At 38.5% G+C, this 144,179-nt stretch overlaps 3 protein-coding genes across 5 annotated transcripts; 1 reads left to right on the forward strand and 2 right to left on the reverse strand.

Moving 5' to 3' along the window:
* The first annotated feature begins 3,810 nt into the window (after positions 1 to 3,810).
* JAK2 (Janus kinase 2) lies at positions 3,811 to 99,131 on the forward strand. 3 transcript variants are annotated; one of them, XM_082301057.1, is made up of 26 exons: positions 3,825 to 3,931; positions 4,463 to 4,595; positions 44,141 to 44,286; positions 48,492 to 48,742; positions 59,225 to 59,348; positions 60,125 to 60,242; positions 60,649 to 60,794; positions 62,083 to 62,404; positions 64,297 to 64,416; positions 66,805 to 66,962; positions 67,638 to 67,749; positions 69,417 to 69,603; positions 71,728 to 71,855; positions 72,355 to 72,489; positions 74,119 to 74,206; positions 76,258 to 76,385; positions 77,147 to 77,285; positions 78,565 to 78,716; positions 79,725 to 79,875; positions 80,145 to 80,281; positions 81,523 to 81,712; positions 82,605 to 82,729; positions 88,064 to 88,236; positions 89,146 to 89,263; positions 92,735 to 92,848; positions 95,046 to 99,131. In XM_082301057.1, exons 4-26 carry the CDS (start codon positions 48,523 to 48,525, stop codon positions 95,151 to 95,153), a joined length of 3,393 nt encoding a protein of 1,130 aa, XP_082157183.1. In that variant the 5' UTR covers positions 3,825 to 3,931; positions 4,463 to 4,595; positions 44,141 to 44,286; positions 48,492 to 48,522; the 3' UTR covers positions 95,154 to 99,131. The 3 variants fall into 3 exon arrangements, with proteins under 3 accessions (XP_082157181.1, XP_082157183.1, XP_082157182.1); XM_082301056.1 differs by having other exon boundaries at positions 3,835 to 3,931; positions 4,544 to 4,595; XM_082301055.1 differs by lacking the exon at positions 4,463 to 4,595 and having other exon boundaries at positions 3,811 to 3,931.
* Positions 99,132 to 107,590: 8,459 nt separating this feature from the next.
* On the reverse strand, positions 107,591 to 110,405 carry LOC309584703 (relaxin-3-like; the record flags this gene model as incomplete). The annotated part of the gene is made up of 2 exons (XM_082300887.1): positions 107,591 to 107,958; positions 110,189 to 110,405. 2 exons carry the CDS (start codon positions 110,403 to 110,405, stop codon positions 107,591 to 107,593), a joined length of 585 nt encoding a protein of 194 aa, XP_082157013.1.
* Positions 110,406 to 116,594: 6,189 nt separating this feature from the next.
* On the reverse strand, positions 116,595 to 122,480 carry PLGRKT (plasminogen receptor with a C-terminal lysine; the record flags this gene model as incomplete). The annotated part of the gene is made up of 4 exons (XM_082301667.1): positions 116,595 to 116,716; positions 120,947 to 121,056; positions 122,013 to 122,125; positions 122,433 to 122,480. 4 exons carry the CDS (start codon positions 122,478 to 122,480, stop codon positions 116,595 to 116,597), a joined length of 393 nt encoding a protein of 130 aa, XP_082157793.1.
* Between the last annotated feature and the right edge of the window lie 21,699 nt (positions 122,481 to 144,179).

The raw sequence follows: 144,179 nt of genomic DNA on the forward strand, positions 1-144,179 counted from the left end.
ATGTGGTTGACTTGTGTATATACTATGAATATTGGTAAGAAATACAGCAATACTGCTATGCAATCCTTTTCAGTCCAAGTTTCAGTGCCACTGAACATCTGGCCCACCCATCCCTCATACAAACCAAGAATCTATCACACAGAGCACTGTTTGTGATTACTGTGGGCTACAAAGCAGGCTTCCATGTTTTCTCCTTGTATTGTTTGGAGGGAAACCCAGAGAGCTGTTGGAAAATGAAAGCTTATCCAGCTCCTGGAAACTTCTAGGAAAGGAAACAGGGCAGTTTTGGACACACAGGGAGCATTACCTTATTCCATTCCTCTGGTTTATAGAAGTCACTGTTCTGCATTAGTTGCTGTAGTCTCTGAGTGCTTTTTACTTGCTCAGCAATTGAACTAATGCCTGTCCTTGTAGGGCTTTTTCCATGTTTGTTTGGGTTTTAAAAATTTTTTTCCTATGGGATTGTTGTGTGATGCAGTGCTTTATACCTGATCAAGAACACAGTGGGCTGTTGGAGAATGAACTGAAAAAAAGTGCATCTTCCACCAGGAACAGCAATGAGGGTAGAATTTAGTGTCTGGAGAAGTACCTTTAGCATTCTTAGGCATATGTTCCAAAAGCCATCTTTGCAGAAATGCATTACAAAAGGTATTTTTACGTACTTTCTACTGTCTCTCAGAGGAACAGATGAATGGATGTCTGGAAGGGGACAATCTTGTGCTTGCTGTTCAGGCCCTGAAGGCCAAGAGATGGCTTTTTTTCCTAAGTTATATTTTCCCAAAGGGAATGAATTAGAAGCGTGTCCTTTTGGGAGCTGAGTCACATACAAACCTGTATTTACAGGTGTTTTTTCTTCCATTCTCCTCCAGGAAGGAGGTAATCACTCATACGACTTCAGGAAATAGGTTTCAGAGAATGACTATAAAAAATGAAAACATTTCATTTAAGAGTGTTCTTTGTGCCATATATTTAAAAAAACCCCATGGCTTTTTAACCAAAGGATGTTTTTCTCCGAGGCAGGGCCTACTACACAAAGAAAAGGAGAAAAAACATTATGAAATATGTACTTATTAAACAGTAAGAATTTTGCATCCTACTACAAAAGTAGAAGGAAAAGTTAAATACATGCAGTCTGACTTCATAGATTTGACTTATTTAAGTAACTTCCTTAGTGTTGTCATTTGCAAAGGTTTTGCAAATACTTCCCTAATCCTGAACAGAGAATATGGTTTGATTTTAATTCCAGCTGAAAATGATAAATTGAAGTCCAGCTATAGAAATTTTTGAAGGAACTACTACAGAACTATTTCTAATTTTCAGCTTTTTGAACATGAAAATGAAACAGAATCTATCTCCTGGCCTGCGCACTAATCTCAGAATTTGGAACACAGAAGCAATCAAGTAAGTAAAACTAACCCTTTTACACAGATGGCAAGTTTGTAACTTGCTTTGAAAAGCAAACTAAATTTGAAGCTGCTACACCACCTGGAGAAATCATGCTTTGTGTATAATTAGGGGTATTTTTGTCCATTATTTGGGGATTTGTTTACTAAGTTTATTATTTAGCATCCATGTTTTTGGATTCTGTGGTTATGCCTGTGTTACTACACTCTACACATGAGGGTATTCACAAAGTGTGAATATGCAAAATGAAATGTGTGAACAGTACGGAGATAAATGAGAATTCAACTTCCCACTGCAGGTTGACACTTGTATCCAAGCATATTAACGTGCAAATGTATGGACACTTTATGATCATTTAGCAAGGAAAAAGGAAAGAGGAGTGCTTAAATGGTAGTTAGATGCAAACTTGAGATGTTCACAGTTTTTGAATGCAGATGTCTTTTAAAGGATTCATTAAAAATTGATGTAGTATCAAGAACTCCGATGAAAGTAATGCACAACGCTGAAGTAGTGAAAAAGGATATTTCATAGGACAGTATTGTTTTTCGCTACATTATACTAAAGCATGTTTAATTATAATAGAAGACAAATAAAAATGCCAGGTATGATTAGATAAGCTGTAATATTTGGAGTTCTAACACAGACTGGACTTTCAAAATCTAATTGAGAGATAGTGTGATAATTCCACTCCAGAGGCTGAGGAATTTTGCAGGTCCAACTACACCTGACCCTGACAAATTACTGAAACTTAACAATATAAGGATTTGTCATCTATTTCAGTCAAATTTTTTGCATTTGCAGGGTTCTGTCCACAGCGATCTTGATGAGCAGAGTCTCAAGATACAGAGTGAGCACAACCGATGTAGTACACTACTCTCCTTATCTTTTGAGTGGTCTGGATATCAGTGGCATATTAGGTAATTATGTTAGGGAGGCATCAGAATATTTTTATCTTGGAGTTTCTTTCCTTTCCCTGCTTGGAAGAAATTTTCAGTGTCACTGCAGCATGTCTGTGCGAGTTTTCCACACTGCAAACCGGGAATAGACATTAAACATGAAAAGCACATTATTAGAGGAGGTAATACCACAGAAACTTTCTTTGAGATGAAGGACTAGATATTACACAAGAAAACATGCTGTAATTTACTTTATTTCAAAATCACCAGGTATTCTTTACACTGCACATTCAAGAAAAACAAAGCAATGTACCCACCGATATAATTTCTAGTTCTGAAATGGCCTAGATTTTGTTTCCTGTGAGATGATGTTATAGGTCATACTCTTCTGTACAGAGCAAAAAGCCATGCATCACATCATAGAAATGACAGGGACAAGATTGTCCTTAAAGAATTACATTTTGACAGTACCAAATTGCTAGCTGACATGTAACAGCCTGCTTTGAAAGCACTGAATGTCATGAGCATGAGCCTGTTGGCAGTCTGAGACTCATTATCTATCAAACTTTTACAGTGCTTTTTAGTTCTTCCCTGTCCCGGCTTGTGTTTTTCCTTTGTCTAACAGAGAACCCGGTTCCTGAGCTTTCAGGTGAGGCACGTTTACTTGGCACGGACAATAAAACAAACTCATCACACAGGAAGTAACAGAAGAGTGTGCATTCCAGAAGTCAGAACTGTGCAGTAAATCCCAGGAGGTGGGACAGAACTAGCACACACACACTTTGCTTAAAAAACAACCGTACATTTTTTCTTTGGCCCAGCTAACACACTCATTACTGTGCAGCCAGACCGCAGCAAAGATGCACTGCTTGTTTACCAGGGCTGAACAAGGCCGGATCTGTCCCTCACACTCGCTGGTCCGATGCCCTTCGCCTCACTGCGGTCCAGCTTTCACCTCAGCGGGCTCATACAGACGGAGACTTGTGAAAGACAAGAAGGCCTTGCTGCCCACACCGACTGCTCAGCAGGCAGCAGGGGCAAAGAGCAGCACTCGCCTGCTCGGCAGCGGTTCCGCTTCTCGCACCGACAAAACGCCGGTGCCCTCCCTAGTGCCGACAGAGCCTGATAGAGTTCCAGACGACTTTCGATCACGCTCTCAAGCACATATATAACTCTCGGGGATGGTACTGTGAGGGCCAGGAGCTGGACTCGATGATCCATGTGTGCCTGATGATCCACGTGTGCCCGTTGCCCTTTCCAACTCCGAGTACGCTGTGATTCTGTGACCAGGTGGCTGCTACCTCCACGGGACAGTTGCGGTGTGCCCGCCCTGCGGCCGCCCGGCGTCCCTGCCGGCCGTGGGACACCACACCACACCCCGCCCCGCCCCGCCCCGCCCGGCACCGCGAGCCCCGCGCGGAGCGGCCGCGCCTTGCCGGGGGAGCGCGGCGGGCCCGCCCCGCCCGCAGCCGCGCGATGACGTGAGCGGCGGGAGCGCCGCCCAGCCGGAGGCAGCGGCAGAGCGCGGGTCGGCGCGGAGCTGCCGCCGCGTCCCCGGCCGGCGCCGCCGTGCATGGGGAGGGAGCGGACGGGACGCTGCCTGCGCGCCGCGCTGCACAGCCGCCGCCGCGGTGAGTGGGGTCGGCAGCGCCCGCCCGCCGGCGGGGCCGTGGGGGTGGCGGCGTGGCGGCTGCACCGCCGTGTCCCGCGCCCCGTCCCGCGGGCGGGGGCTCCCCCCTGGCCGGCGGGGGCGGGCGGGCGCTCGGGGGACGGGCGGCCCTGCCCGCCGGGCGCTGTGAGCGGGGAACCGCGCTGGCTTCCTCCCCCTCCGTAAACAGCGCTCCCGGGGGGCGGGCCGGGGCCGACCTGGGCGGCGGGGAGGCTGGAAGTGTGGCTGCCGCGCCTCTTCGGTGGAGGTGCTGTGTGTTGCGGGAGAACTTCCTCGCGAACACTTATTTGTGGCGTTAAAAAAAAAAATCACTTCGCAGAAGGAGGGCAAACAGTCACGAAACCACATTTGTGGTATTTCTCTATATGTGTCTATTGAATTTGCTTCTGCGTGGAGAAATGTTCTGTTAGATGTGGGTTGTGAATTAATGGATTTGATTAATTTTCACAAGATAATTTATTTTTCATTTTCTTTTTTCCTTTTTTTTTTTAAGAAAAAAAATCAGATAAAACTTCCTCAGGTTGTTTTTTTTTGTTTTTTGTTTTTTTTTTTTTTGCTACTGAAATCTAATTAGAACCTGATTGTGGCATTGTCTTCAAATTTCTCACTTCTGCAGTCAGTGACAGGTGAGAAAATAGCACCTTCCTTTGGTTATCCTTAAATTGTCTTATGCTGAGAATTATTGACTGTATTCCTTTTGGTTGCTGGACAGAAGGAAACTTAATTGGGAAGATTGTAATGGCTATTTACAGTTTTTAGTGTGATTCTGCACTTGATCATTAGTTGCTTAATGATCAGTGTTTCTGACATCTTAGCTCTGTAAATCTTACCAATTTATTATCTACTTCATTTCTTCTATTGCCAGTTAAATGTATATGTAATTTAGGTGAGAGAGAAGTGTAAGTTTCTATTTTATGGAAAATTGGTATTGACAAAAGACTATAGAGAGATTCTGTGCACACTTAAAATAAAGGTATTTTGGATCAGCTATATGGATTAACTTTTTTTCCTTCCCTTCCCTGCATCTCAGTCTTCTTCATAACTGATACAGGGCTAATACTGCAGTGATGTTCTTTGGGCATGCCCATTTTTCTTCCCTTTTTAGGGTTGTTGGCAGTAATTTGAGGATTCAGTAGGAATACAGTAGCCACTACCGTCTTCTGCTTGATGAGAGTGCATCCAGAGTTACTTACATGGTGTTAATCTAGAATTTTGAATTAAACAACTTCAGTATTATTATATGAAATAACAGGGATTTTAAGCAGTGGTGCACTTTCCAGAGAAACCTTAAAATTGAGCTATTTACAGACAATTTCATTTTTGTAAGTGACAACACCAGCAACATGGGGAAGTAGTATTTGCTGCTGGGAGGGGAAGTTGTAATGAACAAGAAGTAGGTGGAATGCAGAAAGTGGTCCAACATCCTTGTTGGTCAAATCAGACTGACTGGAGCTGCAGAATGGAAAATGAAAGGAGGCTGCTACTGCTTTTTACTTGTAGCTGTTTTAAGTGGTGATTAGGCTAATAAAAAGCTGAAATCTCTGTAGAATAACCATTTCCAAACTATATGGAGGTAAAGTTATACATGACTGCAGAATAATACTAAAGTGAGTGTTGCTGCCATGTTGTACTAGCAGTGGCATCATCTTTCTGAAGTTAGAAGAAAAGGAGTTGCTGAATGAGGTTGTTGCTTTGCCACTGGTCTCTTTTTATCTCAGCTCTGGGGCATTTTTAAAGTATGACCTTATGTAAAGAAAAAGCTAAGTGATGATGTTTGCAGTTACAAGAGATCTCATTTGAAAGAGCCTTAAAAGGGAAATAAACAAAATTCAGAAATGTGTTAGTATTAAACAGAAACAGTAATTAAATGGTGTTAATTATGAATAGAAGAGTATCAAAAGTTACAAAACTTGCAATTAAAAAGCAATTAACAGAACTGACTATGCAATAATAAACCAGGTATTTGTTCTAAAAAAGTGGTGTTCCAAAAAACCCCAACTGGAACAAGGCAACCAAAATCTGGTTGCTTTTTTAAGAAAAGTAACTGGAACTTTGGGTGGAAGGCTGAACGAGATGACCACCTGAGGTGCCTTTCAACCCAAATTATCCTATCCTAGTGCTCCTGGTTTTTTTCTTCAGGTTAGCGTTTTTCTTGTAACACACTTGCACACTTGCTACTTTTTACCTAGGCTTGCGTGCAAATGTTATCACTGTCATTAGGCAGTACACAGTTATATTTTTTTCATTTGACTTAATAGAGCTGCTGTTTCAAAGCCTCTGACCCTGGCTGTGCACTGATTTTGGTGGGTTCTTTATGTATTCATATGTCCCATGGGGTTCTCAGCATGAGCCCAGTAAGATGACTAATACGAGTAACACTAGCATGATTTGAGTCAACATTTGAGCTCATGCTTACGTTTGTGTTTCTTTAACTTGTTTCAGATGAAATTTCTTTATCAGAAGGGGAATGAGGAGCTTTCTTGAATTTCCAAATGTGAGATTTTCAAATTCTTTTGTAAGATAGATCTGTCTTTATGCAGATGTTAAAAACAGTACAAAAATGTGACTATACAAAGAAGCTTCTTTACAGTAGTTTTGCTGAAGGAACTGTAATTTATTTGCTGCATACACATAGATGCTCTCTGCTGCATACTGTGTTCATCTAGAGAGTACATTTTATGTTTCACTTAAATGGGTTCTGTGCGTCTCAGTGCAGTGAGAGCTTCAAGGTACAAGAGCAAGATACGTTCTCACTGTCAGTTGCAACCTGTAAGATGCTCAAAGAAAAAGGATGATGCCTCACTCAAATGTCAAGCTCTGTGGGTTATGCAGTAGTGGGTGCAGAGAGGTCTGGTTCTCATGGACAGTGATAACTCTCATGTGTTATGTAGAATGACTTGCCTAGGAGGCAATTGTCCATCTAATTTTGGTTATGTAGTTACTGTGTCACACAGCCAAAGCTGAATCTTTAAATCTGATTTGTAGAAAAAAACCCCTCCAATCTGGTACAGGCAGCTATTGATTTAAAATCAATAGAAGCATTGTCCTTTTATGAGGTGAATTGTCTCTGCATCTGTCTTTGACAATGACTACTGACCAGTATTACATGGTTCCTTTTATTGTTAGTAGATTGCTTTTAATCATGGTTGTACACTTCCTTTTATTAGGAAGGGAGGTGTTAGCTCTTGATGCTTTGATCTTCTGTCTTCTTGGTTTTCTTCTGGTTTTGTGTGGTGGTTTTTTTGCAGGGGTGGTGGCAGGGGATATATGTATGTGTGTATTTTCTTTTTTCTTAGACTCTCCAGTATTTGTTCATAGCTCATACAAATCTATGAACTGATTTTGTTTTTCTGTGGTCTTTGTGATGTCATGAAAGACAATATTCCAGGTGAATTAATGTTTTCAATACCTTCCCTCTTTTCATCAGAACACTTCGTTTCTTGTCTTGTGTGTGCCTGTATTAAGCAGAGATTCTGTTGAGCGGCACATCCTGGGAGTGGTTGTTTTGTTTATCTACTCACATTTGGCTTAGAATTTAGTGTCACGTAGGAATAACTGCGAGTTATTCTTTCAGGGGTTTATTATTTTGTGTTTGTTGACATCAGATGTTATCTGTCTTCTGGTTTTTTTTGCTTAGCTAGCTCTCAGTTTTGATTCTGCTCAAGTTTCATGTAAGCTGGTTATCACCAAAGTTGTTTTTAGGCTAGGACTTTGAAAGTGCTTATATGCTTGCATAAATATGTATGGTGTGGTATTTCTTGCTCTGCATGCCAGTCCCATGTGGGACCTTTCCTGATATTGACTGCAGTTCTTGATCTATGTGTTTTTTGTGGTGTAAAGTTTTTTATCAACAGCTTAGTGCAGCTGATTTAGCTGGTGTTACCTTTATCGTTCTGCTTATGTGCTTGTGCAGTTGCAGTAGATTTCAGGACCTAAGAAAGTCTTTTACAGGCGTTATAAATAAATGTATTTATTAGACATGTTTAAAGTGTTGTGATTAAAGTTACTTGCATGTGTAATTAAAAATTTAAAAAAGCTTGTTCATGTGACTTCACTGGTCTCAAGGATTTATTTTTTTGTAGTATTTAGTGAGAGTAACTATCAAATCAGTTTAAATCAGTTTTTGAGACCTTTTTTTGTACAGTCTATATAATCCTGTTCACAAGAAACAATGCAAGAATTTTGAGTTTTTTTTTGGTGGGTGGATAATATCTTAGAGGAATAGTGTTAGTGTACAGGTCTAATATGCTTTAAATGAGTATTCTCCACCTCTGATATCCATTGGTCTTGCTTGACTACAAGGGTTCCAAAATGTTTGTCAGTATTCAGTGTGTCATAACCCTGTCAACATCTTGGGTTTCTAGCACTGTCAGGTATTTCTAAAGTAAGAAACCCTTTGCCTTTTAAATATCCAATATTGATACATAAATATACAGTACGTTTGGTACCTGTATTTATCAGTTTTTAGAGGCCTTAGTTACTTAAGTGCATTTAGATTGGGAGGCCTTTTAATTTCAACATGAAATTATGGGATTAGTTACATGGATTCACGTCAGATGTATGGCTGCAGGTGGTGTCTGAGTTATGTATTAGGTAAAAATTTGGCTGGGAGACTAAGGTAAGAGCATTTGAGGACAAAGACAATTGGAAAACAAACATTAATTCCTAATAAAAGAAGGGTTTATAAACCATGGAGATGGAATTACAAACCGTGAAGTCACAGACACCTAAAAATAAGGTGGAGTTTCATGATGTGTATTAACTGTTCTCTGAAACTGTCTTTGTTCTCAAGACTTTTCTTTCCTTAGCCTCTCACAAACACTGGAATTTGCTGCTCCCTCCGTCGTGTAAACATAACAGCTTTTTGTAGGGCTGCGCTGTAAACTGTATCACAAGGGACCTAAGTTAAAATTAATTTTTTTGTCTCATTTGGAACCAGTGGCATGAGGGAGAGGGAATGGACAGGGTAACTTCTTAAGCTGGCTTGCAATGTCAGAGAAGATGTTGTGTAATCACATCCTGGATAACCCTGAAGATGGACTGAGCTACAAAAGAAATGTTGGGTTCCTAGTGGAATCGGAGGGCACTGGATTGCTCAAGACCCAGATCCTCAGCTGTGGGGAGTAAAGCATGTGTCAATCCAACAGCTGGCTCCCAAAAGACAGACTTTGGAACTACTCTAACAACTGTGTAAATAGGTACATGGTTATCTTTTAATTGCCATATACCTGGGTCTTCATAAACCTTTGTAACTATGCTCTCTGTCAGGGAGCTTGTGAAAATGTACTTCTGGTTGCTTTTCTCCTAACCTGGTTTCTTCAGTTAAAGGTGATTTCAAGGTAGTTGGCTAACATTAGGCTATTCTATTCCTATGGGTCTTTTAGTCCCTAAAACTGGAGCCTAGCACACCAAAACCATGTTTTGGACATTGAAAGGATGATGGACTTGTACTGAATTTCAATGAGTATTTCATAAGCAAGCTTGCAGAAGCTGGGGAGAAGCATATTAGATTTAACTTTGTGATAACAGCAGTGCAAGACTTAGTAAGACGTATAGGCACTGTGCAAAGTGGACATAAAAATGAAATGGAATTTTCACTTTTCATTGTTATGCACTGGCAGACCTAAAAGCAGTGTGATGAAATAGATGTGCATCAAAGTGGAGAATAAATAAACCAGGGGATTTATTTGGCTGAGGTTTAATGAGATCACACCAGTATCAATCAGAACCAAATAAATTTGAAGCTGTGTTTGCAATATAGTTGCATGTGTGATGGTAACACACGTAGGTGTGTACCTGAACTCGTTCATCTTTTAGCAGCTGGAAGCCACAGCAGTGTAAACTGTACAGGACACTGGAGGTTTCACATGGCCTTTGCTACCCAAACTGGTTCGGGTGTGTTAACAGTGTTTAGAACGGTATCTTTAGACTGCAGCACCCTTAAGCTGTGCCATAGTTTTCTTGGGCTTTGGTATTTTTTCCAGGTCTTTTTCCAAAGAGCTCTGCCACTTGCTGATATTGCTGTCTTACTGTCCTGGTTTCAGCCAAGACAGAGTTAATTTTTCTGCAGTAGCTGCATGGGGGTGGAGCCTGCAGCCATGTGGAAGTGTCTAGGTTGTTATTCTATACCAAACACTTCATCTGTGCTGTCAGAAGTAGGGCACTCTCACTTCGGGAAGGAAGGGTGAGGCTTCAGGTCAAGAAGTGTGGTGGGCAAAGGGAACCTGAGGCCTTTGGGGAGCGTTTTGCATGTAAATCACCCTCGTTTTTACACTTTTGTTATTAATACTGTTGCTGTTACTGTTTTCTTATCTCATTGCTGTTTCCAGTAAATTGTTCTTATCTCAGCCTGTAATCTCTGCCTTTTGTGTCTTTCACCGGAGTGGGGACATGGAGGGAGCAACTAGGGTTTCTTTTTAGTGGGAGTACTGAATTGGAAATACCATTCCTAAACCACAGCACTTATCAATAATTCTGCCAGTCAACCTACAAAACTGAATTTTAAACTCACTTTGGAATGCAAAAATGTCGATTTTTATGGTGGTTCGGTGAGTTTTGACACATAATTTTTTTGAACTCATGAATCTGAGATAAAAATTTTTGAGTAGGTTGATAATACGTGATGTCTCTTTTTGTAGTTTAAGTTGTTAAGCTGTGATGTGGTTGTGCAGTTGTTATGACTGTGCAGGGTGGTGAAATACTATTTCTTAGTCACACTTTATAGAAGGATATTTAAAGTTTGTCATGACTTGGTATTACAGCACGTTAACCGCATGCCATAATATGCTAGAAGGCATTGACTGTCTAGTTTCTTGTCCTTGCAGTAGCCTTGTGGACTGCTCAGCCAAACTCTGTGAAAGGCCTTTGAGCAGCTTTATAGTTAGATTTTTTGAAGCCATTTCTGGAAATACAGAAAAGCTTTAGTTTTGAGCAGCATGTAGAGCACTTGGTGCTTTGTGTTAATGTGTCAAACTACTTTGCTCCTTCTCCAACATCTCTAGTATGTCTTGGATAAAAAACTCATTATTTTGAGTTGCTGCAGTGTAGCTGAAGTGTTTCTGACTGAGAATGCCTAAGGGGAAGCGACCTTGATCACTTTATCATGCAGTTAATGGGTTAAATATCCGTGAAGCCAGGAAAAGTGATGGTCCTCTTTCATGCTCAGGAGACACACAGAATGAAAACAAGAGCATATCATCCCTGATCTTCAGTGGACAGGCAGCTAATAGAGATGACAAGATTTCTTTATTGTTTGTTTTAAAGAAAATTGTTTGCAGGTTATAGTTACAATTCTACTAAAGCCTAAATTTAGTCAAATAATGTAACTTTCGGTTAAAGAGAGGTATTGTAGGTATAGAACCACAGAATAATTTAGTGAGGAGGGGACCTCAGTTGGTTTCTGTTCCAAAGTTCTGCATAAAGCAGGGTCAGTAGGGAGGTCATAACAGGTATGAAAGCTGTATCCAGGCAGGTCATAAAAATCTCCAAGGATGGAGACAACACATCAACTGCTGGGCTATCCTCTGGATGTCAAACTTTCTCTTTATATCCTCTCTGAACATTTTGTGTTTCAACTTGCTCTTGCTGTCTCTTGTCCTGTGAATGGAGGACAATAGCTTGGCTCCATCTTCTGAATGATTTCCATGTTGGTACTGGGGACTGCTGTTAGGCTCCCCCAGTCTCTTCCAGGTGGAATAGACCCTGCTCCCCAGTCTGTCCTCATGGGGTCTGTGCTGCAGTGTCCAGCTGTGTTGGTGGCCTCTGCTGTGAACTTATTCCTGTTTGCCAGTCGTTTTTTTTCTGTTAGTGGAATAGGGCCTAGACTCAGAATTTTAAATTCAACTAAGATCTGAATATTGGCAGATTTCTAAATAGAAGCCAGGACAGTAGGTGGCCAGAGATTTTCCAACAAACTGGGAATATATTCTTCTTCCAGTATGTGTAAAAATAACCATACGATAATGAACTATGATTGGTTTAAATCCTTGAAGGATATTGTGACCAGAAACAGGCTGTTCAGCTCATGTAATTAACTGAGCTTTCATCTTTAATGAACTGCACGGTTTGAAAAATACAGTATGTTTTGATAAATTTATTTGGTTATCTAACGTTTCTTTCTAAGTACTGTATTTAATAATGTCAACTGTAGTTTTTCTTGACAGTATCATGTTTTTGTTACATTTCAATCTTTGAAATGCAGTATGCCAGCAGTAAGTTAAAAATTACTATAGTTGAAAATTATAGCCATTGTGCTTTTTGGCATAATGTAATTAATTAAAATTCAAATTCTAGAGTGGACTCATTAAATTCCATCTCTTCTTTCATAAAAATGCACCATGTGTCTTGTTTAATTAAAAACATTAGTGCAAAGAACTATTTGGCTGCTTCAGTGATTATATACGTGGAACAACAGTTTAAAAAGTAAATGTGCAACATGAGTGTTTTATATTAAATGTTCTCTTTAATTTTGATGCCTTTTCCTGGTCTTAAAATCAAGAGTCATACACGGTTAGGAGGGGAAAAGGGATTTTACCTTGGTATTTATTTTAAGGATCCTTAGGTGCACATGTCCAGGTCATATACATTGAAATGCACCCTACTGAAAACCCCCAAAAGATCGGGTATAACATTATAGGTCTTACTAATTAGCATATCTATCAAAGATTCCCCAATGGGAGGCTCAAGTGAGCCCCCCTCCCCAAGGAGCCTTCCCCTGGCTGGTTCTATCTTGGTATACAGAATGTGTTCTGGAGAGGACCTTGGGGTCTGGGGCACACTGATCCCTAGCTACGAAGCTTCTGAAATGTTTAGTCTCTCGGCTTGACAAACAAGTCCAAGAATGTAGGCAAAAAGCACTAGGAATACAGAAGTTGTAAAAAGGTATAACGGGTATAAAAGAAAAGGCAAAAAATCTTCATGGCATCAATTTCAGTCAGCTTAAAAGAAGATATATTTTATTTGAATAAATAAATTTGGCCATTAAATTGCTGAGTATTTAATTATATATTACATGTATAGTGTAGTGCATAAAACACATGTATTAATATTTGGGAGTTTGTGTTATTTTTAATTTTCTCTTTGAGACTCTGAGATTCATGGACTGTTAAACCCGCTGGAACTTTCGGAGTTAAGGTCTTTTGTTTTTGTCAGGTCATTAAATTTCAACCTGTTGAGACCAATGCTTTCTGTTTTGCTGGAATGAATGTCTTCTAGAACTAGTTACAAGGGTGTGCCAGTGCAGTATGGTTCTTTCATCAAAATGGATTCCTGTGTACAGGTTCACAAGTCAAGTTTTAATATTTGCCTTTCTTAACAGTTGCTCTGTGATTTCACTGCTTGCTAATAAAGTTAATTGTGGAATGCAGGTATCTTCCCTTGAGGAACATAAATATATCATGGATCAGTATGCCTTTTTTTTGCATCATTTAATTTGTTTAATAAGAGCTTGTACTAGTGATAATATTTGTGCCTAAAATTCTTGCATTTCTTCCTAAGGTTTGCTCTTTTACTTGAGGAGCTAAATATATATGTAATGTTAGAATACTTGCCTTCTGTTTCCACTTCTTTTTGGTTTATATTGCTTTTTAAATTTTGTGTTCCTGCCTCTTTTCAAATTATAATGACCTAAATTATTAGGCTGCTTTCTTGATTATTAAATATTAAGGGGAAAGAAGAAATTTTAAGAAATCCCATTGTTAAGCAAAAGAACGTCTTAATTACTTCCCCTGTTAGAGAGAGGTATGTTCAGAGGCAGTAAACATGCAAGAATTATCACTGTGATGTTAGTGATTATTGATTATTGGTTGAAACGATATTTTGCTTATTTCTGGTTAAGAAGAAAATCTAATTTCTCATCTAGTAGTTAATTCTTTATAATACATTACAGTGGTTCTAGAATACTTACCTGTTATTTGGTACAGCATCTTTCTCATCTAGACATAATTTCTAGTTACTCACTGAGCCTTTAGAGGAAGAAACTAAGCAAACAAAACTGCTGCACATCCTCTTGCTGTCAGGGAGATAAGGTGGGAAATCACTGTCACTGATGACACTTAAAGGAGATAAAAGAGAAACTCAGGGAAGAAAGTGTTAAAGCCTTCCTGGCAAAAATATACACGATGCAGCAACAAGGTTAAATGGGCTTGTAGACTTATTTGGTAAGCTTACACAGCAAGTGGTAGAAAAAAAAAGTTAAATTGTAAAATGTGAACTTTCTAATATGAATGATACTGCACCACATACAAGATAACTATTTTGAACTTACAAATAAAAGAAGACAGTCTTAGTCAAAGGCACATTTTTTATATATATATAGGGGTATGTGTATATATATATCTATATATAGATATATATATATAAGGTCATAGGCATAATATAACCTCTAAATGGTTATATTTCCACTGTTGTCAGAAAAGAAATTTTCGTCTTTTACCACAACAGCAAAAATACTTCTGTATTTCTTTCTCACAGTAGTGAAGCATGGGGTGAATTTACAGGCAGAAGCAGAAACTCAGTAGGATTCTGGAAATAAAATGTGCTTAAAATAAGGAGAGAGCAAGAATGTAAATGGCTTTGTGTCATCATCCCTCCAGATGCCTCTGTTCATTAACTTCTTACTGTCTCTTTACTCTTCTTTTTCAGAACTTTTCTGTCATGTTCAGCCACATCTTCCCTGTTGTGGCTTTGTTGCTTTCTTAGATTTATTCCTCTGGTCCCATTAATAAAACAGCCATTAGCTGTTCTGCTCTGAATCAAGTAGGTTTTAAGATTGCTTTCTGTACTTGACAGTAGTCAAGGTCTGACCTACTTGGAATCAAACTTCATAGCCCAAATCTAGCCAAGTATTTTGTCTTTCAGTTTTCATTGCTGAAACAAACTTTTGTTTTTCTGGATCCGTTGTCCTCAGATTTGCTAGAGCAAACCCCCTCAAGTTTTGAATGCCTCTGGAGAGAAAATGGGAAGAAAATAAGATAACAAAAAAGTACTTTACAGTGCATTAAATATGATTGTATGTGCAAGCTGGGCTAAGCTATATTAAAATTATCTTTGCGTTAGAAAATTTGCTTTCAGTTGGAGGAGAACTGTTGCTGGCTTTGAAGAAGAAATTAGTTTTGATTAGTTAGTGGAAAAAACAAATTGCTTGTGAAGAACAGGTTGTGGAAAGACTCAGTTCTGTTAGCCTCAGTGGGTAAGGGTGTGGTATTTTGATTAGAATTTCTTTTGAAGTGTGAGGAAGGAGAAATATCTATATTTTGTCTGGAAGGAGAACAGAAACTGGCAGGTTGCTTGGTAGTAGACTGGATGAGAACTGATGTTTAGTCTGATTATGAGGATAATGATAGGAAGTCAAAATGTATTACAAGTGAGGGAAAGAAAATACAGATGGCAGGTACTTAAGAAGGTGCAAGAAGCCATGAAATTAGTTCAGTTGGCTAGAGCATGATGCTAATAATGCTGAGCTTGTGGGTTCAGTGCCCATACAGGCCATTCACTTAAGACTTGGGCTCAGTGATCCCTGTGGGTTCTTTCCAACTCAGAGTATTTAGTGATTCTAGACTTCTTTGACTGTGAAGTGTCACAAAAGTGAACTGAATGTTCTGTGAGGGTGTGGGTAGATGAGTGGATCTGTATGGAAATACAGATGGGAGGTGCAAGTCCTTGTATGTGTCTTTTTAACTGTTACTGTACATATTTAATTATTCCAGCAGTAGTAACTGTTGGAAAATACTGTGTAATGTCAAATTTCAATGAGGCTGCTGTGTTGAGAGTGGAGAGTTTCCTTGTGATAAGACTTTGGAAGTGTTCTTTTATAACCTCAGTATAGACAATTGATCTAGGAAAAGACTGATGTTTGTAGGTGTTTGAAGCAGCTGTTCATGCTATCTGCAAGTGTTTTGCTAGCCTTTGATTCACCATGGTTGAGAGCCAGACACCCTGGCTGTATTTGAGTGTTAAAGATTTCATAATTTAAACTGAAATTTTCTCTAAAATACTGTTTATTTCCCCCGAAAATGCTGTATCTTACATATGTATGTAACACATTCCTTACTTATTTTTCACCAATACCTTTTTAGTTTCTTGTCAGGGCAATAAGAGGAAATACGTATTTTAGGTTGTAGTCCTTTCATTTTTTAGGCCATGTGATGGAATAAAGTAGCAGATTAATAAGCCTTTTATTTATGACGCCTCTGTCTACTGATACAGATCATGTACAGGATTGGTTTTGCAATTATAATTTGTGATATTTCCTCTCCTGTTTGTTCCTACATACTTTTATTTTAAGGTTTTGTTTTATGTGTGTAATGGATGAGGCCGTTTTGAAGTCATAATTAAAAGATTGGATCTCAGTACTTACTGGGTGAATTGCTACATAATATAACTGTTTGTTATTGAAACAACTACCTACCCATAAGTACACTGCTGTAAATGCAGTGTTTACTGTGAAATGTTATACAATTCTGTTGTTTTTATTAGAGAGAATCTTTAATAGTGTGTCATTGCATACATCAATAATAACATCAGTCATTCTGTATTTTAAATTATGCCATACCTCTGTTTATGGAATATTGGGGTCTTAGAATTTCACATGCTTTCAGAATGTGATAGAACATTTCAAATGTATTACTGCTAATGCTACTGTTTCTGCTAGCTTCAAAACATTTGAAAAGTACTCTCAGTGTTCAGCAAGTAGATTATCAAAATGCTACTGTTGGACTAGTTCACGCAAAGTCTGGCTTTAGCAGATCTCAGTATATGTTTACAGCCAAGCTTAAAGTGTTAAATGTGTGTAGAGGTAATGAAAGAAATGGCAGGTCAGCTGTGGATTACACAGCCTGTATGTGGGCATGTCAGTTTTTTAATTTGTCTGTCTTTTCATTTTTGTCCTTGTAACCTGAAAATCCTAGTTGATTTAAGAATATCATGTTTACCGTCAAGACTGCTATGATAGCTACACCGTTTATTTGGAACAGATGCATGATGTCTAAACTTGATAACAGCAACACATCATTTGACATCTGCAATGGTGTGTTTCTTTCACACAAAAAATAGAAGATGAAAAAAACCCCTTATGTAATTTTTAGCTCAATAATAGTACTGGAACTAATGACATCTGTAATCTAAACATCACAGGCAGAAATGAAGTAATTTGCGGTGCAGAAGTAAGAAAAAATTGGCAGTTTTTCTTTGTGGCAACACTACTCATACTGATTACATGAAAATTAGTTTTCTAGAACCTTTTTCTAGATTTATTTCCTTGTATTTTCTGGGTTTTATATACATTTTTAACTTGTTTCCCCATTAGAAGTAATTCTTTGAGTGTTGCATATTTGCAGATAATCCTGTCTTGTAAAGTTCAGTTGTCACACAAATAGCCTGATCAATAATTTCTACTTTCAGTGGATTATTTAAAATTACTGACTTGCCAGCCGTTACAGAAGAAGACATTGAAGATTATCAGCTCCAAAAGCAACTTGCATGCTCTTGAGTGATAAGGAAATGGAATACCAGGGGAGAGCTGGCTCTTTTGTCTTCTACCAAAAGGAAAAAAACCCCGAACCTCTCAAAGGGTCAGAACAAGTTCTTTTGAGGAGTCCAGCTGCTAGGAGAGGAAGGAAGAAGTAGGTAATGCAGAATGCCCAGAATAAAGAAAGGAAAAGGAACTTAAAGTGGGGAACTTTTACAAAATACAGAATAGAGCAGGGATATAGAATAAAGTGGAAGGAGGAAAAGCATGTTTCTTTTTCCCCTCCATTTTTCCTTTTGTCTTTTTCAGGGCAGGGAGAGGATTATGATGTATAAAATAGAAGGGAGGAATTAAACCAGGAAATAAATGGAAGGGAATTTAGCTGCCAGCATAATTATAGTACTGCTGGACTAAATGCTCAACTCAAGAAGTATTTAGAGGTTTTGCAGGACCAGTACAAGCAATATATTTGCATTTGTGTGGTAAAGGGAAAAATATTACCACTTGGCCAAGCTGCTGCAGTGAAAAAGCTCGTGAAATGAAGGGCCAGTAAAGGGGCCTTCAGCAGCTGAGCAAAGGCGGTACAGAAAGGACTGATTAGAGAGCACCTATAGCTCTAGGAGGACAGTTGAACTACATATGGGACTGCTTTGGATTTGTAAAAGGAATAAGATGTAATGATATTTCATCTGTTTTGGTCATAGTGAAAAACACACTTGTTTCGGTAACTTGTTGTCCATTCACCAGGATTGTGGGCTCTGGTGTGTGAAGCCTTTGACTGTCTAGCTGTACCTCCCATATTAGTGAATTCGCAAAAGTTTCCCACCCAATCTATCAGTTAGTCACAAACACATAAAACAGAGTGAAAAGGAAGTCAACCATAAAAGTGTTTCTGGCTTGGTTTGGTTATAGAGTTGCTAATACAGTGAGGTAGACAGCATTAATAGGAAGGGGTTTGGCAAGGCAGGGATGAGAAAGTATGTGGAAGCTTACCATCACTCTTACCAACGCCTCCTACAAACAAGGCTGATAAACAATAGAAGTGAGATCCTTGAGCAGAAAACACTGAGAAAAGAGAGGGGTTAAAGGTTTGGAGTACTGACACTTTCTTCCATGTAAAGGCCTGCCAGACATATTCTTGAAGGGCTTCACAAGATGGGGTTTTCAGTGCTGCAGTGACACTCTTTTGACTGAGTTAAAGGACAACTGAATTAACTGGAGTTGAGTACCATAGATGAAGAATGCCAGTAGGTTTTTATTTGTCATTGTTTTATTTCTAGTACTTCTGCTGCGGTGAGATGGGGTGGGCATTAAACTGACAATGTTATTGCACCTACTTACTCAGTTTTGTTACAGTACTTGAAGTAGTTCAAAGAAATACTGTTTTAGAGATAAAACATATAGGGGACTTCCATCAAAGCAAGGAGTCTGTTATTTGATTGCATTCACTATAAAATAAAGTCTCTAAAATACTAAGAACAAAAGAATAATCATAACTGCATATGTATTTACAGCCATTGAAGTTGGCTTTTAAAGAAATGTTTGGAAGTGCTTTTAAAGAGGATCTGCATCTGGATCACATTTTTTTCTGTTCCTGTGTATTTAAAAATAACCAGACACCTATATGCAAAAGATTCAGCATTATCACTAGAAAACCTGGTTTCTGCTCTTTTGGGATTAAGTTGAAATTTATTTTAGATTAATATGCGTACAGCAAGTCAACAATCAAGCATGTTAGACTTCCTAATCTGACTGAGCTGCAACTTGCTTAATTTGATTTCTAATTTTTTTTTCTATGTGGATTCAGATACTGTTTCACTTCTTGGGCTCTCAGTCAAAGCCTTATGAAATCAAAAAAATTTATTTGGATTCATTAGAATTAAACCATTTTTACTTTGAGTTATGTGGACATGATAAACATTTGAGTAATATGTGACTCAGCTAGTAGCTTAGTAAATCTAAGCAGGTTTTATGTGTATTATCTTTTTATTAAGGTTGATTTCTGAGTTATGGCTGAGGTAACTAGGTTACTAAAAGGTCACTGTTCTAGATAAAATATCAGATACAGCATTTTGGAGGCAACCACCATTTAGCACCCACTGGACTTGTTACTTTGACAATATTTCTGTGTAGCAGGTCCTGTTTATTGTTAAAGCCTTGAAGCTCTTGGTCTTAAGGTTAACAAGCTTCCACGTCCCAGAACTCTATTGCAATGTAAGTTAAGTGTTAAGAGATATGGGAAAACTCCCGTATCCATGTCCACTTGAAACTTCTAAAGATAACAGAAGACTAGGGTCTGGAGGACAGAGAGTGGACAGCGTGAAAGTGATTATAGTCCTTGCTTGTATTCATTGGCCCTCAGACTGGGTTGCTGAGACATACTTTGTTGTTGTTGCAAAGGGAAAAAAACCCTTTTAATCTCCAAACATTTTGCAATTACAAACATCTCTTTCTTGCTAAAATGAGTTCTCTGATTTTTTTTGTTTGGTTGGTTGTTTTTTTTTGCGTTGACATTACTTGCTGGCTGAGGTAGTCATCCCACAATGTATCCTGGGTTAAAAAAAAAAAAAAAAAGTGGTTTTGAATCCTTTTCTACCTTTATGTAGAATACAGAAGGAGACTATTTATTTCCAGGAATCAGTCTGCATCTATGTGTTAGGGGTTTTTTCCCATTTACAGATTGAGTTTGTTGGTCATGGATGTTACTTGCAGTAAAGTACTACGTTCTCTAATGTAATCTAGCAAAGTCTATTGTAGAGTATTATGAAACATCCTTAAAGTTTGAGGAAAGGGGTTCTCTCATTTCAAAGTTCGGTCTGCACTGCTTGGAGGAAAAAATCATGTTAGCCCAAAGAAAGTTTAAAACGGAACCAGCTACTTTGTGTTTATTTTTGTTGTATAGCAAAGTTCCTATATAGGAGTAGAATTTGTGGGTTACTGTTCCTTCTTTCATATGCAGGTCTTTTGCGGACTTTCGCAAGTTAGAAGCTGTTCCAGCAAGTTTAGTGGTTGTGTTAAATATGTACGACTTCAAGAGAGACAGCAAATGCTTATGAATGATAGCTTTGTTCTTTGATGTAGTCCTGAATTTTTGCAGTTAAGAATTTTTATATTTGTAATTTGTTGTCTAGGTAGTCTTCAAACTAGAACTAAATAAACACAGATACTATAGAATTGTACTTCTTTTTTTGGATTTCAGCCAGGTTGTACATAAGGTCTCCACCCATGATGACTAAGTCCTTTATTAAAGTATATAAGTAAAAATGAATGTGCATAATGTTTGTTATATGTGTGTATGTATAAAGAACACATAATCTGATCCATATATATAGGTAGTGCTTGTAAGATATGTTTACTACTCAATTATATTGAAAATTTGTGTTCAATTCAGTCAGCTCTCACTATACCAGTAGTGATTACTACTGTGATTACTACTTTTCAGGGCATGCTCAATTATTTCCTAAGTGTAGCCTGCATTTTTCTTGAGTATCTAACTTAACATTGGTATCACTAAAATGTATTTTTTTGAAAAGAAAGTTCCATTTGAAAGGCCAGTAATTTTGTCTGATTGTGCATTCCAGTTCAAAGCTTCGTAATACTAGATCATTCCAACACTGGCATGCTGGAAAAAGTTCAATGAAGTGCTGCCAAAGATGAATACAGCTGGAGTACACGATGTACTGCGGGCTGAGGGAATTGTGCATTTTCATTTGGAGAAGTCTAAGGAGATAGCTGTTTGTTGTCTTCAGCTACCTGCTGGGAGGCTATTAAAAATATGCAGCTGGACTTTTTTTTGAATGTACGTGGTGTTTGGATGAGAGACGACAAAGACAAGGGGCATGGGAAATTTTTGTTAGATATTAAGGAAATTTTTTTCAGTGGGAGGATGGTCAAACACTGGAACAAGCTGTTCAGAGAGGCTGTGAAATATCCACCTCTAAATGTGGTAAAAATTTTGCTAGACAGGCTTTGAGCCTGGTATAATTTGACCCTGCTTTGAGCAGGGGTAAAGGACCAAATGAGCACCCTAAGTCCCTTTCAACTATATTAATCTATGATTTATTATTATTGTTGTTATTATTATTGTTGTTGTTGTTATTATGCTGCTACTCTTTTGTCACTTTCACATGTAGTAATTGTGACTTCCAGTTTTGTTGCTGTATAAAAATGGTGTCTTGTTTCACACCAAGGAAAATATTTACTTGAATTGAACCTGTGTATGAATAATCATAACACTAGGGTAAATAATCTTGCTTGGTTTTTTTCCCTTTTGATTATTACTTTGAGATTCTAATTAGTGTGTATAACAACCTTTCTAAAGTGTGGGTTTCTCAAAGTGGAATGCAGTGGGATATTAAGCCTAAATCCTTGCCAATGTCTGCAGAACCTTTATGGACATGTGTGGTTAAATTAAATGCCTCACTCTGTAGGAAGTATGCTCATGGCCTTCTTTCTGTATGAAACCTTTTATTTTTAGATTTTTCTTGAGCATCTTTCTGAGAAAATACAAATTCCCAGACACAAACCATGTTTTTCTTAACTCTGCTGGTTTTCCTGCAGATTTTGAGAAACTTCGATTTTCTTTGGTGCATTCATTAAGGATACATTTTCAAGTAGAACATATTTTCAAGTTGGTCTATGACCATTAGAGTGGGGCATGTTCGCGTACATTTCTCTGCATCTGTGCTAGCAGTCCTGAGTTTTTGGAGTGAAAAAAATGCAGAAAACTGATTTGCTGAAAACTTTTAAATAGGACTAACTGAAACTGGTTTACTGGATGTTGTCACGGTACAAAGACAAGTGCTGAGCAAGTAGGGAGCAATTAGGAATACCAGGTGAAAGGGAGAGTAAGACTTCAGCTTTCCAGAATTTCACAGGTTTAACCTGATGTGAAACCACTGTACGCAAAAACTAGACTGCATTAACCTTCATATTTAAGACTTTTTTTTTTTTTCTTAGTAAATTTGGTACTGGAGTTAGTTAATAGTTAAATACACTAATCGTAGGTTTTGGTGATGATAGAATAGCAGTGTTGGCTGGTTTTGTAGGCATTCAAAATTAGTTGAGCTGCTCGTTCATCTCTGAACATAGCTCTCTTACAAGTAAATTTTCAGGTAAATGTCCTTGGTGCAGTATGTTTTATTTCTTTGGCATGTTTATAGAATAGAAGTTTTTTAAAGTTTCTCTGGCTTTTAATGGGGTTTAAATGGTTAAATGTATCTGTTTATGTACCAAAAGCTACCATGTAGAAGAGTTAATAAGAAAGTTGAGAATTGAAGTGAGGTTTCTTTGGACTTCATAAATTGCATGTTGATCCCTCACGCATTCAAAAGATTTCGTTTGAATTGGCAGTAATGTTAACACTTGCCTCTCCTGCTTCCATAGCTTTGCCAACAGCTCATGTATTTCAGTACTGTAAATTATGTTGATGTTTTTAAGAGTGCCACATTCATATAAGATCTTTTTCAGAACTCTTCATAAATTCATTCTTCTCATGTGTTGCCAGGAGGACTGCCACTTTTGTATGAGAATTGAACTAATGTGTTTGTATGGGTTCAGTTCTCTTGTGAGCTGTCAATCTGTGTGTGTACCACATCTGCATACCGTATTTAGTACACTGTTAATTAAATGCTGCCCCTACTGCTGTTCCAGAAGGTCTGTGTTGACTGGTGCCCCATTTGAGATGCAGGCTTTCCAGTTCATGCAGCTCTCTCTGCTGGTCAGCCTGTATAATCAGTTCTGCCTCTATAAAAGCACTGCCAGGATTTTTCCTTTAGTGTGTGCCTGTCTTTTCCTACTTAAGGGTCAGGAGGCTTCGCTGAAGAAGGTCAGTTGCCTTCCTCTTAAAATCCTTTGAAGATCTCTAGATAATTAACTTAGGTAGTTCTGCCGCACCCCATGTTGTGTTCCAGTGTGACTCATTGTCCTTACCAAATGGATTTGCAGTCCTGCCTGATTTTGTTGCTGTATTCTGTGTCTTTCCTGAGAGTGGAATGGCCTGCTTGCTTTTTCTTCCTTTCTTGTGCTGTTTACCCAGTTATTTTAGTATGGGGTTGTTATTTTATAATGACTTACCTGTCTTAGGTCATGCAATGACTGCTCATGTATGTATTTTCTTCTTGTTGGAAAATACGTATATGATGTGCTGCTTTGAGTTTGATTTAAATTCCTTGGAAGTTGACTTCAGGAGTGGCTGATAATGATTGTCTGTCTTTTAGTTTTAATTTGTCTGATTCCCGTCCCCTTTTGGAACACGGAAGAAGGGTGCTAGTCAGTAGGATGGGAGAAAGAAGAAAACTGTAGAAAGCGACAAGAAAAGATGGAGACAGGAAACATTAGAAGAAAGAGAGGAAGTTACATGGAAATGAGCAATGATGTATGTTCTTAAGGTTAATCATTTGGGGAGAAAAAACAATCAGAATTTTTAACTTAACTCTAGGACCTTAATGTCTTCTGGTCTGATGATTTTCATATCTGAAGGGACAAGCACTTGTATAATTTTTCATAGAGTCGTTAAGACGGGAAAAGACCTCAGATTGAGTCCAACTATTAACCTAGTAGCACTGTGTTCACCACTAAATGATATCCCTATGTGCCACATCCACATGCTTTTTGAACACTTTCAGGGATGGTGATTCCACCACCTCCATGGGCAATGTGTTCCAATACCTGACTACCCTTTCAGTGAAGCAATTTTTCCCAATATCCAATCTAAATCTCTCCATGCACAATTTAAGGCCATTTCCTCTTGTCCTGTCACTTGTTACCTGGAAGAAGATACCAAACCCCACCTCACTACTTCCTTTGAGATAGCTGTAGAGAGAAAGGTGGTTGTTTACAGGTGTTGTTTGTAAAGACCACAAAGATCCTTTTTTTTTGTTTTCATCTTGGCTTAAAATGTTTGTGAATCTTGGATCACTATGAAACTACCCTGGGAAAGTACTGTTGTGGGCTTCTTCTGCTCCTAAGCTCTTTTCTGGGCACTTATTCTTGGCCACCATTAGAAGAACTAGGTGTGCCTTTGGTCTCATCCTGTATGCCTGTTCTGAAACAAGTGAACCGACTTAGAAAAGGAAAACATGACTAAGTACATCTAGTTAGCTTTGTGTGCATTAAGTCAAAGCCACTCCAAAATGGCTGTAAATGTATTTTCATAAAACAGTAAAAGAACTTTAATTGCCATTGCTAAATTCTGTAGTGATATTTCAAAACTGGGGTTGGATTTAGAGGTGTCACAATTTGTTAGATAGCACTTTGAGGAAGAGAAGGAAGGAATGGTTCATATAGCTGAAAGAAACAGAAGTGGTAGGCTAGTGAGTGTGAAGAACTAAGCTTTTTTTTCATTGTTCAGTAATTGCAGTGGAATGTAGGTGTTCCAGAAATACTTACTGGTACTCCTTCATAGAAGTAACCGTAGCATCTCAGAATATTAGGATCAGGAGACATGAAAGACTGGAGAAGGGTGAAGAAAGCAAGTAGTTAGGAATTGAGCTTTTGAATCAAGAAAGATCCCGGTTCTGAATCTTCAACAACAAAAAAAAAGGATGAAAGGAATGCAGTTAGGCAAGGGCTATAGTGTAAAATGCATGCAACAAGATACCTTTTTGATGATGTGTCTGTCCAAAAAATGTGGCCTATGTTTATTAGCTTTGTTGCAAAGTTCACATAGTTGAAAATTTTATGACCATAAACACTAATTAATTTTTCTCGTACTGTCTATGCTAGTAGAGAATATCAATCTATAGAAGTTTTGTTGAAAGCTGTTGTATTGTGTTGTATGTCTTCATTGGTCACTGGGCTTCAAGCAACCACTGCAAGCAAAATCCAAGGAAGTGTCAAGTAGTAGTAAGTTGGAACTTAGTAGGCTTTACCCTATCACTTTCTTTTGCTGTTCAGTAGACAGTTGAATCTGGTCAGTAGTTGATAAGAAATTCATGTCACTTACTGGTACTAAAGGGAAATTAAATTTTTCAAGCTCATCACATTGGTAGTCTAGGGAAACTTAATAATGACAGTAATGACAAAATCCTTTGTGATAAACTGTTTCTTGCTGTGATACTGATCACAAAGCAAATACTTCACTGATTGTAGAGTTATGTACTATATTAATGAAGAAAACTTTTGCAATATTGGCAAGTACTTGAAGTAGAAAAGCAGTTGTCTTTAATTTGAATTCTTTTGAAAAACTGAAAGAAAGAGAACTATTTTAAAGACAGGTACCTATCTCTAATTTCCCATAAATCCATTATATATATTATGATGATTGTATGTAAAGCAACTGAGGGAAGGAGATGTACTGCAAGGGTGTTTAACTTTGATAGCTGAATAGGTAAAACATGCGCTAACATCCCACATGCACATTGTGGGAGGGTGTGTGTTCAATGTGATAGAGCCTTTTTCAAACTTAAATGAACAGGGTGACTGAGAAATCATGCTGTAGAAAGACCAGTATTAACTTAGCATCGACAGGTGAGAATCAGCTAATTGTGTTACCCTTGCTTTTAGTGCTTCTGAACATCTAGGTTTGTTTCTCTGCAGTCTGTGCTTTGACCTCTTCAACTTCTGTATGGCTGCACAGCCTTCAGACTCATATTACAAAAGCAAGGTATATTGGGATGAAAGCTCTCTGACATGAGACAAGGAAATGACAAGCTGCTTCAGAAGCTGTTGGGAGCTGATTGTCCTTCAAGACCACCAGTGCTTCATTAGGGCATTGAAACTCATAGTAGTGATTTTACATGTTTGACTAGAGAAGAAATTGGCTGGCATGGATGTATTTTATAAACCAGTGTTATAACAGTTGGCACAACTTGCTGAACCTTCTTCACCACCCTGACCCAGGGTGTTTTAAAAGCTCTGGGGAAAACTATGTAATTTCCTTCCAAGAGCAAGCAAAACTGATTTATCTGAGCAAGTTTGCACAGACTGCCCAAGAAAAATTTGAACAGGTGTGAGTGACATTCACACCTGTGAGCTGGTGGACTGTGCAGAACTATTTCTTTAATTCTACTTTGTATGTACTTATGAGAAAGCCAGATGCTTATAATTATTTATTGGGTTCATTGTGTGTTGCAGGTGATACAGAAATAGCATAGCTACTTTGTTCTCTCTCCATTCTGTTTGAAAGTGGCAGATCAGAGGGTTCCCAGCTGGAGCCACAAGGATTAGAGCTGCTTTGTTCTTGTGGAGGATTGTGTTGTTACAGGTACTTACTGTTCTGGTTTCTTTCAGTAAGGCTAGTGGGCTCTGGAACAGGTAACATTTGTCAGTAGCTGAGACTAAACAATCTTTATTCTGTGATTAGGAATATGCAAAGCGTGCTGTAAAGAATCATAAAGGTTGGAAAAGACCTCCAAGATAAAATCCAGCTTTTGACTGAACACCACCATGCCCACTAAAACCATAGCACTAAGTGCTACATCTAGTCCTTTTTTGAGATCCTCGGGGATGGTGACTCCACCATTCCCTGGGCAACTTGTTCCAATGTTAAACCACTCTTTCAGTGAAGAATATTTTTCATTATATCCAACCTGAACCTCTCTTGGCACAACCTGAGGCATTTCCCCTTGTCCTGTTACTTGGGAGAAGGGACTGAACACCACCTCGCCACAACCTCCTTTCACATAGCGGCTAGAGAGACTATATAGAGATAAGGTCCCCACTAAGCCCCCTTTTCTCCAGGCTAAACAACCCCAGCTCCCTCAGCTGCTCCTCACAGGATTTATGCTTCAGACCCTTCACCAGCTCCATTGCCCTTCTCTGGACGTGCTCCAGCACCTCAATGTCCTTCTTGTCATAAGGGGGCCAATACTGACCACAGGATTCGAGGTGTGGCTTCCCCAGTGCTGAGTGCAGGGGACAATCAGTGCGCTGGTCCTGGTGGTACAAGGCAAATTACCATTGCCCTCTTGTGCCGTGGTGGCTCAAGTTCATGAAGGAATAGCAGTCACTTTTGCTGGTATTTTTTCTCACTCCTCAATGGGAAGATTAAAAAAGTGATTTGGACATCTGTGTTAACTTGGTCTTGCTCAAGGGCTTTATTGAAAGACTCTTTGAACCTTCTCCTTTTTATTTTCTTCCCCAAATCAACTCCAACGGTCTTTGGTTTTTTTCTCCCATTGAGGTATTTTCTCCTGCTTCCTCTAGTTTTCTGTCAGTTTAAAATATGATTTTTGTAGGTTTCATTTGTTCTATCTTCATAAGAAAAAGGCCTGAAAGTGTCAGCAGTAGGAGGGTGGCACTTCTAATTTTAATGCTCAAAGGCATTAGCTGCACTTGTAGTGCTGAAAGGCATGAGCTACTTCTAAGGTTTTCTCCCCATGTTTAAAGGTGAAATAATGACTGAAAGTCTCAGCTTAAAGTTCCTAATCAGCACCCCCTGAAGCTCAGCAATGTGATCTCCTCCTCCATCAAGTTTTTCCAGCCCACTAAGGGAATAAGGAAATGCTGCCTGGAGAGTGACCAAATAAATATTTGATAAGGCTTAAAATAATCATTTCTCCTTCCCTGTAGATGGGAAGGGGGAGAGAGTGGGGGCAGGGAGGGGAGCAGAATGCACCGAACAGCCTGTAGTATGTTTTTAACATCAGCTATTCCTGCTTCTTATTTCTGCTCACATGTAGCTGTTATTTGGACACCATGGGAATGAGAAGTCAATGAATTTGTTAACCGTAGTATGGGAAGTGTTATTTATCATATGCTCTGCAGTATCTGATTTGTTAGCCTGAGAATGCTGGGCAGACTAAACAGAACCCACGGGAACTGTAAAAGGAGTGTCTTTGATGGGGAGTGACATAGCATTGTCACCAGGCAGATGAGTTGGATGAGTCTGGGACCTGATGAGGAGAGACAGTATTTGCCAGGGATAGGAGGGGAATGGAAGAATCCTAAGTACTCTTTTGTATGACATAGAGGTACAGGGGATAAAGTGGGAGAAATATCTACAATTTTCCTGGTTTTCTTGATTTCTGTCCCACATATGACTCAGTGCACTGTCTTCATCTTCCACCTGAACTGAGACTCATGCTTTTACTTAATCTTTCTGTCAAGGAATATCCCCCCTTCTGGTGCCTGTCGCTGCCACCCAGGAAATAATCCATGAGAAGATACTTTCTTCTCAGGGGCAGTTGAAACTTCTTCCCAGGTTTTCATTTGTGTCCAGTTACGTTTCCAAGGTTTAAAACACAATGCTCTGGAAGAACTTAATTTTGGCAGGATGCCTTCATTTCCTTCCTCTTTTTGGATTTTTCTAGGAATCAAGTGGCATCCAGACTTCTGGTCACATTCAGTAGTTGCTGTTTTCCCCTGCCCACCAAAATGAAGCAGGCTCCAACCTGCTAGCTTTTTTCATTTGCTTATGCACGATCATTGATTTCACCTTGTGTGTATTAAGTTTATGCCTGCCTTTGAATCCATGAACTTTTAATTAGTTTAAACAAGTTAAATTACTTTTTAATTAATTTTAAACAAGGTGGAGTAAATGCTAAATCATTCAGGTTATTTCAGCTAAAATTTGATCCTGGTTTTGTATGAACTGTGGATGAGAGAGGAGAGGAGAATTTCTCTTTATTAGGAAAGCTTAGGTGGGAGGAATGGGTATGGGGAAAGAGGAAAAGCATCTGCCTTTGAGAGAAGTTTGGGCTCAGACTTGGCATACTAATCTGTGCTTTTGACCTAGTAAAGCATTCTAAACTTGAAGACTATTCAAGCAACATGCAGGTTTTGCCATAAGAGGTACTCAGATTTTTCTGGAAGATCTGATGTTGTGCTGTGTCGGTTTCTAATACATGTCATACTGTCTTTTCTCTCTCAGTTCACTCTCCGTTTTTTCCCTCAAGGATTTGCTTGTTTTTCCTGTTGCCCACGCTTTTTCTTCTTTCTGGTGGAGACTCTGTAAACACATAAAATTATCTCAAATCTTCAGTGTGACTCAGCTGCTGTGCTTATGTTGCTTAACAGGACATAGTCTGAGAGGGGGCTGATTTGGTTTTAGGAAGTTTCCGTATCAGATGAGATAGAATCCTTCATCAGAGGAGGCACCCTTCCATTATGCTGTCTTGCTGTCCCCAAAAGCCTGTGCCTGGTGAAAAGAAGCTCATGAACCACTTCTTACATTATTTTTATTTTAGAAGGTTTCTGACATCCTTTGTCAATTTAACTGCCATAACCCTTTTTCTCAAAAAGAAACTGCTGCAACTCTTTGTATTGGGTCTGGCTGAGATAGAGTTCATTTTCCCACAGCAGCCTTCACAGCGCTGTGCTTTGCATTGGTACCTACAAAGGTGTTGGTGACACAGCAGTGTTTTGGCTGCTGTTGAGCAGCTCTGCACAGCATCAGTGCTGCTTCTCTGTCATTCCACCCTCCCACCAGCAGCCTGGGGATGGGCAAAATCTTGGCAGAGGACATAACCAGGACAGCTGACCCAAACTGACCAAAGGGATATTCCATACCGTAAGATGTCAGCTCAGATATAAAAGTTATCTAAAGGAGGAGGAAGGGATAGCATTGGTTATTTACAGTGTTTGCCTTCCAGAGCAACTGCGACATGTGCTGCAGCCCTGCTTCCTGGGAGGTGGCTGAACATTGCTTGCTGATGGGAAGTAGAGAATAGGGTTTTTTTTTTGTCTTTGCTTATGTGTGCACAGACTTTCGCTTTTGCTTTAGTAAAGTGCCTTATCTCAACCTAGGAGTTGTTTTCCATCTTATTTTCTCTCACCTGTCCTGCTCAGAACGGGAGTGGTAGAGTGGCTTGGTAGGCACCTGGCCTCCAGGCCAACCCACCAGACCCTTCTTGCGATTCTGACTGCCTGTCTGAAGTGACTGGTAGAATCTGTCCCAGCCTACACACTATCCTGAGATATGGTTGTGATGACATATGCTGCTTATGCCTGTAGTTAATGAGGCCAAGTGTTAAATGGTGATCTTTGTTTCTGAACAGTTTGCAGGGGAGTAGAAAGGGGTAATGAAAACCTATTATTTGTGAGTGCAAATGGAAGAATAACAAGAGCACATTTTTGTGAATTTGTTTTATTGACTGTTCAAAATAATGCAGAGGGCATTATGTTCTACATAGTAATGGCATTTGGAGTAGAGCAGTACCACAGAGTCTCTAAGGATCTTGTTTCTGTTGTAGGCATGAAGAATATTTTGGGTCACGTATGAGGTACTGAACAATTCACCTACAACTTTTGAAAGAGTTGTTCACAGTAGTGTCACATTCGTTACCTAATTATATCTTTTCTGAACTCTAAAGAGTAATTGAGAATGGAAGTAATAAACACTTTGCAGAATCACTGTGTTGTGCTACTTTGTGAGGTGTTAAATATATTGATATATTACATCTTTATCTTTCCCTCAGTGCTTTTTTATTCCTTGGTATGATTTGGTTTCGTCCTTATTCATGCCCTTTTTGTTGAACTCTGTGTGTTCAGGAGAGTTTCTTTCTCTTTCCTCTCCCTGAGGTTTTCTCTGTGTACTAAAACTGAGAAATGAAATGTGAGCAACTGTATGGGGAAAGCTACGATAAGGGTTGAATTTTAAAATGGCTTTTTTTTTGCAGTGTTTAAGCAATTTGGAGATTTTTCAGCTATTTACCTTATTTGAAAAGAATGATGAGATAAATTTTCCTTTGCAATGAAATTTTTTCTCTTATATATTTCATTAAACAAGGAATTTTATTTATATCTAGTCTACCAGTGGTTTACAGTGGGAACCTAGGGAAATGATTTAGACCCTTGTATTAGATCTGGAAAGTAAGAAAAGTGACAGTGTTTTATGTAAAGCATCCTAGAACTGAACTGCAATGGAAACTGAAAACATTGAGGTTACTATGCATTGTTCCAGACTTGTGCAAAATAAGTAAAGATGTCTAGAACAGGGGAAGGGCTCTGTCATAGGTTAGCAAGCATAGTCCCGGAAGGGATGTCCTTGCTAAGGGGTGCTTACAGTTTCCTCTGGGAACTGACAGAACCTATCAGTGGCCAGTTTGAATATGGACAATTCTCTAAGCCACTTAAAGTTGTGACCACCTCTGTGATCCACATTTAAGAATAGGCAAACTCCCCCCCAAGCTCTCTCTCGTTTCCGGTGCTGGCACAGGTGGCTGCGGGCCCCGTGTGGGGGCCAGCGGGCCCGGCCAGGCCCTGCTTGGGCCAGGCCGGGCCGGGCCACGGCCATCCTGGAGCCATGGACCTGTTCCACCTGTAGAACCCCCCCACATTCCTGCTATGGGCAGATGGAGTGGCTCAGCTCCCCCTCTCCAGTGTAGCCAAGATTCAGCTGAAGCTGCACCTCTGCCCAGCACAGATCATATGACCAAGAGCCATAAGCGAAATTCCAGCTGCAAGGCCGAGGTGAGATTAACCCTTTTAGTGCTGGGAAGAGCTGAAAACCTGAGGGAGAAGAAAGAGGAGATGCTTAGAGCTGAAATTCTGTTGTAAAGCTATGGTATATCAGAGTACCCATTGTAATTTCATGAAGGCATGGGGGGGTGGAGCATTCAACTTGTACTTGTGAGCAAAAGCACCTGCACTGAGATAGGCAGATGCTGAAGCAGCTGTAATTTCATGAGAAATTTGAACAGGGAGAGATGGAAGTGATGAGGACTTTTGCTCCAAATGGAAAAGGAGAGGACCTCAGTTCCTAGAGATGCTCCCAGAGATAGTCCTAGAGATGAAGATGAGGGAGACCCTTTGCTCCCAGGGAAGGAGAAGAGCCTCTGTTCTTAGACATGAAATGCCCCCAGAGATGGGTGAAGAGAACTTTTGTTTCTGAAAGGCTCAACCTTAAAATTGTACCCCAGTAATTCAAGACTGGACCCTCGAAAGCAGTTGTGGGAAAAGCTGCAATGTCATGGGAAGGGATTCACATGCGAGCAGAGAACCAACCTGGGCGGCTGTCTCGTTGTGATAATGTTTTCATAGCCCGGGTAAGAGAAACTCCTCTTCCTAAATGGACTGAACAAGGTTATTATGGAAGTGGTAAACAGACTGAACATCTCAAGGGTTGTCTTTTTACATTGTCAGTGGGAGAAGGGAGAAAGGTGGGGGGAGGAGAAGTGTTCTGAAGGCGTGGTATGGGTTTTTTTTTCTTCTTTTAGGTCTGTTAATAAACTTCTTTATATTCTTTCAAGTTTGGTGCCTGCTTTGCATTTCTCCTAATTCTTATCTCACAGAAGGTAAACAGTAATGAGTATTTTGGACCAAACCACTACACTAAATTGGTGTTTCTGCCTGGTTACAAACCCAACCTGCTACAGGCTCTGAAGCATGCTCTCTTTTGTAACAAAGCCACACTGTGGAGGTTTGTTTTTAACCAAATGTGATACCAAAGAGTGCTGTCCAGGTTCTAAAAAATTAAGGCCTTGATCTGACTTCTCCTGTCATTTGGCTGGGGTTTTTTTTACATTTCTGTGTGGCAGTCAAAGGGATGTAGTTGTCCTGTGACTGTATTTACTTTAATGAAATGAAACTTAATTATTTGGTGGATTGGCCGACAAATACTGTGATGTGTAGTTTGGGTCTAGATGTGGGTGGGCTGTTTCTTGCATCTACTAGTGATTGGAGTCCTTACTAGGTACCAATTAAGAATAAAAAAAGGTGTTTAAAAGACTACTTGCTGGTAGATGTGGCAAACTCTGAAGGGCCGTGGAGGAATGAGTGATGTCCATTTATAGGTGCTAGAATGCCTGGTCAGAAGTGGTCCATTCAAACATTATTAATTCCTGCCTAGGATTTTTAATTGGCTTTTGTTTCCTAATTGGAACATATATTTAGCAAACCCAAGATCTACTAGTATTTTTAGTGATTTGTACTTTGTTTAGGAATATCTTAAGGAGCTCAAAGCATACATAAAGAGAGGAAAGACCATGGCTGGTTTTAAACTTGTAGTTCATTTCAGTGGGCCTCAGCAATATTTCTTGTACCTGAAAATGCGTGTACAAAACCCTAGCTCTTAGAGCAACTAGTTCAGATGGAGACAAGTCTTACTCAGAATACTTTGTGAGATACAAAGAAACTTGGCGATACTAAACTGTATTGCACTTGTATTCTAGACTTGGCTCCAGCCTATCTAATTGTTTGCATTCAATGAAATAAAAAGTGTCAAAAAGTCTGCAGTATCTTTTACAGGCATTTTTTGGGGGCCTAGCTGGATTTTTCATTGCATCATGGTCACAGCTTGTTTTTGTCAACTTTGCATTAGTCGCATTCTGTTTTGCCTTGGGAAGTGGTTCTTGGGGTCCATGTTTCTGTGCAACAGCTTGTTCCAAACCTTGCAAGAGGTGTGAAATTCTTACTTCGTCAGAGCTGAGGTGAAGCTGCAAATAAGTATGCAGCATATGCTGAAAAGTTCTGTAGAAAACTGAAGTGGCTTGTAAGTTTGAGATTGATCTAGGAAAAAGTCCTTCTTCTGTAATTTAGAGAATGGAGTATCTTAGATTTTGAACAGATCACCTTAGGTAGATTCAAATGTCCTATCCACAAGTGGGTGGGAAAATAACGCTTTTAGACAAAATTGGAACGGTATGATTGCTGAGTTGGAGTGGGGACTTGCAGTGCCTTGATTCACATTACTGAGTGCATATATCTGTAAAACTTTTGAGTTCCCACAATGCTAAAGACATTGAAATGTGGGTGAAAGCGCTAGACTTCAGGGCTCAGATGCAAAACTTCTGTTGGAGTTGACTTATGTACTGAGAGACTTCAGTGTTTTCAGAGTTTTTTTCTAGTTTTCTGTCATCAAAGAGACGTTTAGGAGGAGTTAAATAATTGTTCAGTGGGAATTTTGTAGTGTAACAATTTTTAAACAACTTACCAGTTGTTAAATACTGTTGTGCTATAAATGTTTAATCTTTATTTTATAATGCCTTGTCATAAATAAACTGACAATAGCACAATCTGTAACAACACATTTTAAAATCCAGAAAAGAGCACTTTATATTCTTATGTGATCTTCTGTATATCATAGACCAGTCAGTTACATTTTGGCTTTCTTCCTCCCTTCATCAGGTTCAGTAACATGGGATTATCTAAAACCTATTTTGTAACAGTGCATCTACTCTTAATATTTTAAAATCAGGAAATACAGAATCTACTTCTTTCTTGACTGTTTGTTTCAATAGTTTGACACTCTTGTTTCTGAGAGAAAAAATGTTTTTTAAATAGGTATTTATTCTAAAGCTACTGTATATCCCATTTAAACAGTTCATTTCTTTTCCACTGTTTTTTATTTCTTGAATCTGTCAGGTAGTCTGCTTGATCTTTTTAGTCTGTTGGGGCACAAATTTCACACTCTTGCCTTCTGTAGTTTTCTTACCATGTTTCAGAACATGAAGAAGCATTTGTGTCATTCTTATTTCAGAGCTTGGGGGAAAGGCAGTGTGAATAGAGACAGTTCTAAGTTTATTTGGAATATTTTCTTTCTCTTCAAAAGTGAAGTGTACAATTGAATGTTTAATCATACTCAAAACAGAATTCTCTAAGCACTAGATGCACATGATGATAATTTGACTCTTCTACAGTGTTTGGGGAAGCACCAGTCTCTTATTTCTTTAAAATGTTCAAGAGAACACACAGACTATTTGATATGTTACATGTGAAGATATGTTTGTCTTAACTAAATGTTTCTTTCTCCTTGTCACTTCTATTAGACTTTTGCAGAATCTCTGCTAGTGGTATATTGTATGAAAAGCCTTTGTTTACTTTCAGAGCCCTGGGTTTTCTGGTCTGCATTTTTTCTGACAATCTGTGTTTATAGAGATAACATGATCTTGGCAAAGCATGTAGTGCAGTATCTTTGCAAAAGCTGTCTGGTATTTCAGATAGGGAACAAGTGGAGAACTCGCAGGCCATTGATCTTTAAGGAAACATTAAGTAAACTATCAAGCAAGTACATTTTCCTGAATTATAAAGATAAAAGATCAACATTGCCATCATAAATTATTCAGCAATACTAAGTATTAACATAGGGTTTAAGAAAAGAATGTGTTCCTTTTGTAAAAATACTTCAGCTCTTCTGTCGAAGAGAAACAAGAAGTTGCAATGTTTATGTTAAAATATCTCTATATAATTACAATATTTATATATTGATATAAAATTTATTTATATATTGATATTGATACAGTATTTGAACTCTGAATCATTATTTGATAGGCTTGTGAATGCATTTATATAGTCTTGACTTTACTATTTAATTAAACTTCTGCAGAAATCATTTGATTTGAAATATTTCTGTGGCAGTTGCTTGTATATCTCAGACTGTTGCTTGTATGTCTCAGATGGTCTTCTTTGTGTTTTGTTGTTTTGTTTTATGTGACAAGGCCCTGATTCTCTAAGGCTTTATAAAAGTACTTAGTCATGGCCTTGTTGACACTGTATCAGATCTAAGTTGGAGAGTAGGGAGAGAAGTGTTGTGGGTTTGTATTGGCTTTTCCTTTGGGTGGATTTTTGGGGGGATCTTCTGGGAGATTTTTTTATTTGTTTGTTTGCTTGGTTTTTGGGGGTTGGGGGTGGGTGTTTTTTACAGCAGGGTCTTTTTTGGTATTAGCTGGCTGAGAACTTCAGGCTCTGTTCTCACCTGCGTTTTTAGCTGCTTCTGTAATACTAAAGAAAACTTAAATAAAAATGTAAGACATTTTATAGAGGTTGCATTGTGTAGAATTATAATTTCTACAACCAAAGGTTAGCACTTGTGAATAATATTAGTGTCCTGGGTTCCTGTAACTGATGTGTCATTGTAGAGAGCTAGCTTGATTTCCTTTACAAGACTTCAGGCACTTTTACAAAGATGAGGAAGGAGGCGAGCAATGACACCAAAATCCCCTAGAATCCCCCACTCCTTGAGGAGGGAATTTGTACAATGAAATTTGCATTAGATCTGACCTTTTGATATACGGTTTATAAACTGAAGCTGAAAAAGCAGGGTGGGCTGAAGAAGGTATTTCGGGAGAGTCTAAAGGAGACACTGACATCTATTGCTCTTGGCTGTTCGGAAGAGTTTGCTGATTCACTCTGACTTAACTGTTATCCTGTTTACATGCTGATAGTTATTGCTGCAAAGAGCTAATTTGTTGAAGCACATGTTTCCAGATTCTGTTCAGATAGTGTAGCTGGCATAGGAATAGTTCCTTCATCCAGATGTTTTCACATTTTTGATGTCTCTGTCTCGGATTTACTGGGCTTGTTTTTTCCCATTTTTTTCACAGAAAAAAGTGTTACAGGAATCAAGGTCATGCATGTTTTATCACGCAGCCTGTTACTGCAATTTTCTTGTCCAAGACCACTTTACCCTTTGCTTTTGTCAGGTGATGTAAACTGGGAGAGGAAAGAAGCCAAATAACCTATGAAACTGGGAGCAGCAGGGGTGACATCTTAAAAGTGTAGCATTGTGGAGAACACAGTGGATCTTTTTTTTTTTTTTTTTTGTAGGCAGAAGAGGTGGTTTGGGTTATGATTCTATTCTCCATGATACTTTACTGTGTATGGCAGAGTGTGAAAGTGTACTTTTAATCTCTAAAGGTAGGTATTTAGAAGTTTAGCGAAACTAGTAGTTTCAGTCATGATATTCTGGAGTTGAAGCTGGAGGCACTGTTTCACCTAGAAGGATGGAATAAAAAGACCTAGTGATACTGTTTCATGGAATTATTTCCCACTTAAGTGACTGCAAATTTCCTTAAACTGTCCTTGAGGTTTGAGTAACAGATTTTTTTCTTAAGCTGTTCTGGTTCTTGGACAGGAATCAGGGTCTTTCATTCATTCCCCTCTCTTTTTTTTCTTTTGTCTTTTTTTTTTTTTTTCTTTTTGAATGTTGCTAAATGCAATCTGTGTTGAAAGAGAAAAGCCACAAAATAAACCATGAAGGTGAAAGCATGTTTTTAAACACCGTTTTGACACTTCTTGTCTTTATAATGGCTCTTCCCCTTTCTGTTTACCTCCTACTTGCCTAGAGGAGACTTAGTAGTATCACGGCCCTTTCCCCCTGCTGCTCAGGAAAATTCTAGCTCTTTAGCCTTCTTGAGTTCCTGCATGTAGTGTAAACACGTGTCAGTTACTGTAGAAGCAGAAGTTTTACTAAGCTCTGAAGAGGGAAGTTGTCAAGACTGGGGAAGTGAGATAAGAGTGCAAGAAAACAGAGATGACAGAATTCAGAAGGAAAGTCCAAAAGAGTTTAACTTTTTAAAATCCAGCTCTTGGAAAAAGCTTCCTGAACAAATGCAAGCAGGGCAATTTATACTAATAGCCAATGGCAACTGGAAAGAGCTGGTTTTCCTTGCTGAAATGTTTGCTGTGAGAAACTCTTTTTCTTCTGTGGGGAAGAGAACCATGTAATTTCTACCAGTAAATAACTCTGCTTGATGAAACTGTTGTGTTGCTGTTTGCTTAGAAGGTAATCTTTTTTATAGACTTGGAACTCTAGAGCTCATCTGTAGTGGGAGAGAATAAGGAACTTTGTCAAAGGTCTGATGTCTTTCAGAAGTACCAGACTAAGGCAAGTGGTGGGTCTTGGCTGTTCTCTGTTCTCTCTATTCCACAGTTAAGCTGTTAAAAACAGAATGTACCTGGGAAACCCCTGCCTGCCGCAGAAGGCTGAGAGAAGAGTAACTGGTTTGAAACCTTTTCCATTGTGATACAGCTGGTGTCTACTGTGCCACTCTTCAGCACTCACTGACTGCAGCATGAAATGTGCATGCCTTCTGATAGCTTAGACTAGCCTGTGTGGTTCTCGACAGCATCTGTAGATCGACATCTGTTTTGCAGCTGTTGATGCTATTCTTTGGCCCTGCGGTACTGTAGCGGCAAATGCTGGTTCGTGTTTTCACAAATCACTCTTCAGTTATGACAGCAGGAACTGCATTTGGGAAAGAATAGCTAGCTTTCCTCAAAAGTGTCTTCCAGCATCACCTCTCTGCTGCCTCAGTCTTGAAATGTTTAAGAAAGCCAAGTAATTTCACAGACTACTTTGCTGTTACTGTACTTTTTGCTTTTGTTTGCACTTCCAGTATTTGTTTTAACTTATGAGTGTAGCTGTAACTCTTACATATTCTCTAGAGGTTGTTGAAGGGTTTTCCCCAAGACAGTATTTTTAACAAAAATGCCCTTAATAGAATTCTTTTTTTTTTTTTTTTTGCTTTGGTGGAATATTTTGCTTGTTGGAATATTTGTTCAACATCAAAACGTTATTTTTTCACTGAACTTTTTTTATCATCTCCTAACTTCTTCGTAAAGCATTGGTAGTTTTTCTTATGTTGAAACTGGTGCTTTGATTGTTTAATGTAGAAAAGTGGTTCACTATTTTTTTGTAACCAAAAGCCAACCAGGCAGAATGAGACCAGTAGCGAGCAATCCTGCGTTTTACTTTGAATTAATTTCCTCCATGTACACAGAAATATTGACAATTCCTATTTAATGTCTTTCTGAAAGAAATCAAAGAATCAATTAAGGAAGACCTGTGCTCTAGTAAGTAACTTTTTTCCCATGATCTGAGCTATTAAACAGTATTCGGTTTTCAGTACCGTTAATAAAGCAAAGTGTATAGTATGATGTGGCATACTTTTGGAAATACCACTTAGTCCTAATTTTGGTGCTGTCATCTTTTATTGCATCACTTTAGAAGAATTTGAGAGATACATAAGGGAATAATGGTAAATTGGTGATATTTTTCACATGCTTCATGCAAACAGTCTTCCTGACCCATTATCATTATTTTTCCTATGTTTTCCATGCATATAAAGATATGCAGATAATGGTGTCTCTGAATGGACTAAAGACCCTCAGATGCCATTGTCTTGGGACAGAAACTGTGCCAAATGATTGGGCAACTGTTTGAATTGCTTGGAAATTTTCTTATGAAATAGACTTGCTGAAATTTATCACCATGGTGAAACTGAAATGTTTTGCAGATATGGACCAGCTTCTGCCAAAGTTCTAATGGAATCTAAACAGAGCTGTTGCATGTGGGCAGGTCTTTGATTTGATTACTTATCTGGTAACTCACCTGCTTGTCAGGTTACTGTGGTGTTGAGGCTTTTACCTGAATGTGGTGTTCATTCATTTTCTGACAGCAGGCCCAGGTAATTTTCTTCCTGCAATAAGTACAGCAATTACTTCATTCTGTTGTGAAGAACTTAGAAATCACAATTTTTAAATTTCTAATCAGAATGGAAAGATGATAATCCTCATATTAACAGCTTCTATCCACTTAGTCACTGTGTGTCATGCAAGCAACTCAGGCCAGGATCATTACTCTTTCCTTACACAAAAGTTCATGGACTGAATTATGGATACTGGTAGTGGTTTTCCAAGTGAAAACTATAAGCAAATGTTATCTTTGCTTTTCTGCCTTTCTTTTTTGGCATGTTTTGTCGTTGTTATGTTAATCTGTCACCTTTCTTACGTGTTGCTTGCTACTACGTGCATTGAAATTTTGGTGTATTAAAAATTTTTGTGTGCTCTTAGTATAAAGCTGATAAAACAGGAAACGTCCTTGGGAGTTACTTAACTTTTTGCAGTTGTTTCTTGTAGGAGCAGTTGTTTTCTTGTGTGGCTTTACTTCATGGCCGGGCAACAATAGGCAGAGCATATTAGAAAAATGACCATGAAAACTGAAGACATGCTCCTTGTTCAGTAAACTTCTTTGAATATGCTTTAGGACAATATTTTGTACTTTTGTGAAAGCTGTTTTTAAGGTCAGACTAAATGTTACCTGAGAAAAGACAACACAGTTTAGAGATTAACTTTATTTATGAACTTGGCACCTGTTATCCAAAAAATGGAAAAGAGTTCTCAGATTTTCCAGATTGCTTAGTATTCTTAAAGGTATTGTTGAATATTTTGACAAAGTTAGTCAGGTGAATGTTTTTGCATGAATATGTATTGGAAATATATGAATCTGTTGATGTGAGGTTTTTTGTGAAATTCTAGCTGATGTGGCATGTTCTGATTGAACAAAGACTTCATAACCTCTTGTTGGTGCATTAAAAAGCAGTTATTCTGTACAAGGTGATGTTTTAACAATACAGTACTTTATTGCCTGTCAGTATTGGTTCCTTGAATTTAGTATACTTTTGTTTTTAAAGCAACCCACCAAAACAAATCTGCATAGGCAAGGAAAATCAGACCAGATTAGCAAGGATACCACATCGTATATGCAGAATATGAATACTATTGTTATCTTCTTAAGATTTTAAACTTTTTGTAGCATAACAAGCTGTGCTGAGCACATGTTATGAGGAAGTTTAATTGTGCTCCTTTTGTCTGTGTATTCAAACTGAGCTGCAAAGACTGTAATTAAATACAAAGTATACATGTTAAGCGTAAATCAAACAAACTAGCCAAAATAATTTGAAGCAGGAAACTGACTGGCTTTTTTTTTTAGTTTGGATTTAGAGGCAAAAACTTTATTTTGGTGGTCTTGCAACAAGATACATAATACCCTTTAGAACCTTGTGATGTTCTGTTACTACTGAGTAATGTAAGACGTCTTAGCACTTTTTGTGATACTTTGCTGTAATCCTTATCTCCTGTCGAGTGAGACCTTCAGACAAAGTTTAATTAGAGAAGCTCTCATTGAGTCATGAGGTGCAGAAAGGACCCCCATGCCTTCTAAACTCCTTCTTGGAGAGGAGCTTAGTGTGGCTGGATGCAATCTTAGCCCCAGACTAATAGTTTTAAGCCTAAGAAATTATAGGGTTGTGATTAACCTTTGTACAACTTTGTTCCACAGGATTAAGGCAGGCAAACCAGACATATTTATATAAAAATGAATTATTTACTATAATAAATTATTAGACATAAAGATCTTAATCAGAATTATTTACTATCCAGTATAGAAGCTAAATTAGGGTAGTATAGTGTACTATGTCAAAGCAATTATATTAAAGCCATTCTATTAAAGCTAGTGAAGAAATCCCCTGAAAATTGTTAAGTAGAGATGGATGTTACTTACCCATAGCACCTACTGTGGACAAATCTGTTTCACTTAACCTGGAGGAGTAGAGGGGTATCCTCACCCAAGGGAGGAATCTCCACACACACTTCAAGGAGGGATGTGTTAAAAGAACCTGTTTGAAAGTTGAACTGGACTCTTATAGTGTAAAGTGATTGTCAGTCATATCCAGGCCAACTGTGTCACCTTAGCATTTTTAGATGAGGATGCTTTACCATATCTACCACATCTTCACCTCACTATCAGGATGTTTAACTTTGGTGTTGATGAGTCAGACTGGTTTTAGCATAATTCAACACCAAAAGTAGCATGACATGCCCCTTTTAGTTCACCACAGATAGCTTTGGAAAATAGGGCATTGTTTTGAGTTCCATTACTCCATTCCAGGCAGAGCATCCTGCTACACCGCCTACCCACCATCACGTGGGAAGGGTTTCATTACTTATATTCATTTAAATTCCTTGAAAGAAGAATGTGTGTATAAGCAGATAGAAAGGGTGCTCACTGCTGTCATCTTTGGTTTGCTGGCAATAAACATTCTGAGTTGTTGGGAGACTGCCTATGTCTTCAAGGCCTTGCTTGTCAATAGAAAATGCTGCTTGATCTTTCTTCTTTCACTAGTAAACTGAGTAGTTGGTGACACAGGCACAAACACTAATTTTATTTATAGCAATTCTGAAGGCTTGTTGAAATAACAAATTCTGTATTGCGTTCTTTGCAGACAGTGGCAACTTGGAGATGATGGACTAATTTATTTTGACTGAGATTCATTAGACTCTTAAGTTAATTTTGGAACTGGGCATTTAAATCCTTGCAGCTACCAGAAATATAAGCTGGTGTAGACTTGAACAAATAGACGGAAGGAGGAAATGGGGGAGCTAGGTCACTGACAAGATGGGGCACTATGAGATTGGTACAGCAGCTCTGCTTCTGAAAGAGTAAGTTGTGTCAGATGAGACTTACTCAGTCTGAAAGTGTGTGAACTGAATAGTTTTATAAGGCCTTGATGCAGATCCTGTAAATGGGTATGTCAGTGTGCTGAAGAAAAAGTAGTTGACTCTCTCTTTAAAAAAAAAAAGAAAAAGGTAGGGAGAGAAAGAAAGAAATACATTATGTGAACCTCTTCAGCCTGGAGTTTTTAATCTCTGAGTTTCCATGCTTCTTGTTCATAGCTATAAGCTGCCCTTTCTTAAGCAAGCAGTCATTTTTGTTTGTCATATGAAGAATAGACTTGATATTAGGCTGCTTTATTGATTTTTGCCTTTGAAATGCAAGATGCAGTGTCACTGAGGCTATTCAAAATGTTGCAATCCTTATTTTGCTGGGTTTGTGGAAAAACTACATGGTTAAACAAAGTCAAATAAAGTCTTCATGCAGTTTCGCTCAAAGTCAGGAGCCTCACGGGGAATTATGAATGGTAGGCAGTCCTGAGCATGGAACAGTATTTTCAAAATAGAAAATAATTTAGAATACCCACAGTGCCCCTTGATCTGAAACCTGTGTGAACAGGTGGTGGTTCTCTGCTTTATTTGAAGGTTGTGCTCTCAGATCAGTGTGCATGGAATGTGTGCTCAGTAGGTCAGAGATAGATGGGTCTCCCCCAGACAACCCCTTCCTCTCTCCCTCTGGGACTTCAGCACAGGTCTGGAAAACTTGCACTGACTCTGCTGGCCTTCAGATCAGATGCTGGTATGATCTGAAGCACTTGGAGGAGGTGCATACAAAATACATAGCTGTCCAAGCAAGGCAAAAGTGTCTCTCTTTAGAGCTAGTTTTGCAAGAGGAGAAACAGTAATCATTGCCATCAGTTTGACTTCTGTGGGGAAAGAAGCTGAATTGAGAACTGCTCATTAAGATGGGTTCTTTTTTGGGGAGGGGAGAAGGGAGGGAGTGTGGTATTCATGACAGACTCAGTCAACACAGCACATGGCACTGAGGAAGCTGTGTTGATATCTTCACTCCTGTTCAGGGACAAACATAAAACATAAGAGTTCCCCCATTCTGAATTCTGCCCCCCTTCAACTTCCACGGTATTCCCCCCCCCCCCCCTTTTTATTCAGTTTTTAAATTAATTTTTGATTCTCTATCAGGCACTTTCCTGTGTTGAGAAGGTCACAAAGGGAATGTATATATTTTTTCACTGCTGCAGGAAGCTGCTGTTGTGCTTAAGCGCTTTCAGATAGGGTTTCCTGCAACCACAGAAGTGTTGCACAAAGAGAGCAAGGGTGGGTGTGCCCTTGTCCTTCCTGCTACAAGTCAGCTGGTCTTCTACATGAATTGAAATGAGTGGATATTGTCAGTTTTCAAACAGAATAAATGGTTGTTGCTAAAGGGACATTGCTACATGAAGTGAACATTCCGTGTCTCGTTTTGTGATTATTTTTCCTTTTTCATTTCTGTTTTCTTCATGAAATGCTATCAGCAGTTTTCATAAACTGATGCTGTATTCACAGAAAAGAAAAACGTATGCAAAGAAAAATTGGTAATTACATTTGAAGTCAGTTATCTGGCTTCTATGCCAATTTCTTGCTAGAATTGAGAAGCAGTCTCAGTACCAAAAATGTGGTTTAATTTTTTTTTAAATTTTGTATTTTAGACAGCCCAGGTTAAAAAAGTTCTTGTCAAAGATGTCAGGAATTTGGGCAAATAAGATAGGAGGCGATCACTTTGTCTGTATCTAAATGCAGATTTGAATTCTTCAATAATCATGCATTATGTATTGTTCACAGCCATTAACATTTTTTAATATTGTGTTTTTATTGCAGATACATTATGTTCCACCTCTGCCTGTGTGCGTGCTTTGTCTGACTTTCTGTGGATTCCTGCAGCAAGTGGATGGCTTGTGACATGCTTATTTAAAGGGCTTCATCATTCCCATATTTAATACAGAGATCTCTCAAGTGATAAAAAGGTAATTAACTGTTGGGGATTTATCTGTAGTGAGAGGATGCTCTCATTTTTGAACCTTTGAAGTTGTACCTTTGAAGTGGTATGGCTAAAGACCCTGGCTCAGGAGGCTTCCCTTCAACAGCCACCTATTGCCTCAAATGCTCCCCCCCCATCCCCCCGTCCCCCCCCCCCTCCCCCCGCAAAGAAAAAACCCATAAGTTGAAAAACAATCTTCAGAAGGCTGTGAATGCTGTGTATTATTAAATCATGAGAATTTTGTATGTCCTCCATGCCTTCCGTAAGTCATGATTTTCCATCTCATTTACCAGTTTCTTGATGGCTGACTTAAAAAGAACCATATGAATTACTGCAGCCCAGTGTGGCTGGTGAAAATAATTTTCAGATGCATTGGAGGAACAAACATCAACAGAGAATTGTATGTGAACATGTTCTGTCATAGATGCTGGTGATTGTGGTTAGAGCAATATAGGGAATGATTAATCTTATCCTTATACTATCTGGATTAGGAACATAAAATAATTCTATTGAACCAAATAATCTGTTCATCAATACCAGAATCACATCTTTCACAGCTAGTGGTTTTCATCTCCAAAAGATCATCTTTGTATCTCAGATTTTGTTACCTAATCCTACTTATTACATGGATAATTGGGTAGGTCGCTTTTTTCGTTGAGTCTTCATTATGTCATCCACTTAAAGATGTGTGTAGACTTGGTATAGGTTTTTGTGGCAAACAAATACCTTTGTGGTACTGATTAATTTATCTACAAAAGTCCCATTCTCAATGTATTAAATCCGTTCATATAGCTGTGAGAATTATTCACATTCTTTACAGAAACACAGAAATTCTTTTGAATTGCGGTATGATAACAAATCTGTATTACCCAGAAAATTATACTCAATGTGTTCTGCAAACAGGTTATTGTCTCCCAGTATATTTAGTCTCAAAATACTTCACTTCATCAGAAAATAGGTTGTATTTTAAGTATTCTGGATCAACAGCAGTTATTTTCTTTCGCCATGTTTTATGTTTCTGTTGTGCTAGTATAGTGGTCTCTACATGGAGCAAAGCAGGGAAAACCAAGTGCGTCCAACTAGAGACTTGTTCTGCTAAGACATACAGGTGAAAGCTGTTTTGTTTTGTTTTTCACACCACCAGCAAGTGGGGACCTTGTGTTTCAGTTACTTTGAATGTGAGGCTCTGTCCATATAACTGCTTTAGTTACATGATAGAGGCCAAGAAAATGTTTTCTATTTTCAGTGAAGAGAATGATGTAGGAATATTTCTTGGTTTAATCTGTTTTGTCTGCACTTTGATATAAAAGACAAACTTGAAACTTGAAAATTATTTTAATTTGAAGTCATGACACAGTTTTACAAATAGTATCTCTTGAGATTTTTTCACATTGTCACATGGAACCTTTGAAATTAGTGCAACAAATAGAATGGAGTAGAATATTCTGCTACAGTATTTACATTTTTTACTGCATTTTGTTGCTATTTCATATTCTTAGGTGTGATTAAGCAAGGTTCCCTTCTTGGTTTATTGAGTTTTTTTATACTGAAACAAAGAGGGAGTGATGGGAGTTTTTTGAAAGGACAAATATGTTGTAAATACAGACTTTATGAAGGAGAGGTAGGCACAAGTGTGTGTGTTTAGTACGCTTCTGAAACTGGCCAGGTTTTCAGTTAGGTTTACAAATGATATTTCCATTCAGTGTTGGACAGACATAATACCAAGTGACCAAGATGAAAAGATCTGTCAGTTCAGGTGAAGGTTTGAACAAGCAGAGGATTAATATTGGAGTGTATTGGGAAAACTACTGTAGTAATTAAAGACAGCCTCCTGTGGAAATTAAAGCTGTGGGTTAAAGCTGTGAATGTTTTATAAAAGCATGTTGTAGAGCACAAACATTGTATCTTGCATAATGTTGACACAGGTAGTGAGAAATCTTTTAAATGTAATGTTTCTAGCAATGTGGTGGTTATTTTCTTCTAAAAAACAGTATTTCCTTGTTAAGACGGATGCTTTTTTCTTTAGTTAAACACCTACCTGTTACCTGTGCTACCTTTGGAGCGAAAAGCACATATCTTCTCATTTAAAGGTGGCTGGCTCTGTAAATGAGACACAGGGAATCCATATGTCCCCTACATAAGGGCTTAAGAAATGTAATGAATGACATTTGCATCTAGACATTAATTTTTGTATATCTGTGTGTTGCTTAGTTTGGGAAGTAAAAGGGTGCATTTTTCACTTGGTGACAGTGTCTTTTTTCTTTTCTCTTTCCCCCAGAATTAGCATAATGGTACACAGTTTTATTCTCGTTTGTGTAATTGAATATTTTTGTCATCTCATAACTCTAGAAGTTAATGTTTTCCTTATTTAAGGTGTTCAGTCTTTTTTTCTTGCTGTTATAACTGTTGCGATTTCCATAGCACACATCATCTTTAACCCATATTAAATATTCATACACTCATGCTTTCTTAAGTAATTGCACTTAGGAACAGAAAATTTAAAAAAAACCCCAAAACATGCTCCGAACAGCTCTTTTATGACAAAGGAACGTAGTTCAATACATACAAAAGCTGTTGAAAATAATGCATTAAGAATGTAATACTCATAAGCCTATGCAAAACAATAAACATATTTTTAACTTAAACAGGTAAATTTTCAAGTACAATATCTTTATTAACCATTCAATATCTCAGCAGCAACATACAGACCCTTAGTGAGTTTGGGAATGACGCCAAGCTGACTAGTGCAGCTGAAGGGATTGAGGCAAGGGACACCATCCAGAGGCGCCTTGACAGACTTGAGAAGTGAGTCCAGGGGAACCTCATGAAGTTTGACAAGAGCAACTGCACCTGGTCTTGCATCTGGGTTAGAACAATCTCCAGGATCAGTACAGGCTGGAGGATGAATGGATTTGAGAGCAACCCTATGGACGAGGACTTGGGGATCCTGGTGGATGAAAAATGAGACATGAGCTGGCAATGTGCACTTGCAACCAAGAAAACCAATTTTATGGTATAAAAAGAAGCATGGCCAGCAGGTCAAGGGGTGTGATCCTCTTCTCCTCTGCTGTGCTTTTGTGAGACCACACTTGGAGTCCTGTGTCTGGCCCTGGGGCCGCTAGCGAAGGAAAGACATGGACCAGTTGGAGTGAGTCCAGAGAAGGGCCACAAAAACAATCAGAGGGCTGGAGTCCCTCTTCCATGAGGAAAAACTTAAGACAGTTGGGCTTGTTCAGCTCAAAGAGAAGGAGGCATCAGGGGGACCTTATTGTGGCCCAAACCATTCTTTGATTCTAAAAAATCAAATCTTATAATTGTCTTGTTTAAACCTATTTTCATGCAGAATTCATGCAGAATTCCAGGTGGTAGCTATTTGGAATCACTTTTAATAAAAACAAGCTTTTAGACTGTGATCAAAGCCTTTGGCATAAACATGGATTATACCGATTAAAATTATTATGGAGTCACAGAGAAGCAAAGACATTCTTCAGCTGGCTTTTGGAATATGCTGTCTAATTTCATGGTTTTAAACCTTTTTTTAAATTATCAGATATACCTGTGGTTACTTAATGCATTATTAAAGTCTTCTTTTCTTTGATTACATTTATCAGAAAGGACTGTTAGCTTGCGAGCAGATTAAATGATTTTTCTGGAAGAGGGTGGTCTTGGAAGATCTCCCATTCATAGGTATAAACCAAGTCTTTTAAATTCGCATCTCAGCACTTGTTTTTTGAAGTGTTTGTTTACAGTGAAAACTTAGCTTAAAGGTGCTATTTCTGTCCTTCCCTTCATCGTGCCAGTTTGTGACCCAACTAGTTATTTTGTCTTGTAGGTTTAAATTGGGAATAAAATGAGTTGTACAGATCTCTTTTGGCTTTCAGGTTTAAGTAGCATGTTGCAGTTGGACAAATGAGCACATACTGTCTAAAATCCAGTGAAAAGTGATAATCCTCTAGCTGGACTCCCAGTTAATACTTTGTTTTATCCTGTAATACTGTCTGTTACTTTTCCTCCAGGGTGATGTAGTAAATCAAAGAGAAACTTAGCTTTTCATAAACTGCGTAAGCCATTTTCTTGTATTCAAGTTTTAATGTTTTTTTTCAGTGTCAGAACAGTACTGTTATTAAGTAGGAGTATTACAGATAAAACCAAGTACACTTAGTCAAGAAGTTTTTCTTATATTTCTTTCAGACAAATGCTCTGAACAGAACGAAAACAAGCTATGGCTTGTCTTACAATGACAAATATGGAAAGTGCAGCAACTTCTACTGTCCACCAGAATGGTGACATCCGTGGGAGTAACAGTGCGCCCAAGCAGACAGAACCATTGCTTCAAGTGTACCTTTATCATTCTCCTGGGAAGACAGAAGGAGATTACCTTCAATTTTCAGCTGGAGAATATGTTGCAGAAGAGATTTGCACTGTTGCCTGTAAAGCCTGTGGTAAGTATATACCTAACAGTTGATCTAATGAAGCAGTGAAATTCAGCTTCATGTGAGAAAGTTTTAACAATCCAGAGCTCATCAAAATGGTGGCATTTAGACTGAAATGCTAATTTCTCTGTTCTTTCAGAAGTAATTAGCACCAGATTGTAAAACTATTCCCGTTAGAATGGTTGTGAAGCTGAATTGGGTGACTGCTGCATTTTTTCAAGTAATTTAAGGGTATACCATCCTTTAACTGAAAGTCTTCTTTCGTTGTGCTGAGATACAGTTTGAATAGTTAAATCATTGCAGGAGCTGTAAATAGCTTGAATTACTTCCTGATGCAGCCCTGCAAAACAGATTGGTCCTGGAAGTTATGTATATGTTGTATATTACACATGCTTATTAATCACTTTGCAGAAGGAAATTGTTCTATTAGATATAACATGACTGCTTGTGTGTGTGGTTAATGCTCTTTGTAGTAGTTTAGGAAATCAAGTGTGACTAACATGGTGGTATATTTTAAATAAATAAATAATACATTGATATCTAAGTATGCCTTTGAATTGTTACATTTACCCAGAGTCTAGCATAAACCACTGCTGAAATCTGTAGTAAAATAATTCAAGCATACATTTTGTGCATGCATCTTCCTTTCTTTGCAAAAGTACATTGAATTTTTTAATAAGACAAAGGAATTCCAATAATCTCTGGGTATGAAAGTGACCATCTTTTTGTTCCTCATGTGTGCACACACAAACATGTACACAGTCTCTCCACATGTTGCATTGGGTTGTCAGTGTTACAAGGCTGGATTTCTCTTTTAGCTTTCCAAATGTTGCATTTCAGGTGCAAATGAATTTAAAAGAAGGGCTTGTAATTCCAATTACATGCTTAAGAAAAGACTGGATGTGCCACTCAGTTCCATGTAGTTGACCTGGTGTAGTTGACCTGGGGTGGTGTTCAGTCATAGGTTGGACTTGATTTTCTCTAAGGTCTTTTCCAACGTAATTGATTCTGTGATTCTGTGAAATACTTGTTTCAGTGGGTCACAATTATGAAGCTGCTGACTCTGACTGTACAGTTTTTGTCTCCGAACGATCTTAGACTTCTGTGATTTTATGGCTTTACTGTTTCTAAATATAGTTGTAATGACTTTAGTTTAGGGAGGAATCTGTCATTTTTCTTGTGCTGATAAGTTTCTTGCAGTGACTGAGCTACATGCTCTGAGTTGATAATTTATTAGTATATGCTAGTTTCACAAAGATTCTTCTTGGTTTAAGGCCTATTCTTCCTCTTAAGTTCTTTAGGTGTTTCAGAGTCTGACTAAGGTTGGAGTTCAGAGAGTTGCTTTTCATGTAACAGGAGAATTTTAGATGGATAAGCACATATGACGAGTTCAGTAGAAATGCTGCCTCGTATTCATTCTGGTAGACCAGGAGGAAATTGGTATTTGGAGGTGTGCAAAACTTTAGCTTTGTGAGGTTCTTTTTCTCTAATGACCTTGTAGGTTGGAGTTTGACAGATGGACCTGGGAGTTTTCTTGAAGCTAAGGTATCTTTTTGACGGTGGCCCCCTGTCATGGGCAGAGACACCTCCCACTAGATGAGGTTGCTCAGAACCCCATCCAATCTGGCCTTGAACACTTCCAGGGATGGGACATTGACAGCTTCTCTGGGCAACCTGTTCCAGTGCCTCACCATCCTCACAATAAAGAATTTCTTCCTGATATCTCATTTATCCTCACAATAAAGAATTTCTTCCTGATATCTCATTTAAACCGACTCTCAGGTTGAAGCCACCAGCCCTTGCCCTATCATTGCAGTTCCTGATGAACCGTCCCACCTCCACCTTCCCTGCAGACCTCCTTCAGATAGTGGAAGGTTGCTGTGAGGTCTCCATACAACCTTTTCTTCTCCAGGCTGAACAGCCCCAGCTTCCTCAGCCTGTCTTTGTAGGGCAGGTGCTCCAGTCCTCTTACCAACTTTGTGGCCTCCTCTGGCCTTGCTTCAACTGTTCCATGTCTTTCTTATGTTAGGGGCACCAGAGCTGTTCCAGATGTGGTCTCATGAGATCAGAGTAGTAGGGAAGAATCGCCTCCCTCGACTAGTCTTTAGGTCTTTTTTTGGGTAAAGTTTAAATTGTTTTCTTTAGCTAGAATCTTGTGACATTCCTGGGAAAATGTGCAGCCCCTGTCATGTATGATATTCTTTTCATCTACATCAAAAACATAGAAAATCAAATTCCTGCTAATTTACAAATCCAGTTAGACTTCATACTCTATTACCTGTTTTGTCAGACCTCACCAGCCTCTCAAGACTTCTGGGATAGTTTCTGGTTTGCTAGGAGGGCTAGTACTCTTAACTCCTATGTGTACCCTCTTATACTTGACTGTTTTAAACATAATTTTGTATGAACAGTACTCCTGATCAGGTTGTTTTTACAATTTTCTGTTGCTTCAGCTTGGTTCACCACAGTTTCTAAAATACATCACTAGTGATTTATACTTGTACGAAGGAATTGTTTCATCATTTAAGACTTTATCCTTGTAGAGCTGAGGCAGACAAAGCCCTTTGAAAAGTGACTTCTGCCTAGCAGATACTAGGGTGGTACTGTACAACCTTCTTCTCAAAGGATCTGTAACTTCTTTTTTTTCTGAATTAGTGGAAAAGGATAAAATGGCTGTGGGTTTTTGTTCTCTTTCATAACAGTTATTAGTGCTTAAATCATGTGGCATTGCTGCTTCTTTTTCTTTTTTCTTTCGTGTTTTTTGGGGTTTTTTTCTGGGAGGTTTTTGTGGTTGTACAGCAGAACACATATGTTTCCGTACGGTCAAATAACATTTATGTCAGCAAGACTCATCTTTCAGGAGTTAGCTATGAGTCAGAATACTTCATAAGAAGGGAGTCATTCAGGTGGTAAGCAAGACTGAAATGTAAAAAATTTTGAGTTGTTAACTTTGTGATCTGAACAACTGACCTTTTGATCTGATCTGATCTTTTGATAGCAGAGCTGATTACATCCAAGTATGACTGTTATTAGTGGCAAGCAGGACTCGATCTAGGCAAACATCAGCAGTCAGAGACTCTTGTTACGTCCCTTTCAAACACTTCAAACAGTTGAAGGATTTCCAGTCGCTGCCGACTTGACATTAGATCTGTTGTATTTGGTATATATTGGCTATAAAAACATTAGTCTGTCTAAATATTATTCTGCCAGTTTCATACATGCACACAAGAGGTCAGCCCTTTTTTTTTTTTTTTTTCAATTTTATTTGAAAACAGTTTTCTGGTTTTGGAAAAATATAAAAATATTTGTGTGTTTGTATTTTTTTATAAGGAAAACTGAACATAAAAGTGAATATCACATCTCCAAACAGAAATGAAAAAATAAGTTGTCTTGAAATTAAGTTTAAATTGATGAGTCAGTTGTGGTTCAGTTCTTGTATGTTAGCTAGTTAATTGCCAAGTAAAATGTTAGAAATGTCACACCAAATTGAAGAAAAGGTATTGCTCTCAGCCTGAGGGGGAAAGTGGTATTAGAGGAACTAACTGATGATGGACATGAAATATGACAGAGAAATTGTTCTAGAGGTTGCAGAATCTTTGTGTTAGGTGTATCGTCTAAATTCAGAATCAGAGACTTGTTTTCTCAAATCGTGATCTTAGACCCTTTAATCTTCTCTGCTCTCTGCCAAGTAAGTAGAATTTCTCTTCTAGGCTCTTTTTCATGTCTTCACAGTCAATTTATAAGACTATCAAGCAGTGAAGGCCATTTGAACAGAAGTTTAAGTAATGATTTGAGAAAGCCACCAGAGTGGTGCAAGAGAGTCCTAATAAAAACTTGATGTGATGTTTTACAGCATAAATAAACATGATTGTTAACAGGAAAGCTGTAAACTTCGTTCATAATTTGTCTTTTATTCAAATTCTAAATTATGAAAAAATCTAGAAATCTGTTTAAAAATTAGCATGTGTAATTGAAAATAACGTGAATTTTGTTGTGGTATAGGTAAGTCAGATACAGACTACTAGAAACATCTGAAGTCTGAATTTGAATCTCGAATGTGTTTATTTGTATACAGAAAGAAATGTACTTGATTTGTATACTTCATTACTGTTACTATGCTGTATCAGTAATTTTGTAATAAGATAATTCCCAATGTCTTTTAAATGGATTTCAGAGATTTTATCATTAGACAAAGTAATTAAAAAACATAAACAACTTTGGACTGTACACAGTAACTTAATGGAATACTAAGTTATACAGAAGATGATTATAATATGGCAAAATAATTTTCTTTTAATATGTAAAATAACAATTTGTTTATTTATTCCATTGGCTGAATAATATGAGTAAAAAATATGTGCATCACTTGTATGTGTAATCCAAATTTTTACAGGATTAAAGTTAAAAAATTGAAGATATTTTTAGGTAAGTGAGTTTGTAAATCATGGTTCAAACAGTTACAGTTACAAGCTTTGCATAGTTTGGTGTTAGGCAAATAAATTTGTGCCATGTTCTTGAAAATCTTAATAAATTAGTAGCCAAGTATGCAGAGATAGCCACTTTAAGTGTAACCAGAACATTTGAACACCAATGAAAAATGTTTTGCTAATGCAGGAACATGATATTGTGTAGCATCTTGATTTCTGTCATGGCTTGTCCCCTGGTGTATGAGAACCCTGAATTTCTGTAGAATCTATCTGACTTTATCTACTTCTTGATAGACTTTTGTTCTTATATCCACATCCCTTTCTGTTCGGATTGGTAAACTCTGTAATCTTTTTAATGGAATATGTAAACTTTTAAATCTTTTTAATTGAATCTGTAAGCTTTTACATCTTTTAAAAACTTTTTAATTGAACTAGAATCCCAAGAGGGAACAAGTTTTGAAATTCTGACAAGGTTGCTGAGTTTTGGACAGCTAGCAGTTAACAAAAGACCTTGATTCTGTTGAGTTCGGGTGGCGGGGCTTAATGTTGATATCCTGAAACTCCACCTAGGAACATTTTAATTCTCACCATCTGAATTGCAAATAGGTTGGAAGTTCCATCGTATTTCCCTTGAAAAATGCTGATCTCTCTTGAAAAACCATAAAACAGAAGAGAATTTTTAATTATAACTATGTAAAAACACTATTACAAAGCATTTTGTGTGACAAGTGCTGGCAGTGTTTGCAGTTAATTAAATGTTTTCAAGGGAGAGACTGCATTGCATAATGGGATGATTTGTAGGACCTCTTTACTTGTATGCTTTAGAAGAGATTCCTTGCTACTAGCAAGGGAATTCTAGGCCAGTTTTTTCTAATATGCTGAATTTCCAGAATTGACATGACTCAGGGTTCACATGGCTCTGAGTTATCATTGAGCGTAACTGTTCACTGAGGGTTGGTTTTTCTGTTTGGTGGTTTTGTTTTGTTTGGGGGGTGGGACATGGGGAGCGGGGGTGTTTGTTTGCTTGTTTTCGTGAGGTGGTGGTGTTGTTTGGTTTTTGTTTGTCTTCCTTTAGATGATAGCCTTTCCTGAAAATCCACACAGAACATGCACCCCCCTACTGCTCCCCTGCTAGCTGGGGAATGAATTAATCAGAATTCTCTTTTTCCAGGAAAAGAAATACAAGCTTTGATTGACTATTCAGAAAGCATTTTGTTGACAGGATAGTGGCATTGAATGGGATGTTAAGGGTTTGGTAAGCCTCCAGTATGTATGAATGATGAGTGCAAGATACTATTTTAATGTCAGAAAAATCAAGCAGATTTCCATCTGGTATGTGCAAGGCTACATAAGTTTTAAATAGTTTACTTGCACTTGTGTGAGAGCTAATGTGTGTATTAGACCTTTTATATAGAAAATGTGAGATCTTTAAAATTGCTTTTAATCATTCAAGTAACTGCTTTTATCTTTTTATGTCTAATAACTTACATGCTTGAATTGAGAGTTTCATATGACAGTAATTCTATTGCAGACTCTGCATGGCTTTCACATTTCATAGTGGTGTCATGGCTTGTGATTTACACTTTCTGGTTTTTATCTTTTCTTAAAAGCAGGGCATCAGCTTATGAAAAGGCACAGTATGGGAGAAAGGATTCCTAGTGCCAACGGAGGAGGAGATACAGAAAAACTGTATTTTCTTAGCTGCTTCAGGATAAATGAAGTAGTGAGACTTGTCTGGATGTGAAGCTCTAAAATCATAAAGAGGAAAAGAAGAATCTACTATTTTTTTTTTTTTGGGGTTGAAGCAGAAGTTTGAAGTATAAACTTATGCTGTGTTGTAGTCTTTTGTGATGTTACTTGACAGTCTGTATAGCATGACAAGGCTCCTTTCTTTAGCCTTATGTAATAAATAAATTGTAAAGAGATCTTCTCATTGCAATAGTCCAGAAAATTTACTTGTTAGCCCTTGCTGGAGAAGCAAAGCAGAGAAAATTCTGATTAAGTATATCTGAGTCACTATCTTCTCTCCTAATTCATCACTGATTGAGTTGATAGCATGGTTAATGCAGTGCAAAAATCCAAGGGAGGCTTTTCAGTAACTGTTGTGAATAGCTTTTATGATTTTACTTGTGGTGAAAAATACATTTCTCCTAAGTTTTCACTGCTGTTGACATGTCTAGGCTTCAGCAGAAGACTTTTATTCCCCATGCTAGTTTTTCGGTTTTCATTGTTTCTAGAGAAAACATTTAAGTACTGTGGTTATCACCACTTGAAAATTAATAGAAATTAACCTTCAATTAATAGAAATGGTAAGAGTTACATGAAAAGAGAAGTTTCTGGCCTCTTTGCTTTAGTCAGATTTTTGGGGACAATTTTAAAGACGTTATTTAATAAAGGGATTTGCTCTGTTTTATGATTGTTGAGCATTAAGTGTAGCAAAGCAAATGCATAATTCTCAAGGGGAAGGGATAAAAAAGTGAAACTCCTTTTCTTGAAAAACATGTATGATCTCTATGTCCTTGAACACTGTCAGTGAATGGTGCAGGTTACCATTTAGAACTATAAATGCCAAAGTATGAGGGATGGAAGGGTACACAGTTTACTTTTCATACAAAGGAAGAAAGAGGAGGGGGGAGAGGTTAATATAAATATTTCTGATTTTTAGGGGGAGTACCACAGTCATGTCCCCTACTTGGTTAAAGTTTCAGAATGGCAATGATATGATCTTGAAATATCTGTGGGGTTTTTTGAGGGGTGGGGTGGCATGGTGGTTGTCGTGTCTGTAGTGTATTTGGTGAAATACAGCAGCTTAGCATTTGAATTTAAGAATACTATTTTGAAATGTTCTCTTGTTCAATCTGCTTACATGGGATGGTTAGTAGTTTGGGTAAATGTATTAGTGAGACTAGGTAGGTCTCACTAGGTATATAGGTAAGTACTCAGCATTGCCCTGAATGATGTTTAGCATAGTGATTCTTACATGCATTGCACTGTAATTGATCTGAAATTGTTTGGGATACAGACACCAAACTGAACAATATTTTAGTTGCATGGGGTAAGTTTCTTTCTAACTCCATAAAAAATTTCTCAAAACTTGGATGGATCAAATATGTCTTATTGTGCCATAGATTTGCAACATTTAGAATTACAGCCAGTCTTTCAGTTACTAATCCCTTCAGGTTTTTTTCTGTGGAGGTTTTGTTTTATTTTGGTTTCTCTTTCGTTGCCTTATGTAATTATTTTCCATTTCTCTAGTTTCCTTAAGTCTATGAGTCCTTTTCATAGAAAGTCGTGTTAGTACTTGCAACTCTGGTATGTTTTGCAGAGCATTGGTTTAAGAAGGTGTCAGATGATTAGCCTACAGATTTCAGCAGTTTCATCTTCACAACTGCACAATAGAACTCTAGTTCTTAGCCCTCTTACTGAACCCCTATAGGGGCAAACCGTTTTCTGTATCAATTTAATAAACTAGTTGTTGTTTAAGACCAAAATACGTTTTGTTCCAAAGGGTTATGTAGTTTTGTATATGAAGTTGATTGGTTGTTCGTTCTTCTGATTGTCTTACATGCAGTTTAGATGTGATGAAAGAAATGTGGGGTCTGCCCCCTTCAGTAATTACCTAGATGTTGTTTAGAACAGAAAGAAATAAAGGATTTTTTTTTTCTTCTGGTTTCTTGTGAGAATTTCAGTTACTTCATTCAAGTCTTTGAATAAGGGTGTGGGTACTTTGCCTTTTCCCAGAACTCTTTTGTCTCTTAAGGTCGTTTAAAGTTATTTCTGTTGTCTTTACCTGTTCTTTTTTAATTCTTTTTTTGTCTTCTTACTCCAAATGTATTGCTTTAGTGTAAAGTTTTCTTTAGATATGACCTACTGTGACTTTGACATTGTAATTTTTCATCCTCCTCTCTGGCCTTTAGGCCTGTTTCTCTTCCTATCTTTAATTCTAAAGACAGAATATATGTGTCAGTACTTGCAGTTCATCCTTTCGTGCTGTCAGTTTTCAGGCACTTAACCTGTTTTCCAAATCTAACACTGGCATCACATGGATGCATAACACTGCAGCACAGTATAGTGATTAGGCTGTGTTTCAGCTGGGAGCCTCAAAGCCAAATTAAAATTCTGGTGCTGCTGAACAGTTGATGTTCAGCTGATTTCTGTAGTTTCGGATTAAGTAGGATTGCTTGTCAGTTATCAGTAGCATAATTGTAGTGGTTTGGTCCAAAATACTCATTACTGTTTACCTTCTGTGAGATAAGAATTAGGAGAAATGCAAAGCAGGCACCAAACTTGAAAGAATATAAAGAAGTTTATTAACAGACCTAAAAGAAGAAAAAAAACCCCATACCACGCCTTCAGAACACTTCTCCCTTCTCCCAGTGACAATGTAAAAAGACAACCCTTGAGATGTTCAGTCTGTTTACCACTTCCATAATAACCTTGTTCAGTCCATTTAGAAAGAGAAGTCTCTCTTGTCCATGCTATGAAGGCATTATCACAACGAGACAGCCGCCCAGGTTGGTTCTCTGCTCGCATGTGAGTCCCTTCCCCCCCGACTTGTAGCTTTTCCCACAACTGCTTTCGAGGGTCCAGTCTTGAATTACTGGGGTACAATTTTAAGGTTGAGCCATTCAGAAACAAAAGTTCTCTTCACCCATCTCTGGAAGCATATTTCATCTCTAAGAACAGAGGCCCTTCTCCTTCCCTGGGAGCAAAAGGTCTTCCTCATCTTCATCTCTAGGACTATCTCTGGGAGCATCTCTAGGAACTGAGGTCTTCTCCTTTTCCATTTGGAGTAAGAGTCCTCATCGCTTCCATCTCTCCCTGTTCAAATTTCTCATGAAATTACAGCTGCTTCAGCATCTGCCTATCTCAGTGCAGGTGCTTTTGCTCACAAGTACAAGTTGAATGCTCCACCCCCCCATGCCTTCATGAAATTACAACGGGTACTCTGATACATCATAGCTTTACAACAGAATTTCAGCTTTAAGCATCTCCTCTCTCTCTTCCCTCAGGTTTTCAGCTCTTCCCAGCACTAAAAGGATTAATCTCACCTCGGCCTTGCAGCTGGAATTTTGCTTATCGCTGTTGGTCACATGATCTTTGCCGGGCAGAGGTGCAGCTTCAGCTGAATCTTGGCCACACTGGAAAGGGGGAGCTGCCTGTCTGCCCATAGCAGGGCTGTGGGGGGGCGGGTTCCACAGGTGGAACAGGGCCCATCAGCTCCAGGATGGCCGTGGCCCGGCCCGCTGGCCCCCACACGGGACCCGCAGCCACCTGTCCCAGTGCCGGAAATGAGACAGAGGGAGCTCTGCCCGGGGTTTGTCTATTCCTAAGTGTGGATCGCAGAGGCGGTCACAATTTAAGTGGCTAAAACACTTGTCTGTATTCAAGCTGGCCATCTGATAGGTTCTGTCAGGTCACAGAGGAAGCTGTAAGCACCCCTTTGCAAGAGCATCACTTCCAAGACTATGCTTGCGTTAACCTGTGACAATAATTCAAAGTTGTTGAGGGGAAAAAAATATTTTCCCCTCCTGTTTTATTTTAATAATATATGTTTGGGTTCGTTCTAAACTGAATTACTAAAATGGAAATGGCTTGTGGTTGTCCTAGTCATTATAACTTTGTGTCACTTTACTTCTAATTTTTATGTCAATCTGAAGTCTTAAAATCAGTGCTTAGTCTTAAAATCAAAGCTCAAATCAAATGATCTGATTTTGGAAAGGCAAGAAAAAAAATCTACTGTTGTAAGCTGTTTCTAAACCAAGAGGCTAAGAAGACGTTTTATTAAAAGCCATACAGAGAAAGTCTTGTAATATAACAGTGAGGTATAGGGCAACAGGTGAACAGAGTCTTCAGTCAGAAAACATAAAGGAAGAATGAGAAATTAAACTGGCAAAGCAGCCTGGAGGTTATGGGATCATGATTGCTGTGTTGTTGGCAATATTGATACCTGCTGCTGGTAGCAGTAGAGCTCTGTGGCAATCTACTTTTAACCCACAGTATTTTTTTAATACTTTGCGAAAACACTTTCCTATAGATGTTTGCTTCTCTGTTCTTCATGTAGGTATCATGCCAGTGTATCATAACATGTTTGCGCTCATGAGTGAAACAGACAGAATGTGGTATCCCCCAAATCACATCTTCCATGTAGATGAAACAACCAGACTCATCTTAATTTACCGGATAAGGTAATATTCTAAAGAAAATGTTACACACTTTTCATGCTAAAAAAAACTGTGTGAGAAAACACAACCAATATGATATTTAGTTGAGCTGTAGTTTCTCTTAGAAGTTATAGACAGATTGCTGGTGCTTTCTGGGAAACAGGGAGCTAAAAGAATCAAAAAATATTGGAGTGATATGAATTATGTACTTTATTAATTTTATCCGTCTGGTTTACCACTGTCAGATTGAAGAAACAAACAATAAAAATACAGCAGAAGTAAAAATAGTACCTTTCTTATAATGATACATCTCATCTCCTTTGTGCTTGCCTGTTTGAAATGCAGAGTAATTACCCTGTGTAGTCATGCATGTTTCTGCAATACAACCATTTTTCCCTAACCTTATATTTGAATTGGGACATCTAAAACTATCGTCACAGTTTTCCTTTTGTTAATTACTTAGTGTCTTTACATTGTGTAATTTGGCCTGAATGTCTCTTTAGGAACTGTTTCAAAAGAAACTGGAAGACGCTAATAAAATTCTCTCTGCTCTGATTAGTGAGAATAACTTAGCAAAAGTCCTTATTCCTATCAGTACAGTATATCACCCTGCCTAAATACTGTAGTGCTTTAAAACACCAAGAACTGCTGGATCTGAAGCCTTCATTGACTAACTGGGGTTTCATAGTGGTCCTCCAGACCAGCCAGCACTAGTTTCATGTATATGAGAGCAGTAATGTCTGATGTTGGTAACCAAAATGTCTGTTTATTGATGTTTGCTTAAATTTATTTCCTACCAGGTTTTATTTTCCCCACTGGTATTGCAGTGGCAGCAACAGAGCATACCGGTATGGCATTCTTCGTGGTGCAGAAAGCCCTGTCCTTGACGATCTTGTCATGTCTTACCTATTCGCACAGGTATGATTTGCTTGGTTATTTTTAAATGCAGATTGGTAAAGGTTATTAGTATTTATTCCCTTTCCATCTTCTCCTAGTAATTCTGTAGGCTCTTGAAGGCTTGAAGCCCTCTCAAGCTCGAAATTAAATTCCATGTCCTATTGTGTATTTGGAGAGATGAAGTTCAAAACAGTGCTTTTAAGCATGATAGCAGCTGGTATTCCTTATGAATAAGTACATGTTTTTGTGGATGAAGTAGGTCATTCAGTCTTTAAAAAACTAAGCCAATAAATCCCCCCCAAACAAACCAAACATAAACAATCAAACAACACAACAGCAGCTCCCCCCAGCAACTGCACCCCAAATCCTTCTTCTTGATAAACAGCACTACTACAGTTTTCATTTGTTTTCTTGCATTCTTTCTCAGTGGCGAGCTGATTTTTTGGATGGATGGGTACAGATGCCTGTTACTCATGAAACACAAGAAGAATGCCTTGGAATGGCTGTTCTAGATATGATGAGAGTGGCCAAAGAAAAGGACCAAACCCCAATGGCCATTTACAATTCAGTCAGGTGATTCTGTCATTTGTAACTGTTTCACGTCTATCTGATGCCTAAATGTTGTATTTTTGCACATTAGTATTTAGGAGGAGGTGTTCAGCTGTTGGCAGTTGATGTATTCTAATGGTTACATAAATTTACCTATTGTGTAAACTAGAAATTAAAAGAAAATTTGTGTAATGATGGCCATTCATGATTTGGAGACATGGATTTGACTCTCTTAATGAAAGGTAAGGCAGCAGCTTCTTATCTGAGAAAATATGTAAGAAATAATTCGAGGTGAAACGCCTTCTGAATGTCATCAGATCCAACCCCCCATGTTCCTGTCAGGGCCAACTTCAAAGGTAGATGAAGTGACTCAGGGCCTCATCCAGTCAAATTCTGAAAATGTCCAGATGTGGAGATTCCCCTGTATCTCTGTGCAGCTTTGTCCTGTGCATGACCACAGAAAGATTTTCTCTATACCTAATCAGTCCACTCTCTGATACCGATAATCTTCTCTTGTCCTTTCATGTTATTAGGAGATAAATCATAGAACTTGAGCCTTCTTTTCTCTAGGCTGACCAAATCAACTCCCATATGCCTCTTCTCTCATGTCATGTGCTCCAGGCACTTAACCATCTTCAACAGATCTCTGCTAAACTTTCTTGAGTTTATCAATTCGCTTGGGTGTATCAATCCTATCAGTTTCTGCTTCAGCTGAGTTAATTCTGTCCCTGCTTGGTACTTCGTTGATGTTCGTTTTTTAATAAAACCTAGTGGGAGAAGTTAGAAACAGAATGAGGCCAGCTCGTTGAGGGTAACAACTGCAGCTCTTTCACGTCTTGATACAGACTATGGACTGTGAGATAGGAACTTCAGTGAGACCCAACCACAGTGTTGTATTCTACCCACCTGTATTTTCAGCCAGGAAATCTGTCATTTATCCATGTAGTTGCCGTGCAGTATCCTCTTCACAACTTCTACACCAAACAAAGCAATTATGTAACTTCTGCTGCCTTACCTCAGAACTTCACTAATGAAAGAACAGACATCTTTGAAGTTATGGAAAATGCATTGTGTTTTTTATGTTGCAATTGAATGAGGGTAAAAATGGAAAATAGAAGAAGACTGGGTTGTGTTTGAAAGAACATATTACAGATGTAGGAGAGGATCTCTGTTATCCTACAGCTGAAAAAATAACGGTACATTTAAAGGAAATAGTATTTTCAATGTTGACTTGTTTAGCACAGAACTAATTATCTTTGCTGGATTTAATGAATAAAATTAGTAACCTTTTTTTCTGGTTATGTATTCACAGCTACAAAATGTTTTTACCTAAGTGCGTGCGAGCAAAAATCCAAGACTACCACATTTTGACACGAAAAAGAATAAGGTACAGGTTCCGCAAATTTATACAACAATTTGGCCAATGCAAAGCCACTGCCAGAAACTTGAAACTTAAATATCTCATAAATCTGGAAACCCTTCAGCCTGCCTTCTATTCAGAGGTTTTTGAAGTAAAAGAACCTGGTGGAGGGCCTTCTGGAGAGGAAAGTTTTGCAACCGTTGTAATAACTGGAAATGGTGGAATTCAGTGTTCAAGGGGAAAACTTAAAGACTGTGAGACACTTGGAGAGCAGGTAATTTTTTATAATTATTTTAATAACTGAGCAGTTTGTTACGGAACAGAATAATAAGCTTATTTTGGAAGTTCTGATTTAGCTCAAGCAAATTTGGTAGGCAAATTTTACTTCACAATAATGATACAATTTCCACATGGCTGAGGATCACAGAAATATGTTGACTTAAACAGTGCAAAATTTTAAAATTAGTTTTTTATTGAAATACTAGAAGAAAGTTGTGTAATACTTCTCTGCTTGACATATAAAAAATGTGGAAATGTAATGACCATGGCCCCAGGTGTAGGTAAAATGCAGAAATTCCCCAAATTCTCTTTGAAAACAGGGATCTAAGGACTCCAAACAGGTTAATTTCCCTATACCTCTTTCCTGCTGCAGTTGGATGCCTGCCAGTGCCTCAGTTAGCAAATTTAAAGTGACATCTCTGTGAGTGTGGAGTCCATATAGTCTTTGTTCAGGAATTAGGTGCTAAATGGTTCCTATTGGATTAGTAATGGTTCCTAATGCCTAGTAATCACGTACTGCTGCATTTTTATTTAATGGTATTATTTTGTGTGTGTATGACTTCCCATCGTGACTGTTCATTATGCTGAGTTTGCCAAAACCTGATAGAAACTCAAAGCAGTATGCGTTGAGAGTGCGGGAATTTTCCAAAGGTAAAAGTAAAGGCAAAGTGGAGCATGTATGAGTTTTTCAAAATAATTGCTTCTGTTTGGTACTTTTGATTCATAATATATAGCAGGTAAGATCAAACTATAAAAGGTTGTTATTTTTACAGGTTGCTGTAATAATTTGTAAAAATGCTATATACTAGTGGGTTTTTTCAGTATTTAGCAGAAAGTAAACCTGATTACATGTCCATATTTTTTAAAGTGTGGTGTTCTCAGATTATTTGTAGACTGACAATTACCTCATTCATAGTTATGTATCAGCCCTCTGCCTTCCCTAATTTTCCTGTAAGTGCCAGTTGCTCTGGCAGGAGCTATCATAAATGTCAGATTTTGCAATTTCTGGTTTAAGGTGTGCAAAATTTAGGCATACTATGCTGTTTGGGCTTGTCAACCAAGCCTTTACTAAGAGTAGTGTTTGAAGGAATAATATTTTTTACTAAAGATCGCCAAATTATTTTTTCATGGTTAAAAATATTATCATTCCATTATTGACACTGCATATATTTTCACTGGTAAAGAAACTTTATAAATAGTTTGAAAACTGAATGAATTAATGCAGCTGGTTGTAAACATGATCATAACTTGTTTCAGTAAACTTTACTGATGAATTGTCATTCAGGTACTGAATTGAAAAGTAATTTTTATTTATTTGTATGTAATGACACATGTGGAATAGATTGTGAAAAAATTTGTTTTGCAAGTTGACATTTTCAACAACCAGATGAGCAAGTAGATAGGACTGAGAGGACAACCATTTCTTACACTTCTTCATTCCTACTACAGATTTTGCAGCTTGTATCACTCTGAATGAACTCATGACATTCTGTATTGTTAAAAGGCTTTGTAAACATGTTTAATCAGGATGCCAATAATATGCTCACAAAAAAAAAGCCCTCTCAAAAAAGTGAACAAAATGTTCCACTGTTCACAAAATACTACAGAGCAAGGAAATATCTACAGTTATAAAAACCCAAACCCATATGTGGATATTAATGTTCACAGTTCCTGGATCCCTGTCTGTTCTTTAATTTATGTTCCTAGTGATGATTCCATAAAGAAAAAAATCCTTTATTTGCCTGTAATGACATGTTTAAGGTTTTATAATCATCTTTGTTGCTTGCTTATGAGTTCAGAGTTGTGGGAATTCCAATGCTGCAAATAGGTGAGGCTTTTAAATTGCCATTTATGTTATTACTGAAATTATATAATATTTCTTTGCAGGATTTACAAACATACTGTGATTTTCCTGATATCATTGATGTCAGCATTAAACAAGCAAGCCAAGAAGGCTCCAGTGAGAGAAGAATTGTCACCATTCACAAACAAGACAGCAAGAATCTGGTCTGTTTACTTTGGTTGCTGTTCTTTAAAATAGATACTGCTTTGAGCAGGCTGTGTGATTGTTGTACGCATAGTATTGTATAATCCATGACCATGTTAATTAAGCATGAGATAAAACTAAACACGTATCAGCAGTGTAAGTGGTGTATCAGAACACTAAAGCTCTTCTGCAATCAAAGCTGTGTGCTTGGAATGAAATTGAAGTAGACATTTATATGTGAGGAAAATTTCTGGTACACAGATTGGTTCTTTTGTTTATTAGTCTTAAACCTGAGTCCGTGGTTTCAGTTCTCAAGTGTGCTGTTTCCATGGTGTCCTGATAAGCTGCCTGCTAGAGACCAACATATTGAAAAAGGCTTCAAAATACTCTGAAGCAATGATAAAATAAAATAAGTATCAGGATAAAATGAATGTCATTGCTTTTACTGTTTACAATTCTTTGAAGAAGATCTTTCAGAAACTATTTTATACATAGATGTAAAAAGTTTTTGCTTTAACTCCAACCTTGCACTTGACTCAGGTTTTCTAGCAGGTATAACTGTCACAGAGTTGTGGAGTGGGCTGACCCTGGCTAAGCACCAGGTGCCCACCAAATCTGCTCTAATCACTCCCCTCTTCAGCTGGACAGGGGAGAGAAAATATAATGAAAGGCTTGTGGGTTGAGATAAGGATCTGTCCTTATCAGGATCTGTCCTTAAGGAGCACTCACCGATTACTGCCATGGACAAAACAGAATTGTCTCAGGGAAATTAACTGAATTTGTTGCCAATCAATTCAGAATAAGGTAATGAGGATAAATCTTAAAAACATTTTCCCACCACTTTTCCTTTCCCTGTGGGCCGGCTTTATTCCTGATTCTCTACCTCCTTCCCCTCAGCAGTGCAGAGGATTGGGAATGGGAAGTGTGGTCACTTCATGACATGTTGTCTTCACCTCTCAATCCTCCTCACACTCATCCCCTGCTCCAGCAAGGGATCCCTCCCATGGGGGACAGTCCTCTGTGAACTTCTCCAATGTGAATCATCTCCACAGGCGGCAGTTCTTCATGAACTGTTCCTGTATTGGTCTCTTCTGCAAGGTGCAGTTCTTCAGGAACAGACTGCTCTATAGGTCCATAGTGGCCCATGGGGCCACAAGCCCTGCCAACAAGTGTATTTCAGTGTAGGCTTCCCATGGGGTCACAACCTCCTTGAGTCACATCCCCCTTCTGTGATATGAGGTTCTTCCCAGGCTGCAGGTGTATCTCTGTTCCACCATGGACCTCCGTGGGCTGCAGAGGCACAGCTGCCTCACCACGGTCTGCACCACAGGCTGCTGTTATTTCCAGGTCCTCTTAAAAAGGAGTTTGAAGGCTCCAAATTCTTGACACTTACTCAAAAACACCAGGGTTTTTTTATTGCTCTCCAGCAAAGAAACTGCCAAATAATTGTGTTCAGCTGCTAGGTGGGTCTCCAGTGTCATAGGCAAACACATATTAAAGGCTGTTCTGTTGGGTTATACTACTGAATGAAACCTAGGGGTGACTCAGAAAATGCTTCTCTATTTTTGTTTTATTTGCAGCAATAAATATGTTGTTGCAGATGGATTTAATTTTGTTCTGCTTTTATCTGTTCTGCATACTGTGCATAAGACCTTTTTCACACCCATTTTCTTTTGACCACATTGTTTTTCTCCGTGCTTCTATCCACTGTATCTGTCTTCACAGTAGTAAAAGCTCATCTTTTATCTATGATCCAGCTCAGAGTGCTAGTTTTTGCTGACTAGTAGTTAAGTTTTCAGGCAGGTACTTTCCTAGAGATTTTTCTTTTCTACTTGAAGGCAAACATATAGATCTTTGGTAAGTAAAGGCTTTCCTTTAGGAAAAAGAACAACACTGTATTGCAGTGCAGTAGGTATCTGGATGCTGAGTTGCATCTACTTGTTTTTCACTTTCAAATACTCTTTCATAGTGGCATTCTTCTGCTGTTTCATATATTTAGAGTAAGGGGTTTTTTTTTATGGCAGATTTCACAGAATCGTGGAATGGTTGGAGTTGGGAGGGACTTTAAAGATCATCTGGTTCCAACACCCCTGCCATGGGTCAGGATACAGTCCATGAGAGCAGATTGCTCAAAAGCCCATTCCAGGGATAAGGCATCCACCGATTCTCTGTTTTGTTTGGTTTGGGTTTGATTTTGAGCACTGAACGTTGCTATCAAGTTTTGAATGATAGAAAGAAGGTAGAACATACTAATACCAGTTAAAAACTGCTTCTGTTCATGTTTTTAATGTGTGCATATATGCATATCTTTTATAGCATTATCATATCCAGGAATTTTCTGTTGCCTCTTAAAAATTGAAATTCTCTCTCTCCCCCCCACCCCCCATTGTTCTCTGGTGATCGAACAGGAGGCTGAATTTCAGTCATTAAGAGAAGCTCTCTCCTTTGTATCATTAATTGATGGATATTACAGATTAACAGCGGATGCCCATCATTATCTCTGTAAAGAAGTAGCACCACCATCAGTCCTTGAAAATATTCAAAGCAACTGTCATGGACCAATTTTGTAAGTATTTTTTCAGTAATACAACAATGTGATATCATTTTAGTTGTCTGTCAGATGTGGTAGGCATCTTAAAATATTTTTTTTATTGCACTTATGTAACATAAAATGCTTTGTATTTTTCCTCTTTATTTTTCACTTTGCAAAATACAGTACCTTCTTGACGTGTTACAAAAGTTAAGTGGAAAGGTCATTCCTTGATACGGATAGAAATAGTTAGCGAGGCTTGTTTAAGAGGAAATTTGTTCTTATTATAACGAGTGTTGTTTTATTTCAGCTCTTCTTTCTTGTTAGCCCTTTTCCTAGTTAAACGCACATTTTTCACCCACACTAATGTTTTGCTAATTTTAGTTGATTTGTTATGCAGTTTTTTTATAGCTTCTTTCATAATGCATGTCAAAAACCATATCATAAGCTGTGGGGAATATAGTTTTTTTAGCCCCTAACATTTCTCATTGGATAAATAATTGTGATGATTCAGTATTAAAAATTTTTAACATACTTTTCTTTACCACCCTGTATATTGGAAAATAAAGATATTAACTTAAAGAAAGCTGTACAAAATTGAAAGTTTGAATTGTTGTTATATTAGATATCTGTTAATGTTGCTCATTACTCAACCTCTGATATTCCTGAATTTTTAAATTATGCAATATTAAACATTTCTTTTTACTGTAGCATGGACTTTGCTATCAGTAAACTGAAGAAAGCGGGTAATCAGACTGGTTTCTACGTCCTTCGCTGCAGTCCCAAAGATTTTAAAAAGTACTTCCTTACCTTTGCTATAGAGGTTTGTATTCTGTCTTAGTGCCTATTTAATCTTTGCTGTGATATAACAATGATCCTGAGATGTTCAGTAAATGATTCTGAATTTTCCCTCCAGAAAGTTTGTCTGATGTGTATATTCTATAGCTACTTTTGTCAGACCAGCAAACTTTCAGGGTCTTGTGAGATACATCAGAGTTGGTATAGAATTGCTAATGCACATACCACATGCTTAGGAGGCCAAGACAGGCCGAGGGAAGAGAGTTTAAGAGTTCTGGAGATAGTAGCGTGGATCTTGGGACTATGGTAAATACTTGGGAGATGGAGCAATTTGGTGGGTTTTCTGTTGTTTTTTAAAGTTCGGAGGTTTTTAGTTGAGTTTTTTCCCTGGGTTTTCCACACACCTCCTCCCCCCTCAGGACTGGGGCTTCATTAGATTGAGCGTACAGCCTTTGATGATCTGAGAGTGTCTCCTTCGCAGGTTCCTGGGTTTGGGTCCTATCCCCATCCCCAGAGCTGGGCCAGCCATATTATTTGACAGCTATTACATCAACACAAATCTCCTGGGTACATCTGGTGTTAGCTAGAGAGAAAGCCACCCTGTAAGTGCATGTGGTTCTCATGCAGCCAGAGAACCAGATGTACCTCTTCTCTGTGACATTGCAGCTGGTGATAAGATAATGCTTTAAAATTGCTGTTAAATAATTGCATGGTGTTGTTTCAAGAATGGGTTTCTCTTTAATTACATTAGCAGAGCTATCTTTGTGTTTTTAGCTAGGGAAGGTAAAACATGAATTTTCCTGCTGGTGTACAGCAAGCTAGTAAGTTTGCTAATACTGTCAGAGATAAGTACATCTCTGAAAATGACCAAATAATGCTGATGTGTGAATGGAGAAATGTTATGTCCAGTCAATGAAGTATGTTTGATAGGGAATTTTGTAGACAAAGAAATCAGTTCCTGTACAAGCTTAGAGAGGCAAAGCTGAGAGCCAAGCTTGCAACAGAAGACTACTATTGCCTTTAAGTGACTTCACCACAACTTTTTTTTCCTTTTTCTGAGTCTTGTGCAAGTCACTGGAAGGCTTTTTATATTCAGAATTTGCTGGAACATTTCCTGCAGTACTGAAATACAAGACCACAAAAACACTAGTAAGAATTCAGCTTGTTTAAAAATGTTTCATGGTATCTTTTCAAGACTCATTGTAAAAATAATTCAGTGCATGTTGAAAATCTGTATTAGGAAGTAGTTTCTTAGAACTGTACTGGAAATGACAGGAAAGCAGCACTACAGCTGAGATCTCCAAATGCCTGCCAAACAAACATGGAGTGTAAGCATTGGGGTTATTGCTTCCAACAGAGTTTTGTTTTGATGTAACCCCATGTCAGGGTGAATAAGCTTTCATTAATTGCTCTGAAGGATTTTTCCTAGGTTCCATTATCTGTTTTCTCAGCTCCATCTTTTCAGGTTTCATTAACATTTGTTTTTCTCTAGCATCAGCATACTAGTTCCAGTGATGGGAGTAGAGTCATGTTTTCTCAGAATCCATATTACATAGTGAGAACAAAATAACAAGTTATGATCATATTTTCCTGAAGCATCCTTTCATTAATTAGTAGAGTGCTATACATTTAAATAAGCTTTCAAATATTAAATATTAATCAGTTTCATTTTTAATGGAAAACTTTCTGCAGCGTGACAGTATTACAGATTATAAGCACTGCTTAATTACGAAGAATGAGAATGGAGAATATAATCTTAGTGGAACCAAGAGGAGTTTTAGTAACCTTAAGGATCTCTTGACCTGTTACCAGACAGAAACTGTCCGTTCAGACAGCATAATTTTCCAGTTCATCAAATGCTGTCCTCCAAAACCAAAAGGTAAGAGAAAGATTATTTTTAAGCAGAAAGTTTTCTAACGTCTAGATTAAAGACTTAAAAATAAGTTAATACTAAATGACTCTCAGGTAGATACAAAACTGGGAGGAGCTGTTGATACCCTTGAAGGCAGGGAGGCCCTTTAAAGAGACCTCAACAAATTAGAGGATGGGGCAATCACAAACCATATGAAGTTTAACAAGGAAAAGCGTCAGATTCTGCATCTGGGATGGGGCAGCCCTGGATGTGTGTACAGACTGGGGAATGAGATTCTGGAGAGTAGCACTGTGGAAAGGGACCTGGTGCTCCTTGTCAATGGCAAGTTGAACCTGAGTCAGCAGTGCCCTGGCAGCCAGGATGTCCTGGGGGCATCAGGCACAGCATCACCAGCTGGGCAAGGGAGGGGATTGTCCCGCTGTGCTCTGCTCTGGGGCAGCCTCACCTCCAGTGCTGGGGCAGCTTTGGGTGCCACAGGATAAGAGAGATACAAAGCTATTGGAGAGTGTCCAAAGGAGGGCCACGAGGATGGTGAAGGGTCTGGAGGGGAAGCCGTAGGAGGAGCAGCTGAGGGCACTTGGTCTGTTCAGCCTGGAGCAGCCTGAGGACAGACCTCACTGCAGTTACAGCTTCCTTGTGAGGGGAAGAGCAGGGGCAGGCACTGATCTCTTCTCTCGGGTGACAGTGACAGAACCCAAGGGAATGGCCTGAAGCTGTGTAAGGGGAGGTTTAGGTTGGATATCAGAAAAAAGTTCTTTATCCAGAGGGTGGCTGGGCACTGGAATGGGTTTCCCAGGGAAGTGGTCACAGCACCAGCCTGAGAGAGTTCAGGAAGTGTTTGGACAATGCTCTCAGGCATGTGCTGTGACTCCTGGGGATGGTCTTGTGCAGAGTCAGGAGTTAGACTTGATAATTCTTGTGGGTCCCTTCCAACCCAGAATATTCTGTGTTTCTGTGATATATTTGTGTGGGTTTTTTTAAATTTCAGTGACCTATTTGCTCATCTTCTTAGTCATAGTTTTCAAGTGTCTGCCAAATTTTAATTCGGTGTAAGATAGTCTTCCAGAAGTAATTATGGTAGCCAGTTTCATGATTAGAAGCAAAACTGGTTTCTTAATTGCAGTGGATTGTGTGCAGCAGCATTTCTTCTTCCACCAAGTGTTTTCATGTGTTGAGAAGGAAAGAGCTACTAAATGGATTCTTTATCACAGAGAATACTTCCATAGGCAATGGAACCAACAGTGTCAGTGAATTTCTGTCATTGTTGATCTTAGCTGCATTATGCCAAGTCTGCAGTGTGGTTTCAGCTTCTTTTAACACTGGAAAAATACACATGGAATAGACCTCCTGCCTGAGGATTGGATTTCTCTGGAATTTGCATTTAATTCTTTTGCCTACCTTTGATATTAATATTTATTTCCTTCATGAAATCTTTACAATTCTGCCCTTCTAAGTAGTACTTCTTACAGTTAATATTTGTCTCTATCAGTCCCTATTTAAAGAAAAACTTGTCAGAACAGACTATTGGATATAACTTCTACTTCTCTCAAATGTGATTGAAAATAGCCAATGGATTCAAAACCTTAGAAAAGATGTAACAAGTAAATATGTATGCACATAACAGAGAATAATTTTGTAACATTGTTCCATTGAAACCTAAAATTTATATGCATCAAAATGATAACTTATTGAATAAATATAATCATGGATGTGAGCAGATAGCCACAAAGATATACTTTTCAGATTTGATTTTAGTATCAGACCTGCCCTACTTTGTAATATAAAAGAAGGTAATTTACATCCTGTTTTCTGTCCCTAATTGTTACTAGAAATACTGCAGCAGTTAAATGTGAAAGGAGGTAGGAATGTTTTCAGAATGTTTGTCAAAGTAGGAATACTTAAAAAACATAAAACTCATGAGTGAACCTAGATGCTTTTGCTGATTAGAAAATATCAGACTTTGATTTAAATTAAATACTGTGTGGCTTTTAAAATAAACTGATCTCAATGTGATATCTTGTTTGTGTTGAATTAGCAGCCCCTCATTAATAATCCTTCTGAAATGATACTGGTTTAGTTCTATATTTTACAAATTTACTTTGGTTTTCCTTTCCCTCTTTCTTCTCCCAGATAAATCAAATCTCTTAGTCTTCAGAAGCAATAGCGTTTCTGATGTACCTTCATCACCTACACTACAGAGACACAATAATGTCAATCAGATGGTCTTTCACAAAATCCGTAATGAGGACTTGATATTCGTAAGTCCATTAGTTGCTTTTTCTACTGCAGGAGTTGGGTTTAATATGCACCAAGTTTTAAAAACCTCAGTATGTGTGTAAAAGAATCTTACCTGAGCTAGGAGATTTTGCTGTAATCTTTCCTTAGAGTTGTGGGAAAAAAATTATTTTGTTTTCCAGTAATGCAAATAATTTCTTTTTTGTAATTGAGAAGCATCATTTTGACTGCAATAGCAGTTGTTTGCTTCTAGAGATGTCTAAATACAGATTTAATGGAATTGCTTCTTCTCTGGTTCTTGCAGCTAGTTATTTTCTGAGATCCTTGAGTAGTCAATAAAAAACAAGCAAAAATTTAAGATGTTTCTGATACAGTTGCTTCGTTTCCCTCTCAGCTGAACTCTACAGCCAGCACACCTCTAAAGATTTGCATATGTTTATGCTGGGATTTTTTTTTTAAGATATCTTTTAAAACAGGCAGGTTTTTTTATAATTTTTTCTATCTGTATCCTTTCCTTCCTAGGAGGAGAGTCTTGGACAGGGCACATTTACTAAGATTTTCAGAGGTGTGAGGAAAGAAGTGGGAGACTATGGCCAGCTCCATCAAACTGAAGTTCTTTTAAAGGTGCTGGATAAAGTGCACAGAAACTACTCTGAGGTTGGTGTGATTGTTGACTGCTACGTAACATTTGTCCATGCTATGCTGAGCATTACTTTTCTACTTTTCTTGAGCGTTACTCATCTACTTCATAAATGAATATTTGTTATATGGTAGGGGGTTGTATGTTGAACCAAGCTAATGCTGGGAATTGTGACACTGGGAGTATGGATTTGAGACTGGCTTTGGGAAGTATGTGTTTGTACTTTATTTCCCCTGTTCCTGCCATCTGTGAGAGAATTCAGAGCTACCCACTGAGAACTGGAGAACAGTTAATTTATACAATTAAAGTACCAGGGGAGAGGTGGTATTGCCACAGGATTGTCTTAACCAGTAATTCATTATTTACAGACAAGGGACCACTGTTTATGGAAGAACACGTCCTCTGGGTAGACTGTCTTCAGATTCTCCAGTAAAATCAAATAATCAGAAGTATTTATGTATGAGAAAAGCTTGCCATACATTGATTCACCCCTAATCACTGAGACACCTCACTTTTTGAGTGAAGCTTTTAGCAGACCTGAAATGCCTTTGTGCAAAAAAATAACGAACTGGTAGTGTAATTGAGCCCAAGACTGTGTATGTGAGAATTTAAAGACTTTCACAAGATGTTGTAGTGTTTATTATAGGAATGTAATATATACTTCATATACTGCTTATTATTTATTTGATTATGTTATGTAATTTATTCAAATTTCTAATTATCTAGCTATGTTTACAGCAAGCCGAGAGGACCAGTACAATATTTAGTGAACTTTTCAATTGTTTAAGATAAATCTGTATGAAAATACAAGTAAAAAAGAAAGAGGCATTTCAGATGGCTGATATTCATAAGCAGTGCAGGCATACACCTTGGGCTATTGAAAACATTTAAAAAAAATTATAATTTTGATAACACAGGTAATATATTTATTTATGAATATTAACTGATTCATAAAGTATGAATCAGTTACTAAAAGCTCAGAGTATAGAAATAAAAATATAGTCACCTGGAGGAAAATGTTCTCATTTTCACTTTGGTTTGTTGGGTGAATAATCAGTACACAGGTGTAGGTGGAGATGCCACTGAACGGAATAAAAAATGAAGAAAGAAATAAAAGCATTTGAAACTTTCCTGACAAACTTGGAAAAGGTCTTGCAGTAATGGATGAATTACATAATACTTTTTCTCTTTTAACAAAATAATGTGCTACAAAGAAATAAATTGTGAAACTGAATAGTGCATTATGGTGGACTAAATTAGAAAGTGAGTAGTGTATGATGAATTTGCCTTCAGTTTACTTTATTTACTTAATTGACACTGGGAAAAAAAAGATTATTTTTAAAATGTTGGGAAACACGTGCCTGCAGAGTAAAGAGATCGTTAACCTATCTGGAATGTGTACCGTTACTTAGAAAAAGAAAATTAGAAAAAACCCTCCACAACCAAAAAACTGAAATAAAAACCAACCAAACAAGAAACAGTTGCCAAACACAAACCAACAACAAACAATATAAAATATGTTACATAGGGTCTTTGCAATGAGATGGAAGTTAAAATATTTAAAAAAACAGTAAATTTATTAGAATTTTGGGGCTTTGTTTTCACTGATATATTTTCTTTGTCAATCTCTCTCTCCTGCCAAAAAGTCCTTTTTTGAAGCAGCAAGTATGATGAGCCAACTTTCTTACAAACATTTGGTGTTAAATTATGGAGTCTGCGTCTGTGGAGAAGAGAGTAAGTAGAAATTAGTTATCTTTTTGTACCAATTTTTTTTATACATCTCTCATTAGAGTTTGACATTGTTTTTGGGTAAAACCAGGGGAAAAATGAACAAAACAACCCAAGTTCAACACCAGCTGGACAGCCAATACATGTTCACATTGCAGTAGTATTAGTCTTGGTATCTGAGAACTAGTTAATAGTAAAAACAAAGAAAAGGGAAAACTTGTTTAAAGTACAGTCAGTATGAATATAACCTGTATAAATGACTCAGTCATGTCTGTACTATCTGAGATCAGTTTTGCTGTGCCTCTGAAATGAGCTTTTGAAATGCAAGAAAAATTGCAGCCCTACATCATATCAGCTGTGATTAGCTAGAAGGGGAGGTACTGTGCTACCCAGAAAAATCTTCATTTACTGTGATTAGAAACAGACATTGCCACCTTTTTCCACACATGCTGACTTTGTGAGCAAAAATATAACTTTGTGAAGTTTGGTTTAGAGGTCCCGTTCTGAAAACATGATTCTGAAAACATGTAACTCAACAAACACACTACGAAGCAGCAGTAAAATCTTTGCATTGTCTGCAAACGTTGAATGTCTTTTCAGTTTAGCTTACTGTTTTGTGACTATGTGTTAATAAGATTTTTTTAAGAACACCTGAAATACATTTATACCGTCTTGTAATGAAATCTTAATTTTGGATGGTTGTCACTTTGTAATGTGTGTTGTTTTAAAATAGACACTGCTAGATCTCACTTTGACAGTTTTTCCTCTTCATTCAGTCTTTGGGCTGAAATGTCAGTTTGCCCTAAACTCTTTTTTTTTCCTACAAATTTAGAAATTTGTATGAAGGGAAGCATTTTGTAATAACCATATGGGCATATTATGTAGGTGATTACCTTCATTAAGGAGAAAGAATTTCCAAAAGAGACAGTGGATTCTGTGGTCATAATTTATGTCTGTAATCAGAAATTACCTCTCTTAGGAGGCTGGAAAAGGCACAGCAGTATGTTTGGCCAAGAATTTGTGCCAAAACAATCACGTGGGGTTTTTTCTGTTTTATTCATTGTACCACACACAGGGACTATATATAAAATTTCTAGTAGATGAAGTTTATAATTGAAAATAAATTGATGAAAGAGGTATATGGTTACTTATTTCACCTTTAGATCACACCTGTCCTCTAGAAATGGTTCTCTTTCTGAAGGCAGGAGACTTATTACAGTTTAAGGAGAGGCAGTTACTAAGAAATAGGAAGACCAGCTCTTACTGGTTCTGTGGTTTACACACTTGGATGTACAAATTCGATAAAAATTGTTTCACATAATTGCAAAAAAAACCCAAAAAGAGTTTGCTGTCTGTAATATGAATTTGTTTAAAAATCTGTTTATTTGTTACAGCCAGATATAATACTGGTAGTTTCCAGTGTGAGCGTCTTGCAGCTAAGGGCAGGTGTTCAGTCATGTGATTTGAAGTTCTTGTGTAGAAAGTGATGAAGACAGCAGTTCCTGTTTCTGGAGTTATTTGCTAGATGGTTGCATGAGGGCATATGTCATATACATATACACTATTTTAGGGCAAATACTTGTCTGTTTTCAAGAAAAGCATCTTTTGTCAATAAAGCATTGCGTTTTTCAGTACGTATAGGTTGTAAACAACTATGAAGTGAATTACTTGAATGTTACTCAGCTTACCACACTGATAGTGCTGTACACTACTATGCTTCATAAGCATATACGTTATTGTGCCTTTCAGGTGAGGGTGAAAAGATGGTCACTGACTTTTACCTAATCTGTAAAAGATTAAATCTAAATAATTAAACCTAAAAGATTAAATCTAGTTACTTTGCATTTGAGAAGGAATCAGGTGAACTTCCACACCCTGAAGAAGTATAAAGAACATAGAGTATTTGTGGCAATACTCAGATACCACAGAGGTTGAAACTTAATTAGATCACCAAAAAGGTATCAAAAAAGGAGTGGTACTAGAGTCATGAATGTGTCCTGAAATTTCATTGTTTGTTGTTGGTTTTAATTGTAACTCTCTTTATCATTATGAATCAGACATCCTTGTACAAGAATATGTAAAATTTGGATCCTTGGACACATATTTGAAAAAGAACAAAAATAATATCAATATTTTGTGGAAGCTGGAAGTAGCCAAACAGTTGGCATTAGCCATGCATTTTCTGGTAAGTGGTTTAATTTTGTTACTGGCTGAATTCAAGTGATTCAGACTAATGCATGTAGAAAGGCTGAGCTATTACCTGAATTCTTGAAACTCTGGAGGGTGTTTGATAATAGGTTGGGCATATACCAGCTATTTAGTAGATACCCAGAGAAAGACTTTGTGTGTTGCACAAAGTGTAGTTGAATGTCCATTCTTTTTTCATGCTTTATGTTTCAGCGTGAAATATAAACAGATTTCCACTAATGCTTTCCCCCCGTCTCTTTCACAAATCAGTCCTTTCTGGACTTCCCACCTCGGCTCATGAAGCTGAACATAAACTATTTCCTCATGGTGTTAACCACTGGGAGGGGAAAACACTGTACTCCTCACTCCTAGTGCATTCTTCTTGGGCATTAGGTCTCAACCTTAGAGTCTTTCTAGTTCAACACAAAGGCCATTATTCAAGACAGGATATCTAGATAAGTCTTTCCTTTAACAGAATTTAAATGTTCTTACATTAATTTTGAATGGATGGATGAGTATTCTGCTGCGTTAACACATATCAAATTGTTTCAGACTTCAGGAAGATAATGAAAACTGGCTGAAAACTGTAACTTTGAGAGAAATTAGTGAGGTGCCTGAAGTTTGATCAACTTAATTATTATTTTATCATTATTTTATTTGCTGGTATTTCCCTCATGCTATACAGTATTTGTTTTTAAATATCTCTTGAACAGTAAGACTTCTTTTGTCAGTATGTAAAATATGCATTTCTGTTTATAGGAGGATAAAGGCCTTGTTCATGGGAATGTCTGTGCAAAAAACATCTTGCTTATCAGAGAGGAAGACAGGAAGTCTGGAAACCTTCCATTTATAAAGCTAAGTGATCCTGGCATCAGTATTACAGTTCTGCCAAGAGATAGTAAGTCTTTGCATTAGCTTTCTTGTTTATTGGTTCTGACTTGAAAAATAAGTTTGGGGTTGGGGTTTTTTTCTGACCACCATCTAAAATAATTCTGTTACAGTAAGTTCCTTGATTTATCTGTCATTTTATAATTATCTCTGTAGTCCTAGCCAAGCAGTTTTGAGTGTATCTTTTTTATTAGCAAATAATTACAGGAAATAAATTCTCCATTGTGTGACCTTTTTTCCCCGCTGTCTCATTTTCCATTTCTTTTCATTGGTAGTACTGTTGTTATATTATATCATAAGTGTATAATATAGTCTGTTGCCTTTGCAGATAGCTGCTGAATTTAGTGTCCTTGATCAAGTATTTTATGGCTTGCAGGAACTTTCAGAAGTGAAAATAAATGCACTTTTGAAAATGCTGACTGGCAGTTAAAAAGCATCTTCAGTGCATTTCTGGGTGAATACCTGGAGTCAGTTGATGATATTAAAAATATTGGATTATCATCCACCGTTAAGACTGCTCCAATGCTTTATAAACAGCAAAATTAATTAAATTTAAAGTGTGTGCAAGATTGTTATGCTAACGGAATGGTGGAAGTAACCTTACTATTATTATTGTGGTCTTTCCGTCTTATAAAAACACTTTATGCTTGGTACTTTTATAGATGTCTAAAGAAATAATGTATCTAACAGCCTGTAATTAATGCAGTGTCATTATTTGCCAGTAAACTATTTAAATTCTCTGTATTTTAATGTGAAGCTTACGTTATTCTTATGAGATATCATTTTAAGGAGCTCTAAATCTGAATCAGTACAATCCAGTGTTTTAATTTGTTACTACAGTCAATAGCAATAGCTTAAAAATCAGATAGTGTAAAACTCTTTTTCATGGTGCCTTTTGCTGTGCCATAATATGCCAGCCACTATCAAAGTACTTTTTACTCTTTGACATCTTGGTTCTCTGTGGTAGCCATTAAGTCTTGGTAATGTTGGGGGAAATAACAGAAATCAGAGAAACAATGTAACATGGAAATTATGTTAAGGCAATTCTATTTTTAGGCTTATTTTACAGTAAAACTAATGGTCCTCCATTCTGATTCACAAATACTGTTTTTATTTTTGTCCGTGTTCCATAACTTGATTTTTTAGGTGGGAACAAATACTTGGAAAAGTATTAATAGTACATTACAGAGTGAAATACCTATGTATACTGAAGTAATTTTTACCAAATGTTAGGGAATTTTCTGGTTTTATTATTCATCTTAACAAGTTTCCTTTGTGTGATTGCACAGTTCTTCTTGAGAGAATACCATGGGTTCCTCCTGAATGTATTGAGAATCCCAAACAACTAAGCCTAGCTACAGACAAATGGAGTTTTGGTACCACTTTGTGGGAAATCTGCAGTGGAGGAGACAAACCACTGAGTGCACTGGATTCTTCAAGAGTAAGTATTACTGGGTCTGCACTCACAGCAATTCTTTGAACATTTCTAATTTAGAACATCTGCTGTTGTAACCACATCAGCAGTGGTGTGGCCTATGACCACTGTAGGAAAAAGACATTTTTGCTTGTAGATAATAATCAGAAGAGATTATTTGAAGTTTGTTTTTATGTTGTTCGTTTCGATTTTTAGGGGAACAAAGTACAGAATTTTCAGTATTATCTAGTTCATATTTTTATTGCTTTCTTGCAGCAGTGTATCACTTTAAACAAAAAGTGTGCGTGGATTTTAGTTGACATTCTAGTAACTGAACATCTTAAATACAGTAGCACTTTGTGTGTTCCAACAGTTCTACTATTTTAGCTAAACCAAAAATGTTAACTTTTATCTCAGGTAGGGGCAGAAGATGGAGGGGAAACATTTTCCATAAAAATATTGTATCATATGTATTTGCTTCTTTAGTTGGAAGCGAAAAAAATACTTCACTATGATAGAAAAATACTGGTAGTATTATTTTTATAAAGGTACTGTAACCTTCCCATAAAGCCTGATCTGGTTTCTCAGGTATTTTAATCAGCTCTTACAAGAATCTCCAAGGTTTACCTAGACCTAGCTTATAGATATCTAAGTATTTGAGAAATTGCCCTACATTGGTTTGTAATACTCATGGAGCTTTTCACAGCTGTGCGCTCAGCCAGCTCATAGGTCAGTAGAATTTTCCTCTGGACCTATCCAGTTGAGGATTTATGAAACTACCAATAAAGGAGACACCATTTTTCTCATCTTTCTCTATCTTCTTATCTTCCACCAGTAACTGACTGGAAGTTTCTGAACTGATCACTCTAAATTATACCAGCCTTGCTTTTGTTGAAAATCGGTTAGATGTACATTTGATGAGATAACAAGTCTAGGTTTAGAGCTGTAATTTTTGTCTACTCTGGTGAGACTGTTAAGGCTGCTGCAACTCTTCATGGTTGTGAAATGTACAATTACTTACTGGTTTAATTCCAGAAACTACAGTTTTATGAAGATAGGCACCAGCTTCCTGCCCCCAACTGGACAGAACTTGCAAACCTTATAAACAACTGCATGGATTATGAGCCAGATTTCAGGCCTTCTTTTAGAGCAATTATACGTGATTTGAATAGTTTGTTCACTCCAGGTGAGTCTGTGATACACCAGGATCAAAAAGAATGCTTATTCCTACTGGTTCACTTTCTTTTTAGTATGTTTTTTGCAATACATCATTGTCTTTGACTGCAAATTACTATATAGAAATAAAGGTGGCTGTCAATATTCTACTGGACTTGAAGTATGCCAAACAAAAGTAGAACATGCCATGATTGTAATAAGGTTATTCCTTCTCTTGTTCACTACTCTGTGCCTTCTGCCTTCTGTTCCCTTTCTTCCCTTCTTCCTTCTGCCTCTCAGATTATGAGCTATTGACAGAAAGTGATATGTTGCCAAATATGAGAATTGGAGCACTTGGATTTTCTGGTGCTTTTGAAGATCGGGACCCAACACAATTTGAAGAAAGACATCTTAAGTTTTTACAGCAGCTTGGCAAGGTAAGATGTTTCAAAAATCTGTGATAGTTTAGGAAATAACTATGGTTTTCAGTTGACTTTTGATGACCCCATATACATTATTTACAGTGAAACTTTTATTTTAGAAGTTGTGAATTTCAGTCATACCTGAGCAACGTGTGCCATTCCTTTGTGCTCTTTTTTCACTTTCACAGTATCCTTACACAGAAGAAAATTAGCTGACCTCCACAATGAATCCAGTCACACCAAAAGGCTAAAGTATTTTTCAGTAATGAAGAGCTGCCTGACATAATCCTTATATAGATAGATATATAGATACATAGATATACAGATATATACACACACAGTTGATATTCAGTTAACAACGCTCTGGAGCAGTCTTGCACAAAACTAGTGGTGTTGGGAGTTTTGTGCGTGAATATTCTGAGAAGTCTGAATATAAAGTCTCTAAATTCAAAAGGAAAATATATGTCTTTGAAATATATGTAGGCCTTGAACTTTTTTGCCTTTAGAAATCAGCATTTGGTTACTAGTTTTTTAAGCCGTTGCAGCCTGGCTGTGTGAAAGCATACCTAGACAGCTGACCAAGTGCAGCTGGCAGATCTTCACCAAGCACTATTTTACTAGAATGGTTCTTTGCTGTTTTATTTGGTTTTTACATGCTAGCTGTATATTCCTTTGGCTTCAAGTACTGAAGCAGCCTGAAAGTGAAGTAGCAGAACTTCTTCTGTTTGCAGGTGGTTGGTTGTTGATTGTGATAGCGTAGCATAGGGAGAACAACAGAGTGGTAGGTCATGGCTGCATAAAAGAAGATAAAAGACAATATAAATTGAGAAAGATGAAAACAGAGCATTGAAACAAATGGGAGAGGAGCCAAAAAGAAAAAGAGCAGAATTAAGAACCAAGGCAAAGGGATTTATGCAAGTGCAGGAAAAGGATTATGCCAGTGGAAGTGGAGATTTGTGAAAGATAGAAAATAGATACACATCACCACCTTTCCTTGTCTTTGTTTCCTGTTCTGTCTGTGTCCTTTCATGGAATATGTTTCTTTTGCAACTGTTACCAATGATCCTGCATTTTTTTCTGTCAGGGAAATTTCAGGCATTTCACTTAAATAATTAATCACATCATCTTAATGCTTAGTACAGTGAGCACTGAACAAAAACTACGCTCTACATGAACAAACATGTACACTAAGAAACACAAAGAGAGAATGGTGTGGGCATGTTTTTAATTCCCAAGTGTTTCCATTTGTGACATAGGGAAATTTTGGCAGTGTTGAGATGTGCCGGTATGACCCGCTGCAGGATAATACCGGGGAGGTGGTTGCTGTGAAAAAGCTGCAACATAGCACTGAAGAGCACCTTAGGGACTTTGAAAGAGAAATTGAAATACTTAAATCTCTGCAGCATGATAACATCGTTAAATACAAAGGAGTATGCTACAGTGCAGGTATGTATACTAGTATATTGAGTACACCTAAATATGCATACTGAGAAATTCAGAGAGGTAGTGTTTATGACAGTCACTGACTTGTCCTAAATTTACCAGGACTTAGAGAGTACAGAACAAAGGAAGTAACGTCTGTTGTATACTACATCTCAGTAGAAGGTGGATGTTGATTCAGTCACCTCATTGCAGAATTTGATTAATTTAGAGAATAACTATTTGCCCAGTTTCTTTTAAAGCAAAAAAGTTTTCCTTGAAAATAATTTAGGGTTTAAGTGGGAGAATGCACAATTTTTTAACTGTTCTTGTTTTTTTTCCTCAATGTAATATTTCAGAGTGGATGTTACCAATTTTTGTATAGCCTATACAATAAAAAGGGTATACAGGAAAAAGTTTCAGAAACTGATCTGTTTGAGTGAATTGATGATGCCATTTAAGATGATGAAGTAAAGCATGGGTTTTACCTCTGCCCAGGATCTTACTGTAAAAAAAATAATCTTCAGTTCCAAATCGGGCTGTTTTGAAAGATGGTAAAATTGGTGACAAGTCAGTATCACTTGCCATTCTCAGTTTCATCTTGACAAGACAGACATACAGACTTCTACTTTGCCTTAGCAATAGTAGCTGAAGTATTGATGAGATGATGTTGATTAGTGATACATTAATTTATCAAGCATATCCACATTGTTGCTAAGTTTAAATAAGTGGCATAATGAGTTAATTAATATATGAAAAATTGCATAGTGATGTATAGATCATAAATTAATATTTTTGTGTTAAGTCCATTTTGTATTATGGCTATTGATAGATATTTTAAAATACTTATATTTAAAAACTTGTCTTTGGAAAATTACAGAAAATAGTACATTTGCATTTTTCATTATTGTTGTAAAAGGACGTAGGAATCTAAGATTAATTATGGAATACTTACCATATGGAAGTTTACGAGATTATCTGCAGAAACACAAGGAGAGGCTGGACCACAAGAAGCTTTTGCTGTATGCATCTCAGATATGCAAGGTAGGACATTTCAAATTATATACATCTTTCAATGAAATTGTTGTTTTGGTATATCTTTTATAATGCTGTTGGGCTGCTAGCACCACATAATCCTAAAAAAAGGTAGCAATATATATTCATAACTTCTGAGTATCTTAATACAGGATGCTGAGACTGGCCTATCTGCTGACTGAGGCAGAATATGCTCCTTTTTGTCACTAAGGCGACTGGAAATGAAATATTGTAGGAGTTAATATACTCACTCAGGCAACCTGTCCGTGACATTCTATAACAGAATTTTCAGAATGTTGACATTCCACTAAAAAAACACCATAACAACCTATATATATATATATACACACACACATGTGTGTGTATATATATATACATATTTACTTATATACTTACTTACATATTTACTTATATATTTACTTGAAACTGTAAGAGCGAGCAAGGATTTCTGTATGCAGAGCTAGCGGCCGTAGAAGTGCCCAAACCTGTAATAAATTATTTGGTACTGAACATCATTCATAAAATCCTGAAAAGCAGTACAAACATCTGATCTTTCTTGTGGTATCTCATTTTCCTTAGAGGGCTTATGCCTTCCCTAGTTTTATTCTATAATTATGCTTTAGATATAAGAAACTAGAGACACCTGACATTTCATTGCATGTTTAGATGTTTGGGAAAAGGAAAAACAAATGGGGGTGAGGGGGAGAGAGATAAAAATAAAAAGTACAACCATACCCCCCCCCCAAAGGCATGCACCACCAATATTTTTTAATTTCTTTTCCCAATACCTACATCAAAGACATGGAAACAGTAGGTTACGTAAGATTACAGAATCACAAAATCAACTAGGCTGGAAAAGACCTGTGAGATCATCGAGTCCAACCTATGACCGAACACCACCTTGTCAACCACACCACGGCACTGAGTGCCACATCCAGTCTTTCCTTAAACACCTCCAGGGACAGTGACTCTTCCACATCCCTGGGCAGCCCATTCCAGTGCCCAATCACCCCTTCTGTGAAGAAATACCTCCTAATGTCCAATCTGAACCTCCCCTGGTGCAGCTTGAGACTGTGTCCTCTTGTCCTGTCACTGGTTGCCTGGAAAAAGAGCCCAACCCTCATCTGGATACACCCTCCTTTTGGGGAGTTGTAGAGAGTGATAAGGTCACACCTCAGCCTCCTTTTCTCCACGCTGAACAACCTCAACTCCCTCAGCTGCTCCTCACAGGACTGGTGTTCCAGACCCTTAACCAGCCTTGCTGCCCTTCTCTGGACACGCTCCAGCAGCTCAATGTCCTTCCTAAACTGAGGGGGCCAGAATGGACACAGCACTCAAGGTGTGGCCTCACCAGTGCTGAGTACAGGGGGACAATCCCTGCCCTGGTCCTGCTGGCCACACTGTTGGTGGTACAGGCCAGGATGCCATTGGCCTTCTTGGCCACCAAGGCACACCCTGGCTCATGTTCAGCTGCTGTCACCAGCACCCCCAGGTCCTTTTCTGCCTGGCCACTGTCCAGCCACTCTGTCCCCAGCCTGGAGCACTGCCTGGGGTTGTTGTGGCCAAAGTGCAGGCATTTGGTCTTGTTAAACCTCATACTGCTGGATTCAGCCCATGGATCCAGCCTGTCCAGGTCCTTCTGCAGAACCCTCTTACCCTGCAGTACATCAACACTCCCCTCCACCTTGGTGTTGTCCATGAATTTACTGAGAGTACATTCGATCCCCTCACAGATCATCAGTGAAGTTGTTAAAAAGACCTGGGCCCAACACAGATCCCTGGAGGACATGACTAGTGACCAGCCACCTACTGGCTGCAGCACCATTCACCACTCTCTGGGCCCAGCTGTCCAGCCAGTTCTTAACCCAGCAAAGGGTGCACCTGTCCAAGCCATGGGCTGCCAGCTTTGCCAGGAGTATGCTGTGGGAGACGATGTCAAAGGCTTTGCTGAAGTCCAAGCAGACAACATCCACAGCCTTCCCCTCATCCACCAGGCAGGTCACCTGCTCATAAGAGGAGATCAAGCAGGACCTGCCCTTCCTAAACCCGTGCTGGCTGGGTCTGAGCCCTTGGCTGTCCTGTAGATGCTGTGTGATGACACCCAAGATGGTCTGTTCCATAACCTTGCTGGGCACTGGGCTGAGCCTGACAGTACTGTAGTTTCCCAGATCCTTTTTCTGGCCCTTTTTGTGGATGGGTGTCACACTGGCCAGTTTTCATTCAGTCCACAGTGAGCCAGGACTGATGATAAATGATGGAGAGTGGCTTGGTGAGCTCTTCTGTCAGCTTCCTCATCACCCTAGGATGGATGAGGATATTTTTTAGGGTATGTTGCCACAGATATTCTTATGTCTGGTAATTGTGCCCTGCCACATTAAAGATCCTAAGACTTAGCTTCTTCAATATCGACAGAAAAGGTCTGACAAGAATCAGGGGAGAGTCTCTGCCAGAGCCAAGATCTTCTCCTGACATTCAGACTTTCACATTGTGAAAAGAGCTTGCTGGTTTCCTGGTTGACACTGGACTAACCTTTTAGCTGCTGAACCTGTTGCATGTACAGAGGAATGCTGCACCCTTAACAGCTTATCTCACCTATTCGTGTGCTTCACTGAAGCACAGCAATGTGGGTAGTCTCCAGGAGAAGCTCCTTGGTGGGCAAGCAGTGTGGAATGCAGGAAAACAAAAAATGTTAGCAAGTGTCAGTCTTTTTGCAGAGAGAAAGGATTGAACATACGACCAACAGCTTCAGAACATTGAAGAGCTCTCTGATCTGTCTACAAAACAAGAAGTCATTCTCCAGTAACAGGCATAAGAAATTATCTCATACTTATTTCTGCAACAAAATTACTGTTATTATGCTGGTAAGTCACTATAAACAATCTTTGTTCAAGCAGAGACCTGGAAGAGTCTCTGCTTGAGCAAAGTACTCTTCTATGAGGGCGATGACTGGCTCTTTCACAGAAGAAAGGTACAACATGGATTTTTGAACACACAAAGGCTGCAGCCAATTAGCTGTTTTATTCTGTGTCCATCTCAGCCTGTGACCTCAAGGTGCTGGCCTTGTGCACTCTCATAAGAATCTGTGAAGCATGTAGAAGTCCTCAGGCTTTCACTCAAAGCCTGGTGAAACAACAGTGGCAACATGTCTCAGGACACTGGTCTGAGGTATCCGTTGGGAGGACTGGAAGGTGAATTTTGGCCTTTGCTAGCTGTGCAAACAGTGGCAGAAATCTTTGGGAAAGGAACTGTATTCAGAAACTACAAAGAAAAACAGATCTTAGTGTGTGTGTACATACATATATATAAAAGAACTTCCAAAAAGTTACAGGTCTTTAGGATGGTGAGAAATCAAAGTAGTAGATAAGATACTTCTTAAGTACAAAGCACCAGCCAAGAGAAAGGGAGCTAAAATATGCAGTCTGCTGATACTTAAGTGATAAAACATCCTGCTTTGATAATGACAAACCATGGGGACAAACAGTATGAAAATGTGGGAAATCTGCTTAGAACTTGCTCTTAAAGAAATGTCTTCACTTCTAAGGAAAGCAAAATCTGAGAGTTACAGTGTATGTGCCTTGCTTTGGAGTGTTCCTGCTGTATGACCTGCAAAGTAGAGGTTATAATAGATTGCTTTAAGATTTCACTCTAATCTGTGCCATTCTGTTACTCCAAAGCAACTTAATTATAAACATAGTGAGTACCTGGTCGGAATGCTTTTTCTTCATTTAGCTTATCATGTTTCGTTTTTCAGCTGGTTTTGCTTCTCTTACAGTGTTTGCTCTTTCAGCATCTCACATCTTTCTGCTGTGCATTTCTGTCACTGTGTAATCTTGGAGAGTTTTGATCAGAAACCTTTCTACCTCTTCCTTGCTGCTCTCCTCTGAAGTGTATGAGAGAAATGAAGGCATGCCCGTACCTGAGATGAATGTGTTTGGTTGTTCACTGTGTTTGGTTACTTGCTACTATACTGGGAAAGGGGTTTCCTTCTATAATGTTGTAAGTGTTTCAGGTGTCCTTGCTGGAGAACCCAGTTTTAAAGACAGAAACATTTGAAATCACATTTAAACTCTTTTATTAGACTAGTGCCACAGGATTATGATATCCACTTAGAATTTGCATTATTTCAATTAAAGATCTGTCTTCGAATGGGTGTTTCCCAGGCTAACAGAAAAGCTACTATCATCAAACGTTAGGGCTGTTTTCAGAATAGTACATCGTAGTAAGAAAAAGCTGTAGCATTTTCATAGGCTAGTTGTACCAGAAGCACAGAAGCCTCACTTTGAAGATGTTAGGTTTGGTATTTATGGCAGTGAGGAATGGGGCATTTTTGCACACTTTTGGAATGGTCTGTGAGTGAACAGCGATGCCACCCAGTGGTGCTGGGAGGTACTAGAATCTGAGAGAAAGATTGCACTTCGTAGCCGAACTCTGAAGTTTCTCACGTTAAAAAAAAAAAAAAAATTAGAGAAGTAAGCCTTTTGGCATGAATAGTATAATGCTGATTTTCAGAACTTTTGAGATCACCGATGCTGTTAGTGTAATTTAACTTTTCTGTTCTGTTGAAAGGGGGATATGCTTTCTTATAAAACTATGAAACTGACAACATGCTTTGTGACTCCTTTCACGTGTAATTTGGGTCTCTTGACATTGTGCAGCATGACTTTCAATCCTGCATTTGTTACTGTCTAAGCAGGACCTTCTGGTTTTAGTAATGCCACTACACACACTGGCTTCTTCCAAATTTCATTGTTAGTGAAAATAATTAGGTGCATTGGTAAGAAGGGATCATCAGCAACAAAAGACAAAATGGCTTCAGACCACTGTTGTTACAGCAATCTGTGAAAATATAACAATAAGCAGAACTGTGTTGGTGAATAATGGTCCATACAAGGCACACAGTTGGGAATACAATCAGAGAATAGCTGTCAAATTCAAGGACTCATAATACAAAGTTTCATGGAAGCAATCAGGAAAGAAGACGCAGAAAAAGAAGAAAAAAGTGTAAATGAAATGGATAGGTTGGACAGTCTTCTCATGTGCTTCTCATCCTCATTGTGTAGCTTAACCCAAATTTTGTTTTCCCTCTGCATACACCAGCAAACTGCATTTGGGCACAGAAAGGAGCTGTAACTTTTATCCAGCTGCATAATCAAAAAATACTTGGCTCAGACTCTCTCCCTCCGGTTAAGGGAAGTCCCTGAGCTTGGAAAAATTAACTCCTCAGAGAAGACAAGCATGGTTTTGGTTTTAACTTTGAGGTTAATTCATCCTCTTAGGGAAAGTGCAGCCGTGTAATGGTAAAAGTAACTCTTTTCCTGTTCTGTTTGTAACCTGTACACCTAGGGCATGGAATATCTGGGTACAAAAAGATATGTTCACCGGGATTTAGCAACAAGAAATATCTTGGTGGAAAACGAGAACAGAGTTAAAATTGGAGATTTCGGATTGACAAAAGTCTTGCCACAAGACAAAGAATACTACAAAGTGAAAGAACCTGGTGAAAGTCCTATTTTTTGGTAAGTCTTCTTTTGGCATGTGAAATCATGGCATGTTTTCAGTTTTTGCCATTTCATCCAATTTATTTTGCATGTTGTGGAATTCTTAGTTGGAAGCTCCTCATCAGTTTTCCAGCACTGTGAAAGTCACATGCATGATATTTCACTTCACAGAGTAGCATCTACTTTCCAACATATGTAAAAAAAAAAAAAAACCAAACAAAAATACCCAAAACAAAACCCTAAAAAGTACTTATTTAAAGGGAATAGTATCCAACAGAAAACGTATTTAGAGATAAAGGAAATCTAAAATGGCCTATTCATCTGGATGCTTTCAAATTTTTAGGCCTTCTAGTTCCCTAAACACTGGACATTCATGTCTTCCAGCTGAGATCTGTTGGATAGACCCCAAAAGAAAATGCCATTCCATACATCTGATTTTAGACTGTATTTTAATTCTGACTCAGGCCCTGTTTACCTAAAGAATAAATGATAGAAAATGGCATCTTAGTAGATGTTACTGGAGATGTACAGTTTAATTCCAGAAGTGCCTGCAACACAGTTCAAAGCTCACTGAAAGCGATGGAAGGCTACAATTGTCTTTCTTTGTAGATCTTACTACATCAAATTCTTGTTTACTTGCACTACAGATAAAAATATATCTACAATCTTTTGGAAAAAAAATCAAACTTGGTTATAGTTATCACTAACTGTGTTTGTTTAAGGTCGATTTGGTTTTCAAAACCAATTAACTATTATTAAACAAATAGTTACTAATTGAAGGTATTGAAGGGAAATGAGAACGTGCTAATATCTATGAGTAAAGAATACTTACTCATGAAAAAGAAATATGTCTTACTGAAACAAATATACCCAAATCAAATTTATGCATGTTAAGGAGAGCAATTTTCCTGGTACTGTGTGTTGCAGGTACGCTCCAGAATCTCTGACAGAAAGCAAATTTTCTGTGGCCTCAGATGTGTGGAGCTTTGGTGTGGTCTTGTATGAACTCTTCACCTACATTGACAAAAGCAAAAGCCCACCAGCTGTAAGTATACAGTTAATGATTCTCAGAGAATTTGTTTGTTTATTTAAATTTTCTAAAATATATAGATTGTCGTGTACCTCAATAGGTTGATATTTACTGATCCTTTTATATTTACTGATTCTTTTCTGGAGATACCTTGGTGTTTACAAGCCAACATCCAGTCTGAAGCAGTAACTGAAAGGTACTGCTATCAAGCCATAAGAAGGAAAGAAGATCTGAAAATTATTTCATAGTCTGTGCATACCTTATACATTCTGTAACTTCTGCTTGAAAAAGATTTTAAAATGTCTTATTGTAGGTGATTCTTTCCCATACTTTGTGGAGGGTTATCCTAGATGCAGCCATTCCATTGCATGACATTTATTTTTAATGCTGTTCCAAATGTAAGGTTGAGCCAAACAAATACATACAAATTAAGTTAACTTAAATAAGGTAACTTAAAGGTATTTTATGTTAGCAGAACCCAAGTTAGTAAGTTAATGAAGTCCAAGAAAGAAAAGGAGTGGCTTTTTGTAGACTGTTGACAGGTATCCTTAAATACAAGTTTACAGTGGGTGAAGAAAGATACTATTAGCAGTTCTCTACTTAAAAATAATGTACATGATCTTACACCTAGCAGTTCTCCATGGGCATAACAGAGGAGAGCTGAGGGTTCCGTATTTACTGGAGCTGGCCTTACCCTTGGTCAGAGGCTCAATCCTGGCAAATGTGGTTTTGAGAGCTGAATAGTGATGATAGGCAAAAATGCACTTGAGGAATACCTCTGCTCTGGCCTCAGTGGACCTCTTAGTAATTTCATACAATGAGCTATCAGAGATAATAGGGGAGAACTCAAGACAGCTCTTCCAGCATAAGAACGTGAATGTTGCAGACATGTAGAGTTCTTCAGAAGGATTATGAAATGAAAAGTGATAGAGTAAGTTATGGGCTCAGATGGACTATTCTTTGAATGAATGAATCCTACATGTGCATTCACCACTTCATCAGGTTGGTTATGCTATTGGTATGTAGCAAGAAAAGGTAATTCGTTAAAATTAACCAAAGTGGTCTGTTCATCTCTTGTAATCTTTTTAATTATACATTGTTTTCACAACTTGGCCATTTTCACATTCAACCAACAAGTGTTTCACACTTTCATGTCAAGGATCATTAAAGAAGTTTTGTAGCATTGGAGGAAAAATAATTCCTTTATGTTGTGCTTAGAAATTTATTTCAGCTAATAGCATATTCTCATTTACTTTTGATGTCTGGCAGTCTGAGTGAGGTTTTAATCTGCTTTTTAGCTTATTTTGGGTTTTTGGACAGCAAGATTTATCTAAGCCATTTTCGATGGCTTTAATTATAATAATTTTTCTGCCAGGTAGTTACTGATTAGTCCTGCTAACCATTTTTTATACATCAGCATGATAATACCTGTTTTCTGTTTGGCATTTTTCAAAGCATTAAATTGTTTCAGTGTTTCAGAGAGCTCTTTAGAATCACCTGTAAGTTTTATCCTTTTAAAACTAATTAATCACAAAAGCATGGAATGTTATGGATTGGAAGGGACCTTAAAGATCATTTAGTCCCAATCCCCCCTGCCATGGGCAGGGACATCTCCAGTAAACCAGGTTACTCAGAGCCCTGTGCAGCCTGACCTTGAACACTTCCAGGGATGGGGCAGCCACAGCTTCTAGGGCCAACCTGTTCCAGTGCCTCACCACCCTCACAGTAAAGAATTTCTTCCTAATATCCAACCTATATTTCTCCCCTTTCAGTTTGTACCCATTACTGTACCCATTTGTACCCATTGTCCTATCACTGCAGTTCCTGCAAGAGTCCCTCTCCACCTTCCCTGCAGGCCCCCTTCAGATACTGGAAAGTTGCTGTGAGGTCTCCATGCAACCTTCTCCAGGCAGAACAGACCCAGCTTTCTGAGCCTGTCTTTGTAGGGCAGGTGCTCCAGTCCTTTTATCAACCTCATGCCCTTCTCTGGACTTGCTCCATGTTCCTCCTGTGTTGGGACCCCAGAGCTGGATGCAGCACTGCAGGTGGGATCTCACCAGAGCAGAGCAGAGGGACAGAATCCCCTCCCTGGCCCTGCTGCCCACGCTGCTTTGGATGCAGGACACCTTTGGCTTTCTGGGCTGCCAGTGCACATTGCCAGCTCATATTGAATTTTCATCAACCATCACCCCCAAGTCCTTCTCCACAGGGCTGCTCTCAATCAGCAGCTGCTCTCAATCACTTCCCCTCCCAACCTGTAGGTGTGTCTGGGATTGCCATGACCCAGGTGTAGAACCTTGTGCTTCTCCTTGTTGAACGTCATGAGGTTTGCACAAGCCCAGCTCTCCAGCCTGTCCAGGCCCCTCTGGACGGCATCCCTTCCCTGCAGTGTGTCAGCTGCAGCACACAGGCTGCTGTCAGTGAACATGCTGAGGGTGCCCTCAGTACCACTGTCCACGTCACCTACAAAGATGTTGAACAGTGCTGGCCCCAGTACTAACCCCTGACGGACACCACTTGTCACTGCTCTCCCCATGGACAGTGAGCTGTTGACCACAACTCTGAGTGCAGCCATCCAGCCAGTTCTTTATCCACTGAGTCATCCATCCATCAAACCCATGTCCCTCCCATTTAGGGACAAGGATCTCCTGCAGGACAATGTCAAACACTCTGCATTAGTCCAGGTAGCTCCATCATGGAACGTCACCAGAATTTCTCAGGCAAAAATTTTTGCCCTTAGTAAAGCCATGCTGTCTGTTGCCAGTCACTTCTTTGTTTTCCATATGCCTTAGCATAGTGTGCAGGAGAACTGGCTCCATGATCTTGCTTGGCAGAGGTGAGACTGACTAGCTTGTAGTTAAATGTGTCTTCTACTTTCCCCTTTTTAAAAATCAGGGCTATATTACCCTTTTTTGAGTCATCACAACCTTCACCTTAACAACTTCATCTCCCAGGTCCCTCAGGACCCTTGAATGAATTGCATCAGGTCTTACAGACTTCTGCATGTTCAGGTTCCTTAGATGGTCATGAACCTGACCCTCTTCCACAGTGGGCTTAGGATCTTCATTCTCTCAGTCCCCCCATCTGCCTTTCTCAACTTGGACAGTGTGCCTTTAGCCCTTGCCATTTAGGATTGAGGCATAGAAGTCTTTGAAAACCTCAGCCTCTCAGCCTCCTCTTTATCCAGGGTAGCCAGATCATCAGATGATGATCATGAGCATTTTTAAAGATTTTTCACTTAGTGATGTAAATTGTGTATGTATAATTAAATTTTATTCTAGTCTATATTATTATTCTGTTCTACACACAGAAAAAATCTGTAATTATTGTCATATTCTCTGGACATGTAATTTATAATTTCATCATTTTTATGTACTATTCTATTTATTCTTCTTACTCTTAGACAGAATTTTTGCTTGGTAAGAATATTATAGCTTCTTTTTTTCCGTCTAAAGATCATATATTACAGTTGGCCTTTTGTTTCAGGAATTCATGCGCATGATTGGCAATGATAAACAAGGGCAGATGATTGTCTTTCATTTGATAGAGCTGTTGAAGAATAATGGACGACTACCAAGACCAGATGGATGCCCTGATGAGGTGAAGTACTGTGTTAAAGTATTACTATAGTGTGAAAGGTGCTCAGTTAGGGTGAGTACTTGGTAAATGCAAAACTTGTATTTTGTTCTGCTTGGACCACTAAACTGTGTATTCAAGTGAAATGGCTGTGCTGTTATTTTATCAGTTTCATGATGAGTATAATCATATTTCTTTTCTGATTCTTTAGCTTGCACAGCCTCAGGAGCCCAGAATGTAGTCTTGCTAAATATATGAAGTTGGGACTATTATGACTGACTGCTGTACTTGGGCACTCACACTTCTATTTCAAAAATATATATGTATTAAGGCAACAAGATTAGTATATAGAACTTGTTCCATGTAAGTCCCATGTAGAGATTCTTATTCAAAGCTGTCAACTATGGATTCTTTTGAAATCTGTGATATTTAGCAAAAATATCTTAATAGCTACCTAAGGTTTTTCACATTTAATTCCATGATTTAAAGAGCTTCTTATCTTGATTATTGCATTTCTGTTACTGTTCCCTTCTCAAGTATGGAAAGCCCATGTTTATCATGTATGTTATTCACTGTCAAGCATTTTCAACTCTCAGATTGTGGGGACAGTTAAGTATATTAATTCAGATTTGTATTCATGTACTTTGTATATACTGGAGTGTAGCTGTAAAGCTGTCCCCAGAGCACACAAATTAATTCAGTGTTCTTTTTGTTTTACTTATACACCAGAAGCTTTAAAAAGTACTTTCTTACCACTTCTAAGTCTTGTAGTTTTCTGTTGGTTAGAGCAGGGTGCACAAAGTCAAGTTCAGTCAAATTGGTCTGGTAGGGCTATGTAGGTGAATCAGTAGTGGAAAAAAAGGAAGTAAAATAATTATGGGTTGGGTTTTTTTACGTATGTAACTTCCAGCTCAGATTAATTGCTGCATCCCTTTAAAGTCAAGCACACTTAGGAGTAAGTCAAGAAATAATCCATTCAAAATTGGCGGAAGAGAAAACAGCAGGGTCAAGTGCTCTAATAGAGATGAGAACAAATGGTACAAGTGAGGCAGGAAGCCACAGGGGAAGAAAAAATGTATAGAGAATGGAAATAGAAGTCTTTGAAGAGCCTTTCTTGCATTTTATGTACCAGTACAGCAACTGTTGAGTTGTAAAGGTTTGGCTTTTTATAGATAACCTGAATGTCATATGTATGAGATAATACATAATCTGTTTTACTGAAATTGTATCGTAACTAACCCAAAGGTTTCAATGGCTGACATTTCTCCAGCTATCAAAGCAAGATGGAAATGTCTCTGTGTCAGAAACTGTATGCATCCCCTTTTGATCCTGAAAGGCCAGTCATCACAGATAATAAATCTTCCAGATACCTGCAGCTTACAGCACTTTATCTTGCAGCTTACAAGCTGCTTGAGACTTGGTTCTAAAGCAGCTTGGTCAATGCAGGTGTTTCAAATTTGCTGAAAGATAAGGAACAGTTTCTACTTTTTTTCCTGGTAGCTGTACAGATTTCTCTTAAGCAACATGTGAAAAACTGTTAAAAGTACGAGTCGGTAGTAACAATCTGGATTGAATTAATGAGAAGAGTACAGGTGAAGAGCTTGGCAAGTTTCATGAGACCAGGTATCAGGTACATCTCTGGGCAAAAGGAAAACTGTTGCTGTGTAACTATTATAGGGGAAGTAGATTTCAAAGTGGGTTTAGTTTGCACAGTAACTTTTTTTTTGCTTATTTCTGATTATATATGAAGAATAATTAAGAATTTAGTATATAAGTGTGGAGAAGTGTATGTTAACTTTGCAGGGGAAGCTTTATTTAGAATTACTGTCTTTGTAAATCTGATTCCTGGTCATACTGGTGTTTGTCATGTCATTTTTTTTAACTTTTCAAAAAAAAAAAAAGAGCAGGCAAAAATATTAAAACATAGCAAAATAACATAAGTCTCGTAAAAGTTTCAAAAAAGAGCTGAGTGAATTTTCATGCTAACTTTAAAAAAAATAGTCTTTTAGAATAAGAGCTTTTGCAGAGCCACCTGTCCTCAGTTCTTGCTATCCCTGGGATCGAGCACATAAACTGAAGGGTATAGCAAGAGTTTATGCACACTCTTTTGCAGCTGTTGTTTGGAAGCATGACGTTAAGCTGGATGTTCTTTAGACCAGCTCAAAGTAAGTATGTGTGGTATCTGTTTACCTACTACCAATTTTCTTTTTTTCTTCTCCAGATTTATGCTATCATGAAAGAATGCTGGAACAATAACGTTGCCCAGCGCCCCACCTTTAGGGATCTTGCTCAGCGAGTGGATCATATAAGGGAAAACATGGGTGGATGAGAAAACTGTCCCTCCTTCAGAGGATGAGTTGGAATGCAGAAGAAAATGTACTTGGTCAGCTGTGTATATTAGACATATGTACATGTGCACACATCTTATGCTTGCTGGAAGTAAAATCTGTGTGGCAAATACCCTATCTCAATCTGACTACTAAGAAATCCTGCTAGGGCTTTTTTATCAGGATATATTTGTTACTATGAGAACGTGCTGAAATTCTCAGTAGGGAAAGAAATTATTTTTCTAAATTAAATAATGAGTAGTCATTCAGCAACACCATTATTTGCCTTACTTGGCAATACAAAAAAGAGGTGACTTAAAATGTGATGAAACTAAGAGATAAAAACCCAGTGTATTTCCTTGTTGAAATGGAGATGCCCAGAAAAGACTTCTAGAAATACTTTTACACTGAGTGTATAGTGACTTGGCACCCTGTTTTGTGTGTTGCACAAAGACTTTGTGTGTAAATACAGTTTCATGATTTTTTCAGTGTTGATGCAGAACTGGCTTCTCTGTGTAACAAAACAGAAGCAGTTCAATGTGCCTGTCTGAATCAGTTATCAGCCAGCAGTATATCCAAAGAGATGTAATAGGCTGTGTGGTGTGCTGTAAGTATTTTGAGGGAAAGGGAGCAAATTGTGCTTAATTGGGGGAGACAGAAAATCTACTAATCCATGTGAAAATTATAATTTAAAAATGAAAAAGCATAGTTGTTTATCCTTTTCTTCTTACTCTTCTTTTCCCTTGAGTATTAGATTGCCTTTATAGAATTGAAGATGCAGTGATAACACATAGAAGTGAATTCATTTTACACAAGGCAGTGTCTTCAGTTTAAATAAGGAAAAGCTAAACATACTGCTTTTAAATGCTGCTCATTTTTTCTTTCTGTCTTTGTAGTTTTCATGCATCCATAAGTACATCTATGAATGGGAACTTTCAAAGCAGGATTAAAAACCTAGAAAATGCCCTCACTTTCACAATTCCTCACGTCACTGTTAAGATGATCATCTTAGTATCTTCCTTCCAGCACAGAAAAAGAATACTTACAACTCAATATCTGATATGGCCAGTCACAACCAGATCAAGCCTGTTCTGTATTGAAGTGGCCCAAGCCTATTCTGTGGTAATACCCAGAATGAGACTGTTTGGAAGGAGGAGTTAAAAGTGCAATTGCTCCGCACTCAGCGGAGGGCCAGGACATGATTCCAGTTACTGAGAACTGGAAGGAGATAAGAGCTACCTGAATGCTGTATAATTCAGCTTTTGAAATAAGTAAGAGAAATTTTTGGACAAGAGAACACTTCGGTTTTGCCTTGAGGCATAAAACTTGGGGATAATCTCATATCTCAAAGTAGTATAACTGCAGGGTTTGTTTATTTTTAGTTCAAATAATCTTGTTTGTTTTTACTTAAGCATTATTGTTTGCAAAGTAAAATGCTTGTTCTTCTTGGACTTCTGCTGAGAGAAGTTCAGTTAAGGGGATATACAGCTTGGCAAACTGACCTGACATCCAGATTTATATTTAAAATGAAGTGCTCATTTTTAAAATTTGTGGCAGTGAGTTAGTGAAACAGAGGTTACTTTCACTGTGGGGCCTCCTTAAAATTTGTGGTTAACTACATCCATCTTATCAGAGGTTGAAGAACCTCAACTTTTAAAAAAATGTTAAAAAAAAAAAAAAATCCTTAGTGTAACATAGTGCCAGTATAGCAGTATTTTGTACAACTGTGATGTTTCTCTCCCACAATCACTCCTACAAAGCTACTATTTTATAGCACAAGAGAGTGCTAAATAGGGAGAGCAGCATCAGCCTTCTCTCTGCCCATTGCATTTAGAACTATTTCTGCTAGTGTTCTTGCCTCCAAGCATTTGCATAAATGATTTTTCAAACTAATTTCACAGTCAGTTTTTAAGCTGAAAAGAACTTTGAAGTCCTTTGTTCAACTTAACATGTTTTCTCAATTTCTATACATTGCTTTGAGGATTTGAAATTTTGTGCAAAAAATGTCTTTGCATTTGTAGTCTCAGTTATGTGTACATGTGTTTTGTAACAAAGGAGATAAAGCTTTAAAGCATCGAGACAGCATTTCAGCTGGATAACATATGCAGGAATTATGTAAAATTTGCAGTGTATGACACACAATAGCTCACTGGTTTCAAATACATAGTAGACTAAACATAATTTATGTAAAAATCTCAGGGAAGTTTGTGTAATGCAATGAAGAAATCTTCCAGTCTGCTAATTTTTCAAGTGAATAAAAGGTCTTTTTCTTGTTCTACAACAGTATGACTAATTACATAGTCTATTTGATTGCATAAATGTAGTGGTGAACTCAAGGATGATTTTTAAGTGTCTTGTGGAGTTTTATTTTTTTTTACTTTTAATATGAGATCATTTTTAGAGAAAGCCATATCTTTACACTGCAGTGTAATTGTGTGTTGTTGGTCAGAGACAGTCTATTTTGACAACCAGAGGCCTGTGCAGAGGGCTTGATCATTGGGATGAATGTTTGTAGCTGGAAGAATAGGACCTGGTAGTACTTAGGACTTGGGGGATATATAGTCATCTGCAGTGTTGATATTTAGGTCCCAGAGCAGACCCAGTGGGTTTCTCAAAAAGCTGTTGAGGATGTAAGTGTAGTAACTTGCTTAATTTGGTACTGCCAGTTGTTTAACCTTAAAAAAAAAAAAAAACAAACACCACCACCAAAAAACACTGTATTTTGTATTTTGAAAGCTTTCAGATCTACAGTAGCATTGATAATGTCATATTTTTACATAGCCTTTGTATCAGTAGACTAAGTACTTTGTTTTAGAAACTGTCTTCAGTTGGCATTGCATTTGTCATGCTTTAGTGTAATCATTATGCACTTCAAAAATGCTGTTTGGTTTTGTTGGTAGAAAAAGTGCTGGTTTATGTATACCTGACTGCTACTACAGTGTAGAATTAAAATATTAACTACTGCTTTGCACTTATATTTGAAGTGAAAGAATTTTTTATAAGTGCACAATATATCTTACAGAATCTCTGCAATCAAGTATTGTGTTGTGTAGTATTGGTTTGTTGTCTATCAGCATAAATATGTTAAGTTTCAAAGTTAGTTTTAAAATATATTCCACACAGTATTTCACAAAGTTGCAACAGTCATGTAGTAAGCCAGAGGAGAAATGAATTTTCAGGAGAAGAAACCCGTGTTCTTGTCAAGTCCTAGTACTGGTTAAAAGCTTCCATAGTTTAGATAATTGTTGCTAAATGTACTGATGAATACAACTGTGAAAATATATGTAAAAATTATATTTTTCCCCCAAAATTAAATTTTTAATTGTTGCATTTAGTTGAGATGTTGACCAGCTGCCTTGAAATGTATGGGAAAAGATGTTACTGTATTAAGTATGAAGAAATGTAACTCTTGCATAAAGAAAGCAAGCTTTTCAGGAATGTAGGATCACAAATACCTACAGGATAGAGTTCTGAGAGCAAAAGTAGAAGTGTAGAAGAACAAGACTAAAGGAAGAAGGATGATGTTCAGCACAGTAGAAGCTTTCTGAAATGTGAAATGCACAGTGAATTATGAAAAACCAATGTCTACTGAAAATGCCATACCATGACAAATATGTGCTAATATATTTCTAAAGTGTGTATTGTCTGCCTTAATTCTAAAATATTCACAGACACCTAACCTGGCTGAAAAAATTTCAGTAATTACTATACCAAAAGAAACTTCTAAATGTTGTGCCGTGCCAGACAACAATTCTGAAAAGGTGTTTGACTAAGAAGTTTTTTTTCTGAATTTTTCTTTTTGAATAAGAGGTTTACAGTACTTTATATTAAAGTAGAAAAAGTCCCTTGGTGGTAGGGAGCAGGGAGGAGAAGATATCTGCTACTTATGATTGAAATGTAAACATTTGAACACATGGTTTATTGAAGAGAACATGAAAGGAGTATTTTTAGAAAACTGTGTAATCCATACCTGAAACTTAACTGTGTGTTTCTTTCGCGTTTGGATAGTGAAAATAAAATAACTGAATACAATGAATTACACATGCCTGCCAGCATTTTCTTCTGTACACTATCTAAAATTTGTTACTGGTGTTTAGATCACTGCTGAAGGCAGCTGTTGTGTTTGATGAGTTAGAACACAGCACATACAACTTCCTAACCCTCTTAGAATAGCCATATGAAGCATTTATCCTTTGGAAGAAACTTAGATGTATCAAAGTTAAAGGTGTTACCTAACAATAAGACTGGGAGCTTTTAATCCCCTTTTTTTATGAAGGTTTTCACTAAGCAAATGAATGTGGCATGGAAAAGCACTTCCTTTTGTTCTCAGTATTTGAAGAGACGCAAGTCTGTAAGACAGAAATGGCTTACACCACCTTACATTTCTTAAATTTGTTAGAAATTCTAATGTCTTGAATTTGCATTACTTTGTCATCTTTCCATATGACTTTCCTTAACTTTACAGGAAATTTTCCACCACTTTAATGAAAATTACCACCATTTACCTTGAACAGAGTTGAATGCTCTCACTAAATGCACAACTGGACCCTTAGTATTACCCACCAAGTGCACCTGGGTCCTTGAGCAAAACCAGTCCCACAGATGAGTTTGCCTTTGCTTGAAGCAGGACTAATTCAGACAGTCTTCCCTAACATATTCCCCTTATGGACCACGGAGCTTTATTCCCTTCTGCAGTATCTGGAGGTTTTGATTGGGCAGGGCCAGCTCAACTGGTAGAGCTTCAGTATTAACTAACCAGGTGGTCTTAGCTAAATGTAGTTCCCAATGTTTGAAGGTTTCCCCACCCATTGCTTTCAAGGTGGTTTTTAACAGCCCATTGTAACATTCAGCTTTCCCAGAGGCTGGTGCATGACAGGGATATGGTACACCCACTTAAACCCGTGCTCTCTGGCCCAGGTGTCCGTGAGGCTATTTTTGAAATGAGTCCCGTTGTCCAACCCAGTTCTTTCTGAGCTGCCATGTCTAGGCAGGACTTGCTTTTCAAGGCCCAAGATGGTGTTCAGCTGGTGGCATGAGGCGCAGGGTACCTCTCCAGCCCTTCAGTGGTTGTGCTGCTGTTGTAAGCACGTAGCGCTTGCCTTGGCAGGTTTGCGTGAGTGGGATGTAAACGATCGGCCAGGCCCCCCCATTTTTTTCTTTTGACCCGTGGGAGTTTACCCGCTTGCTCTGCTGGGTTGCAGCACACATTTCACAATGTCCTGGTTAGAGAGAAAGGAGATGGAGTTTTTAGTGCTGTGTGGGTGTGGCGACATGGTTTATTGCATACCACACACTTACCGATGAGGATATGGTTTCAGCAGGAGAAGCCAAGGATCAGAAAGAAGGGGAAGTGCGCCATCTTGGCCCTCCCTAGCCAAGAAGGTGTCGAGATCAGCCCGGTGAACTCAGCCCCCTCTATTACCCCCGGTCCCTTCTCTGTTCCTTTGAGCCCAGTGGAGTAAACACCTCTGTCTCTGGCAGAGGGGAAGCAGTTACACAGAGCCCAAAACTCCAGCTGAGCAAATCCAAGTGGCACTGGTGTTGGAGTCAGCCACATGGGACCAAGCCAAGCCAGGGGAACAGTGCCAAACACAATTGAGCTCAGCAGTCCAGAAAAAAAAAAACCAGAAATGAGCAGCACAGCACAAATGTTTTATCTGCCAAGTTTGTTTTGTCCCAGCTCTTTGTTGTTTTCAGACTGGTGCAGGGAGGGGACATTAAGCCATGGATATTGCCTTTGGGCGCTATCTTTGTGAAGTGGTTTTTTTGTTGGCAGTGGTGAACACCCTTTTGTGTATTAGGTCTTCCTTGGAAAAGTATCCTCCCTCCCATTTGACAGAAGTCACCTCCAGAGGCTGAGAGTTTCTGTCCTCTTCCCAATCCCCTTGTCATTGCCCACATTATGTGACAGGGATCCCAGCTGCTTGGCTTCACTATGATCTGGTTTCACATCGTGGGCTGCAATATCCCAGCATTGGAGCAAATGGGTCAACAGGGACTCTGCTGACTGATGGCTGAAATCTTTTGCTATATCTCACAGCTCACCCAGGGATGGAGATTGGGTAATTATCTCTGGCCTGGCCTCTTCCTCTAGTGGTGCAGTAACACAGAAAAAGCCCAAGGTGCCTCTGAGGAGGGACCCTGAACAAAGTAATCCCTGCGCTTTTATACCTTCACAGTCAGTGCAGTGAAAGTCTCGCTCATCATTTGAGTCCTCGGCTGGAGGCTGCTGCATCCAGGCTGGTTCCTGTGTGTCTCTGAGTGACCTAGTCACTGCCATGGAAAAGGACTATACCATGACCAGGACTGGTGCTTCTGTTTTTTTTTGAAGCCTGAGTCACTGTGATTTAATGAGACTTCGGTTTAGAATAGGTGCACAGCTCTGATGATCATTAGAATTTTTTTCAACAGATTGTCTCCTGATCAATACTGATTTTTAGCTTCCAATATGACTTTTCTGTGTGGCCTGGAACTCTGCAAACTCAAACCTAACTCACTGACAAATTTTGACATAGATGCTGCTGCCTGTGTAAATTTTTGGAAGAGGTTGGAGCCACATGAAGAAAAAAGCTTTTGTCTACTTGAAGGTAGATTCACAAAGCTGCAATTACTAAGGATCTGCCAAAAGGAGAGTCAGAGGGAGAGAGTAAGAACTTGGTAAGGTGTTCTTCCTCATATAGATTTTGAAAAGACTGACAGCATAGTCTAAAAATCCTTGAAAAGAGGACATGTAGACATTGAAGGATGAGGTTCCAGTGGGGAAAAAAAAAAAGTGCTCTCCAAAGTGAGTGTATCTCTTTGAAGATATGCACACTCCGCACTTCTAAGAGTCAATGCAGACAAGCAGCTGAGTGGACAGGCAGGAAGGTGTACCTACAGAGTCTTCAGTGCTGGGCTGGAAACCATCTAAGCTTCCAAAAGCAAAGCTGAGAATGCTTGTCTTCCATCAGGTGGGTAAAGGCTGAACCAAGGTAAAAAGTTAAACTACATTAGACTCACATCTAGCAAACAAGTTCTGTCTGACTGCTGAACAGCTGGAACAATACAGAAGACTGTGCCTTTTTCCATGGCCTATTCAGTTTCTGAGCCCTCTCATTTAGATGTTCTCTGTCTCATGCAGCACTCAGTGAGAGTGGAAGAGACCCCAGAGAACTAGAGCTTAGAGACTTAAGATAAATGTTGGGAATGCAGGAAATTGACAAGGTATGAAAAGAACCAGAATTTCCTCTGCAGTGGAAGTACAGCCATACTGCTGCAAACCTTAAGAAGTTCTGAAAGGGTGCCTTGCTCTTCAGGTAACTTGGCCCATACTGTTCCTTGTATCAGGGCTGGAAGGATCTGTGGGATGAAGATGCCTCAAACCAGGGAGATGTCCTAGCTGTCATCAGTCCATTGTAGAACACACCAGCCAGTCATGTTACTGAGAAGCTCCAAGGCCAACAGCTACCACATGTCAGCAGGACAGGAATTTTGACTTGCCTGTTGAAATAAGTGGCTGCCTCTCAAAAGCTGCACAGAGGGCACAAGACTGCTGGGGTCAGCATGGCACTGCATGGGAGCCCTCAACCCATTGCTGTGATGTCAAACAAAAAAGAGTCAGGAGGAAATCTGTATTGTCACACTGTTGCTGCATGGGGAACACCTCATCTCTCCAGGCAGGGACAAAAAGGTGCAAAACTACACAGGCAGAAACATTTCAACAGTGGCCTTTGGTGTCAGGAAAAAACTTCAGTAAATGAACCACTGAGTAATGATACCAGGAGAGCTGAAACCATAGGGATCCCTTTCTGATTCAGAGGCATTTTGCTTTCAGCTTCTTTGGACAAAACAGCTCCTGATGAGGCACTTCTCAGTGACAGAAGGGATGCATCACTTGCTGGCTGAGATCTCATGGAAACTGGAAGAACCTGCAGAGTCTCAGGTCAAGCACTACAGTCCAGGGAAGACAATCCAGACAAGGCAAAGCAGCATATGTCTGTGGGCTGTTTTGCTGCCCTTATTTTGAAGGGCACTACCTAGGAGTTTTCAAAGCACAAAGGTTGGCAGCCAGATTTTGATTCTTATCTCACTTTCTGTACATGAAAGATACACTACATCACTCAGCTGTGTTAACAGTGTGCTCTTGAAAAATCATAGAGGTATGTCACTAAGGTTAAAATATGAGAGTAGGCTGCAGCTGAGGAACATTTAGCAATTCAAATGAACCACGGGAAATTTCCAGGAAAAACATAGGTAGAAGGAAGCTTAGATGAAGAAGAAGAATCTGATGCACAAGCTAGAGAATTTACTTTCTTTCCCATTAGTGCTGGTTCTCTAGAGTTTGTAGGTCAGAAAACAGTAACTGACAAGCACACTGTTACAGTCCAGTATCTAATACCACAAAGCAGGTGGCACAAAGCAGACTAATAGTCAAGTAAGTCTAAACTAAATCCGGGGAAAGGAGCCAACAGCTCAGGTGTTTGTTCCCAAGACACATGAAAGCTGTGTGATGATAGAATTCATTCCGTGTGTGGTGGCAGTGTGGCATAAATGAGGAAAGGACCCCCTTTCAGCTAATTGCTGATACAAGTGAGTGACTGCACAGCAGCAGATGGGATACAAATCTACCCAGGTTTCATTCTGCTGAGTAGGAAAGGAGTTGTCATTTTCTACTGAGTCTCTACTGCCCGCTGAGTAGGAAAGATGGTAGTCTCAGAAACTCTTCCTAAAACTCAGAGTGGTAACTCTAGATCTGTCTCCAGCTCCAGAAGGTAAAAATAAAGGTTAATGTTTTTCCTGCCTGTAAGTGGAGGCTAAAAAAGAAAAAAATGGATAGCACATCTCCAGTAACGCATGAATCTAGATGTTTTCCTCTATGGTTTAAACAACTGGCAAAATAAAGAACCAGCCAAACAGGACTAGAGTTAAGAGGGAGATATGTCTTCCAGGTCTCTGGGATTTTCTGTATAGTTCTCTGTAGTACATTTAGCATTCTAACTATGGTCAAACTTACATATCATCACTACTTGAGGCACTGGGCTCTAGCTATACCACAATCAACACATTGCGTAATTGCGTTACGAGTTCTATCAGATTTAAAACAAGGCAATAGCAAGGAACAGACCTGGAAAACCTGTTATTACATACTGCTCTGAATTATTCCCATGTCTTTGGGTATTGTTCTAAGAGCTCATAGTCAGACCTGAATCAGACTACATCCCTAGTGAAAAAAATTCCCCAAAACATCCAGAAATTTGTATCATGCAGATAAAAATGGCAGTGCTAATATGGGAATGTGCTGGTATACCACTTTCTACTCATGAACTCAAAATAGCTGTTCAGAAGATGGCTCACACATCTTAATAGATTATGCAGAGATTGGACATTTCCTGTGCAGTAAGACTTTATCAACAGGACTGTAAGGAATTTCTGTAAGCAGCAAGTTGCTAAAACAATGTTTTCCTCAATACCTAATTCTCTGTGAAAGAAATGGGGGAAAAAACCTCAACTTTTTCCTTGTAAAAAAGTGTACGTTTCCGAACAGTTGTGATGGTAAGCAGAATGTGTTGCTTTAAGCTGCTGTCCTCATGTTTATGCTGCTGGGTACATACAGCAGCACTCTCCAAGGCATTTTCAGCCGAGACAGTGTCCTTTTGCTCTATCTGGATCAACTCAACCTTTATTTTACCTTTTGAGCTGTCTGCTCCAAAGTACGTTTGCTTCAGAGCGTGTTTGCTTTCCCTACCTAATAGTCAGACACCTCATTTTACATAAAAGGCTTGCTTCTGTTCTTAAAAAAAGTACCTGTGGACATCGAGTAAGCAGATGGCATCCTCTAGACCTGTTCCAATCAAGTGACACATAATCATCACCTTTGGCTACATTGCAAAGAAACCATTAGAAAATACAGCCTAGTGTCACAGAAAACCTTCAGTTTTTGAAAACTCAGCTTGCAAAAAGAAAAAAAGAAAAGAAAAAAAGAGAGGAAAAAGGCAAGGCAAGGCAAGGCAAGGAAGAAAAAATCTTTGCACACTGTAATATGTACACAGATACTTTCTTACTCTAAAATACAGAATTTCTGTCTGTGCCTTCTGTCTGTGCCATGGCTTGCCTACTAAAGTTGTTACAGACTATGACAAGGCCTATTAAGAAACCAAACGAAAACACCGATTTCACCTTTTCTCTAGGTTGACTCATACCTCTGAGAAAAGCCTGTTCATATCAGATAAAGGCTGATCTTTCTATTTATAGTCCCATCTCAGCCTGAAACACTTCCACTCAAACACTGTTTCCACTTACACTATTTATAGTTTTACTGATGGGTTACATCTTAACCCAGCAAATTAAACTCCAGATTGTTCCATTCAAGGCTTGAAATCACAAATTTAAAGTTTTTCCTGCATCTTTGTTTCACTCAAGCCTTCTATAACCATATTCACCTTTTCCAATATTCCTTTGCAAAAGCTTGGGGGACAGTTTTCTAGCAAAATGAATGCATACAGGATAATTTTTAGTTTCTTCCTGCTTCTTCCGGAATTTTCATATTGTGGCTTTTCTTAGGGATGCTATGTACCTCTTATTCCTCACGTTGCTAGTAAGTAATCTTAACTTCAAAAGTTCTTGATACTGCTCAAAAATAAGGAATACATCCCCTCAAACTCCTCCTGTAATCTTCTGGGAGATCCTAATCTAAACTAGGAGTTTCCAAACCCAAAACTAACTGTGAGGAGAAGTTGCTGGAAGCGAAGCTACAGACATTTAGCTAACCTGTTGCAAAAACAAACCCACCCCAAACTATAGCAGAATGTCACACAGTTGCTTTTTCTACTCAGAGTGGCAAAAAGCATCTTACAGTCACTACAACAAAGATGCTTAAGAAGACTACTCATTTCTTTATAAATACTGTAACAAGGTCACAAGAGATGGCTCTTTTCATGTGGAAGATAACAGCATTCCTAGTGAATGTCCATTCTGCCCAATCTCTACTGAATAAAACTGATATCTGAAAAAAAAAAAAAGGATTTATAGATGCCTAATTGCAGCAATAACAATAATATCTTAAGAAAAGGAATAAAGAAATGATGCAATAATTGCAGGGAGCAGTAGTCCAATCAAGGAACACTTGTCAAAATACATTTTGAAGAACAAAGCCAAAGGCATCAACTGCACAGGCTGAGCCATGAAGCATGCTCTTAGTCAACTACTGCTACAAAGGTAAGTTACCATGAGCATTATAGAGGTCAGAAAAACCAAACCCTCACTTAATGAACAATATAGCTAGGAAGAAAACTTTTTACAACTGAGAAAAACATTCAGGAAGGCAAAAGGATTAGAAACTACAAGGATTAAATCAGCTATTTATAAAAACAATAGCAATTAGCAACTTCGAAATAAATCTGAAGTAGTGTAGACCAGCACACCTTAAGAACACACAGAATGATGTCTGAGTGTCTGTACAGTGTTACTTGATGTACATCCAGCACTATCACTCTGCAGTAGCTGGGAAAAAATGGAGGAGTAAAGTAAACAGGGAATAACTGAAGTGTTAATACTCTATTGTATTTAAGCCTATCTATGAGTATAAAAAAAAAAAAAAAATTCAGGTTGCAAGTGTTTTGTTGTGGTGAAATTTCTATAAAGATAATACTACATAAAAACAATTCTGCAGTTAAAAGGAAATGGAAAACTTGTGTTCAAAATAATCAGCAAGCTGAGTCAGTGTTAAGTGGGGTTTCAGTTGGCAAGATACTCTTTCTGTACAGCTTTGTACCATGAATCCCATTTTCAGTATTGTTGGATATCACAAGGAAGGTGGAGTAGGCTTCATTAGAAACTTAGTAACAGTGGAAGTAAGGGGTTCAAACTGAACGACGGTGAATTTAGGTTAGATATTGTGGGAGAAATTGTTCCCTGTGGGAGTGGTGAGATACTGGCACAGGTTGCTCAGAGAAGCTGTGGATGCCCCATCCCCAGCAGTGTTAAGGCCAGGTTGGATGGGGCTCATCAAGTGGAAGGTGTACCTGCCTACGTCAGGGGAGATGGAACTAGGTGATATTTAAGGTCCCTACCAACACAAGCCATTCTGTGATTCTTTTTACAGAGGAAGAATAATTTGTCAACATTTAATAGAATTACATTTTAATGAAATATTGAAGTTCTTCTTAAAGTGTTACAAAGATATAATACATTCGTAATATAAGTGTAAAGGCTCAACATTAAAATGAAAAGACTTAGTAAAAAATATAGATTAGAAGTTACTACAGCATAACAAACTCATTGCAATTACACTTATGTTTTGTTTGTTTTGTTGTTTTGGGTTTTTTTTTTTAAAGAAAACCAGCTATACTGACTGGCACATATAGACAAGATAAAATACAGCAAGAGTTTTTTCCTCCATTAAGTATTCAATCAAGTAGTACTGCAACAAACACTGATTTCATGCACAAGTGTAGAGAGGATTTTAAACTCTGCATATGGTACTAATTTCAGCTTTTGTACAGCCCCATTTACAACACATTCCTGCCAAACCCAGAGACTCCCTTTTTCTTCTGGGATACCTGGCCCAAAGGTAGCTGCTTGATTCCATGGGATTTGCATTTCCTGTTCCTCCCCTGTCATTTTGAACAGCTTCCTCTACCTGACGAACTAGTTTTTTTAAGTCACCTGCCACAGGTGCATATTCATTATAGTAATTTAAACTATACAAGTCCTTAAACGTCTCCCATCCAAGAAATGGGCTGCTTCTCTGCAGCTGCTCCACTTCAGGATCCAAAACTGATTGCAGGTTGAAGCTTCCCAGGAGTTTGTTACTTGCTGTTTGTGCAGAATCTGTTGATAGAGAAGACTTTTTAAAGTTCAGATTGTAGGACCATGAAAAGGCGCACACAGCTCTAAGAAACAGCAACAAAACCCATTCAGTTAGCAATACATGAAACACTATTATGTAGGAGAACTGTCAGTACTTCAGAGTCTCCACACCATGACTTGTAGTTTATTTTAGCGGAATCTATGTTTTAAAGTCTATACCTCCTGCTAGACACGCAGAGTACACAGAAACAACTGCAACTGAAGTAAAGGCATCCTATCACAGCTGCAGTGTTATTGATAGAGAAGGCTCAATTTTTTCCATGGAAACAGAATTTTGTTGTAAAGACATGTATCCAGGAACACCACAGAGCTATGTCATTGTCTGATGAATTAGATCAGACCCCTCCTCTCCTGTGCCCAATCACACAAACTAGCATCATGTGAAGAACAAATGTAGGAAGGACTACATAAGCAAAGATTACATGCAAACTGATTCTTGGATTGCATTTTTCTACAGCTATTTTTAACTGATGCTTTCCACTAATTTCTTTCATTTCTCAAGGCATATCAGAAGCTTGCAGAATTTACTTATGACATGCTTCATTCCACTGACTAAAGTGTTCTCAAAAATCTAGCTCTACTTCCTTTCTCCTTACACTGTTTCTCTTGATTTTACTTCTGCAAGGCAAGTGGCATTGCTTACTTCAGCTAATGTGAAGAAAAGCAGCTTCTTCAATTATTATTTTAAAAAGAATCCAAAACAACTCTTTGTCTTGTGATCTTAATGCTGCTAATATGGTTAATTTTTTTGTTTCAGAAAGCTGAAAGCACATGAGAACATCCAGTGAATTTTATATTTACTTTAATATGACTAATTAATATATAGAACCTAATTTTCAGATAGAACAGCTGCCTGAGTGTATGCAAAAATAAAAGTAGCTGTAGCTACTTTATTAAGTAAACAGTGACTGCTATTTAATAGCCTTTTGGGGTGGAGAAGACATTTAGTTAGACATCATGCAGCACAGTGGGGCTCCTTGGGTTCTCAGAAGCTGCTGCTAATAAAAAGGAAAGCAAAATTTTCTTGGAAAGAACATAATCTGCACAGAAGCTGTATATAAGTAATTTGTTATAATGACAAAGGTTACTTTTATTTTTTACGCAACGTTTTGGGGGGGGGGGGGGGACGGGGAAGGGAAGGGAAAAAATTCCCAGAAAATGCAGATTACTGGCTTCATTAGCTGCCTGAAGTCTTAGGTTATTTCACTAATTGTATGTTTAATCAGAAAAAAATATTCTCTTCCATTGCACATTTTAGCCACAATCCCAATTTTTGTCCTTGTTAAAAATGTTATTTTTCACTATTCAAAATATCAACATAAATTAGAGTCATCACTTAAAAATTACTGTTACATCACCGCAGTTTGAGAACACAGCCCAAAAGACATCTACTTAAAATTTCCTAATATATCGGGCTTGGGACGCGCGACAGTAAAACTATGAGGAATATTTTACCCATTAACTGTTTCACCATAAAGCAGTTCTTGCTGTGTCAATTGTAACCTGAAGCACCAGAGAGTTCATCCTCCCAAGTGCCAACTCTTTGATGCAGAGCAGCGTAAGAGAGTGACAGCATCGCGCGCGATTCCACGTCTATGGAGGTCCCGCACATCCCGGGAGCTCTGACAGGCAGCGCGGCGCCAGAGCTCCCGTCCGGGAGGGGAACCCCGGCCTGCAGGGACCCCACTTCGTTCCGCCGCCCGACGAATTATCGAGCCTTGGGAAGGGAAAGAAGCCGTAGCGACAGGCATTCCCCACCGCTCCCCAGGGCGCATCAGACCTCCCCACACGGCCAAGAGAAGGGAGAAGTGTGATTTTGTGGGATTCATAGCAGAAGCTGCTCTGCCGCCCGCAGCCCTGCGCAGCCGCGCGGTATCTCCAAACTTGACCGAAAACTTTGCGGGTTATCCCGGCAAATGACGCCCCAGCACCTGCCGTCCCTTTCCCTCTGAATCTGAGGGCGTCCTTCCAGAAGTATCGGAAACGCCAGCTAGGATCTAGGATCCGCGAGAGAGGGACGGGGACCTTCCCTCCGCGGCTCAAGGGAAGGAGGAGCGAGAGGCGCCGCGGGGCGCTCGCCCTTCCCCATTCCCTCCCATACTCTCCATCCCTCCTCGCAGGCCGTCGCTCGGCAGCGAGCGAAGCGCCCCGACAGCCGCCTGTCCGTCGGCCCCACTCCTGGGACACTCACCGGCCGCGGGCGCTGGCTCCACCGCCAGCAGGGAGAGCCGCTTCCAGCGGGACCCGCCGCAGGTGAAGATGACGGCGCGGATGAACTCGCGGCCGCACAGCTTCACCCCGTACCCGTCCCCCTCGCCCGCGGGCAGCACGGCTCCGGGGTGCCCCGGCGCTGCGGCACACAGCAGTGCCACGGCGGCGCACAGCAGTCGCAGCTTGGCCATCCCCATGGCGCCGTCCCCGTCCCGCGGGCGCGTTCCCAGCAGACCCGACGGCCGCCACAACGCCCCCGACTGCGGCGTCCAGCCCAGCCCCGCCGCTGCCCGCCGCCCGCCTTTTATGCGCTGCGAGCGGCGCTGAGTCACCGCCCCGGCCCCGGCCCCGGCCCCGAGCCCCCTCCCCTTCGCCGGTGCCGCGGCTGTCGTCTCTCGCCGGGCGGTCTCTGTGCCTGAAACAGCCGTCCAGGAGCCCTGGGGCAGCGCCTTCCCCTCTTTCTGCCCTTGCTAGCTGCCGCGGCTCTTCACACCGCCGTGAAGGTGTACCTCACCTTCGGCTCCCCTCCTCGGGCTCCCCCCTACCCGGAGACACGCTCTTTCTCCTCCGCAGGGTATGCATCTCAGCTTCTCCTGTTTGTGGCCAGGTAGCAGTGCCGATGCCCTTTCTAATTGCTTTGAAAATGTGAAAAACTTAATTTCGACTCTTTTTTTCTCTTGCAGGTCTAGAATCTCCATAACTACCTCGATGTCCTAAAAATGTTGACTGACATAAAAAGACAGAAACAAGTAAAATAAAATAAATGCACTTTCACAGAAGTGCTTCAGCTATGATACTTGAAGGGGGGGTTTCAAAGCCTGGATTCCTCTCAGGTTTGTTGTACTGGAGGCCTGAGTTCAGTGGCAGCCATAGGCATCTGACTGCCAGAGATATCCTGGCTCCAGCGTGGGCGTCCTAGGGATGTGGAGCTCCACCTCTGCGTGTCTCACCATCAGGGCCCAGCAGGCTCTGGCTGACAAGGGTGGTGGTCTTTGGACTCCAGGCAGAACTATGCACTGTGTGAAAGTAAACTTTACTTCTGGATTTGTTTGTTGGTTTGTGGGTTTAGGTTTTTTCCCAGCAAAATAGAAGTGGCTGCTGTCACTTTTTATAAAAAAAAGTGGAGAACCAGAAAAGTTTATCTCTCTTAAAATACTTTGAAACTGTTGTCTGTAGATCCTTTTGCACGAGGGCTATACTTTCAATCCCTTGAGTATTGTTGGCATATAAAAAAATTCCTCAAAACTCAATCTAGAAGGAGAACAAGAGAAGATGTACATCTACTGACTAGTGTACAAAGGTGAATGATTTGCTTGTGCTGGCAGAGAAGTCATAGACTCCAGTCCCCTCTTCAAGGAGGACTTAAGTATTTTACACTGAGCTGGATCTAGAACAAGATTATGGAGGGCTAAAATAGTGAGCAAAGTTGTTGTGGTTTAACCCCAACCAGCCACTAAGCCCCATACAGCCACTCACTCATTTCCTAATTAGTATAATTGGAGAGAGACTTAGAAAAGTGAGAAAAGTCATGGCAGTTTAATAGGGAAAGCAAAAGCTGCACACAAAAGCAAAGCAAAACAGGAATTGGTTCAGTGCTTCCTGTGGGCAGGCAGGTGTTCAGCCATCTTGGGAAGACAAATTTCATCACTCCAAGTGTACCCTCCTTTCTCCTCCTTCCTCCCCCTCCCCCCCTTTATATACCAGCATGATATCTCTTTGGTCTTTTGGGTCACCTGTCCTGGCTGTATCTCCTCCTAAGCACCCCCAGTCCCCTCCCCAGTGTGGCAGTACCAAAAGCAGAAAAGGCCTTGGGTCTTATCTGCTCAGCAATAACAAAAAACATCTCTACACTATCAACCCTGAGTTCAGCACGAATCCAAAACACAGCCCCATACCAGCCACTGTGAAGAAAATTAACTCTACCCCAGCCAAAACCTCCTGGTTTTGGACAAGTTTTCTTTTTGGTCCTGTCTAAAGTGTTTTAGACCGAGGTACCTCTTCAACAGTAGGCACCAGGTTGCTAGGATGTTGCTAGGATGCAATCTGCAGAAGTGGAGGCTGCTAATCTGAAATTCCTGAACAACAAAATCTTGATCTGTTCCTCCCTGAGCTGAAGTCTTACCTACCATACTGTTATAGAAGTTGTGCAGGGGTAATTACAACTTGCACTTTGAGAGCAGCACCTTGATTTTGTCGGTCTCCTGGACTTTTTCTAAAATACCATCACATCAGGTGGACTTCTGCATCGACTCCAAGCAGTCTTTTAGACAAGGGGTTTGGTTTTGGTGACTGAATAGCTGTAGTAATGGGAAAAAGCACTACCAGGACAAGGCAAGAAGGGAAGTACCTCCTGAGTTGGCAGTGAGTAGAAAAACTACTATTCAAAACAAAACATGCAGAAGAAGATCAATAATAGAAATGTAACAAATCTGAAGTAATGATATTACTTCTGTTTGTTTTATAAAGAAGAAAAGACAACAGCAGAGCAAAGAAATTGATTTCCATTCATGATCTGTAGGATGTTTCAAGGCAAGTACATCCAGTGTACTGGCTCAATGCAAGTATTTTGTATCTTTTAGTTTCTAAAAAAAAGGTAAAGAAAACGGTACTATTTTTCTCCTTGCACTAAATTATTAATCTATTCAGCAATAGCAAAGTTTAGAGAAGGTAAAGGAGGATTCATGAAAACTGGTGGCTAAATAAAAAAAGATATCCTTTAACACTATCTCAGTAGCTTTGAATACCTTGAATTAAAGTCTTATTCTCATGACTCCCAAATGCCAGACATAGAAAATCAACAGTAAGACTGAACTGACAATTAACAAACAAAACTTACTGTTTTCATTAGACATTTTCCAGAGACTTCATTTCAAATTCATGGAATTCACTGCTGCAAGGACAACTTAGTTTTTGAAAGCTGTCCCAACATGAATTTAAAATATTTCTTAAGTTTGCTTAGTACTATACAAGATTCTACAAGAAATGGGAAATACCACTGCATTAATGTGATTGGTGACCAAGTACCAGCATTATCCAGCTACCTTCATTAGAGAATTGTGCTGTTTAGAAAATAGTTCAATCTTAAGAAAGTTCATAATTAAGAAGTTAAGAAATCCATGCATTTTTGCATAATGAAGTCCAAGGCTGATGAGCAAATAAATAATAATGCAGAAACAATCTTGTTTGTATATGTGCACATAAATGCTTTCCCCTTCTTTTAAAATCAGTGACATGCAGTGAGTAATAAAATAACTTCAAAGCATGCAGGAAGGGGCTGTGATTTTCAACATTTCTTTTTGTAAGGAAGGGGCCCAAACTGGACTCGCCAAAGTGACTTTGCTTGTTTCTCCTCAATATTCATGTATCCTATCACAACCAGATAAACAAGAGTGAAGGGGAGGCACTTGTGGCTGGCAGGTGGCATGCACTTCTTGGGTTCTGTAAATGAGACATATCCATAATTAGAACATAATTAGCTTAATTTTGACATCGTAATCATTGACTGACTTCTCACTTTTCCAGAATAATCCTGCTTCAAATGATACTGAATCAGGATATATGGCTATCAGCCATATTATTATTATAACCAGAAAAACTCAACAGGATTAAGGTCGTAAGAGTAGTGCCTTGGGGCCAGAACAAACTGCCCCTGAAGTTGCTCTTCTCTTTTCCCCCAGTGATTCATGGAAACAAAGACAGTTATTGTGATATATTAAAGTAAGTCTCACAGCTGAGGCCAGCTGAGCACAAATGACAGAAAGGAGCAGGATGTTTTAGGTGTTTTATTTATTTCTGTAACAAATACGATGACTACGGACAACTAGTGCTGTAAATGTCTATTTTCCCAAAGTAAGCCTTGTCACTGATATGCTTCTGTTTTCTTTCACTGTTCTCTGAAGGAAGTGATACCATTCAATTATTCTGTATCATCTGTCACTATGTGACAGATATTACTGTGCACAGCACATGTAAGCATTTTGATTAATACACTGGCAGTAGAATAACTAACTCTGCAACAAAGAAGGAGTATCTTCAAAACAAAAGCATGCATTTTTCAAGAAAAAAAGTAAAGCAAATGGTAAAAAATAAGGGCAATAAAGGTGACTAACAACCCCTTGATGATTTTTGGCCCATTCTATGTAACCCATTTAAATCCATTTTGGGTTAGACTGTCTTGCTTAGAGCCTTTTCCTTAATAAATTTGGTAAATTTCACTGATAATGTGTAATACTGAATTAAACTTACCCCATTTCTGTCACATTTTAGTGTGGAGTCTTGCAATAGATTAACACTATTGATCTAAGTTCAAACTTTGGGAGAAAAGAAATAAAATTTAGTTTGGATGGAGTAATACATAGCTACCCTATTATCCCCTAAAACTGCTATCTGAACCATTATTTTTCCCTCTTTAACACTGGCTTTTGATCCAACACCATAGCCAGGAATCTGTCACGAGACCACAGATTCCTAATTCACAGTGGATATGATTAGGCCATTTCCTAATTTTCTAAGATTTATAAGCAAAACTGTTGTATGGACTGTTAAAACTTTTATCTTGTAAAAATGTCTTTCACAGGATTAAAATGTGGGCAAAAAGGCACAGATGGAGACATAGAAATACCCCAAAAAGCTGGTTCAATTGTTTTTCTTTTTTGGAAGAAGGAGTATCAATAGATGACAGATATCAAAACACAGAAGACTGTTATCAACTTCTTCAAAATTAAAGCAAGGTGGACTTCAGAACTTGGAGGAAACATAACAGACACTCTGCTATTCAAAGTGAAACAAGAAAGTAGAGTACTTTTGTTCTAGGAGTAGTACATAATACATCAGCAAGTGGTGAGGGATTATGTTACAGGAAAGGCAAAAATATGAGGTAGTCTTGAGCTGCATTTTGTGTGTTCACAGAACATGTGTAGCACCACAGGCTGAGCTGAGGCACGCCATCCAAGAAAATTTCACTGCCTAAAATCTTAAACAGTTGAAGTGTACACCAAGACATTATTATCAAACAAGATATTATAACCCATTTTATTACACTGAATATTAAAACATCACTTTTGAAATCAGTTACAGACTGTATACATTGTTAACATGTAGACGACAGAAGCAATTACAGAAGTGACTGAATGCAGAAGTGAATGCACTTTCAGAAGTCACTGTGGAAACAGTGCTATTAATTTCTTCTCTATTGAGAAGCTTTTGTTTCATTATATATTTACCTGTCTTATTCTAATTTTAGTTAAGTAGTCTTCAAAATCATATTTGGGACATTATCTCCAGCTGAAATTTAATTTTTGAGTCAACAAATTGTCAGTACAGGCTTAGGCTTAATTAATTTTTGGATGCTTTTTCAGCATTTGTTTTTCATTACACAATTTCATTAATGCTAGAAGAATATCCATCTGAAACACAACAAAATCTGCTTCTAAATAAGATTTCCAATACAGAAAGATGCATTTTTTTCCAAGTGTGACATCAGAACATTAAAGTATACTGAAATTATATTCTGAGTATATATCAGGCTAGAGTAAAGGCATGCAAAAAATCCTGCAGTTTTTCAGCACTCCTAAGTCCACTTGGATCTACTCATTATAAAAACATACATTAATAATTTTGCTTGCTGTTAGCCTAAGTTAATATTCATCTTAGTAGTGAAACTCTGATTCCAATTATCAAAAAACAAATTATCCTGAGTTTCAGAATGTCGAACAAGCATGAAAAAGATTCAGGAAATAGCTACATAATTTGTTCTCTCTTTTTCAGAAACTATCTCTGCTCATACTTTAACACAGTTTTCCCTAAAAGTAAAGCACATAGTTAGCAAGTGATGTGTTTACTTCTGAACCTGCTTCTGATAAAAGCTGTTTATTCCAGAATTTGAAGCAGAGATGGTGAACTCACTGCCTAAAGAACAGCAAATAAAAAAAGTGCCTTATTTTTCAAAGAAATTGACTGCCTGCTCCTGATTTCAAATTGAGCTGTGTATCCTGAAATATATTTGAAAATTATATTTATTTATTTATATAATTTATATATTTATACAAACTTATAACTACCAATTACCGTATATTTATTGATTACACTGAGTTTGGTCAGCACCAGATGTTTTTACTACAGGTGAAAGTTATTTTCAGACTCTGAATAGACAATGCAAATTCAATATTTCGTTATAAACAAGGAAAATATGCTACAGCAAAAATGAATATCTCTAAGAGATACATATAATATGAAAACAATTGTTTTAGAAAGTACTGATTTTTAAAAATTAATTAAATTTTGATTTTACAAGAGCTCATATTCTTATCAAATTTTTAAATTATTTATTTATGTTGAAATGCAGTATTATAATCACGTTTCAGATATATAGCTTTAATAACATCTTCCTATTTTTCTATGAAGAATTTACTCTGAGATATTCTAATTTTCTCCAAATCTTTATAAGTGAGAGGTCCTTTTGGCAATTCTAGCAAAGTGATCTGTGTGTCAAGTATGTTCTCTTCTTCACCTTAAAAAAAAAAAAAAAAAAGAAAAAAGTCAATTTCCTCAGCCTTACAGTTAGAAAGCAAAGGAAGGGAAAAAAAGCCTTAAACTGATTTTGGTTGATTAAGAAACCACTCTTGTTCAGACCACAATAGCAAAATAGCAAGTCATAGCTCTGTATTTTACAAGCAAGCTGATGTCAATATAACAGCAAAGTTGCCTCTAAGGAATTTTGGACTGATGGGGTAATTAGGCATATGAGAAGAAAGTGGATCAGACATACACATAAAGGTGTACATAAGCTTTAAAAAGTAAACCTGTACACAGAATCATAGCTGTACCAAAATTTGGCACAATTTTTCTTCTTGCCTCAGGGGGAGGCCTAAAAGGTGTCAGAATGTGGGTGGCACAGGACTTGAGAAAACATTAGTCAAAGCACACTGCTCACAAAAAGATTTGCTAAGACAGTAACCTAAACATGAAGCAATCAGGGGAAAGTTGTAGAGGGCAGAATTGTCTGAGTAAGGCTGAACATCTAGGATAGAGAATCCAAAAAACAAAGATACAGACTGAACATCATACATAGGTTGTGGTGGTCTGATTGTGATATACGAAGTGATAAAGATTAGGCAAAGAATGCATTTGTTTTGGCTGATGCCATTTGGCACAATGCCAACAATCTTGTTATCTACGCCTTGAGTCCCAGCTTCATGATTGTTACAGCAGTCGTTTGAACTGTATTTATATGTGATATGTTGACTGAATATTGCAATGCAGTCAAGATTATGGTCATTCTATAAAACAGGTCCAAGTGCCAAAATCTGCAATTTTGATAGTACTACAGTGCCTGGGACCATCAGTAATATCCAACACTGGTTACCACTCCCATGACATCAGTCAGTTGCATATAGCATCTGATTAGGAGATAGCAAAAGCTCTTGCATGACAGAGAAGTAGATAGGCAAATCTCTGTGCCTGTCCCTCATATATACTAGAGCCCATTGCCCCATCACCATCCTCCTCACACTGCTCAGGACACAAGGACTCAGCTATCTAAATCTTAGAAAAGGAAGCCAGAGTTCCACTGCTTATTGGAGAAGTCCTGTGCAATTAAGGGCTGGCTATAAAATCCCTCCCCTCCTCTAATAATTTGTGTGAAAAACACCAGCAGTGTGTGCCTGGACTGGGAGGAAAAGCAAAACAGCAAGGCCAAGAACACAGATAGCAGGTCCATGACTGATTCTTTGTGTCCTCAGAGGTTCAGAAAACATAGTTTGAGGGCTGTTCTCTAACCCTGACACCCCCAAAAGATTAGGTTTTTATACATGGCCCTGGTAACTTGGGGCTTTACAACGGCACAAGCAGAATTCAAAACAGGTATTTCCCCCTATATGTTCACACTGGGTTTTAGTTAGCCCAAGATATAAAGCAGGAAAAAACACCCTTCCAGTATTTCAGCGTGGAAGAATACTAAAATCATGAGATAATTTTTTGGACAAGTAGGCTAGAGACAGAAGAAAAAATTAACTGTAAGCAAGATCAGAGACAAAATGCCTAATGAAAGAGAATGAAACCTCTCAGGGTTACAAAACTATTCCAAATGATGAAGGGCAGCAGATGCCGACATATGTGATCAAGGTAGTTCAGATACAAGGTTCACCATGCAGCACAGAAATGATTGCAGATAAGCTTAGGAGAGGGAACTGGCTATGAGGCTGATGATAGGTATACCTTGGAGGAAAGAGATCAGTTAAAGAAAGAAAGTAAAGGGAATGGTGTATACATTCAATATTACACCAGAGAGATGAAGCATGGCATGCACCAACAAATTGATAGATAAGCAGGGAAATGGTTGTGAAGGCGTGGGAGTGAACACAGGGATCAGACAAGTACTGAGAGTAAGCATTGAGACTGCAGGTCACTTGTGTCATAAAACCTTCTCTTCAACTACGTAATTTCAACCTTAAAATAAAAATGAACTCCTGAACCTGATGTCCAGACCAGATTCATTCAGGCTATTCCACTTCCTTTTAATCTAGTGCTGATATTGGTAATTAGTTTAATTTCCTTCTCTTACTTTCCTTTATCCTATCCTGTAAGTAGGATCTGTAGACCCAAATCTCTCATGTCTTTTTACAAAGCTAAACAAATTATATCACATTTTTTTCTCTTGCAAGGCAGCTTGTCATTCCCTAATATTTTTAGCTCTTCAGTACAATTCCAGATTCCCTTTACAGAAGTGATCTAAATTACATGTAAATTTCCACAGTAGGTATTATTTTCCTGCACCTTCCCGTCGGTACTCTACTTGTACTAAGGTTGTGAAATATGCATCCCTGGAGATATTCAAAAGCCTTTTGGACATTTTCCCAGGCAGTTGGCTATAGATGATCCCGCCTGAGCAGGGGGTTTGGACCAGACAACCTCCAGAGGTCCCTTCCAACCTCAACCATGCTATGGAACTAGGAAACCTCATTTGATGTTTCTAGACTTCGCTCAACTCTCATTTTCATCCCACTATTGGATTATACCAATTTTGTGTTCATCTGCATCCAAATTTCCCCTTTTTCTACCATTTCCACCTGGTGAGCTCTGGAGGTAGAAATCCCTATTAGTCCCTAGTTTCTTGCTTACCTTATCAAATAGAATCCTATTTTGTTGTCTCATTTCTCCAGATCATCAGTTCTTCTTGCACTACAGTTTATTTCTTCTCTGTTAATGAACATAATCAAGTTCGTCACCCAAAGATTTGACTCATAATTTCAAATATAAAACAAAAGAAGATCCAGATCAAATCTTGAGGAATATTGTTAATAACCCTGCTAAAGCCTAACCTTCCTTTTCAAACACAAAATTTGACCTAATTTATTTACACTCATGCTTACCTGTCTACTAATTTCCATGTCCTTCACACTACTTAATCTTTGTGTAATACCACACCAAATGCTTTCACAAGTTTATAATGGATCTACCACATTTCTTTTGGAGAAAAAAAATTCCTGGAAAAAACAGTTAGTTTGGCATATTCAATTTTATTTTCTATTTGGCTCCACAGGTTCTTTACTGCCAAACATTTTCACAAGCCTTGTATACTGCTGAAATTCTCTTAATGGATCTGAAGGGATGAGGATGACTTTTCCTGTTTGGAAAGCAATAGGATACCACATTGCCCCTCTCCAACCTATACAGGACCACAGGGTACACAGTAAACACATTACATACAAATCCTTAATTCCAGGTGCTAATGCTGCTCTGTATGTACTAATCTCCTTTTCAACACTTTGATTTCCAAGAACTACCCAGTGTTTCTTCCCTATGCTTAGCAGACTCTTCATATTAAAAACCAAGGAAGTTTATTTAATGCAGTTGAGGAGGCGTTCACAGGTATACATTCCTGCATCACCTAAACGTATTTGCACCTGCACACAGCAGAAACTACAGCACATTTTGTGTAATTAATCTACCATTATTTTCAATGAAGCATACAGAGTTAGGAAACCTAGGTGTTAGATCTGGAGGCTAAGCACCAAGAGCTGAGAGAGATTTTAATTTTCAACATGGTTGTGTCAGTACCAGACAAGACAACCAGCTTAGTTAACTAAGACAGCTTGTGAAGGTGACAGGCCATGGCCCGATGCTGTCTTCACTTACAGTCAACACTCACTGACCTGGTCTCCTTGACTAGGAATCAGGGTTAACACAAATACACCTCCATAAACCTCAATGGCCATCATTTAATCAGATACACAAGGAACGACTATGAGCCAAGACCCCACTTTCTGAGACTCACCTTTCTTCAGTCTTAGCAGGACATTGCAGTAAGATCATCAGCTGATGACTGTGTTTGGTCATGAAGGTGTAAGGACATGATTCATGTTTGTATAATTATATTTGTCTTATAATCCCTAACCCTTTCCCCAAAAAACCAGTGGCATACAGAAGGAAATCACTAGATCTGTCATTTCTCCCAAATATGCAATTCTTACATCATCTGTATTTATAACCTTAGCATTCAAATTTTTTGAAACGAGAGGAGAAAATGACAGTCTTAACTGAAAAGAAATGCTGTAGAAGTACAGTGAGTACTCTTGACTAGCAAGACACCTGGTTTTAACAGACGGAAAGAAAGAGACATAATATTTCTGTCAAAAAAATGCCCCAAAATACCTATCACAAGTTTTCTCCCAGCCATTTAAAAAACGTAACAGGTTATCTGAAACTTGGTTCTACGTGAGAACAGGACAGACTTACATACCTTTGATCCTTTGCAACAGTGTCCCATAGCCCATATCATATTGATAGGAAAATACAAAGCTTAAGAGAAGTATAGGCAGTAAAACTGCTGGGTTCTTCCTTTTTATTGCTCTGTGCAAGAAAAGGAAAATATTATTTAGGAAATTCAGCACATCAGCGCTGTTACTTTAGGCTGACCTTGACTGTCTGGGATTTGTGTATCCTTCTAAAATCTCTGATCAAAGAACAAGTCTTGGTTTCCTCAGAAACATTTGTGTTCTGGTTGCCTTCCTTCTCAACCCAAGGGTATTTAAAAGAATGCATATAGTGATTTTGGAATATATCTAACAAATATGGGATGATCTAACTCATGTAGCATGCACGTGCAATTACATATACCCAGCCACTTGCAACGTAACAATGTAGATTCTGTGTTCATTCCCAAATACATCTGAGTCTACAGAGAATCCATAATGCATAAGGTGCATTTAGTCTTCACTTCATATACAAAACCACAAGTATTTCCTGCATTCCCTCTAAACATGTTACAGCACAAGAAAAACATGTTATCAAACGAAAGTATTGTAGGGCAAGTTCTTCCCTGCGCAAAATAGCTTTATTAGCCAGGCTTCTTTTTCCCTTGGGTCAGTTGACTCAAATTTAAGTGAGTAGACTTCAGAATATGTCCACTTGTTCACGGCATTAAAAAAATCCAGATGGGGATATGCTACTCACTAATAGTTCATTAAATCCCAGTAGAGACAAAAAAATAGCATGGGTTTTAAATATTCTCTCCTCTTCCACAAATAACTTTTATTTTACACTGGACTTTTGGTACTTCAGATATATAATTTTATTGTCAGCTCATGCCTCTGCTTTTAAATAAATCTTCAGTACAGACATAACCAAAACACATCCAAAAGCAGACAGAATTCAGAGTCCCTTTGTCATTTGATCAATCTCTGAGCAACTACTGGATAAAAATAACCATTTTTTGTAACGCAAAAGAAAGATCCAGCAAAATACATAATGTAATATATTTATATTTTCTGTTAGGGAATAAACTTCATACCCAGTTGTTAAAGTACAGCAGAAAGTCAAAAAAAGTCCCAAAATACTTGAGAAATTCCTGTGTCCAAGCAATCAGCATGGCTGTTTGACTCTCTCTCATCAGGTTCTGCAGTAATAGTTGCCTTTCCAGCTAAAGAACGGGGAGAGGTTAAACAAAATTAATTCATCCATTTATTTTAAAGATTGAGTCAATCCCTCAGTGGTCTGTAACTCCAAAACACTAACTAAGAAGGCAGTCTTTCATAGTTTTTGATTGAGAATGGTTTTCTTCAGTAATATCCCATACAAAAAAAAAAGCATTTAGGTCCATTAGCAAATGCTTTTATGCAGAATCTTTCTAATGATGCTTCTCAAAGTCCAGACAACTAAAATAGTAGTGTTAGGTTTTGAGAGTTCCCTAAGTCTCAGCAGGACTCTCTGGATCAAGATTCTCTGACCTTCACATTTCCATGGTGATCCATAGAGTACCTGCTTTCCCAAATCATTCTGCCTAATTCTAATTTAATTGTAGTAATTTTAGAGTCAATCTTGACACCTCTTTGCCTTTTGAAGATTGCTCTTCCTCATGATGCACCATAAAGCTAATAACTCTTCTGCACCACCACAGCTTCAAAAATAGAAAAACACTGTGAAGATAGCAGATCTTTTATAAATACTGGAATATATACCAAAAGTCCATAAGGAAATACTTCTGTAACTAAAATTAAAAACAATAATGCAAAAAGTACAATCTAGTCAACATATTCACGTGCCCAAGAGAACTTTTTATGATACAGAAGAAAAAAAAGCAGACTATTAGATATAATTATTTAATTACATGCCCCATCTAAACCTACTGGTACATTTTCATTAAGTAAAGTAAATTCAGTATTTCTTAAAAGTTCCTCTCAACTGTACAGGAAACAAAAAAGAATTTCCTTCTTAGAGTGAAGAAAAAAATAAGAATTGTGCCAAAACCAAGCAGTCTGAAACCAGAGTGGAGAAGTTAGTTAACACAACAAGAAGTCTGCTTCATCACAGTAATGTTTATAACTCCTCTCTTGGGGAAAAAACTGACTACCTGGGTTTGTACGTCAAGGCTAGCTAACCAAATTGGATGAAAAGTTCAGCAAGGTACAGGAAACAGAATACCAGCTGCCTGAAAAAGTGTATTCTAGGGAAGAAAGAATAAAGAGTGAATTCAGAAAGTTCTCTTCTAATGAATCCTTAAAAGTAATTAAATATGTCCTTTTCTCCTGCTTTCTAATTCAAGAATAATTTAAAGGATTTGTAATTACTTAAGGTTTCCACCCATTTATTCATCTCCATTACCATTGATTTAGCCTGAACAGAACAATTTCTGTTAAATTGTTACTAATTATTTTCTTCAGACTATGTTGATCTTGCTATCCGATTTACAAGTTTATTCAGTACCTAGATAGGTAGAAATAATTTTGAGACAGCATAATGAAAAAAGGACAGATCTAATTACATATAATTGTACACAGTAGGAAAAACAACATTCACTATAGTCTCACAGTACTATTTAATCTGTTTCTCTTTCCTCAAGACTTACATTGCAATTGTTGTTCTCACAAAAAATATCAACAGGCTTTACCTTTCTGATAGCCATAATTTTCAGATTGCTTTGTTTTGTTGGTTTTTTTTTCTAGCTGAAGTAATAATATAATGGCTGACAAACCACTTAATAAAATATCAAAATAATTATATTTTATTTTGTCACCTACAAGACAGTTGGAAATTTTAAAATAAACAAGTACACTGCCCATTAATTAGACCCATTTTTGCCCCAAATATCCTAAGCCTGGTAAATTGCTGAGGGCTGACATGATAGGATAAAATAATGACATGTAATATCCATTTAATGACTTTATTTTCATTTTCAGTGTGATTATAGGTGTAGTTTCCACATATGTGAAAAGTATTAAGGGATCCTTTGTTTGCCTGTCAGCACAGATAAGGGCCTATGCTTCCAAGATGCACCGTATTACCCTAAATGAGCTTCAATTTGAAGAAGCACATGGTAAGGAAGTGGGACAAGGATATGCTGATGAAATACAGGTCTTGCTAAAAGGAAACAATGGAGAAGAAGAAAAACAGACAGTTTAATATACACAGGGGTTAGAAAGAAGTAAGCATGGCATAAAAAGGAGGCTGTAAGTTCAAACCTACAAAAGTAAACTAAAGGATCCTAGCACGATTTCTTTAAAAACAAATACACACACACAGACAAAAAGCCCCAACAAAAACCCCCAACAAAAACCCCCTCACACATGTTATATTTTGACAGCTCTTTAAAACCCAAGTGCTGAAAGAAAAAGATAACTCACAAACAATAAAGTCAAAGAAACACCATGCCGCGGGAGACTGTCATATAAAATTCCAGAAGCCCAAGGGTACTTCCACGTATATCTACAAGTAGTTCATATAAATAACCTAGTATAACTGAAAACAACTTGTTTTCTATATTATAGACAGCAGCCAGATAACAATCAAATATTTTTCATATTCTTTTTTAGCTAGATCTTTTTTCTTTCACTTGAGAGAAACAACCCTCAACTTTCTCCATCCAAAAGCAAGTGGTGGAATGAAATGCATAGAAGAATGCCTGTAATTCCTTTCCTTTGAGCAAACTTCTTCCATGCAGTTGTAAAATTTTACATAGATGAAACACAATACTGTTTTTAGATTAATTTCTTAAAAAAAAAAAAAAAAAAAAAGAAGATCCATTGGAGGGAAGTTTTAGAATTATGAATCTTAGAGATGAACATTCCCTGTGTACATAGGGAAATGTGACAGCCAAGAAACAATGGTTTCAGAGGAATACTAATGCACAGAAGGCAGTAAAAAGCAGGTCTAGTGACATTTGGCTAAAAGAATAATTTAATTCTTGATATTACTGAAGTTTCATGATGTTACAATGAATAGTTTACAAGACCTATTTTGTCCATAAGCTTACAATGTAGCATCAAGAAAGCCCTGAGATGTGTTTGGGGATTCTAAGTAAGCTACAGTACTTATGCAGAGGTCTGTAAACCAATTTTTATTTAGTCATAATTTATACAGAGAAATCTTAGTAGCAATACATGAATGTGTGCTCCAAAATCCCTTTGATCCTATGCAATTTTATGCCAAATCTAAGATTACTTCTCTTAAATGCCGGAAGTTCCCTTTGTTCTGTACTCCTTTATTCCAAGAAAATCTTCATTCATGCTTTCCATTTCCAAGATCAGTTTTGTTACTTGTCATAGTTTCATATGGCAAAACAAAAGAATATAGTGCTGTAGCTGTTAAGATTACAATAGGAATCTGAGTAACAATGAGATTTAGTCTAAGTGTTTCAAGTGTTCCAAGGCAGTTCCACACTGACTCCACTGGATTTCAAGCTCTCCTTAAAGAAAAGGAAAAACTGAGCAAAAATTATGGCCAAAGTTGTTCTACCACATACTGTTTCATTGCAAAACTTAAGCTTACTAGAATAACACTAGAAAAAGCAGTTCAGAGTACATCTGAGCTCTTTTCAGGGAGCTCTGTAGCCACTGTGCAGCACAGCCGGGAACACCTCTCTGGCATACTCTGACAAAGCAGAAAAAAGGCAGGGCACCTGCCTACCCTGTGCCATCAAAAACTGCTTTAGCATGTCCAGATCTGACACCTGATCAGCTAAATAGGCTTAAAAGCAATGTTCGACCCTAAAAGAGTATATATATTTAAATGAATTTTGGATGCTCTAAGTGTCAAAATTAAACACCTACGTGGGCACTCAGGCAATTCCTCCGAACTAGTCTTTTAAAAATTCAAACAATTTATGGGCAATAGCTTTTCCATTTAACATGCCAATCTTAAATGAGTATCTTGAGCTTGGGTAGTTTTGAATGACCATGATATCCTGATAGGCTGGCACTGGCAAACAACCATTGGTAGATCTTAAGGCAAAACGAGTTCCTTGAGCAGCTGCCTTAAGTTGACCTTAAGCAAGTCAGGATTTGAAAACATATCTATATAGGAAAAGACTCCAGAGTCTACCACAAAAGATGACTCGAAATTAGATGAAAGAAAACCAGACCATGTTTGACTGCAGTTCAAATCAATATCCCATTTTCAGCTGTTAATTTCCTAGTAATTGTGTCTTATTTTCCTCTGCATGTGTTCTATTGAAAATGTCAGTCACACTGGGACAGTGAAAGACTTTTGATCTATTAATATGCATATTTTATGAAAGAAGCCAAATCCTACTCTCTTAGGACTTACTTTACAATAATTTTTAATATTACTTCTTTTCCCATTATGACAGAATTGAAGTAAGAATTGAGAACAGTAGGTATTAATTTTTACTGCAAAACATTTTATAGATTTTCATAGGTAATGAGTATATAATTCAGACTTAGCAGAGGTGGGCTGTAGCTTAGTTAAAAAAGTCTTACTGATGGGAGAAGATGATTATTGAGGAAACAAGCCACAGGTGCACATCACACATATCAGGTGAACAACCATTCACCATCCAAGTGCCGTGTCTTACGGAATAAATTCTACTTCATTTTAAGTACACAAACAGCCCATCTACATAAAAACTTCAGCAGGAATTATTTACGTGACTATACTTGCACTGAAAACTACAGATATATGGTCTCAAGTGCAGTTTTAGCACAGGAGGAAGAGAGATGCTGTAATTTTCCTAATCAGGTTGCTGTGCACAAGAGAACTCAACATGATGTGGATGCATGGGTACACATCCAAGCATGCTTTTCAATTACTTGTATCCTATAACAATCAGACCATGATTTTATAAACGCAGTTAATATCATAATAAAAAAAGTGACAGTAGTAACTTCTATATTGGCAAAAAATATTGACGGCATAATTTAAAAATTCAGTATAGTATTTCAAAATAAAATGGGTACAAGTAACAAGTGACATTTGAAATTTTATTACACTCTCAAGAGGACCCAATTACAAATAACTTTCCCACTTTTCTTTAAATACGGCTAGTAGTTTCTCAACACTGTGTGAGCAACAGTAAGGGCTGATTGGGATTTTGAAGTCTGCCACATACAAACCGCTATAGTAAAAGGAAATCAATGTTACAAAATGAATCATGACAGACGAAGGGAAGTGAGGTGGAGAGGGAAAAGGTCAGGTACTATGAAACTGATAATGCTAATAAACTAGTCAGTGGTAACCATCCTTATCATTTCTACTGATTATTCTTCAGACTGCCACAATGATGTCAAACCGCATAAAAGAGCATTTATACCATCATTTCATTGATTAAAATCCAGCGGGAGAAAATTCTCATCTGAAATAATTTAATCAACTTCGACAATTTGCAAAAAAAAGAACCTCTCTGGATTAAAAGCCACATCTTCACTGGACAAGAAATTTCCAATATTTAGACTCTTGGCTTGTTTTCTCTCTTCCATGTTCAGATGCTGTAGATGGAATGGATGCTACTTTGGTTTTGTACCCCCAAATGGGATGGAAGGTGGTGTACAAATACTCAATAGAAATGAAAAGCAGAGCCAGTGCAAAGTGCTCTTTTCTTCACTGTCCATGTGTATTAAATACAATCTCATTGGTGTATTTTGTGTGAGTCTATGTGACTGTGGGGAGGAAGACACAGTAATCGCCTCTCAATTAAGAGTCAATTTGCAACCCAGTGTGCTTAACGGCTCTCCTGGGACATATGCTCTTTTACCCAACCTCTCTAAAATACTGGGCAGGACAAACACTTAGCTTGAGGGCAGTCATGGCAGTAAACCTATGGAGAATGTATTTCATGTCACCATCATTAAGACATAGTTATACCAACAGACTGGTAAACAGATATTCAGACAGGAAAGGAATTAACTACCTTATAAGAAATAACCAGATAAACACCATCGCTGCTTAAGTTCTGAAACTCAGTATCTAAATCTAAAAAAAGTGAAACGAAGAAATTCTTGGAGTACCCTTACACTCATGTTAAAAGACCTCTCCAGTTTTGTCACAGGTTAATACATCTGTTATAGGCCATGGTTACTCTGCCTGTAATAGGTTATTTTCACTTACAGCTTTTCAATGGTCAGACACTCTGAAAGTGTTCTTTTAAAAAGTGCTAATTTCTGACTTCTGAGCACTAGAGCTGCAATGAAAAATAAGGCTTAAGTTTAAAAGAAAGTGACAGTCACACATACAAAAATGTGCAAATCCCTTCCAAAACATGTATGAAAGTTAGTGTGCAGATAGTACAGCTACATGTGGCATTTCAACAGCAGATGAAAGATTAAAGGCTAATGTGACGTATCCTTGGTGTCATTCTTCCTAATGGGTAAAACCAGAAGCTGCTGGAAATGGTTGTTTGGCAAAAAATAAATGGAAAATAGAATAGTGATACCTATCTTTACACCTCTTGTGTAAGTCACCAGAGTGCAATACAGAGATGACAACTTAAAATAATTACACAGTGTCTGTTTGGTTCTATGACCAGCATACACACAGACATGTCAGGAAATGGGCCTCCAGATCAAACAGTTAAAATAAATCACAGCTAAGTGTTTTATCCTGCTGCTTCAAAGCTTGTTTGCATATATTTTTCACATCAAGTACACAGAGCAATTAAAATTATTAGCACTGCAAGAAACTGCACTCTTTAAAAAAAACCCATACTTTTTAAAGCTTCCCCACACAAAGATAGATTAAAAATTTTTTACAAGCAAAGAACTATCATAAAAAGAAAAGGGTCTCACAATATTACCCACAAGACAGAACATAAACTGCACTGAAAAATATCACACAGAATCGGAGAATATTCTGAGTTGGAAGGGACCCACCAGGATCAAGTAATTTCAATATCTGACTAATAACTGAATATTTTTTTCTCCCAGACTTAACATTTAGGAAACATTATTTCATAGAAACAGGTAAAAACCCAAATTTTACTTCAGTGGACTTAACCGAAGACTAAAATGATAGGTTTGCTCTGCTACGAAGAAAGGAATTATGGAAAATTTGTTGTGTCACAGGAAGCAGCTTCCAAAGGCATTTTTCCCTTGAAGTCAGTTAAATTCCTCCAACAAACTGAGAGTAAACATGTAAGGATAAGCTGGAGGTGCACCTCCAAGCAAGACAAATGTTGCAAGCTGCATTCACAATGATATGTACTAATCACAGATACTCCCCCAAAAAAATACCAGTAGAGTTGATTCAATGGAATAAATTTAATTAATATTTGTCTCACTGCTAGTGCAGCAACCAGACTTTTTTTGGTTTTGCTGGTAATCATTGCATGCCAGAAATAGCTATTAAAATCTGCTCTTTGTTAACCACTTCATTTATTTCTTTACAGTGATCAGGCAGAGTATACAATGTCAGCTAATACAAAGCAAACTGGCTTTTTTTCCTGCAAGACAGATAGTTCTAATCTTCCTCAGTACAGATATAATTCATCTTGTTCTGTTCCATTTGATGTGCAGAAACTAATAAGGATATAGAATTGTTGCCAGAGAGCATTTATTTCCCCGAATTAAGCCCAGATCACCTAGGGGGCAAAACAATTTATGTAATGCTTCAAGACAAATGCATTAGTGATGTCATGAGCGCTACTAGTATCTTGTCAATAGAAAACAAATCTAGCTATTTCCCACCCCAAAGGGAAACAGATGGTAGTAATCTGGAAAGGCAAAACTTGCTTACATTTTACTTCACGAGAAAGAAAGGGAACAATTGTTTTCATTTTAATAGAACTAAAAAAAAAAAAAATCCTTTTGACTAAATCTCACTGAAAACTTTGGGGAGGAAAAGGTTAGGGATTTACAAGACCCTGAAGAAAATGACTCAGTGTCTGAGACATTAAGAAAAATTAAATTTTTCAGGTATCATCATAGAGGTTGATCTTTTACTAACAAAGATAAGGTGACAAATCTGTAGACGGAAAAAATGTCATCACACAAAGTTTTATTAGGCCCAGGAAGGACTGCAGAAACCTGTGTCAGTACATTCCTTTTTTATCAATGGAAGTGAAAAAGCATGGAAAAAGTTTTCTTGTTCAGAAACTCAATGGCATTTTAACATTAGCCATTTTTCCTGCCAAGAGTGAAAACGTAGCTCACATATGCCTTTCAAGTATTGCTTCATTTTAAGATCAACTGATAAATAATTGATAGTATTTTGACTGAGTAATGGGTTAATTGAATTTATTAAGGAAAAAAACCAAAACAACAGAACTCCAAAATTTTATTTGTAAATATAATCATCTTCAAATAAAAGAGATGTCATCTCCCCCCTGCCTTTACTCATACTTTCTCATACTCTTTTCCATTCCTACTGTTAGCTCATTACTCAAAAAGCATCCCAGGATAAAGGACCAGGACATGTGCAAGATAGAGGTCCCTACCACGAACAAACCATAGGCTTATGAGGTGCAGGGCCAGGGGCTGGACATGATGATCCTGATTACTCCCTTTCACTCAGCATATTCTATGATTCTATGAATTCCTTTTACCTGCTTAAGATGGGGTACTAATATGGTGCCTAATAGGTATCAAAAAACCATTAATGCTTCTGTTTTTCAAAAATTTTGGGTTTTCCTCATCCAATTTCCATTAACATTTTGCATTTGTCTTTATCAATGTCTAGTTTCTAATAAAAGCCCTACTGACCTATCTTGTAATAGCATCTGTACATTCTTAATACATTTTTAATTTTAAGGAATTTAAAACTAACTGGGGAGAGGTGTCAGAGGAGCCCCATGAGCTATCTGGTAAATAAATCAGGTTTTCCTCATCTCTTCCTCACAAAATTCTCAGTATCTGTAGCAAAGGAAGTCCAGCAAATGGTTATGTGTAGAATCCATGATTCAGTTCAAATATCACAAAACCAATACCTTAAAGAAGGTGTACATTTGTACAAAAACATTACCTCCTTAAATATGCAGGTACAAATACTGCTTGTACTTTATCTCTGCTAAATGTCTAATCTCATTTTTCACTCGAATTTGTGCTTAAAATGCTTCAGCTGTCTCTTTTACTATACATCCTGTCACATATTGTCATAGAAATTTCAGTTAGAAGTTTCTTAAAAAGAAAGAACTTCAAAAACCACTGGAGGGTTACCTAGATTATCAGACAGCTTCTAATAAGAAAAAAACATAGAACTCCTGCTGGAAGGTTTAAACTTATTTCTCACTGGGCATACATAAATGTTATGATTTGTTCGTACATTTTCAAGAAGACATTGAGGTGGCAGGCAAACACCAACAATAAACAGCTGTATAACTGAAGTTACAACATCTTGTTTTGAGAAACACACGACTGTCTGGATATAAATTGTTATAGTCCTCTTCCATCTCTTATAGTAGATCTAACTTTATTTTTTACTGTTATTATTTCTTTAATTCAGAAAAAAACCCCAATATAATTTAGTCCAAAAAAATGGTCAATTAATAAGCATGCTACGGGGTACTTCTATACTTTCATTTCAGATTTATGGACAAAGTGTTGAATGTGAAGAGAAAACAGCCTTGTTACTTGCATTTATTGCCATTCAAAGCAAACCTCTTAAGGCAATACAGTCCTGGCAGGAAAGTAATGCAATCATGCTTTGGTCTGCCTCTAACCAAGAGCTGACAGTGCAGAGGAAAGAAAACATATGATATTAAGTTGTATTTTTCTATGCTTTCGGTGAGTTTTGGATAGATTTTTTCCAAACACAGATACTTTTGTCACACACCTTTTGTAACTCTAAGTTACATTCTAATGATATTAATAGTTACACATTAACATACATGATGAAATAATACCCCAAAACATTTTCTTATGAAACTGAGAGATTTAGAACCATTTGTAGGTATGGAAAACATTCAACAACAGTTTCGCTTCAAGCTAATTTGTGAATGCATGTGACAGAACTTGTGCATACAGTGTAAAATGCATACATGTTTCTCCATAGGCAAGAGCTGAAGAACAGATGAAAGTACAGAACACAAGCCATTTTCAGAAGTAGAAATCTTATGATTTATAATTTGAATGAACTAAGATAATTTTTTTTGCAAGAGATAAATATATTTGGCATTTCCATCTTCTGTCAAAAGAAAATTTCACTTACAGAAGAAAATGCTGTATTATTTATATCTATGAAAATGCAGACCATGCCTTACTGCACTAGAGGATGAGTTTCCCTAGCAATGTTTTATATTATCTGCCCACTTACTCCACAATTTTAACTAACTGAGGAAGAAAAGCCTTTAATTTCTATTTCCTTTATTAATTTGTATCACTGCCAAAACTTCAAAAGAAGCTGTTAAAACAAAGCAGGGGGGAAAAAAATACCATGAAAGAGAAGGGGAAAAAAAAAAAAAAAAAAGGAGTGTAACAGTATCCACTTCGGTACAGAACTATAGAGGATTTTCTATACCACCATCTGGTCCTCATTAGAATAGGATAATGTAGTTTCATCATGGCTCAAAATAAACCTAGATGATGCTAGGGACCCCAAAAGAAAGAAAAGATTTAAAAAAACAAGGAAAGTTTGGCATGGATTTTCAGGAAAAAAAAAAGTACTTCCACTGTATTGTCAAAACACAGAAAAATAACCTCTTCCTTTTCCAGATTTACTTGATCTTGACTTTTTTTTTTAAACCAAGGAGTACAGAATCTTTTCCATGCCCACGCAGGGAGCATACAGGGAGCAAGTCTATAAACTCTCAAAGACTAACTGCTATGACAGCAGATCTATGACTGTTTCCTGGCTATCCAATATTACCTGGGGAGAAGAATGCACTTTAGAGCCTGACAGTAAAATAGGGAGAGAAGAGGGACAGCAGCAGAATGGGAATGAGACTATCCAGAGATTCATGTTGTAGACAGGTTATAATAAAACACTTTTACTATCAGTAAATACAAGATCAGTCAGAAGTATATTATTTTTCTAGCCTGTTTATTTTCTTACAAGTTAAGTGGCTCCCATCAAAGATTAACTTGAAGGACTATATCTGACTCCTGAAAGCAACGATGCTTTCCCACCAAGAAGGCTATCTTTTTGTCTGGTAAGAAATCCTCTTGCTGAGAAGAAAAAAAACCCCAAAAGTCTATAAAAAACCCCTCCAAATCACTCTGAAATGCAACCCCAAAACAACAATGAAACAATTATATGCCCTAAGCACTAACGAGTCTCCTTTCTTTCCAGCATTTTCAGTGATTCTTGGCTCCTCCTGTATAACTTTTAAGAAAAAGTTACACTTTTCAAGAGTTTCAATCCTCCAGTCTTCCACTCTTATCAGCCTAATCTGACTCTGAAAGACTGGCAGAGCCAACCTGTTGTAATCTCAAAGCAAGACTTTTAAAATGTGTTTTGCTTAAATAATGGTCATAGCTTTTTACCGAAATTTCTGATTTCAACTGACTTATGTATGTGCTAATTCTGGATACATAATGCTACATACAGCATAGAGGAAATGTACCTCATGTACCTCATGCAGCATTATATATTACAAAATCCTCAAAATATACAGGAGATTGAACAATTCTTTGTCAGGTAGATTATTCCCACAAACAAAATTTTGGCTTTGTTTTGCGATCTGACAGGCAGGGGACACAGAGGTTTTAATTCTCAGTCCCCTTCTCCATCCCTTGTGATGTTATTTCTGTATCATTATCACTTACATACACCTAAAGTCTATCTGACAGCTGTCAGTTAAAAGTCAGACCAAGCCATATCTTGTTTCAACAGATTGCTGCTGTGCAGTGGTGCTCAGCACAAGTCCAGACATCAAGCAGTAACTGCTCACAATTCTCAGCCTCGGAAGAAAGAGATGTAAGGAAATCCTCCTTCACAGGATCCACAAAATACAGTGAGCCACAGTCTGTGCCTGCTTCCACGGAGGTTAGAGCATCATAAAATAACTTGGGTTGGACCTCAGCACCCATGCTCAGAACAGGGTTAGCTATGTGATCAGACCAGGAGACCAAGCTGCTGAGAGCTTTTATCCTGCCAGGTCTTGAAAAACTCCAAGGACGGAGGTTCACTGAGTCTCTGCTCCACTGCTGGATTCACCTTGCACGGGAAAAGGTTTCTCTTTACACTCAGTCTGAACTGCTCCCCATATCCTCTTTCAGTGTATACCCATTACCTCTCGCCCTTCCTGGTTGTGCTTTCTTGATTATGTACTCATGGTTGGTGGGGGGCTGCCTTCGGATCATGCACCTCAGAAGGCACCCCGTTCCAGGCTAAGTAAGCACAGCTCACTTGGCCTCCTTGCAGGAAGTGCTCCAGCCCTTGGCCATCTTGATGGTCTGCTGCAAAAGCTGCTCTTTTTCATCATTCTTGCATTGGGGGAGAAGGGGGGCAAAAAGTGAATGCAGTATTTAAATGCATTTAGCAAAGCACTGAATAGAAGACAATGACAATTTTTGTAAACCTACTGGCTTCACTGTAGCTTATAAAGCCCTCATTTGTCCTTTTGCCTTTTCTGTCAGGGTACACTGCTGACTTATGCCCTAGTTGCTGTCTTCCAGTGTCCCTGCATCTCTACAGATGAACTGGCAGAACTCATTGAGAGGGCTTTAAGCTAGGTTTGAAGGGGGAAGGGGATGTAGCAGGGCTGTCTGGAAGCAGACCCAAGGGTGGCAAGCCTGAGTTAGGGATGAAATCAGTAGCCCAGCTGAGGTGAATGTATACTAATGCACGCAGCATTGGTAACAACCAAGAAGAGCTGGAGACTATGGTATTACAACAAAGCTATGATGTGATTGCCATCACGGAAACATGGTGGGATGAGTCAAATAGCTGGAGCACTGCACTGCATGGCTACAAGCTCTTCAGAAGAGACAGAAAAGGGAGAAGAGGTGGAGGGGTGGCCCTTTATATTAGGCAGATTTTGGATGTCATAGGTATTGAAACTAATGACGATGAAGTTGAATGTTTATGGGTAAGAATTAAGGGGAAGGCCAACAAGGCTGACATTCTATTGGGCGTCTGTTACCAACCTCCCAACCAGGATGAAGAGGTGGACAGCTTATTCTATAAGCAACTGGAGAATGTTTCAGGATCATCAACCCTTGTTCTTGTAGGCGACTTCAACCTACCAGACACATGCTGGGAACTTCATACAGCAGAAAAATGGCAGTCTAGAAAGTTTTTAGAGTGTGTGGAGAATAGCTTTTTGTCACAACTGGTGAGCCCACCAGGGGAGGAACTATGTTAGACCTGTTGTTCATAAATAGAGATGGACTGGTGGGTGATATGAAGGTTGGAGGCCGCTTGGGGCACAGTGATCATGAAATTATAGAATTCTCGATAATTGGTGAAATCAGGAGGAATACCAATAAGATCTTTACACTGGACTTCCGGAGGGCAGACTTTGGCCTGTTTAAGAGACTTATTCAGAGAGTTCCTTGGGAAACAGCCCTTGAAAACAAGAGGAGAGATGGGTGTGCTTCAAAACAGAGATCTTGAGGGCACAGGAACAGACCGTCCCTGTGTGCTGAAAGATGAGTCAACAAGGCAAACGTCCAGCCTGGATGAGCAACGAGGATTTGAAGGAACTTAGAAGTAAAAAGATGTATCATCTCTTGAAGAAGGGTCTGGGTTCTCAGGAAGTGTTTAAGGGGGCTGATAGGGCATGTAGAAAAAAAATTAGGGAGGCCAAATCCCAGTTCGAACTTAAATTGGAAACTTCTGTTAAAAGTAATAAAAAAAGTTTTTACAAATATATTAATGGTAAAAGGAAAGGTTATTGGATGAGGCAGGTAACTAAACTAACAGGTAACTAAACATGAGGAGAAGGCAGAAGTGTTTAATGCCTTCTTTGCCTCAGTCTTTAGTGGGAAGACAGCTTGTCCTCAAGACAACTGTCCTCAGGGGTTGATAGATGGTGTCAGAGAGCAGAATGGTCCTCTTGTCATCCAAGAAGAGGCAGTGAGAGAACTGCTGAGACACTTGGATATTCATAAATCAATGGGACCAGATGGGATCCATCCCAGGGTGATGAGGGAACTGGCAGAGGAGCTTGCAAAACCACTGTCCACCATTTACCAAGAGTCGTGGCTCACTGGCGAGGTTCCAGATGATTGGAAACTAGCCAATGTGACACCCGTTTTCAAAAAGGGTAGGAAGGAGGATCCTGGTAATTACAGGGCAGTTAGCCTGACCTCAGTCACCAGGTAAGGTTCAGTACCAGGTAAGGTAATGGAACAGTTTATACTGAGTGCTATCACACAGCGCTTACAGGACAGCCAGCGCATCAGACCCAGCCAGCACAGGTTTATGAAGTGTAGGTCATGCCTGACCAACCTGATCTCCTTCTATGACCTGCCTGGTAGATGCAGGAAGGGCTGTGGATGTTGTCTATTTGGACTTCAGCAAGGCCTTTGGCACTGTCTCCCACAGCATACTCCTGGAAAAGCTGGTAGCCCATGGCTTGGACAGGAGCACTCTTTGCTGGGTCAGGAACTGGCTGGATGGTCAGGCCCAGAGAGTGATGGTGAACAGTGCTGCATCCAGCTGGTGGCCAGTCACCAGTGGTGTCTCTCAGGGGTCTGTACTGGGACCAGTTCTGTTCAACATTTTTATTGATGACATGGAGGAGGGTATTGAATCCTTCATTAGTAAATTTGCAGATGACATTGGCAGCTTGTGTTGATCTACTGGAAGGTAGGAGGGCTCTGCAGAGAGACTTGGATCGGTTGGATGGATGGGCAGAGTCCAACAGGTGGAAGTTTAATAAGTCCAAGTGCCGAGCTCTGCATTTTGACCACAAAAATCCCCTACAACTTTACAAACTGGGGACAGTGTGGCTGGAGAGTGTCTGGGAGGAAAGGGACTGGGGGTTGCTGGTCGACAGCCAACTGAATATGAGCCAGCAGTGTGCCTTGGTGGCCAAGAAGGCCAAGGGCATCCTGGCTTGCATTAGGAATTGTGTGGCCAGCAGGAACAGGGAGGTCATTCTTCCCCTGTACTCGGCACTGGTGAGGCTGCACCTTGAGTGCTGTGTCCAGTTCTGCGTCCCTCAGTTTATGAAGGATATTGAGATGCTTGAGCGTGTCCAGAGGAGGGCAACAAGATTGGTGAGGGGCTTGGAACACAAACACTATGAGGAATGACTGAGGGAACTAGGGTTGTTTAGCCTGGAGAAAAGGAGACTCAGAGGTGACCTTATCACTCTCTACAACTTCCTGAAAGGAGGTTGTAGATGGGGGTTGGTCTCTTCCACCAGGCAGCAACTGACAGAACAAGAGGACACTGTCTCAAGCTGTGTCAAGGAAGGTATAGGTTGGATATTAGGAAAAAGTTTTTCATGTAAAGAATAATAAAGTACTGGAACGGTCTACCCAGGGAGGTGGTAGAGTCACCATCTCTGGATGTGTTTAAAAAAAGACTGGACATGGCACTTGGTGCCATAGTTGAGGTGTTAGGGCATGGGTTTGACTCTAAGATCTTGGAGGTCTCTTCCAACCTCGTTGTTCTGTGATTCTGTGTGATTCTGTGAATTGCTCCCACTTTTCAGCTCCCAGTCTGTGTTGCAGCCAAGGACATTCAGCTGACACTTAAATCATGTCAGCTTTCCTGAACTCCTTTATCCTTCAGAGTTCCTATGGTACCTCACCTACCAGTTTGCCAAGCAAGGTGAAATCCTCTCTCCCAGTGTCCAGGGTCTGCAACTCATCTTGCTACAATCAAGTCTGCCTCTAATATTACAGTTCTCTCTTATTTGTAAATAACAAATTGAGCTGTGCATGATGGCCCTTGGATAGCCCATCTGGTTACACACATACCTGTATCAAGTAGTTATTCCTCACATTTTTGCGGAAATGTACTCAACTGCTTATGTCCTCCTATTTATGGCACTTCCAGCAGACTTTATGGAGACTACAGTCTCATGAGAATCAATCAGTAACCCAGAGACCTTCAGATGTTAAGAGAACAGCTTCTTGTTTCTTCATGCACTTTGTTACTCTGATTGGTGACCTGCAGCATGCTCCTTCCACAGTGTCTTGTTTTGTGGACTCTACTTTTACAATAACCCACAAGCTACACCTTCTCATCATGGGTATCTGTTGGGGTCCCTCCCCTGCCGTGTATCCCTGGCAGAGGGGCCCTGAGGGCACAGACACGGGGTTCCCCTGCCCCTGCTCAGCCTCATTCCCATGGGTTGGTTTGTGTTCCCTGCGCGGGCAGAAGGACCCTCGGGTCCCGTGACTGAGCAGTTCCTGGGCAGAGCCCCGGCCATGCGGCTGGAGAAATAAACATCTCTGAAACATCTACCAAGAATCTGTGTGTCCATATATATTTCCTTTCCACGGGACTCCTGGTTTGATATATGCATGTTGCAGTATTCCCACTGCAACAGGTATCACCACTCCTTGTCTTTCCTTCCTGTCTTTCCTGAAGAGCTAGTGTCTGTCTGCTACAGATTTCAAGTCTCATGAGCTGCCCTATCACATCTCAGTTATTCCCATGATGTTGCAGTTTTTGTGATCAGAGACAGCTCTTGTTCTTCCTGCTTGTTTCTCAGGGTGTGTACATATGTGCTTGCACAGGTATAGGCTTCCTTTCTCCAGAACCATCAACACCGCAGAAAATCCCAGCACACTGTCTCATAAAAGCTTCTGCAAGGATCAGATACATTCTAGACTTCTTTATTTAATATCTGCTGCTACAGCAAAATGCTCCTATTGTCCTGTTGTAGTAGAAACAATTTTTTTTTGGATGGCAGAATGTGATTTACTTTTTGATTTGGAGAAAACATAGAGGTTTTTCATTTTCTGGGGTTTGAGTTTTTTTTTTCAAAACCAGAATAAAGTGCTCTGCAATAGCTTAGAGAATTCATTGTGCTCTATTTACCACCCTATTCATTTCAGTAGGCAGGCCTCTATGCAACACAATTTTTTCTTCCATTCTCTGACCAGTGAATCAGTGAATTCTCTTACTCTGAATCTGTGCTTCTCTCCTCACTGCTTTTTTGTACAGTTTTCCCAGAAATGTATCTAGGTAAAAACTAGACAACATCAAGAGATGCACTTAACCCCTAGGTCTGATTGTTATACATAAAAATACCAAAACAAATGAGCCAGATACTGCCTTCCCATGTATCATCTTGTGATAGAGAAAAGAGTGATACAACAAAATTATAAACTAGTCTTCAATTCAGATCTCATTATTAATGATTAAGCTAATATGAGAAAGAGTAAAAAGGTCTGTCATTAAAGGATTCAGTGTATCACCAATTATTTGTGGCATTCCAATAAAAATTTCTTCTAGTTAAGTAATTAAACACTTACACACTGAGATATAACTGAAAACAGTTACAAAGGATTTTAAATGCTTCAAGGACTTAAATTTTTTAGTTGTATGGACTAGAAACCACTGGTTACTATGCAGTATTATTCCCATACACACCAAGATACCTTCATGTAATTCAACTCTTATAATACCACTGCAAAAAGAACCAAAACCCCTGTTATTAAAACAAAATCTCAGCTTCCTCCTCCATAGGGTTATCTTTCAGGTAGTGCAGACGTGCTATATACAGGAGAACTGGGATATGAATTGGTTTCCTCTGTGTAGAGTTTCCCAAGGAAAGAAGAAAAAGCAAGTTTTTAGAGCCAAAAGCAGTGCTATCTCTATAAAAATAACAGCAGGATACAAACTAATATCTAACTGGTGGAGTGGGATGGGGTGTCAGGGGAGGGAGTGGCATAATACTGAGTTGGTGGGGTCCTGTTCAAAATTAAAGAAATAATTTTTGATTCCTCTAAATGCATTAGGAAACCTGGCTAAAATTTGACAGGAGAGCTTAGGCTTTTCTATGTCTATACCCTAAATTAAAAGCCTTTAAAATTGTGTTTAGAATGGCTTTTACACATCACTGTAAGAATGCTCCTCTGAGGTGCAAAGTTAGTAAGCTCTTCTTTATGCAATCCTAGAATCAAATTCATTAGCAGTAAATTAGAATTTTAATCTATACTGTGCTGTGACCTTCTGCCATAACTTTGTTTCTTATCACTCTAAATAACACTACATATAGAGTATACAAGGTTGTTTTAGTATATTTTGTATTATTTGAAGACAATGTACTTGTATTATGCACTAATCAAACTTAAGCCTGTCTCATCACAATAAAATCTTTAGGAGCATCACAGTATGTGAAGTCAGACAAATTCCTATTAAAACAACCTGTCAGGGTTCTTTGACACCTGGTTCTAGACAGTAATGTCAGGGTCTAGAAATATTAATAAGAAATATTTAAAGTGTTCTCATCCATACTGAGAAAAGCATAATCAGCCACAAACATTTCTGCATTCCTACTTGCCACTTTCAGATATGTATCTTTATCCAGGCTGCCTTCTACATCTTAAAATGGCTTTCTTAGTAAATAGCTATTGCAATAGCTTTCTCAAGGTATACATTTGGGATGTTAAAAAAAACCCAAAACAAACAAGGAATGAAAGTCTCACCAGAACAGAAAGTACAGAACATAGCACTTCGACTAAAGAAATTAATGAAATCCCCATATTTAATTGTGTTAAGAGCACACACAAAAATAAACAATCTGCTATAACTGCTCTGTGGCCTGGAGAAGAGACCTCCTCTAACCCAGTCAGCCTCACTAAAAGCACTTTGCAAGGCCATAAACTAGTCCTGAGCTGCAGATCTGATACATTAAAGTGCTCGAAAATAATTTTGCAAATGACACTTTAAGGAGCAGGCTCATGATAAAAAATGAAGTCTCAACAAACTTCTACCACAAACAGTTTGCACTTGACACAGACTGGTAGTTCATTCTGGAGCCACATGAAGACAATACAAACAACTGGCAAGTCCTTCAACACCAAGGCAAACAGTTGAGTTTTTATTATTCTTCCAAAAAGCATTAAGATACAATTTACAACACCACAATCCCTTCTTTTCAGAGTTATCCCAAGAAAGGTGTAAAGAAAAAAAACATGCCAAACATCTTTTAATATTGTCTTATTCGGAAGTAGTTGAGCTGGTTTGGGTGTCCAGCACACATCACAATGACTCTAAAACTGACTGAGCTTTAGCATGCACCAAGGTTTGGGATTTGGAGGGGTCTTTACCAACTTCTGTCATGTATTTGCCTTCTTATTTTTGTAACAGCCTCTTTCCAACCTACAATATTACACACAGAATAAGTCAATCACTAAACAGCTTTGTATTTTCTCTCTCTTCAGAGGACAGCATACACCTATTTGAGGGATTTTTGCTTAAAAATAAAAAGCTTTCTGTCACAGAAATGAATAGCAAAAAAATCTTGTTCCAAGCATTTTACAGGACACTTCTTCATCTACAAGGAGCAGGAGAAGCAACACCTACTGTGTTTCATTCCAGTTCTACCCGAAGAGTAACTAGTTCATTTCTGTGCAGTGTCACACAATCATTGCTAGTAGGGAAGGCATTCTAGCTGAAACAATTTTGATGACTTCTTGACGGACATCAATTGGCTTGAAGTAACAATTGTACCCTATTCCTTTAACATTTTAATCATGGGGCACTTTAAGGGCATTCAGAAGCTATGAAAAGCTCCAAGAAGTTTTGATCCCATATGTTGTTTTAGGGTCTATTTGCATTTAAATCAAATCAGTATTTTTGAATATCTTATAGTGAATACCTCATATTGCTTCAAGTGTAAGCTTCTATTTTATTAATAAATATGACTGTTTTCAGAGAAAGATGGGTGAACTGATAGCATCCAAGTCCCAGTATTTCACTGTAAGAAAATGTATAATTGCTTTAAGTTAAGCTATTTCATTCAGGTCCTAGCCTGACCTAACTTCTCCAAGTATTTCTAGTTATGATTTTTGTCTAAAAGCAAATAAATCAGGCTATACCATTTTCTACAAATAGCCTGAAAGTCTAACAGTAGACTCCAGACACATCACAGATTTTAGTCACATATGGAAAAGACAAATGGCAGTCTTTCCTCTTCCCTACACTCTCCCCAAGCTTAAAGCAGGGCTACTTTCTTCCATCCCCTAATGACATAAAATTTAGTTCTCCCCCTGCTTCCACTGAATCTTTTACACCAGATTCAACTTTACACTTCATGCATTTTCAAAAGATGGCGGTTTTCTAACATGGCAGGTGTGTCTGCAAACACAGTAGGGATCAGAGATGATCAGGTGTTTGTAGTGCTGGAAAGAAATGTACTATGCTGACCATAACTATTGTCAAAAAGAAGAAATACAATGCAGGGGAAGTTCCTAAAGAGCAATGTGCAAGAATTTTATATGTAATTTTGAAAAGGTTTTTTTGTAACTGCCCTTGAAGTTTGTTTTTTATAAATGCCTGAGCATTTGAGCTAGAACTAGCCAAGGCAAAGACTGGCATTCAAAGTCTGCAGCTACCTACAAATGTCAGCTTGAATTCAAGCTCTACTCAACTCTTCCTTTCTGTTTGCATAACAGAGAAGCAGATTGTGAAGCAAGCTTCCACTTTAATTTCACTATCAATCTGTCAAACTGAAACCCTTCCTGTTATTTGGATTTCCAAAAACCTTGGGGGTTGGAGCAGCACCTCTGTGTGGAGGAAAAAAAATAAGATTTGTACACAAAACTTGTGATTGCATCTAAGAAACAGAAAATTATGCCTACAAACCTTGCAAAAAGTTGCTTTTCTTTGAACAGCTAAGAGTTATCCACTATTTTAATATATCTTCTTTCCTTAAGCTATCTTTCTTCTTCTTAGACACATTTCCAGGGTCACCTTCAGAGTTAGGTTTACTTGTGATCCTACAAAACCTACTGTCTTGTCTGCACACTGCTTTGTAAGCTAGAATATGCCATCTACTGGCAATTTATTAAACTGGAATTTCATCTGTCACTACTTGAGTATTTTAAAAATTTAACCCGTGTTCAATTTAAATGCAAAACTAAAGGAAAAGAATTCCAGCTAAATCCTTCAGATCGCATTCCAGCGCTTAGCATTCAAATATTAAAAGTAAGTTACAAGATATTTAGTGACAATTAAGAAAGCTATAACTAGTGCTATTCTGTAGGTCTGTTCAGCACAGCGTTCTGAACCTTGATCAAACTGTTTTTCCTTTTTCTCTGCTGCTATTTTCTTATTTTATGAGAGAGAATAAAACATCCCCATGCTCTAGTCTGAGGTTTCTAGAACAATTAATAGCTGCAGTTACCCGATTGAACTTAAAGCAAAAACTTGTTTGAAAGACTTTCTTATAGTGGAAGAAACATATTTAACTCATGTATTTTAAGAGTATAAGATCCATGTTTTAGCAACCACACTATTACTGATTCACTTTAACATATACATGTTTCTCAACACTGCAGTAGCACAGCTGCAGTTGAGTGCAAGCTCAACTTGAGCATAAGCGTACTTTTCAAACTAGGTTTCCAAAACTGTGTTTTTAGGGTCTGGCTACTAGTTTTCACTTCTACAGTTTGTTAAGGCAGACTGTTGAGGAAGTTCTTTGACACAGAGAACAGGTGCTTTACACACCTGAGCCTGGTAACCACACAGGAACTGGCGGAGCACGCAAACGGAGCACCTTTAACCGTGAGAGGAGAGCAAAGCTCAGCAGCTGCAGCTGCCAGCCCAGCCCCGTGCAGGCAGAGAGCCGCGGGTGACCTTCCCCGCACCGCCGCCGGCCTCTGCTCCCTGCAGCCGCAGAAACTCCCGCTGCCCCTTCAGGCTGTCGTTCACGACCTTCGAGAAGACCAACCCCACCGCGCCGCGCAGCGCAGGAAACACCAGACAGCCGGCGCGGCCAGCCGGGAACCCGGGTGAGCAGAGCCGCCCCCGGGCGGAGCCTGTCCTGGCTCCCGCCCACCTTCACCCCTCTCCTCCCCCCCCAGCCTTCGTCCGTAGAACCGTCTCAAGAAATTTGGAGAAACCCATCCCGTATAAATATACACACAGGCCCTGGTAGGCTCACCACTCGGGTGTGATGTATCTAGGCACTGCATATAAATCAACAAGGAAAGGAATTAAAAATGCCTTTGACACTTAACGCTTCCTATCTTGCTGTGCCTTTCATCATGCTTTCATGGCATCATCATCCGTAATTAAAGGCTGGCTTTGAAATCCAAAGGAATTAAATTTTCATGCTTCAAAATGTTGAGGCAGAAATCATGCTCCGTCAGTTGGCCTTTAAAACAGTGATACAAATAGGGGCTAGAATTACAGAACTACAGAATATTCTGAGTTGGAAGGGAACCACAAGGATCGTC

The sequence above is a fragment of the Coloeus monedula genome (genome assembly GCF_965178545.1).
Source record: "Coloeus monedula genome assembly, chromosome: Z".
Lineage (NCBI taxonomy): Eukaryota > Metazoa > Chordata > Aves > Passeriformes > Corvidae > Coloeus > Coloeus monedula.

Bases quoted from the DNA above. Each gene is read 5' to 3' on its own strand.
- JAK2 (XM_082301055.1), top strand. From the start codon at position 48,523: ATGGCTTGTCTTACAATGACAAATATGGAAAGTGCAGCAACTTCTACT. The intron at 69,604-71,727 runs GTAAGAGAAAGA...TTCTTCTCCCAG, and splicing joins CTGTCCTCCAAAACCAAAAG to ATAAATCAAATCTCTTAGTC. The intron at 88,237-89,145 runs GTAAGTCTTCTT...TGTGTGTTGCAG, and splicing joins GGTGAAAGTCCTATTTTTTG to GTACGCTCCAGAATCTCTGA.